The sequence below is a fragment of the Mya arenaria genome, chromosome 15 (genome assembly GCF_026914265.1).
Source record: "Mya arenaria isolate MELC-2E11 chromosome 15, ASM2691426v1".
NCBI lineage: Eukaryota > Metazoa > Mollusca > Bivalvia > Myida > Myidae > Mya > Mya arenaria.
In genome coordinates this window covers 43,671,677-43,815,855 of record NC_069136.1, presented here as the reverse complement: position 1 = coordinate 43,815,855, position 144,179 = coordinate 43,671,677, and the positions used below count along the sequence as shown (strand labels likewise).

Below are 144,179 nucleotides of genomic sequence, written 5' to 3'. Positions count from 1 at the left end.
CAAACCAAACTCAACTCTTGCATTTTACCTGTCCACATCTCAATCATTTTCCTCATAAAACAAATAAGCTTGCTTTAATAAAAAAATATAAAAAACCACGGCAACTTTAAATTGGACTGCAACTGTATGGGTGGGTGGGGGAAGGCGGGACAATTCAAGATAACTCGACCTTAACTTAAGCGAATCAAAGATAACCCGTTCTTATTTTTTTTAGAAAAGATAAAATGTTAATCTGTCGTGGATCGCGTGGAAACAGAATAAAACCTACTCTTTCGTCGCCACGGTTGTTTTAAACATCGAGGGACTAGCAGGAACTGGCCACATGGCCGGTATCATCGCACGAGACTTCAAGACTAAAGGGAAATAACTATTGTGAGTGTTTTTAAGTGCTGACGAATTAGCTGACAAAGTAGAAATAGAAGAGAGTTGCTGACCAATTGCTGACCATATAGACAGAAGGGGAAAAAAGGAAAAATAAATAATTGAAATTAAATATTTTTCAAGCCTTATTTTGTTTAATTTATTTTATATACTCCTTATAGTGTAAGTATAGACGGATGATTGTGAAGTTTTCTTGAAAATGGCATTTCATTGAAATGAATTGAGTTATATTGTTTTGCTGGTTTGATGAAAGTATGAGAAAATATCACGAATTTAATTACCTTTTTAGGTGTTTCATTTACAATTGATTTATTTTTTATTTTAGTTGTGAACGTAGCTTTAAACGTTAGCCTCACTATCTATGTAACACTATCTGCATTACATCAAAGAACGATCAAAAGAATGTTGTTTGCCAATCCCCTATTGGTCATATTCATTAAGAAATTATTAATTTATTTGTTATATTTTCGAATTTGCTTTGTGATTAACAAGGCAAACATATATATTTATTTTCTTGGTTTGTGAATATCACTTTCAAATTCGTTGCATAGTTAACGCAAAAATATTGCTATACAGTACATTCAATTCTTTAACTGCATTTCTAACTATTAATTTATGCACCATTCAATTGTAACCACCATCCCCACAGGTCCGGGGAATAGCCGGGACATTGACTTTCGGTCCAGCCAACCCCGGGTAAAATTCCCGCCCTGCGGGACGAATTGATGGTTAAACCCCGGCCAAATGCCCGCGCACCCCAGAGACGCTATATAAGGCCCAATCTCCGCTAAATTTGACGCTATGACAAAACCACCCCGGTCACCCGGCCCTGCGGGGCCACCTGGAAAGTAAAAACACGGCCCTTTTCCCCGGCTATCCCCGGTATACACCCCGGACCTGGGGGGCCGTGGTTACAATTGACTGGTGCATTATAAGGATTTTATCAAGTGAATTTGCGTGCACATATAGTTAAATATAGTGAGGTTTTTTTTAACTGGACTTGTAACTTTGTGTTTTCTAATAGTTTCATTGTGGCTTTAATTGTTGGACATTCACAGGCGAAATACTTAGGCAATTTAACCGAGTGTCCTGTATTTTCATGCTCTGGATTTAAAATAAAGCGGGTAATTTCCTTGATAAAAGTTTGGATTTTTACCAGTTGGTGCCAAAGCAGTCGGTAAGTGAAAAATATGATTATATCATCATGTAATATGTGTAATTACAAATACTTTAAACTAATTGTGACTTGTTTAAACCCCATTGTCTTTTTAACTAACTTAATTAGCCGATAGTTTTTACTAAATATTATAGAGGAGTTCTTATTTCTTAGCTGAGCAATGCTAAACGAAGGGAAACTTGATATTGAAGAATTGTTCTGTTTTTATATGGTCAGTCAACTTCACTGTTCACTGCATAGTGCTGACTTATATAACGTATAGGGAAATACGATGGTGAAAAGTTACTGAACAATTTCTTAGCTGACCAATGTAACGTATAGGGAAACTCGATATTGGAGAAGTTGTACTCAGAAAAACATATAATTTCAGTAATATTTTTTCCTTCTTTGTCTATATGGTCAGCATATCTCCTTTATTTCTATATCGTCAGCTAATTGCTCAGCACTTTAGCACGACCCTTAAAGAAAGCCAAGGTCAAAGAAGGTCAAATTATACTGACTGTTGAAACAATTATTTTGGCAGTTATATACGCAGTGACCTCCCCTATTACCTAATTGCTTCTTATATACTTTGAAGGACGTGGCCTTCACTGTCTGCCTAAAAATTGAAGAAATACAGATTTCTGACATATAAATCTAAAGCTCTAACGTGTAACAGAAAACGAAATACTTATAGATATGTTTATCCAGTATTTTAGCTGTTTTTTTCAGAGGGCATGTCCCGAACCCACATATAAATCGACATATGTATCGTTTTAAGCCAAACAACGCCCATCGTTATCGGAAGAGTATCGCTGCGAAGCTAGAAACATTGGTAGTGTCATCATTCGCGTAGCATTCCTTGCAAATCTTCTAGTTTATTTCATCTAGGCTCTTTATAACATATTCGATATTGAATTATGACATTCAAAAGAGTCTGACCCTGATTTTGATTTTTTTTTTCAAATTTTTAATCATTTAAATATGAAGTAAAAATATTACAAAGATAGTTATCATCTATATCAATTAGCATGTATATTTCAACATAACATAGTTACAGTGTACGTAAATTAAAGTTCTTGATGTTTCATAACATCATTTCACTTAAAAGTAACTGAACATTAAAAAAAATCAAAAAAAATCAAGAACATTTCTGCAAATCATTTAGTAATAAAAATAACAATTGAATAAACAAAATCCAACTAATCAAAAAAAATATGAAAACATAAATAATAAACAAAATCTCATTTTTTTTATTTTTTTATTTTGACCTTGAACTGATCTTGACCTTAGAATATAAAAAGAAATAATTATATAGAGGATATTTGTTTATTTCAGTGTAAGATTTTCTGTTTCTTTGGTGCTTATTTTCTGAGTTTTATTAGTATTTTAATTTATGTTTTAACTACTCCTTTTTTACGCCGTAACCGTGGGACGCACCTCAAGCAAATTCTATATATATATAATAGCAGATTTTCTATTTCCGGTTTGTTGAGAAAACGTTCTCTGATATTCATTTTTATAGCTAATTATTCGCTCGTTTTATAGTGCAAATATTTTATGAACAGTAATCAGTGAAGTTTCATTTGTGCATCTATGTTAAAAAAAAAATGAAAACACTTTTATTTTAAGCGGGGCATGAATACATAACCAAATTAATTCTACGCCGCCATTTATTGAATGAAAATTTGAAAGGTCGAATGTGTTAGCAAAACAATTGCGGATAATCATTGGATATTAAACATTTTCCTCAGTTTTAGAGGGTGTTTCATGATACATGTATATACAGTCATCTAACTGTCCGAGACCAGTCTGGTTTGCTTGAAGACAGGTCGATTTCCAGGAAGTTCGTATTACGTATTACAACGACAAACAGTTCAAAATACTTTTGAACGATGATATAACATTATATTTATGTTTGAACAATTGTTTCCGTTTGTAATTTGTTTGGTATGAAAGCAAATGTTAGAACATTTAGCTTCAAGATCAAGAAAACGTTTGAAAAGCGGGATAACCATTTTTCTAATAAACGGGAAGTTGTTAATTTCCAAATATATATAAATTTTATCTTATGTAACATTTCTTTCAAGTTTAAATATTTTATTTGCCAACGTATTCTGGTTCAAAGTGAAGTGTTCTGTTTTGATCAAGGGGAAGTTACTAAAATGGATTTTAAAAGTAGTTCTGAAGGTTGATATTTTCACTCCTTATTTTGCAGTGAAATTTTCACTGTTGTTATTTCACTGATAAGATAAAACACCATATTTCATCGAAAAGCATGCAAGAAGCCATATAATTTTGCTTTTAATAATGGAATATATTATTTACAATTCTGCCACCACTATTTGACACAAACTTAACTTAAATAGAATTATACTTAACAAAAAATATACGGAACATCTTTCTTATTTTGAGGGAGGGAGGGGGGGTGCGGTTTGGGGGGGGGGGTAGCTTTTATACTTACAAATCCGCCACCACTTTTTGACACAAACCAATCATAAAGGAATTATTATAAGAAGAAACGTATCCATAAAAAATGGGGATTTTTTCATACTTTGAACTTGAATGACATTGACCTTTTTAGTGCTTAATGTTACATTTCTTTTTAAAATACAATATGAAAGATGTTATATCCATGTGAATATTCACTTTTAGCTATTTAAAGAAAATACCATATTCGTAAATAGTGTTTACTGAAATGACAATTGGAGACGGCCATTAAAGGCCGCTGCAACATTTTGTCAATCTTTGAAAATGCTTTGGTTGTAGTGCCAAATATTCTGGGAAGCCTTCCAGCAATATTGCATGCCTGAGATATTGATGCCTTGTCCCCTGGGCTAAAGTAAAACCCCTGGTTTTCTGAACAAATTCGTTTTGGAGGTCTCCAGAAATATGGCATATCTGTTTGGACACATGACGAAAACAAAAGAATAAAAGTCTTGCATGAACGATCAACAGCGAAGAAAACATCGAAGCAGAAATGCTAAACCTGACTCTTATTAGTGATGGTTATATCAGAACCATAGTTGATGCTGATACTAATTATAAGACATATAACTTAATTAATATTCTAAAGAAAAATATATAATATAAGAATAAGTACTGTTTAGAAAATATTGCACAGTGCCTAAACAGATTGCATTATCATGTGATTAAGAAATATTGCACGGTTTTATTGCTTTTCCAAAGACGTAAATGATGGTTGTATATTGCATAATTTAAACGTTGGTAAAAATAGAAAATATTGCACTGTGTTTAAACATATTGCATCGTTTAATGTGATATTAGAAAATAGTTCGTTTCAAAAGAAATGAGAAAATATTGCACTGCATTGCACATTTTAAACGATTGTAGTATTAGAAAATACTGTACTGTTAGTGTTTAAACTATATTGCATTGCCATGTGTATTAGGAATTATCGTACGGCTTTTAAAATATCAACCAACATTATCATAGTGCTATTGTCCGTGAATATTACGTTCATTGTTCGCCGCGGGGACGGCTATAGTCTGTTTAAAAATAGGTTTGTCCTTTATCAGTACCGGAAAGGTAATCATGCATAACATATTTTATTTAGTACAGTGTGAAGTCTGGCTTCAATGTTTATATTAATATTATTGGTATTGTTACATTTTCTATACATAAACAACATGTACTTTTTTAATAAAAGTCTAACCGTAATTGTACTAGATATGTTCTATATGCAACGCAAAGCGCTTTTATGTACACATATATATGTCTAACGTTCTTTTCGATTTCGAGTAACCAGATTTATATACGTATTTACGTTACGAGCTTGCATTGTATATATTCTTTTTTCCCATCTGATAGGTGTTAAACGGTATCTCAAATAGGAACTACAAAAATACAATGACACAAAGTAAATTAAATATTTTACTTATTGTCTCGTTAAATGTCCAAGGACTAAGAGATAGAAATAAACGTCTTAGATTTATGCTCTGGCTCAATAATCAACGAGCCGACGTAGCATTTGTCCAAGAGACTCATTTTACTGAGAATATAATTAATTCTATTGACAACGAGTTAAGTAGTTGGAATACGTGGCAAAGCCTTGGAAATAATTTAAGCAGAGGTTGTTCAATTCTTGTCAATAAGAAACTTACACATAGTAGTATAGATCATTTTTCTGATGGGGATGGGTAATATATTCTCCTAAACATTGAAATCAACGAAAATATATACACTTTACTTAATATATATGCTCCTAACGATAAAAATACGTAACGCATTTATAATCGTATCCTAAATATAATATCCGAAAGAGGCCAAGGCATAAAATTAATTGGTGGTTACCATAACGATACTCTTAACAAAAATGATAGAAGATCAAGTTCAAACACAAATTGGAAAATAATCGCATCATATTTTCTTGATCAATTCGGACCCAATTATCTTGTCTTCAATATGAATTTAGACTCACTTAAATCCCTATCTTGACAAAACTTAAAACTCATTGTTTTCTACCGTGACTTGATCAACACATGGTTAGAATTAAAATCAATTTCAAGGTCAAACAATATCAAGAATGACTTTTATTCCATACGAACTCAAGTTTTATGGGGAAATAAATATATTAAATTCAATAATAAATGTCTACTATTCAAACACTGGATTGACTCTGGATTTATGTTTCTAAACGATATAATTTCATTATCTGGTGAGATAGACGTGAGAAGAATTGTGCAAACGTTAAAAGTGAAATGTAACTGGATTTCAGAGGTAAACACAATAATAAAAGCTATCCCAAACGACTGGAAAATTGTAATTAAATCAACTCAATCTGTAAACACAAAGGTTAAAACGTGTTTTAATCCTAAATACGGTCAAAAGCTGTTAGACGATCTCACTAATAAAGATATTTATCATATTTTTTGTAACGCTGTATTTAAAAAAAACCTTCATACATAAATACTGGCAAGAAACTTTCAACAAACCAATCAACTGGCGATCATGGTATTTTATTTTACATTGGATAGTTCCAGAAAATAAAGTTAAACAGTTCAAGTTCAAACTACAACATAACATCATGGCTACAAATCTAAACCTATTCCGCTGGAATATCTCACCAAGTCCTCTTTGTAATCACTGCAACCAAGTCGAAGACTATGACCACTTTCTTATTAATTGCTCGTATCTTTCTCATTTTTGGTCGAAGATAAATGACACCTTTAAACATTGTTATATATATAAACAGATGAAAAGCCTCGAAATACTTATAATTGGATATAAAATGAATAAAAGAATATAATACTATCAATACTATTCTATCTCAAATAGGTTACTGTATTTACAAATCGTACTTTTTATCTGAAAGAAGGCAAATATTTGTTAACTTATTTGCATTATTAAATGGCGACCTTTTGATTATTCAGACATTATATAAGAATAAAGGATTTCATTGTCCTTTTCTCAATAAGTTCATTATGAAATTTAAAAACAACTAAAGAATATTCTGTTAACAAGTTATATTTATTTAATAAAAATGCAATGTCTTAAGATAAATAGTTGTATATCATGATTTTCTTGTTCATTATTTGTCATGTTTATGATTTGTATATGTTTTTATGAACAAAAGAATCACCTCTCAGTGATTCCAATAAGAAAAAAAAAAATTAAAAAATTCAAAGGTAACAGAAAAGGCTAGAAATAAATCAAGAAAAATATCACACAGAAGCATCCAAGAATTGAAAATGAATATGTTTAAATTCAACATGTTTTATTTCTTATTATGTATTTGGTGTGTCAAAATTGTCTAGTAATGTAATATTTGAGTCATTTATTTAATTGGAATTATACGGTTACTTGGAAAAGTAACAAGCGATAGCTCATACGTCTATCTATAGGTATTATCAATGAACCATAATAATTCCACAAAATTAGTAATCATATTTCTTTAATAGATATCTGCTAAGGTAAAACAATTAAAATCACAGATAACAGTTTACATGTTGTTTTTTGTTCAAACTTATTGCATTAAAAGTCATCTTCATCCTCGGAACACTCATCTGATTTGAGCTCCTTTGAGGCGCACATGTTCTCCGCGGCCCGTTTTGATCTTCGCTTCCTGTGTGAAGACTCGGGGGAGGGTCTTGTGGAAACGCTCTCGTCTGCTTGATCATGTACTGGTACAGGAAAGATGGCTCGCTTCATCCATGATACCTGTTACCGAATTGACAAAGTAAGATTGACAAATGACATGAACTTGACTTTGGTCCGAAATACGCACCTCTTCATTCTACCAATTTACCAAAACAAATCCGAGAAGGAAGGGGATTATAATATTGTTAACATTAACGTTATGTTAAGTTTTGCCAGATACAGAACATATCTTTTTTTAATCAATTTTTATGAATTTATATCCAGCATATATCAAATGCATCCGATGTACAAATGTGACGCAAGCTGCAAAAAACCTGGAGTCATAGGCCAAAATGAGGTAAAGTGTTATATCAAGTTTTTTTAACATTTTGACTTTGAAAGCGTTACATGTTATTATTTTTATTGTCACTTTGCAAAATGAGAGTAAAAATATAACCACTGACACACTTAAAAACATTAGAGCATAACACAACCCAAAAAATTTACAAACCCGAACCGTAATTCCCACTTACAATCCTCCAATCTCTGCCAAACAGCTCGAGGAAGTTTCCGATAAACTCCTTCCACTGTTTACCCTTGCTCATACCTCTCACTAATCTGTAGCTTCTTTTCCTAGAGGAGAATAGAACACAAGAAAGATTTGATGAGCTGAACCCCTCGAGGGCGTAAAAGTGCGTACCTTTGGTGCTCGATGTAATCAATTTTGGAAATCGATTTGAATCGATTAAAAGTTCTGGCTCACTTGAGGGCCATCCACACTCAACATCAAATAAAAACGGTTATGTCGATTACAAGGGCTCTTAAGTGCGCACCAAATTTGCGCGTTTTGGCCAAGTTTGCGTTTTTTGGTGCCCCATCAAAGCGGTTTTGGAAACCGGTATGAACCGGTTTAAAAGTGTGGTTCACTCGAGAAACAAACTTGTGCGTTTTGGCCAATTTCGAGTACTTTGGTGCCCCTTCAAATTCGGTTTGGAAACCGGTTTGAACTGGTTTAAGGTGTGGTTCACTCAAAGGCCTTCTCAGAAAAGTGATCTTTAGAATATAGCTTGATTAGGATTTTTAAATGATACGTATAGGAAATACTTCATATTGATATTGTGTTTCAAGGGATGCACATCATTGAAACCCAGATAAGTCGATAATTAGTATATTTGGTGTCACAACCAAAGCAATGAAGCAACTATACACATACTTAACAATCAAATTAGAGTGCACCAACTCATTTGCTTATTCGAAACGATAAACTTAAAATCATTTTTTTAATTCTAAAATGCTTTAATCCACTGGCAAGCATATAGATGTAATAAATAACAGCATTTGATTATGTTTATACTATATATTTGATTGATAATGATTAATTAAGCTATCCTGTACACAGAAAGAATACATTTTAAATAATCTACATTTATACATGTATGTACATGGGAGTGTTGGCTTTCGGCCATTCATTCGATTGTCCTGTTTTATTTCATACAATATGACCATGAAGATAATGAACTAATATATCCGTTTGCAAAACTTGTAGACAAACCCCAATATAACCATGAAAGTAATGAAAACAGTTAGGCGTGTGCAAGAGGGATCTTATTGACAAACTTCAATATGACCATGAAGGTAATGTACTTATATAGCCGTGTGCAGAATGGATCTTATAGACAAACTCCAATATAACCATGAAGGTAATGTACTCATATGGGGAGAGTGTTTTAGAGTATAATTGTGTACCTCTTACCCAAGCAGTTATGGGTTCGATATCGGCCAGGGTAACATTCTCATGGCCTTTCAAAATGGATATCCGTACTAGTTACTGTTCAGGAAATTGGATTCAAGATGGAAGATAAGTTAGTTACTTAAGCTTTCAGGTTTCGTCACATTTTTTGCTAAAGACATCACTAAACGTTTACAGTATGCTTATCAAAAACGTACCATAAAGAAGCTGACGTTGAGTTGCTTAGCGGTGTAGCCTCGTTGCAAGTTACGCCGGATGTACACCTCATAATCCTTGAGAATCCGTGCTATAACGTCCGTTGTGGATATACCTTCAGTACGCTGAGTTGGCAGGAACCTGCAATGTTAAAATGAAATCTTCATAAAGTCAAAATTAGATTTTGTCTTCATAATTAAAGATATCATGAAACCCTCTCAAGTATAAATATAACAGGATAAGCCAATGAATATCCCAAATCCATTGCTATGTGTCATCACTCCTATGTACAAATGCATGCGTATTTTTCTACATTCTGCATGTACTCTTTCTGTGTAATGGTTAGCTAAATTATTAATTATCAATCCATAAATAAAGTCTTAACGTAAACAAATTGTGGTTTATCATAAGCCTTTCCGTGGTTTACAGCAATTTATCAGTGAAATATAACTTGATATTTTAATGTTTCCAACTGGAAAACTATCCAATAATTTACTGTTATGACATTTTAGCCCGTTCGCGATCCCAAATTAAAACATTAAAGTGCAAAAGACTTTTTCAACGACATCAGTGTGAAGATGGCGTTAATTTTTAGCTCACCCGAGCACAAAGTGCTCAAGGTGAGCTATTGTGATCGCCCTGTGTCCGTCGTCCGTCGTAGTCGTCCGTCGTCAACAATTTGACTGTTAACACTCTGGAGATCACAATTTGGGCACAATCTTATTGAAACATGGTCAGAATGTTACCTTTAATAAAATCTTGGACGAGTTCGATATTGGGTAATTTGGGGTTCAAAACTAGGTCACCAAGTCAAAATAAAGGAAAAGATTGTTAACACTATAGAGGTCACATTTATGAATGTATCTTCAGGAAACTTGGTCAGAATGTCAATAATAATAATTTCAAGGTCAAATTCGAATCTGGATCATGTGCGGTCAAAAACTAGGTCACCAAGTCAAATATAAGGAAAAAAGCTTGTTAACAATCTAGAGGTCACATTTATGAATGTTTTTACATGAAAGATGGTCAGAATGTTTATATTTATAATCTCTAAGTCAAGTTTAGATCTGGGTCATTTGCGGCCAAAATTTAGGTCATTAGGTTAAATCATAGGAAAAGCTTGTCAGCACTCTAGACGTTACATTTATGATTGTATGTTCATGAAAATTGGTCAGATTGTTTATATTAATAATCTCTAAGTCAAATTCGAATCCAGGTCATGTGTGGTCGAAAACTAGGTCATTAGGTCAAATCATAGAAAAAGCTTGTTAGCACTCTAGAGGTCACATTTATGACTGTATGTACACGAAACTTAGTCAGAGTGTTTATATTGATAGCTCTAGGCCAAGTTCGAATCTGGGTCATTTGCGGTCAAAAACTAGGTCACCAGATCAAATAATAGGTAGAGCATGTTAACACTCTAGAGGCCACATTTATGACCATATGTTCATGGTTCACTTGATCAGAATGTTATTCTTGATGCTCTTTTGGTAGAGTTTGAAACTGGGTAATCAGAGGTAAAAAACCAGACCACTAGGTCAAATCACAGAAAAACTTTGTAAACACTGTAGAGGTTACATTCTCTCTTTGATCACCATGAAAATATGTCAGAATGTTTGTGTTTATGAAGTCTATGTCAAGTTAGAAACTGGGTAACCTGAGTTCAAAAACTAAGTCACGAAGTCAAATCATAGAAAACATTGTTAAAACACTGTTGGGGCCATATTTTGGTGCATTTTCATGTAGAACAAGTGTTTTAATCACACTCGCTGCTAAAATATATTCTGAATTAAATGAAACATTTTTTTATGTTTATACTCCAACCATAACAAGAACAGAAAATAAAAATGTTCAAACAAAGACAAGTACGCATCCCTTCTAAGGTAGCAGACCACCAGACAGACATTTCAAATTCTCTAAAACTTAATACCCTCAACTATAATACATGTAGCATTGAAAACTAGTCCTAAATTTATTTTAATTAAGTCCCCTCTTGTTGCACTTTCCATCGCCCTGAAAAACACTTATTCCCCCCCTGTCACAATTGCCCTAGCCCTGAAAACACTTATTTCACACTTGAATTGGATCAGGTGAGCGATACAGGGCCGTCAGGGCCCTCTTGTTTCGTTAAAGTTCTGGTAGGCCATTCGTGAAATAATTATTCTTTTTATGCGCCCTCAGTGAAATATATTGCAATTTATACAATAGCAAACATTTATCCACTATGTTTCTATACTGCGGTCAGGGTTAGCACCATAACATATACTGTAAAAATTTGACAAAAACAACGGAAAAACCAACATTCCGCGAGCCTTAATTACGCTGTACACATCGCCCGCACTATCGGCCCCCGTAAGGTATGGAATGTCGTCGTGCGCAACAAAGTCAATCTGTAAATAAAACCAGATTTAAAGGCATTGGTTTTCAGGCGCATGTGTACTGCCTTTGGCATTATTCGTAATAAGTTATATTGCGAATATGTAGATCAATGTTTTAGTTTTATAATGGCTTAGGTTAAAGTGGTTTCCATACGACGATGACGCTGACGATGCCAACGGCACAAAGCCTAAGCTATTCCACTTGTTTTGTCTGAAGAACAGACAAGCTAAAATGTCTTCAAAAACACAATTGGAATACCTTATTAACACAGTACCAACTACATTTTGCAAGACTTCATCATGCTGGAAAAATTAATGTGTTCATCTTAATTCGGATCTCCATTTACTTCAACACAATAAAAAAGACTGAACCTCATCAAATGCATCGTTTCTTTATCCTTTTCACTTACACCATTTATAAAATTTGCCATTAAAATGCACATGAGTCAAATCTTATACAAAACTACTATCCAATTATAAAATCACCTGTTTAATTCAAAGAGCATTTTAGATAACCTTTGATTCATGCTCTTACAACCTCATACACGTTTCGCCAGTGACATAGAGCCTCATAATGCTCTGATAACCTCATCCACGTATCGCCAGTGATATAGAGCCTTATAATGCTCTTACAACCTCGTCCACGCATCGCCAGTGATATACAGCTTCATAATGTTCTTACAACCTCATACACGAAATCGCCAGTTATATATAGCCTCATAATACTCTTACAACCTCATACACGTTTCCTCAGTGACATACAGTTCATAATATTCTGACAACCTCATACACATATCGCCAGAGACAAAGAGCCTCACAATGCTCTAACAACCTCATACACATATTGTTAGTGACACAAAGCCTTATAATGCTCTGACAACCTCATACACATATCCTCAGTGACACAGTGCCTCATAATGCTCTTACAGTCTCATACACATATCCTCAGTAACACAGTGCCTTATAATGCTCTGACTACCTCATACACGTATCCTTGGTGAAATAGAGCTTCATAGTGCTCTGATATTCTTATCCCCGTTACCTTAGTGACAAAGTGCCTCATAGTGCTCTGACATTCTTATCCTCGTAACCTCAGTAACAGAGAGCCTAATAATGCTCTGACATTCTTATCCCCGTAGCCTTAGTGACAAAGAACCACATAATGCTCTGACATCCTTATCCCCGTTACCTCAGCAACAAAGAGCCACATAATGCTCTGACATCCTTATCCCCGTTACCTCAGTGACGGAGAGCCACATCATGCTTGACATCCTTATCCCCGTAACCCCAGTGACAAAGAACCACATAGTGCTATGACATCCTTATCCCCGTTACCTCAGTGACAGAGAGCCACATAGTGCTCTGACATTCTTATCCTCGTAACCTCAGTGACAGAGAGCCACATAGGGCTCTGACATTCTTATCCCCGTTACGTCAGTGACATAGAGCCACATAGTGCTCTGACATTATTATCCCCGTTTCCTCAGTGACAGAGAGCCACATAGTGCTATGACTTCCTTATCCGCGTTACCTCAGTGACAAAGAGCCACATAGAACTCTGACATTCTTATTCCCGTTACATCAGTGACAGAGAGCCACATAGTGCTCTGACATTCTTATCCCCGTTACCTCAGTGACAAAGAGCCACATAGTGCTCTGACATTCTTATCCCCGTAACCTCAGTGACAAAGTGACACATAATGCTCTGACATCCTTATCCCCGTTACCTCAGTGACAAAGAGCCATATAGTGCTCTGACATCCTTTTCCCCGTTACCTCAGTGACAGAGCCTCATAATGCTCTGACATTCTTATTCCCGTAACCTTAGTGACAGAGAGCCACATAGTGCTCTGACATTCTTATCCCCGTAACCTCAGTTTTTTCATTTTTTCATCACATAATTAAGGGGTAGCGAACTAACAAAAATAAGGAAAAAAACATCTACCTATCTACCTATCCCTCAAATGTTCGACAATTAAACTAAACCAAGTATATGTTTTAAGTGTGGCCCACTGGTACACTGATACACTAGCAAGTATGTGAATGTACCTTATGTTTTTCAAGGTATTCGTCAGTAAGTGTCCAGGGTGCATCAGTGACCACCTCGTCCACGTATCGACAGTGACGCAGAGCCTCGTACCTCTCACTCTCGTTCATCACTGTACGGCCTTTTTTCCTGTGGGTCAGCTCATCGTTGCAAACTGATGAATACATGAGAAGGAAAATAGTATTTTAAAATTTACATTTTGCAAAGAAGTTTAGAACGTTGATTCCTTGGTTAGCGACAAATATGAAAAGTTTAATAAGGTTGGTAAGAGCTCTTTATTTCAACAAATGATGAGGTTAATAAGTTGGACATGAGCTGCATACAAATGTTTTATGGAGAAAAAAATACATTTGCGAATTAGCTCTTATTCAGTTCAACACGTCAACACCTCATGATCTTTTTTCATTCTTGTTCAAATGTTGTTGTTTTTTTCTCAGCCAAATGTGTTCCTTCACAGAACTTATTCCTGCTAATAATGTCACAAACAAACAAATAAGTTTTAGTATAAGCACAGTAACAGGAACATGCATTACCGAACATATATCGGGGATGTAATTGAAAATACAAGGGCACAAATTGTGACCTACACCCCTTAACTCAGAATATAACAAATAAGCCCTGTATGTGAAACAGAGGGTAGGGCGGGGGTAGGGGGCTCCCCAAGATTTTTTTCTTAGTGTAAAATCATTCCATTGGATGAATTCTATGCATATTTCTTTTGTCATATTGACATTAAAAGTTCACCTGGACAACTCCTTTAACATATCCCTCGGGTCTGTCAGTACATTCTATTATTTTGACGCTAAGACTGCTTTAACACTGAAAGAACAACTGTACCTCCGACAATCAAGTATGTGTTCGGAAAAGCACATTTAGCCTGCTCCAGTTGCCTAGCGTGGCCCGAGTGGAACATGTCATAAATGCCATCAGCGTATACTCTTACACGCCTTGGGGCTGTAAACAAGAACAGAGAAGACATGAGCATCACTAGATACGTCATAGAGTTTAAGCTAAAGAGTTATTCATCCTGTTTCATTTTAGTGAAACATTTCGGGGGGTTTTATCTGAAAGAAAAATTCGATATTATAAAGTAACGGTTTAAAGCTAAAAACATTTATCAGCTTCTGTTTGTCTAATTTCACCTAATTGTCAGAAGTTCACCTCTGATACTAGCTATACACTATGACATGTACATCGAAGTGATGCTCGAGTCATCTTATTTGTAGCATTGATCATTTAAGGAGTGAACAGATTTTTTAAGTAGATCCCAGAACTTTATTCAACGTACTTTACTGCCGTTACTCTATTTTTAGTAATTTCCCGCACCTCATAACAGTAATAACTTGTATACATTAGACTTACAGGCACGGAGCTTGTGAACTTGGGTAGGGCTCCCAAGCTGGGGTCAGACTCGTGACCCTTCTTTTCACCACTGTGCATCTTCACTCGTTGAAAATAAACAGACAATCATATGATAATTCCGTTTTGCAACAATTTACAGAATTTGTAAGTCAGAGACCTGGACTTATGACCTGCTTTTTACAGCTGCTAATTTTTACCCGCTGAAATAGGGAGATAAACACAGTATCTCAACTTTCTGTCTTATAAAATCACAGAGGAGCAAAATGCAAACTCCATGGGCGGGGTAGATTTTTTACACAATGTCAATATTTGTACACTAGAGGACCCCTAGATATTGCCAAAGTCAAATATCTTAGCTCTGATTTCTCAACGGAAACATTTTTTTCTAACAAGTTTGAAAGAGTCCAAGGATCATTTAAGTGAAGTTAAATGAAAGGAGAATGTCCACGAAGACTTATTTTCGGACTCGCTAAGTCTCCAAAGAAACAAAAGCCATTGACACATGTTAAAGTAAAATATAAATTGATGCCAAGATGAATAATATTATGTTCGCCTACATCAAACTTGCTAACGAAAAATGATGGCATATGTGCATCCTTGAACAGTTTTGAACTTCTAACTCAGGAAAAATATCTGTTTACAAACTCCCTTCAACTCTTATTCTCACACAATCACTCTCGCTCCCTCGGTCTCCATAACCAGCATAAACTAATATCGTGTACATATTTATTAAACTTTTCGGAAAAAAATCACTTTCTTTTGACTAAAAGAAAAAACATATATAACTATGTCAACAGATATGTTTCCCAAAGGTCGATTTAATTAGAACGGATAAGAGACTGGTACTTTACTATTGTTAGCATTGTTCTTCATTTCATGTTAATTTCTTATTCTTTCGCGAATATGGCTGAATAAAGGCTTAGAGTGCACCTCCGTGTGCCTAACCTTTTGACCCTGCGGTAAATAAGGAGATATCATTTAAGGCAATTGTAGACGACGAACGGATGGACGGATGAATGACATCGCCAGACATTCCGCAATAGCTCACCGCATTTTGTTTATTTTGATATGGTTTAACATATTAACAGCTCATCGTCACATAACATGAAATACAAATACACCTACTCATTCAATAAATAATCATATAGTTACATGAAAATGCGTTGAAAAGTTTTTTTGTATATTATAAGATAATTTGAGTAACGCAATGAAAATCAAAATACAACGACAAATCATTATGGAAAAATACAATGTATAGATAAGATAAAATCAAAGTCATACATTAAGCTGATTAAATTCTTATTTCAAAAGCTTTTAAACATCTATTCGCTGATTTAAATTATTTTGATTATAAAAACCTTTCTTTATTGAACGTCTCAAATTAACCTACGTTAAATAACTTTTTTACAATACGGCCGTAATTAAAATATACCAGCAATGCAAAACACCAATAATCATGAATAAATAACAATCGCTGACCTGAATTTAACTTCTGATTACTGACAATCGCGACCCTCTACTGCCCAAAGACCGCTAGGAGTTTATACACAATCAAACAACGGTCAACATACTTTTTCCAAAAATGTTATTTCACATTTGTTCATGGAAATGGATTAAAGTACATTGACTAATTTGGAAGGTTAATTGTGCAATTTAGGTATTCCACCCTATTAAGCATTATTTGTCATAGTGCCAAAGCATACCGCACATTAGTGCCACCACATTCACGTCTTTGAATGCCGCACAATGCTTGGTGTAAAATATGCCAAAATTATTCGTCGGGTTTAAGACACAAATCTCATCTGGGTCAAGTCTAGCTTGAGATTTTGAAAATATAGACAGAAATGAACTTTAACAGCAGTACAGTCAATCTCATCACGGCACGGCCTTTTTCAAAGGATATATATAATCAAATAAATATTACGACACTTTTCTCATGATCTGTATAACGTCTCGTTCGAAGTATAAATGTGCGTCTGCTCACCCTACGCAGTTTTGGCGGATAAGCGTTTACACACAAAACTAGAAGTCTGTCTGTCTACGATTCCACTTAAACCCTCTTGCACGTGTTTTGAAACTTTGGCTTAAAATGACGCATATTAAAACAAAATTACAAAAAGATGTATTTCTTTAATTCATTCACTAAAATTGTGTTAATGAGATTCATTTAATACTGTCTTTTTCATGAGCCTTTCGGGATTGCATGTGAAAAAAACTCGGGAATAAGTATAACGCTTAACAAAAGCCTTTGTTTGGAGTCGCTCAATTTAGAGGGGGTAAAAACACAAGAGTGCCAATATTGATGACATTAAGATATGTGTATGAGGTGGAGAGAGTTATGAAAAACGCTCGATTTCTAGCAGGCTCGGGAATGTCCATCGACAAAGACTATCCAGTAGAGATAAGTCAAGCGCGTAAAACCTCTGGCCAACGTATAAAGATTATAGGGCCAAAACCCGCTCAGCCAGAACTCAACTCTGATACCCGGCGGCGATTGTTGGTAATTGGCAGACCGTGCAGGATGAATTTCCTGATTGGCACAGATTACTCAACCGACCGTTGAAACGAACACAACCTGTACCGGAAGTAGTGATATCCGACGGCGCGGTCGGAAGCACATATACACAACCACCGGTAACAACAACAGATGCTACGCAGATGCTACGACAGTCCGTTCCAAGAGTCAACGCTAATCAACCGTCTACGTTTACAGACTGGAAAAGTCCAGCTAATAGTGTTGTGAATAAGAATGCCCAACCTTTGACAATAGGCTGAATAACACCCAGACTAAATGTGTGCATGCTAATCCGTTTTCGGCACTTGAAAGTGGAAATTCGCAATCGCAATCAGCAGAACATACAGCAGAACAGTAATCCGCGTGCTATTGTTGACAAACAAACGCCACGTGGTAGACCACAATCACGTGCGAAAGCTGTAGCCAATCCAGGCAGAGCAAGGTCAGCCAGTGCACAAATACGACGAGCTACGTCATCAACCACAAGAAAAGCAACCAATGGGAAAGACAGCTCACATGGTTCTACGCAAGGTCACGCGAAATACGAAATCTACAGTTAAGTTCGCGTTGATAAATGTTCAAGGTTTAATTACCAAACGTCAAAATAAATTAAATTATCCAGAAGTAAATATCATTTTCAAAAATAATGACATTATTTGTTTTACTGAAACATGGGGATCTGAAGAATTTGATTTTGCTGTTAAAGGTTTTGATGTTTTTATTTTGAATAGAAAAGAGAAAGTAATTGGCACAACCCATAATTCTGGAGGGATAATTATTTATGTCAGAGATAAATTTGTGAGTAAAGATATGTTTATCATGGAGCATAGTGATACACGTATTTGGATTAAACTTGACGGTAGATTTTTTCAATTTCAAAAATGATTTATTTGTTTGTCTTAGTTATGTTATTCCAAGTACGTTAAGCAGGAATGCTCTTGTTGACACTAACACATACAATGTTATCATGGAAAATATAATACATATTCAGGATAAGAACGGTGAGGAAAATTGCTTATTTTTGTTACTTGGTGATCTAAACTCTAGAATAGGGCTTTTGCCAGACTTTGTTTCGGAAGATACTGAATCGTTAACTCATTTAAATATTTTACCAGACGATTATAATATTGATAATATTTTACCTAGGCTATCGTTTGATAAAGGTACTAACGCTAATGGGTCATTACTGTTGGATTTTCTAAAACAGACAGGTTTACGAGTTGCCAATTGGCGTGTATGTGGTGATAAAGGTGCATTTACATATATAGGAAGATCTGGAGCTAGTCTTGTAGATTATTGTATTGTTAGTGAGAAGTTGCTTAACCATTTTACGACATTTACCACAAATGGTCCTAATATATTATCAGATCATTGTCTTGTTGAATTTTCATTAGAAGGTAATGTTGATAAATTGAATGTAAATAGTATTACTCTAAATGGTATACATGTAACAAAAACGGTAGATGACCATTATTTCAAATAGAAGTCAGGCAATAAATATGACTTTGTTTGAAGTATATCTAGTGAGTAATTCAAGCACAGTATGTTTGAACTGAACTGTAATATTGATAGAGCGAATAGTAATGATGATATTGATCAATGTATTTATAACCTGTTATCATGTATTGAAGGTGTATGCGAGCCTATATTCAGTAAACGGATTAACAGTCAATCGCTTAATAGTGGAAATACCAATTATGTAGATAGTATCACATCAAGAATATCGAACCCGTTATTTGACCATGTTGTTCAAGATAAACGAAAGGATTTTTATTGTAAACTTAATTTATACAGTGATTTAAATAGATTAGCGATGGTACAATCAAGAAGTATTTATAAGAAAAGTGTACACCCGTTTAATTTTGTGAAGGCCAAGGATAAAACAAATGTTTTATTACAGGCACGAGTCAAAAATGCAAAGTTATAGTGGCGCTTGTCAAAAGAAACCTCTCGCGTAAAATCTCCACATAATATCTCCTTAAATACGGTCACGGAATATTTTAGAGCAATTAATAATCCTGAAGATAGATTTTTTCAAGCAGATGAAGATGTTATTCATTTCAATGAAAATATAGTTGATAACGAGATAAAGATAATGTTCAGTGAGTTAGATGCACCTTTTACTACTGTTGATATCAGTAGAAATATTAAAGAGTTAAATCTAGGTCGAAGTGCTGGGCCATATAAAGTTTTAAATGAGTTTTTATATTACGGAAATGATACATTTTCACCAGAATTATCATTGTTGTTTAATAAACTTTTAGAATTAGGTCATTTTCCGGAATTGTGGAGTGGTGGATATTTAGTGCCAATTCACAAGAAGGGCAGTCTGTCAGACGTTAAGAACTTTAAAAGTATCACATCATTGAGTGTAGGGAAATTATTTACTAGATGTATCAATGAACGTTTGGCATCATGAGCTGAAAGAAATGACATATACGTTATATCACAAGCCGGGTTTTGTTCAAAAATGGGCACTACTGACAATATTTTTGTTTTACATAGCTTGATAAATCATGTCCTTAATGCGAATGAACAATTGTATTGTTTATTTGTTGATTACTCTAAAGCATTCGATTTTCTTGTTCGACCTAATATTTGGTATAAATTATATAAGTTAGGTCTTCGAGGCAAACGTTTTAATGTTATAAAAGGTATATATAGTAGTGTCAAAACAAAAGTGAAGCTTTTTGGAGAAACTGGTGAATTGTTTGAAAGTTTTCTAGGTGTTCGTCAAGGGGAATGTTAAAGCCCGTTTATTTTTTCTATGTACCTAAATGACTTAGAAGATGAATTATTTTTGAATGGATCCAAAGGAATAGATATTGATAAAATCAAGTTATTTCTAATCCTGTATGCAGATGATATTGTAAAATTTGCCAAAACAAGTGAGGAAATGCAACGTTATTTAAACATTTTACATGACTACTGTAACAAATGGAAGCTATCTGTAAATAAGGATAAGACTAGAGTTGATGTATTTCGGCGGTAGACTACCCCAACATTTGCAATTTCATTATGGTGACTCAGAAATAGATGTTGTATCAAGATATTGTTATTTAGGTATTGTTTTCACATCTGGGGTCTCTTTTATGGAATGTTATAAAACACTATCAGGTCAGGCAAATAAGGCTATTTTTTTATTTTTTTTAAAAAGGTATCTTTAGAGTTTTGTCAACATATCAACTGAACATGTGTTAGATCTATTTGATGAATTAGTTAAGCCTATGTTATTTCATGGTGAGGTCTGGGGATTTTCCAGTGCCAACAATATAGAAAGAATTCATACAATGTTTTGTAAGAACTTATTAGGGGTTAAACTTCGACACAAAATTATTTCGTATAAGGTGAATTAGGAAGAAAAGATTCGTTTTCTATGCGCTTGACGTACATTTTAAAATACTGGTTCAAAATATTAGATTGCTGTGACAGAAAGTATTCAAAGGTTATGTAAAGAACGATGTTAAATGAAATTGAAAATAACCCAAGAAAAATTAATTGGGCAGTAAATGTTAAAAATATGTTGTGCAATAAAGGTTTCATGAAGTCTAGATTGCCCAAGGGGTGAGGAACACAAAAACATTTATCAATAATTTTCAGCGTCGAGTTAAGGATATCTTTATCCAAAATTGGTACAGCTGACTAGAATACTCAACTACAGCGTCGTTCTATAAAGTGTTTGCGAATTTTGAGTTTCAGTCATATTTGAAGAATGTAAACATAGATAAATATAAAATAGCATTAACTAAATTACGATTATCATCACACCGGCTCTCGGTTGAGACTGGAAAGTGGACAAATATTCCTGGAAATGATCGCTTATGTAGAGCATGCATTAAGTTAGAAGATGAGTACCACCTGTTATTTGAATGTCTTGTGTACAACATACGATGTAAATACATTAAGAAATATTATAGGGAGAGACCGAGTTTCTATACTTAAGTCTGAAAATGCAAACATACAAAATGTTGTTTATATATTTAATGCATTTGACATAAGGAAAACGTATGTTCACGTATAGATTTTTCTAGACCTGTTATTTGAATGTCTTGTGTACAACATACGATGTAAATACATTAAGAAATATTATAGGGAGAGACCGAGTTTCTATACTTAAGTCTAAAAATGCAAACATACAAAATGTTGTTTATATATTTAATGCATTTGGCATAAGGAAAACGTATGTTCACGTATAGATTTTTCTAGATTAGTATGCGTGCTTTCATCTGTATAACATGTTCTTTGAAATACACCATGCAATAGCTTTATCCTGTAAACCCTCCTAATATTTCGTTTTCGCCCTTTTAGTGGGGTGGGAATGTCACATATTCATCTGAGTTAGACACGTTTGTACTTCTAAGAATATAACGCATTAGTAACATTACATTTTGTAAATTAATTAAATTTCACATTTAATACATATCATATGCCTGTTGTATTCTTGTATTATAGATATTACAGTAAAGACCCAATATTTCAAATATCATAACGAAAGTACGCATTATCTGATTTATTGGCAAGAAGTTTATAGTATTAGTTCCGTTTAGTTATTCCAGTGCATGGATATAGTATAAATCAGGTGTCTTTCATAGTTAAGTTCATTTATGTATTTATGATATGTATATCAAACTCTATAGGTATAACTGCAATTTATTTGATACAATTATACTTGTTTAAAGTTTACTTGTTCGCTATTTGAATTTGTATACGTAAGCCATTGTATTCGATGAATTTGATCACGGGTCATGTTGGCCTATTTCAAATAGTGTGTGTTATATTTCCTTGAATAAACTTTCTTCTTCTATTCACGTGTATTTATCTATTTGTTCAAGCGTAACGACCCTTCTTATGATTTCATACAAAGGTTCTAGAATTTCACTTACTCGATTCAGTAAATAAATTGAATTGAAAACATACTCTATACCTATAGAGCGAATTTTGATAAAAAAAAATCTTACGAAGAAGGAGAGCCACGGCATGAATGGCCAAGTTAATTTGTCAAAATTATAAATCGTGTTGAATCAGTTTATCAAGGTCCGTTTGCGTACGATTATTCTACGACGATATAACGAACGAATACGCTCATGTGTCAAGCAGATCGAATGCCACAGATGTATAGAACGCAAAATAAACATCAGAGCAAGACAATATACTATGCGTATAACATAGATATCATTGTCGAACCTCTGATGAATGAGAATGTGACACATCCGATACGGTTCTACACGAATCGGAAAGCATAGGTAGACGACGAACGTGCGAAGTTCTTATAGATCGGGAAGCGCCACAAATGTTCAAAATGATCGTTGTGCATTCATATCTACTATTTAGTATTATTTGGTCTGGCGTGGTCTGGCATAATCGTACAACCGTATATGCATCCGCTGACTCCGGTTGCAATAGTGGCCGATTCTTTGTCACATTTCGGCCATATGAATAATTACAAATGCACAACATTTTGCTACGGACGTACCACGGTATTATACGAATTTCTACGATTTCTCTACGGCTAAATTACGACACTAGTACTTCGATCTACTTCCCCAGCTGTCTTGTATATAGTCCAGATAATGCATGAGTCCTTGACAATCGGTGACGCTTCCTGTGCTGCTTACCTCGACTATTGCACGTTAGCACTTCGTTTGTATTCTGCAATGTCCAAGGTATCGCGATGTCATATGAGTCAGGAACGTTGCTTAAGGATGGATCTTCTTTGCTGTCTTACTTAGTCGTTGGTCTGGTCGTATAATCATTGTAAACAGATAAAATCGTGATACGTTAATCGTGAAAAACTATTTATCGATCAAGCGATCCGCAATAGATCAACCTGTATCGTGGGAGGGGAAATACTTAAAATCAGGCTTTAATGTTTTACATTTAGACATTAGTTGCACACTGCTAACCTTCTGGCCCAAACGCCATCCGATGGTATATCTCCACATGAGCTTGCTACATACGAAGAATTTATTATACATAACTTATGCAATTGAGTGAAACCCGCTTTTCTATTTAAGCAACATTGTCATACTTTGACCACTCACCAAAAATGCCATTTCAATATGGATTTTCACATGAGCTTCCTTTCAAAATGACATCATTCCAAAAACCCGATTTCATTTCCTAAACTTCATTAGTATTTCGAGTCACTATGTGGTTACAGAACGTGCATAAATATTATGTAATAAATGCACAAATCTTATCAATTCAACAGTCAACATAACATGTGTCATGTACTACCACTCCTGTTATCACATATGCAGTCATTACATGTATAAGCAGTTCAAACTCCGGTAGTCAACAAAAGTGCGTAAATGGACAATTACAGGGCAATAAAACGAAGTTTCACAGGCCAAGGTCAAAGAAAACACAGTTTTAGTATTCGAATGTGTAACATCTACCGATTTAAGATATTTCATGAAAAAAATGTAGAAATAGATTGCGTTACAAGGTTGTGGCCATATATGGTCGGACAGGCAGACCGCAATATTGACACCAATAGATCATCCTTAAAAGCTCATTTTGCGTGGGGTTCAGTATTTAAACTGATCTGCAGACTGGTTTTGCAGGAAACCTGCATACAAGTATTTACAATGAGACGTTTGTGAAGGTTGGTACCTACGATACAATGAGAAGTTTGAGTAGATTTTTTCCTACGATTTAATGAGAAGTTTGAGTAGGTTTGTACCTACGATACAATGAGAATAACATTCCAGTGACCGTGACCAAGGTGCAGTCTTGGCCAACATTTGTATCAAGTAATTTTAAAATCACGGCAGATGCATCAACCACAATACACTCAAGAAAAAGATGTATTTCCACAATCTCTTATTTCTCAAAGACTAACATATATTTCCACAATCTCTAATTTCCCATAGACTAACATGTGTTTCCACAATCTCTTATTTCTCAAAGACTAACATATATTTCCACAACCTCTAATTTCCGATAGACTTACATGTGTTTCAACAATCTCTTATTTCTCATAGACTAGCTTGTGTTTCCACAATCTTTTATTTCTCATAGACTTACATGTGTTTCTACAATCTCTTATTTCTCATAGACTTGCATGTGTTTCAACAATCTCTTATTTCTCATAGACTTGCATGTGTTTCCACAATCTCTTATTTCTCATAGACTTACATGTGTTTTCACAATCTCTTATTTCTCATAGACTTACATGTGTTTCCACAATCTCTAATTTCGATCCCTTCGTTTTCCGTTAAGTCTGTGGTCTTATTTTGACTAGTCTAACTAGAATGACTATTGCTTGTCATGTTGTGAACGTTAGAAGACAAGGTATACTGTTTAACTCTATTTTTGCATTTTTGTAAAGAGACACATGCCATTAGATATAACTGTGTAGGGGTGAAAGGTGCTAAATGTAGTTGGCACTGTTCAAATTCATTTCTGCAAGAAGTAAAAGGTGCCAAGTGCAGATAGCACCTTTTACCGCTATGATATTTCATCAAATTTGAGTATTTCTAGATGCAAAAGAGGCCAAATGCAGTTAAACCCTTTAAACAATTCAGGAATTCCAGGTAAATTACTGTAATGCTCATCAAAAATATTATTATACATGTATCATTAGATAAAATAAAAACCAATATATTTATGCGGTCTCTTTATTTAGACGATTAATGCATTTTGTATTACAGTAAGAAATGAGGTATACTTTAACAGTATAGTCTTTTACATGTTTCTTTGTAGTGTCTGTAAAACTTGAAGTTCTATATTGTACGCAGATTAACTTAAATATTGAAAATTTGATGACTTATTATCAGTAAGCAAAACTGGATATGTATTGGTAATCAAAACATTACCCAAGTCTCTTATCTTTCGTTAGGCAATGAAATAGTATATATCATACAGTAATAATGATGAACACAATTAAACAGATATGCTGTTTCCCAATGAACAATTTCAATTGGATAGAATGTGCTTTTTCTCCAGCATTTCGCAATGTTAACCGTTTCATATCTACTGCTCATAATCTCTTAATATGTTTTCCGCGTCGTTTCCATCCCTTGAACCTGGTTTTCGTACTTTGATCAACAAGAAATTCTGCAGAAATATTTTATGTGGCACAAAACTCACTTACATTTGCGCACCTACATTCCATTAACCAATGTAACAGCTCACTTGTTTCAGAACTAATCTTTTCCTCAATGAAAAAACTTTTAATACATTGCCCTCACAATTTTATGAACCCATTCTACAAAAGGTTTATCAATAAGGTCATCGAAACTATGACCTGTAACCTAGTCCATATCTGTGTTAATTTGATTCTTTAAACCCCTGTCGGCGTTTTGTCTTGTACATTGATCTTGTAACACCAAATTTCAATAGATCACCTCATTATCGATCAATTTCTTAATGTTATAAAATAAAAACCACATTCAAAGGCACTATTATATTATTGGTCGGTTTTGGTACTCGTTTCAGAATTGATGGACGTTTTTCTTTCACGACCGTTCATAATACGATATGTTTATAGCATAAAACACTTTACGATTATTTCAATATGTTTATTGCATAAAACATATTGATTTAAAAAGCATTGCTGTTACGATGAGTTATGAGATACGTGTCAACTTATTCTTCAGTACTACTGACTGACCAGTCAGACCACTCGTTCCTTCCATCTACACAAGTTAAAGATATTTGATTTGTTTTGAAAGTTTAGGGACGTGCACTGTAAGAACATAGTTTTAAGACGACTCATAATCTATTATTTTGAGACCAATAAGTATATAATAAATACTCATGAAATAATGATAAAACATTTTTTATCAAAAGATCATTAAAGATCAGGAGTAAGCCAATAAACACATTTATAAGTATTGGTTTAAGCAATATTTATTTCGATATAATATTTACAATTAGTTTAGTTTAACAAATTTGAGCATAATCAACGTTAACAAAGACCAAATATGTAATGCATATAAACAACGAATATGTTAATTATGCACAAAACAAAAGTGTAAACAGAATTGAGAAGAAAGCCTTAAGGCTTATACTATGTCTCGCTTCTGTAGGTCATTTACGCTGCTTAGGCTAGTGCGCAAGTTGCGGTGACTCGAATAAATATAGTCTTATAGTCGTATTGTGTAAACTATGGTATGTAAATCAAGTTGTTTTAGTCTGAAATCATTTAGTTAGAAGGAGGAAAAGATAACGATGAATAAAAGGAAGCTGAACGAGAGAGGTGGTACAGGCACTGGTCAGATCGGGATTGGGATAAAGTTTGTTAGAATGTGTACTCAAAAACGTTTAGATTGGCGTATATAGTTATGGACGCTATCAAAGATAAGTTTGTTCGTTTGATATGAGGCTTCCTTCGATCCAAAGAGTAACAGCTGAAGAGACAATTGCCCAACGGTGGATAACTGAACAATCAGATGATTTCTTTGGACGCTATATAATTGACAGGTGAAGAAAAAGTGAAAGGTGTCCTCAATTTCACCGCATTGACAATTAGGACTGTTAACATTATTTTTTTTAGAATAGATGTTCATTAAGATTGCTACAGTGCATACGTAACCTCGCGTGATTGACACAGGATTTGCGGTCACCTTCGTAGTAGAAGTCAGGAACTTGTTTTGTGTTCCTATAAAGTTTGTATTTGAAAGAAGGTACGGATGGCGATGAACGAATTTCTTCCGGGAGTGCGTTTCATGCGGATATAGTTGATGGCAGAAATGAACTCGTCAACAACTGTGATTGGCATGAAATGTTCCGAAGGTTATCTGCATTTCGAAGGTTATACGAAGTAGTATCGCCAACTCTTGTTGGAATCAGTGAAGTTAAATATGATGGTGCAAGGGAGTGAAACACCTTGTAAAATAGGATAAGTTTATGTTTACGTCGCCTTTCTTTGAGTGGTTCGATTCCAGTTTTAACATAAAGATTGGTTAGAGATACTAGTCGAGTTGCACCCGATATAAGTATTGGTATAACTTAATATAAATATTTAGTGCCTTAGAGTAGTAGAGGAAAATGATAACAAAACAATTGAGATAATCAACGATCAATACAAGTAAAGAACAATTTAACCCTGTATTACAACTTCATTTTTTTAATGTAATTAGTAGCCTTTTTCTGCATTTGTATTATATGATAAACGATACCTTAAATCAAATAAATTTCAAATGCTACTGCGGTATTGATTAGTATGATTATAAAATATGAGCCCACTACAACATTCGTTCTAGTAATACAAATAAGTTAAATAAAATAGACGTTTGAATATTAACTTAGTTAATACCATACCACAAAAATATTTTTTTCAACTTAGTAGTCAAATCAAGCATCGCAACATTTATTAACATGAAGACAATTTAAATGATAATTATCATTCATTTTCTAGGAGTTAACCCCAGCTTGACCGGTAAGATAAACAATTAGCCTGCAAAGTTCCTGGGAAAAGGAGATAACTGATTGTAGCACCTCTGTTAAATAGAGCCTAATTTTATTGGTAAAAGGTTACAAGTAAAGTTAGCACCTTTTTCCACTGTAAATAGTTTACATTTTGTTGGGATGAATGTACCAACTGTACTTGGAAACTTTTACCTAAACAAATTATCCCTGAAAGTAGTTAGCTCAATATAATTCTATCAATTTTGCCCATTTAAGGAATGAACTTGAACTAGAAAATTTACCCACATATAAAAGGTACCTTGTTTGCTTGAAATAAACACACAAAATGTCATATTTGACCAAAACTGATGTTGGCACCTTTTACCTTTGAACCCTCGATGTGTTTCCACAATCTCTTATTGTCACTGATGTTACGGATATAAGAATGTCAGAGCACTATGTGGCTCTCTGTCACTGGGGTTACGGGGATGAGGATGTCAGAGCACTTTGTGGTTCTCTGTCACTGAGGTAACGGGGATAAGGATATCAGAGCATTATGTGGCTCTCTGTCACTAAGGTTACGGGGATAAGGATGTCAGAGCATAAATAATGTTCTTCCTAAACAGAGCACCATCGCTTCGGATTTTGAATTTCAAGTGACTCGCTCATCACCAAAAATAAGTTTTCCCTGTAATGCATATGAAAACACTTATTTTATCATTATTTCACTCTATGATATCGAAATTGCACAAAAAATATAGTTATAGCATAAATTAAGTATTTTGGTTTTAGTGGGGTTCAAACCCACGCCGGTTAAGTCAATAAAATATTAGAAAACAGCCGGCTAGTTCACACGGCCACCGGGACTTTAATAGAAGTAGGGGATATGTTGACTTGTTAAAGATACATTGACAACATCACGTGATAATGTCAATCATCACTTAACACCACAGCCGTAGTTAATTTTCAATCGCGTTATAAACGCTAATGAAAACAATTAAATTATGGTCTTCAAAAGACGATATTTGAGCAAATATCATCATTTGCTAAAGGGTTCCAGCTTTTGGTATTTTTGTTTTAACACTCCTTATGATTTGCCTATTTCGTAATTAAAAAAAGTGCATTTTACAAATCATGAGCGAGTCACTTTAAACAGCTGCGATAAATTGAATGATAGTGATTTTCAGATAATTACAGATGCACTCTTTCTCCCAAATAAGATTTACCACAGTTAATAATATTGTTTTAATATTCCAAAAAGGATGAATAAATGTCAAAAACAACGTTTTTTACGAAGGATACCGAGTCTAATTTGAAAGAAATAAGCATAAAACACGGTTTTTCTACCTTATGAGAATAAAGTAGACCACAGTAAATCCTTTAGCATTCACCAATCATTTAATGTGTTTGCGCTTTCTGCTATCAAATACACGGTTACAATCTTGTTATCAGTCATTACTATTTTCCATGAATGCATTATTTAGTAAGTAGTTTAAGGTTTATCAGTCAAAATTGATGTTTGTTATACACGTGTATGTATTGATTTTGAATATGAGTGTCACTTCAAATATTGTAAAAATATTGAACAGCTATATTTGGTTTTACAAACATTTTACCTGCCACTCTGAAACGTGTTATACCGCACAACTGAAACTCGTTACATTGGATTTTGCTGGAGTATGTCTTGACATTGAAGACTGTGAGGAAATACTTAACAAAACCTACACTAGTCTGTACTGTTTTCTTGCTCGCAAAGTGTTAATCGTATTGTATTTCGAAGAGAAATCATAGACAAGAACGGAGATTGCTCATTTCATATTTTTAAGACATGAATAGATTCAGTTTAGTAGAATCCCTTTCGCTCTTAGATGATGAATATGATATGTCAATGCAATGGGATGGACCATATAGTGAGGACCATGTATTGTATGACACCCAACTTTTTGCTGGTATTGAGCAGGCCATGAATGAAACCCTTCTCATTCAGGATGATGGAAAGACTGATCTTAATTTGTATACTATAGCTAACAAAAGCATTGACTATGCTGACGAAAATAACAATACCTTTCAGGATCTTTTAAATAATGTATTCACACAAACAGTACACACATTTCCAGAAAATGAAAAAATCTCATTCCTTCTGAATCAGTAGAACAAATAGAAAACCAGAAGCTGAACACACGAATGCCTCCAAAAATGAAGCAAAGACTGACATGAACTGACTGACACCAAGTTGATAATATAATAAGATTTGTTTAGTTCTGTGTAATGAAACAAGTCTTACTTGTTATGACTTTTTGTATCAAAGTTGTCATGTTTCATAATCAGTTGAAGTTTACTTGACAATTATTAACAGTTTTGAATTAGTGTTAAAGAAAATGAATCAAAATCGTCTTGATATACAGAAAAGCAAGAACGAGCTTTAAAAAAGATATTTAGCTCATTGAAGAAACTGAAATATGTTTACTATGTTTAAGGAGATTTGTTAATGGGTTGTAAAAAGCACTTTTTACGGATTTATTTATACAAAATAAGGAGTGGCAAATCATTAAGACTGTCAAAACTAAGATACTGACGGCTGGAACCCTTCAACAAAAATGTTGATATTTGCTCAAATATTGTCTTTAAAGTCCACTATTTAAAAATCGTTACTACTGTCATTCAACAAAAGGCTGTAGATTGATTAGAAAATTGACATTATCACGTGATGCGAGCAATGCTTTTAATATAGGTCTTAATTTCCTTCAGTAAGCGTCCCAGTGGGCGAGTGGGCATAACTGGGCACCAAAGGGCCAAGTGCTTTGGAAGTTCCATTTTCTTAAAAATATGCACAGTTTTGTATTTTCAATCAAAGAAGCCAGTTAATTGTATTTTCATGTCTTGAAATCCGTTGTACACACATTTGTTCTATTATGGCAGACCATGAATAATGGGCTATAAAAGCATCTTTTAAAACAATATGAACTACTAATTCAATAACCTTTACCACGAGCCAAAAAACTTACATTAAGTATATAGCAAATGAAATTTTAGCGAACCTGCAAAATTTCAAAAAGAGCCTGAGGCCCGTTTCTTTCAAGCAGGGCAATGTTTACCTTCATTTGCTCTTTTACGGCAGACAATAAATAATGGGCTATAAAAGGTTTATTGTCAAGAACGTTAAACATCCCAATAACGTCAAAGACAATTACATTAAACATTCAAAAACAATCCTAAAACATCGTCAAATGAGCAAGTTATATGGTTCATTATACGGTGGTTTAAAATAAACGAGTATTAAATTGCATTTCGCATCTAAAAATTATAACTATAAAGATTTTATCAAAATGTGCATTTTTAAGGTCTATTCCGCGAGCATATTTTCCTTATGGCGGAGAGCAAATATATATAAAATTCCATTCAATCAGTCAAATATTAATCAACATGTAAATACAATGTATACCTTTTCGTGATTTGCCCGAAAACATCAAAGCGAATGAAACAAAAATCATAAAACGACTCCAATGGCCGCATGCAGTAACATTTCCACCCAATTGAAAAGTGGTTTTCATTTCCATTCAATTAAGATTAGTGATAACCGAAGAATCAACACACAAATCAAACATTTGTTCGTGGTAGAATTAGTCACGTGACTTGCTAAGCTTATTTTAGCCATTTTATTTTAAATGTAGGTTTCCATGATGCCTCTCTTTAATTAGATATATATATAAAAACAATTTAAACGATTTTCCAACTAACATTAAAACGTTCGTACGTCTTCCTTGCAATAAATCAACGGTAAATGTATTTCAGTGCAAGCAGAAATATATATACATAGACTATATATAGGATCAATAACGGACATCACTGAACTTCAGGTATCATATATTAAACCCTATAATACCATAACATCGGCGTTACTGAGGCAGTAAGACAGTCACACACAGCATTTGAGTTCAAATTCAACAATAAATGTCATTCTTAGATAAGACACCAACCATGTGTAAAAGAAAGTTAAAAAGAGTTGGCGAAAAAACAATATGTAACAAACTCACTTTAAACATCTAAGCAAGTCTACTAATGCTGTATAAATCTACTTTGTTTCATCATATCCAGTTATGTTCTGTAGCTTCATTTCTTGAGAGCAATGTGCCTATGATTGCCATACGCTCAATAGTATATATGAACACACTCAGAACATCTCGGCTCGCTCTGCCATGACGTCAAACCGCGGGTGTATGTTCTCTAAATGCTGAGCACAAGGACTTGTGAGCAGCATTTTGACTGAGAATGAAAATGTGCAATATATACTTGATTTCTTCAATGTTCATTTGAAAAAAACGCACTGACACGCGTTGGAGCGTTTATATGAACGTGTACACGCGTAGGAAGTCGTCCTGACAACCCACGATTAATCTATTCGTCTCCACGTAGGAACACAGCGGTTTGTTTACGCCCTTCACAATTACGCGGCTATAGCATCCGATGTCCCGGATCAAAACCTCGTGAACGTTATTTGATTCCTCGCCACAGACGTATACGCAATTTCCTTCCGGGTCTTGGCACAATCCTCTAGGTTTCTTTAATCTTCTTTTCTTGCTTGAATTGTACACACGGGTTCTTTTTTTAAAAAGGAGCCACTTTTCAACTTCATCAACTATGTAGCAAGAAATTTTCTCATTTTCTGCCAAGATGATTAAAGACTCGTCATAACGCATGACCCACTGACCTTCTTTAACGGTGTTGAAATCTTCATCCTCAGAGTGTTCAAGTGTTGCATTTATGCGATTGCCATCTCTTACTTCTATGGCCACATCATCGGATTGTGATTCATCAGAAGTGCTTTTCGTTCTAAATAGAATAATCAGACGTTCTTCATCAAACATTGACAAACTAACAGGAGGCCTTTTAGTTGCGTAGCTTGATGGTTCTTGAATTACAGACGGGCCAACTGTGTACCTATATATCTTTTTTAATTCGGGAAAACAGAGGAATACCTCGTTTCCAAGGCAACACATATCAGATGGCACACCTGGAAGTTTAATCTCTGTGAGTGGATCTAATGCTCTTGATAGCAGCTTCAACTTTTCATTCCCTTGGTCAGCAACAACAATTTGTCCGTCTGATACAGTCTTTATAGCAACTATTGAACACGTTTTTGCATCAGTGGTGGTTTTCACTTCATACATTTTACCACTGTCAATTTTTCTCTTCATCAGTTCCCTTGGAGTTGCATTTGCTTCTTCTGACACGTTTGCCTCTGTGCCTTTAGCATTACAGATGTTTTCAGGTGATTTAACATTTGTCTCTATTGGAGCATCACCTATTTGAAGAGAAACTGAGCCAAGTGACTGGAGCACATTACATGGCTCTGTCTTGCGCAGAAGTAACTGCTTTGGAATACTGTTTTCTATGGATACTATTTTACTCTTGTACATGTTCATTTTCTCGGTAAGCGTCTTGGACACCACTGCCACCTCTTTCCTTGATCCATGTAGTGTTAACACCGATACTATATCCCAATGTTCATCAATATTTTTTTTAATATTTAAACATTGACTTAAACGCTCTTGTGATGCTTTAACTTCACGTTTGGCCCATGCCTCTGCCTCAGTTTGAAGCAAAATTCCAAGCGTTTCAATATGCTGTTTCCATTTGTCCATTAGTTCCTCACATTCTTGCTTAATTTCATATCGCTGACTTTTAACTCTGTCGGCTGTTTCCACATTTCGCTGAGTGCAGATTTTCAGCCTATCGAGGAGCTTAGTGACGAGGGAAAAATCAGCCGCCTTGGCGAGACAGTTTTTGTCGCTGGTTCCCAGATCGACTATGTCGTCGCATTTCCGATGGCTCCCTGTTAGACAAGACACACAGATCAACTGTTTGTGGTCCACACATTCGTAAGCAACCTCGTTCTCTGGGTGTGTTTTGCATTTCAACAAGTCTCGTATAGCTCTGAAGGGAGAAACATCTTTGGGCATGATGCCATCTTTAAGCATATTATGTTCTCTCGTTAGCTTATTCTTCTTGTGGTCTCTGCAGCAATTTTGACAGAGGTATTCGGTACATGTTATACAGAAACCTGAGGCAGTTTCCAGTAAGTCATCATATTTACAGGCATCACAAAACCTCTTTTTCTCTACGTTCACGGTCTCAACAGTATCTTCATCTGGAGTTTTTGCACATGCCCCAGCAACATTTATTTCAGCTTCTGTACTTGTATCATCAGCAGTATCGCCATTTCGTGTGTCACCGTCTTCATCGCCGTCAGCATCATTTTCATCATTGATCTCATTATCGTCGTCAATAGGACTATCCGAATCATCGTTTTCGTCGCCAAATTCAGTTAGATTATCCATTACTTGTAAAACATTACTGTTATCATTAGCTAGCTCGCTGCTCAAACGACTAGGTTCTTTAGAGGGCTGTATTTCTTCTTCGTCCATTACGTCTTATTGTACCTGAAATTATCAAAGTTTTATAAACGCTTTTTGTTATCATCTATGCCCGCTGTTGAAACAAGCAATTGATTGTTATCTGTTATCAAAACATGTACACAGGTTCAATATTCAACTGATAATCTTTTATATCAGACAAGTATAAAGGTAAAATAAATTAAATAAAACTGATTCATTAGAATGGTAGTATCTAATTATCTGAAACTTACTGTATTAACACACATGCATATAATAAGATTATAATATGCAACTTTTAAAGTTATATGTTTGAAAGCTGTGATTTTGTTGTTGAGAGCTATTAGTTTGGAAGTTTTGTGTTCAAAAAACTATATATTTATATATATGTGCGTGTGTGTGTGTGTGTGTGTGATTACATAACTTTGATTTACCAAAGTCATTCTAAAATTTTAAATCCAGTATTTATATAACCGTCTTTGAAACAAAATTTTCAGTGAATATTATTCACTGGCATAAGCGTCATTCTTCAATAAAATTCCATAATGTTCGAAGAAATAAAAGACAACAACAAGATATTTCTTTGAAAACGAGACCGAATATTAGACAGAAAAAATGAGAAAACGTAAAAACACGTTTCAATATATACATGTACTTTCTGACCATTTTATGTTTTTTTTAGAATGACTTATCACACAGTGTACATTGTATGTGTACTTTCTTTCCGAGTTGTATCATGATGGTATTTTGTAAGACATGAGTTGACATTTATTTGCATAATGATTACTAGAAGTCTACAATCGAATATGTCGCCGGTCGGAAGGGCCAATATTGTTTTATTAAAGGTCACTGTGACCTTAACCATTAAATCCAATCTACAGGGGTCATCTACTGACTGTGGCTTAAGTGCTTGTTTGAGGACTCAACACCAAGAAATTCAGGAGTAAATTAGTGACGGAAATTGATCGAAAACGAAATTGTGACGACGACGAACACGCCGGACAAAGTAGTCTCTATATATCTATCTGCCTTCACAGGCGATACAGAACTAGTTCAGGAAGCAAAGGTTGCTTTTTACTTCCATCATCATTATGTCTTGACTCCTGCATACACTGGCAAATAGAATGTTCTCATTCGCGAAACGTGTACGTTTTGTAACATGAAATATGATTTGGACTTTTCTTACCCATTTCTAAATTAAATATTTAAACACACGCGCAAGCACACACACGCGCAAGCACACACACGCGCACGCACACACACAGACACAGGCGCACGCCTAGATTCTGACCCTGCTCCAGAGAAGAGCGCTTGACCTCAACCTCAGTGCTGTGGCTCACGTTCGAGCCGGTACAAAGAAGTGTACATGTCAAGGTCATCATCTGAGTGCTTGTAATGAAAATGGCCGCCTTATACGAAATTTTAAAGAGGACAAGTTAATTTGAAGACTGACACGGTTGTTCCTAAAATTGTGATGGTAGTCAGTTTGTAATATTTCGGAATGGGGTTGTATTATCTGTACACAGAAGCATAAAATCACTTAAATATTCCTGCTGTAGTGCTGTTTACAGGGGAGCACATTGAAGATTGGAATTTGCTGTACAGTTTCCGACTACAGAAAAAGAAGAGAATGAGACATTGAATTATGTTTGTTTGACATATATAATTACACCAACATATCGCATACCATTTTAAAGGGAATTATCTCCTCTTTTCATGTCACCTTTTTAAAAATGGATTGTTCATATGTTGATTAAGAAATTAAAATAAAATTGGACTCTACCGTGAAATTCAGTAAGTTTGAGTTGCATACCTTGTTTCATTTTTTACATCTAAGGCACTAAATATCTTCAGATGTGTTGTTTATCATCTCATTATATGTACCCAAAATGATTTTAATCAACATTTTAGTGACAAACAATGATTCAGACGCCTGTGAAATTTTGTTTTTCATCGCGGCTTCTGACAAAAATAACTGTGTATAATTGTTATAATGTAAGGCTAATGTGATTTGAAAATCGTTACTCTAATTCTTAGGTTATAAATTAGGACTTAAGACAAAATATAGTGTAATTTCTTACGAATGAATATATCCCAAAAAAACACGGTTAAATCATAGGTAATTAGGTATGCATTTCCAACCTAAAAGACTAACACGAATTCGTTCAGATTTTGACCTCGTTTCCTCGTTTCCTCATTTCAAAAAGTCTACTTTCGGTTTGTCAAGTTAACATTACATGCCAATTTTACTATTTAATGACTAACTTGTAATATAAACATGAAGTCCAATTTTGTTAAAAGCGAAAACAGAATAAAAACCCTACCTTTGCTACCTTCGTAACATTCACCAAATCAAAACGATGAGAAGAACAAGACGTTTGTATTTCGAAAATACAAGTATTCAAGGAAGACAATCCTGCTACTGTTCCTAAATGCTAAAAGCCGTCTTATACTACCACTTTGCATTTTGCCTATTTAAACGTCTGGGGGACTACTCGATATCGTTTTACGGTATGTAATATATAGGCTAGGAATGTGTGTATATAGTATATAGGTTTGGAATAGCGTAGCTCCAATAGGCACCGTAGTCCCGGGACTTCACTTCGTTTTTAAAAATGACAACACGTCCGAATCGGTTATAAAAACTGAAAGCTAAGGGGGTGATGATAGTCATGACCAATCTGCTTACAAAGATCCACTGACCTCAAAACTAATATATTTAATCTGCTGGTCACAATCAATCATACAACCAAGTATGAGGTCCCTAAGTCAAAGCAATCCAAGGATATTGAATGTTAAGCGATTTTCAACTCAAGGTCACCAACCCCTTGACCTTTGACCCACTGACCTCAAAATTAGAACTCATGAATATGACCTACCTACATAAGTTAAAGATTACTGAGCCTGAGCGTTCTTCATATATTGATCGGAAACCGATTTTCAGCTGAAGGCAGTCTTAATGTCACCACGACACTGACCTTTGACCAACTGACGTCAAATCAAAAGGCTTTATCTGCTGGTCATGACCAACCTGCCTACAAAGTTTAAGCACCCTGGGCCTAAGCGTGATTCATATCAATAGGTAACCGTGTGAATGGACGGACGAACGGAGAGACGATCTAAATGGCATAAAAATCCAAGGTACAGTAATACTATCTCAAGGTTTAATGTTTTTAGTTATGAGTAGTCGGACACAAGCTTTGGATGAATAAGCGAAATTCTGTACTCTTCAGTTTATAAGGGGTATGATAATGACTTCCAAATGACTTCTCTTAACCTTTTTGACGTCTTTTAACCCCAAAATGCAGTTATCGCAAAAATGAACATGCCATCAAACTCAAACTATATTCTTAATTAAGCGCGAACAACGTCCGGTTTACGAATTTCATGTGACGTATTTCATGCTAAATATTCCATTTTCCTTTAATATGCTAATACATTTCATATTTCAACTAAGGAGGTATTTGTTTAATTACTTTTTAAGCTACTAATAATCATACTTACTAATAAATACACTGTTATGTTCATAAAATGCTTCAATTGAAAACTAAATTATATTAATTTGAAGAAAAGAGAGATAATAAGACAATGAAACGGCCATGCTTACTGCATAATTGGTGTACGTACAGTTCCTACATTTAATCATTCATATTGTTGTATGTAATGCATAGTCAAGTTTACCCACCAAATTTTAAATAAGCAAAACAACGACCAAAGCGGTTTTTCTAAACTTTGAAAAATCGGGTCAAATGGTTAATAAACCAAGCTTTAAAAAACTGAGGCCTACGAGTTTGGGGACGAGTTAGAGAATATCAATTAAACGTGTACAAGGGTTTACAATAATGTATAACATGTTTTTGTATCTTGATGTTTATTTATTGTTTGATCAGTTTTAATATACATTTGTGTGTTCATCAAGGTTGTTTTTTATCAAATATATTTTCTAGTATTATTTCAAAATAATATTTTTAGCTTGTCCATTTTAACACGTGGCGCTCCATGGTACAATATTAAAACCTATTCAATACTGACGGCGCGTTTCGACGCGACTTCAACAGCATTTGAGTCCCAAATTCAACAAGTGTTTTCATTTGTTATATTAGATACCCGCACTGTTTGAAAGAAAGACGAAACGTACGACTGGTGTCAACTTATTATGTACCTAACTCAATATGTTAAACACATCTATGCAAATCTTCGAAAGTTGTACATTTTAGTTGGTTTCATCAAGTCAAGTTATATTCAATATCATTATGTCCAGAGATATTTGCGCCTATGATGGCCATACGTTCAATATTACATACATAACCACAAAATATTCTTGCCAGCTGCATTTTGATTAAGTGTGTAACACGTGGAATATTCACTTGATGCCGTTAACGTTCAAAATGCGCACTTAAACGTCCATTTGTTGACGCGCTTATATGAACGTGTATACATGTAGGAATTCGTCTTGTTGACAACCAACGATCAGCCTGTCTCCTTCCACGTAGGAACACAGCGGTTGGATTATGCGCTTCATAAGTACGCGGCTATACCGGTATTCAAAATCTCGTATGAAAACCTGGTGAATGTTATTTGATTCCTCGCCACAGACGTACACGTTACTTCCTTCCGGGTCTTGACACAAGTCTCTAGGTTTCTTCAATGTCTTAGTTTTGATTGGATTGTACATCAGGGTTCTTCGTTTAAATATTAGACAGTGGTCAACTTCATCAACTATGTAGCAAGAAATCTTTTCATTATCTGCCAAGACAATTAAAGACTCGTCATAACGCATGACCCATCGACCTTCTTTAATGAGGTTGAAATCTTTATTTTCAGAAAGTTCAAGTGTTGCTTTGATGCAACTGCCATCTCTTACTTCTATGGCCATATCATCTGATTGTGATTCATTAGAAGTGCTTTTCGATCTAAATAGAATAATCAGGCGTTCTTCATCAAACATTGACAAACTAACTGGGGGTCTTATGGTTGCGTAGCTTGATGATTCTTGAATTACAGACGGGCCAACTGTGTACCTAGAAATCTTTTTCAATTCGGGAAAACAGAGGAACACCTGATTTCCACGGCAACACATGTCGGATGGAACACCTGGAAGTTTAATCTCTGTGAGTGGATCTAATGCTCTATAGATAGCAGCTTCAACTTTTCATTCCCTTGGTCAGCAACAACAATTTGTCCGTCAAATACACTCTTCATAGCAACTATTGAACAAGTTTTTGCATCAGTCGCGGTTTTCACTACATACATTTTACCACTGTCAACCTTTCTCTTTATCGTTTCATATGGAGGTACACCCGCTTCTCCTGACACGTTTGCCTCTGTGCCTTCAGCATTACAGATGTTTTCAGGGGATTTAACACGCGTCTCTATTGGAGCATCACCTATTTGAAGAGACACTGAGCCAAGTGACTGGAGCACATAAGATGGTTCTGTCATGCGCAGAAGTAACTGCTTTGGAATTCTGTTTTCTATGGATACTATTTTACTCATGTACATGTTCATTTTCTCAGTAAGCGTCTTGGATACCACTGCCACTTCTATCTTTGATCCATGAAGTGTTAACACTGATACTATGTCCAAATGTTTATCAAGATCTTTTTTAATCTTCAAACATTGACTTAAACTCTCTTGTGATGCTTTAACTTCACGTTTGGCACATGCCTCTGCCCCAGTTTGAAGCAAATTTCCAAGCGTTTCAATATGCTGTTTCCATTTGTCCATTAGTTCCTCACACTCTTGCTTAATTTCATATCGCTTACTATTAACTCTGTCGGCTGTTTCCACATTTCGCTGAGTGCAGATTTTCAGCCTATCGAGGAGCTTAGTGATGAGGGAAAAATCAGCCGCCTTGGCGAGACAGTTCTTGTCGCTGGTTCCAAGATCGACTATGTCATCGCATTTCCGATGGCTCCCTGTTAGACAAGACACACAGATCAACTGTTTGTGGTACACACATTCATAGGCAACCTCGTTCTCTGTGTGTGTATTGCATTTCAGCAAGTCTCGTATAGCTCTGAAGGGAGACACATCCTTGGGCATGTTGCCATTTTTTAGCATTTTATGTTCTCTCGTTAGCTTGTTCTTCTTGTGGTCTCTGCAACAATTTTGACAGAGATATTCGGTACATGCTATACAGAAGCCTGAGGCAGTTTCAAGTAGGTCATCATATTTACAGGCATCACAAAACCTCTGTTTCTCAACGGCCACCGTCTCCAAAGTATTCAGCGATTCGCTATTTTCTTCATCTGGGGTTTTAGCACATGCCCCAGCAACATTAAGATAGTTTTTCTCCGCTTCTGTACTTATCTCATCAGCGGTATTGCCATTCCGTTTGTCACCTTTTTCATCGCCGTCAGCATCATCCTCACCATCGACCTCATCATTGTCGTCATCATGACCATCTGAATTATCGCTTTCGTCACAACATTCACTACAAGTATCCATTACTTGAAATACATTGCTGTTTTCTTTAGCTAGCTCGCCGCTCAAACCACAACGTTCTTCTGTGGTCTGATTTTCTGCTTTGTCCATTGCTTCTCACTGTACCTGTAATTATCAGATTTTTATAAATGCTATTTGTTATCATATATGCCCGCTCTTGAAATACTCAATTGTTTGTTAAGTAGGAAAAAGTAGGAGGATTTCTGACAGAAAAGAAAGAAATAGTAGGACTATTTTTTACAAAAAAGTAGAAAAAAGGAATATTTTTGGTTAAATATGTAATTATTAATAGCTATTAACTTACCTAGAGGAGATGTTTTTAATGCAAAATCATACCTTTCTCTATGCCACAATGAATATTTTAGTGAATGATGCTTGGTCGGTTTCTGTTGCTGAACTGTGAGGTCATCATCCCTCAGCCTTTTTTTTGAAAGATGATACATATCAAAGTGGAACATGTTGCCCCACCTTTCAACAACAGAAACCAGCCAGTTTGACATCTTTTCTGCAAATAAAACTAGCACAATGATCAAACTTTAATATTTTTGCGGACTTTATTTTCAAAAAAGTAGGAATAGTAGGAGTTTTTTTAGAATAAAAGTAGGAAAAAGTAGGAAGCTGTTTAAAAAGGAGGAAAAAGTAGGAAAAGTGGGAAAAAGTAGTAACGCTGGCAGGCCTGTATAATATGTTATCAAAACATGTACATATTTGTACGTATTGCGCATCCACCGCAGAACAGTGTTTGAATCAGTTGTTTGATAAATTTCGGTTTAAAGGATTATATTAGGAATTTATGTTAATCGTTAAGCCAATAAGTTAAGCCAGCAAATTAAGCCAATAAGGTGCCAATTATGATATTGGCTTAAGCTATTGTAGACTTGTTTGAAATTAATTTTGTTATTCATCGAGGCTTCTGACGAAAATAAATGTGTTTAATTGTTATGCACCAGTCAATTGTAACCACGGCCCCCCAGGTCCGGGGAATAGCGGGGACTTTAATTTTCGGTCCAGCCAACCCCGGCTAAAATCTCCGTACTGCGGGGATGAACTGATGGTAAAATCCCCGCCAAATGCCCCCGCACCCAAGGGACTTTAGTGCACCAGTCAATTGTAACCACGCCCCACCAGGTCCGGGGAATAGCGGGGACTTTGACTTTCGGTCCAGCCAACCCCGGCTATAATCCCCGCCCTGTGGGGACGAACAGATGGTAAAATCCCCGCCAAATGCCCCCGCACCCCAGGAACCCTAGGTAAGGTCCATTCCCCGCTATATTTAAATCGAGGACAAAACCACTGCATTCACCCGGCACTGCGGGGCCATCTGAAAGGTAAAAACACGGCCCATTTCCCCGGCTATCCCCGGTATACTCCCGGACCTCGGGGACGTGGTTTCAATTGACTGGTGCATTATCATGTCAGGCTCATGCGAATAAAAAATCGTTACTCTAACTCTTAGGTTATAAATTAGGACTTAGACAAAATAAAGTGTAACTCCTTACAACTGAATATTCCACAAAAAATCTACGATAAAATTATAGGTAATTAGGTATGCATTTCTAATTGGAAAAAGACTCAACACGCTTTAAAAAAGTCGTTCAGAATTTGACCTCGTTTTCTAAAAAAGTCTACTTTCGGTTTGTTAAGTAACATTACATGCCAATTTTACTATTCAACGACAAACATATGATATAAAGATGGTGTGCAGTTAAAGCGAAAAAAAGAATAAATAACGTACCTATGATACCTTCGTAACATTCACCAATTTAAAACGATGAGAAAAACAAGACGTTTGTATTTAGAAACTGAAGTATTCAAGGAAGATAATCCTGCTTCTGTTCCTAAATGTTAAAAGCCGTCTCATTATAAAACTTTGCACGTCTGTGGGACTACCACAAATTCTTCACGGTATGAACTATATAGGTTAGACACATAAGTAAATAGTATATATAGGGTAGGAATATGTGTATACATATATTATTTCTAGGCTCGGAATATGTGTACACATATTCCAAGCATGTATACTGCATACTTTGAACGATTTCGAGTAGTCCCGCAGACGTTTAATTAGGCTAGTACTATGTGTATATAGTATATAGGCTAGGATAAGGCCAAATAAAAAATAGGTGCGTTTCAGGTAACGCTGCCAAAAAAAATAGGGTAGGTAGGTCGGAATATTTTTTTTTTATATATATATATATATTTGATATATTGATTTCGGTAACTGTTGACTCAGAAAGTAACAAAAATAAAAGTCATCAATTTTCAGGTTTATCAGTAGTTTTTAAATATGTTCCATGCTTCAAAGGAAACATTCTTTATTTGTCTGGTTAAATACTTTGACAATGATAGTTGGATTTCAACTAAGTTATGGTACACCACTCTGCTATTATTTAAGACTTTCCAGGATGGTTTTACTTTTCTTTATGCACCCTTTTGCTTTCAATAACCATATGTAGAATGCTAACCTCTCTGTAACATAATTACATGAAGAGTGGCACAGCCAATGTACCATATAAGCAATCAGCCAAGGAAACCTCAATGCTGTCAAGAGGACCTGGGGGTTTAGGTTTGAAGAACAAGTAACATGCAGGTTTTATTGCCAAAATTGCACACTTATGTATGACATATCAATCCGAAAGTCAGTATCTGACACAAGAAAATATAGTTCAAGAATTGAAATATACCTGCCACACAAGCACAAACTACCCGTAATTCATCTTAGAGTTCGGACAATCTAAAAATTCGGACATCCATTATTATTTTCAAAAATAATTTATTTTAGGTACCTAATTTTCGGACACCCAAAGGACATCGATTGTAACTTTTACAGTTACTAAGTCTCACAGACCAAAATTATTGATCTTTATCGTTACAATGCCTGGCTAGATTACCTAACCATATACATCACTGTGATAAGTTAGTTAGTTACTACCCATCCTAAACAATTTATTGCCTGTTGAAAAGGACGTGTGATATATTAAATGGAGGATTAAATAAACAACAAGGGTAATCAAGAGATTAAGAAAACACAGACATGACATGTTTGTAAAACGATCCGCCAATAAACTTTGAAACTTGTACCACACTTTTAATATAGACTTTATGAAGTAATAATCGTACAGTAATACTCATTGTGTCATCAATAGAACAATAAAAGTCAACACTTTCAATGATACAGGTAACTATTTAAAGTGATGAATTAAAGTTAGAAATATGCAATACTTAAGTTACAATCAAAAACACCACCCAGACACATTAATCCTGCATAGCAATATCCATGCTCTCCATGAGATCCTCGTGGGTATCACTGAGAGTTATGTGACGTCACACATTGTGACTGTTTGATCTGAAGCCGATAAAAGGTGTTTATTCATTTCAATGCATGTATAAAATGGTGTTGAATGGGATTTTAATTAACTTGATGAAGGAGTTACACTTATAGGCGTAATAACCATTGATAACTACGGATAAATTAATAAGTGGTAAAATGCAGACATGAAGAAAAAAGGCAGGTTTACCATACATGTAGATAAAATGTAAAAATGGTTATTTTCTATGAATTCGGAGAGCGAAAAATTAATTATTTTAAGGTGTCCGAATTCAAAGGTGAAGTACGGCAAATACATTCAAAAATCCAACTCTAATATTGTCAACTTTACGTACATACATTTCGTAACAAATGCTTTTCGTACCCAAATCACTTTTTTTTTCAGGGAAAAATAGGTTAGGGTCGGCGGGAAAAAATAGGGTCGGTCGGGTAACCTGAAACAGACCTATTTTTTTATTTGGCCTAATGTGTATATTATATATACGCTAGGAAAATGTGTATATAGTATATATATATAGGCTAGGAATGTGTATATATTATATATAGGCTAGGAATATGTGTATATAGTATATAGGCTAGAAATATGTATATATATAGTATATAGGCTAGGAATGTGTATATATTATATATATATATATATATATATATATATATATATATATATATATATATATATATATATATATATATATATATATATATATATATATATATCTATATATATATATATATATATATAAATATATATATATATATATACATAGGAAAGGAAAATGTGTATATAATATAAAGGCTAGGAAAATGTGTATATCGTATATAGGCTAGGTAATGTGTATATAGTATATAAGCTGGATCTATGTGTATATAGAATATACATATAGCTAGGCTAGAAATATGTGTATGAAGTAAAAAGGCTTGTAAAAATGTGTTAATAGTATATAGGCTAGGAAATGTGAATATAGTATATAGGGTAGGAATTAATATGTGTATATAGTATAAAGGCTAGGCAAATGTGTATAAAGTTGATAGGCTAGGAAAATGTGAATATAGTATATAGGTCAGGAAATATGCATATAGTTTATAAACTGGGAATATGCCGTATATAGAATATATAGGCTAGGAATATGTGTAAATAGAATACAGGCTTGGAAAAGTGTGTAAATAGTATCCTGGCGTGGAAAAATGTGCATATACCACATAGAATATCGGTTGAAATGTGTCTATATAGTATATAGACTAGAAATATGTGTTCATAGTATACTTGCTAGGATTATGTGTAAATAGTATATAGGCTAGAAAAGTGTGCATATAGTTTAAAGGACGCTCCCTCTATCAAATAATTTTATGTTATTATGTGGGTGCCTTTATCACATCAAATGATGACTGTAGTTTTTTTTGTTAATTCTGTTGTTGTTTTTTAAAGTCGAACATTTTCAATATTAGTTTTTTCCTGTCAAGTATGTTTTCTAACATAACAACATGTCATTTTGCTATAATGGCAGCTATATATCATGATTAAACATTGAAAACAATTAGTCAAGGGCAATATAAGTTAATTGGTTAAGAAATGCATTACCTTTATGTGTTTAAAGCAATGTAACACATGTATGGATTAATTTATCAAATACTTTATTCTCAGTTGTAATAAGATGAATTAGATAAATAAAGGCAATTTAAACAATTTTCCAACTTCGTTTTATGTATATATTACTATTATTAATACATTCCTACGTCTAATATACTACCGGTAAATGCATGTATTTCAGAACATGCTAAAGAAAACAGTAATGCAGGGAAGTTTGACCTTATATGATAAGAACATAGAGGTTAACGAGGCAGTTAGACATTCACACACAACATTTGAGTTCCAAACTCAACGGGTTTCAATTAGATAGATAAGTCCCTGTGTGGAAGAAAGCGTAGAAGTATGGCTGGCGCCAAAATATTTTGTACCACATCACTATTTCCAAAACACATCTAAGCAAGTGTACGAATGTTGTACACTTTTTACTTTGTATCATCATGTCCAGTTTTTCAAGCAATGTGCCTATGATGGCACGTTAGACCTTTCATATATGAACAATCGAAAACCTCTGTCATCTTCGCCAAATGAAGAGCCTCGGATGTATGCCGGTGCATTAGTAAAAGACGTTCGTAGAAAATTAAAATGGCGGTCACGCCTACAAAGTTTCTGTCTGTCTGTACTTTATGTTTAGTTTCAAACAGGCGACTTTTTACAATGTAAGCAACTGCGAAATTTAGCCATTTTGAAATTACTAGGCGATCTACTTGCAACAAATATTAAGAATTCTGATACTGCAAACCCTCCACAGATATATATATATTATCGATTGTTTCGAAGAAAAGTGGCCGAGCACAAACTTCTAATTAAAAGCAGCATTTTGAATATGAGTGCAAAACGTGCAATATTCGCTTGATGTTTTTCATGTCCATTTGAAAACACACTTTTATTTCCAGGTGTTTTCGCGCTTATATGAACGTGTACACGCGTAGGAAGTCGTCCTGTTGACAACCTACTATAAGCCTATTCTTGTCCACATAAGAACACAGCGGTTTGTTAACGCCCTTCACAATTACGCGGCTATACTGGTATCCGAGATCCCGGATCAAAACCTTGTGGACGTTATTTGATTCCTCGCCACAGACGTACACACAATTTTTTTCCGGGTCTTGGCACAATCCTCTAGGTTTCTTCAATCTTTTATTCTTGGTTGAAATGTACGCAAGGATTCTTTTTTTTAAACGCAGACACTGGTCAACTTCATCAACCATGTAGCAAGAAAATTTCTCATTCTCTGCCAAGATAATTAAAGACTCGTCATGACGCATGACCCATTGACCTTCTTTAATGGTGTTAAAATCTTCATTTTCAGAGTGTTCAAGTGTTGCTTTGATGCAATTGCCATCTCTTACTTCTATGGCGATATCATCGGATTGTGATTTACCCAGAGTGGCTTTCGATTTAAATAGAATCATCAGGCGTTTTTCATCAAACATTGACAAACTAACTGGAGGTCTTTTGGTTGCGTAGCTTGATGGTTCTTGAATTACAGACGGGCCAACTGTGTACCTAGAAATCTTTTTCAATTCGGGAAAACAGAGGAACACCTCGTTTCCAAGGCAACACATGTCGGATGGAACACCTGGAAGTTTAATCTCTGTGAGTGGATCTAATGCTCTAGATAACAGCTTCAACTTTTTATTCCCTTGGTCAGCAACAACAATTTGTCCGTCTGGTATGTTCTTTATAGCAACAATTGAACATGTTTTCGCATCAGTCGTGGTTTTCACTACATACATTTTACCACTGTCAACCTTTCTCTTCATCAGTTCCCATGGAGGTGCATCCGCTTCTTCTGACACGTTTGCCTCTGTGCCTTCAGCATTAACACTTGTCTCTATTGGAGCATCACCTATTTGATGAGACACTGAGCCAAGTGACTGGAGCACATTACATGGTTCTGTCTTGCGCAGAAATAACTGCTTTGGAATTCTGTTTTCTATGGATACTATTTTACTCATGTACATGTTCATTTTCTCAGTAAGCGTCTTGGATACCACTGCCACTTCTCTCTTTGATCCATGTAGTGTTAAAACTGATACTATGTCCCAATGTTCGTCAATATCTTTTTTAATCTTCAAACATTGACTTAAACTCTCTTGTGCTGCTTTAACTTCACGTTTGGCCCATGCCTCTGCCTCAGTTTGAAGCAAAATTCCAAGCGTTTCAATATGCTGTTTCCATTTGTCCATTAGTTCCTCACACTCTTGCTTAATTTCATATCGCTGACTATTAACTCTGTCGGCTGTTTCCACATTTCGCTGAGTGCAGATTTTTAGCCTATTTAGCAACTTACTAACGAGGGGTAAATCAGCCGCCTTGGCGAGACAGTTATTGTCGCTGGTTCCAAGATCGACTATGTCGTCGCATTTCCGATGGCTCCCTGTTAGACAAGACACACAGATCAACTGTTTGTGGTCCACACATTCGTAAGCAACATCGTTCTCTGGGTGTATTTTGCATTTCAACAAGTCTCGTATAGCTCTGAAAGGAGACGCATCCTTGGGCATGTTGCCATCTTTTAGCATTTTATGTTCTCTCGTTAGCTTGTTCTTCTTGTGGTCTCTGCAGCAATTCTGACAGAGATATTCGGTACATGTTATACAGAAACCTGAGGCAATTTCCAGTAGGTCATCATATTTACAGGCATCACAAAACTTCGGTTTCTCAACGGCCACAGTCTCCAAAGTATTCAGCGATTCGCTATGTTCTTCATCTGAATTTTTTGCACATTCCCCAGCAACATTTAGATAGTTTATTTCACTTTCTGTACTTGTATCATCAGCAGTATTGCCATTCCGTTTGTCACCTTCTTCATCCTCACCATCGACCTCATCATTGTCGTCATCATGACCATCCGAATTATCGATTTCGTCGCCACATGCATTCGAATTATCCAATTCTTGAAATACATTACTGTTTTCTTTAGCTAGCTCGCCGCTCAAACCTAAACGTTCTTCTGTGGTCTGTTTTTCTGCTTTGTCCATTGCTTCTCACTGTACCTGAAATTATCAAAGTTTTATAAATACTATTTGTTATCATCTATGCCCGCTAATAAAATACTCAATTGATTGTTATCTGTTATCAAAACATGTACATATGTATATATGTATTGCACATACCCTGCAGAACAGTGCTTTCAGTTGTTTGATAAATTTAGATTTAAAGCTGCACTCTCACAGATTGAATGTTTTGACAACTTTTTTTACTTTTTGTCTTGGAACGAGCCAATTTTTGCGAAATCCATGGAAACCAGTTAAATGAGAATGCTGATAAAAAATAGATTGCAGATATTGATTTTTAAGTTCAAAATTGATGTTATATGCATTTTTCTTAAACCGTTAGTAACGGTTTGAGCCGTAAAACATTAATTTTCGAACGGAAATTTGAAAATCTGCGATCCGATCTTTTGTCAGCAATCTTTAATCATTAGTTTACAGATATTTACGCAAACAAATGCTCTTTCCAAGACAAAAAATAAAAAAAAGTTGTAAAAATGGTATATCTGTGAGAGTGCAGCTTTAAAGGATTGTTTAAGAAATATTACACACCACTGATGGTCATATGACATTATAAGGAAGCCGAGGTCCATTCACTTTCGGGGGCTGACTGGCCGGTCCTAATAGTGCCATATGGCCCGAAAAGGTTTATTAATATTTCTTATATTGTACCGAACATTATATATTGCAATTCAATATTATTTCAAGAGCTTTATTTAAATGTCACGGTTTAGATGATAATGCTTACTTGCGACAACTTTTCGCCGTTGTGATAATATCAAGCCGCACTTGTTGTATGACGTCAGCGGCACATTTTACATTTTTGGCCAAAAATATATGGACCGCTGAGGTCATAAAACAGGACGTTTATCAAAATACAGTGATTACCGACCGATCGACTTTATGTACAAACAAAGAAGGGACACATTTATGTAAGGTATAATATTAGGAATTTATAATATTCGTTAAGCCAATAAGGTGCCAATTATGATGGCTTAAGCTATTGTAGACTTGTTTGAAATGAATTTTGTTATTCATCGAGGCTTCTGACGAAAATACCTGTGTTTAAATAATTGTTATCATGTCAAGCTAATGCGATTTGAAAATCGTTACTCTAATTCTTAGGTTATAAATGAGCACTTAGACAAAATAAAGTGTAACTTCTTACGACTGAATATCCCAAAAACAATCCACGGTTAAATCAAAGGTAATTAGGTATGCATTTCCAATCGGAAAAAGGCTCAACACGCTTTAAATAAGTCGTTCAGATTTTGACCTCGTTTCCTCTTTTATAAAAAGTCTACTTTCGGTTTGTTAAGTGACATAACATGCCAATTTTACTATTCAATGACTAACATATAATATATAGATGATGTGCAGTTAAAGCGAAAAAAAAATAACGTACCTATGCGACCATCGTAAACATTCACCGATGTTAAACGATGAGAAAAACAAGACGTTTGTATTTAGAAAGTATTCAAGGAAGATAATCCTGCTCCTAAATGTTAAAAGCCGTCTCATTATACCACTTTGCACGTCTACAGGACTACCACTAATTCTTCACAGTATGAACTAATAGGTTAGAAACATGAGTAAATAGTATATATACAGTAGGGTAGGAATATGTGTATACATATATTATTTCTAGGCTCGGAATATGTGTATACACATGTTCGAAGCATATATACTGTATACCTTGAACGATTTCGAGTAGTCCGGCAGACGTTTAAATAGGCAATAATGTGTATATAGTATATAGGCTAGGATAATGTGTATATAGTATATAGGCTTGGAATGTGTATATAGTATATAGGCTAGGAATATGTGTATATAGTATATAGGCTTGGAATGTGTATATAGTATAAAGGCTAGGAATGTGTATATAGTATATAGGCTAGGAATGTGTATATAGTATAAAGGCTAGGATAATGTGTATATAGTATATAGGCTAGGATAATGTGTATATAGTATATAGGCTAGGAATGTGTATATATAATATTTAGGCTAGGATAATGTGTATATAGTATATAGGCTAGGATAATTTGTATATAGTATATAGGCTAGGATAATTTGTATATAGTATATAGGCTAGGATAATTTGTATATAGTATATAGGCTAGGATAATTTGTATATAGTATATAGGCTAGGATAATTTGTATATAATATATAAGCTAGGAAAATGTGTATATAGTATATAGGCTAGGAATGTGTACATATAATATATAGGCTAGGAATGTGTATATAGTATATAGGCTTGGAATGTGTATATAGTATATAGGCTAGGAATATGTATATATAATACATAGGCTATGATAATTTGTATATAGTATATAGGCTAGGATAATTTGTATATAATATATAGGCTAGGAAAATGTGTATATATAGTATATAGGCTAGGATAATTTGAATATAATATATAGGCTAGGAAAATGTGTATATAGTATATAGGCTAGGATAATTTGAATATAATATATAGGCTAGGAAAATGTGTATATAGTATATAGGCTAGGATAATGTGTATATAATATATAGGCTAGGATAATTTGTATATAATATATAGGCTAGGATGATTTGTATATAATATATAGGCTAGGAATATGTGTATATAGTATATAGGCTTGGAATGTGTATATAGTATATAGGCTAGGAATGTGTATATATATAATATTTAGGCTAGGATAATGTTTATATAGTATATAGGCTAGGAATTTGTGTATATAGTTTATAGGCTAGGAATGTGTATATATTATATTTAGGCTAGGATAATGTGTATATAGTATATAGGCTAGGATAATGTGTATATAATATATAGGCTAGGAAAATGTGTATATAGTATATAGGCTAGGAATATGTGTATATAATATGCAAGATGTCATGTTATAATGCAAATGTTGCTGAAATAGGGAGCGTTTGTAACTGCTGGTTTTGAGCGAAATCTAATTAGTTTAAAAAAAAAACTCGCCTAAAATGTGATATTGTGTACACAAACCCCCAGTAAATTACATTTTTCTGACAGTTCAAAGGCGGTGGCTAACAATCCTTGATAAACCATGACATTGGACCAATTCACCCCAAAAGTCAATAGGGTCGCCTACTGACCATGTGAGTTCGAGGACTTCACCTTGACCTTTTTACCAATAGGGGTCATCTACTGACCATGAGAGTTTGAGGACTCTTCACCTTGACCTATTGACCTCTATACCAATAGGGGTCATCTAATGACAATGAGAGTTTGAGGACTCTTCACCTTGACCTTTTGACCCCTAAACCAAGAGGTCATCTACTGACCATGACAATTTGAGGACTCTTCACCTTGACCGTTTGACCCCTAAACCAATAGGGGTCATCTACTGGCCATGAGAATTTGAGGACTCTTCACCTTGACCTTTTGACTCCTAAACCAATATTGGTCATCTACTGACCATGAGAGTTTGAGGACTCTTCACCTTGACCTTTTGACTCCTAAACCAATAGTGGTCATCTACTGACCATGAGAGTTTAAGGACTCTTCACCTTGACCTTTTGACTCCTAAACCAAATAGTGGTCATCTATTGACCATAAGAGTTTGAGGACTCTTCACCTTGACCTTTTGACTCCTAAATCAATAGTGGTCATCTACTGACCATGAGCGTTTGAGGACTCTTCACCTTGACCTTTTGACTCCTAAACCAATAGTGGTCATCTACTGACCATGAGAGTTTGAAGACTCTTCACCTTGACCTTTTGACTCCTAAACCAATAGTGGTCATCTACTGACCATGATAGTTTGAGGACTCTTCACCTTGACCTATTGACTCCTAAACCAATAGTGGTCATCTACTGACCATGAGAGTTTGAGGACTCTTCACCTTGACCTTTTGACTCCAAAACCAATAGTGGTCATCTACTGACCATGAGAGTTTGAGGACTCTTCATCTTGACCTATTGACTCCTAAACCAATAGTGGTCATCTACTGACCATGATAGTTTGAGGACTCTTCACCTTGACCTTTTGACTCCTAAACCAATAGTGGTCATCTACTGACCATGAGAGTTTGAGGACTCTTCACCTTGACCTATTGACGCCTAAATCAATAGGGGTTATCTACTGACCGTGAGCGTTTGAGGACCTTTCACATTGACCTTTTTTCGACACAAAAAGTGAAAGGAACAATTGTTGTTTTTTTATCATATTTATTGCATATTATATTCTAGTGAATGGCAGTGAAATGCTATTGTAAATATTGTATATCATTATGAATTGTGGGAAAAATAAACAACAAAATACAAACAAAACTGTTCTTGAATATGTAGTAAAAATGTTCACTAGTTAATAAATACATAAACATACAAAAAATAATTCAATTCTATTTAAATATTATAATTTATGTTTAATCATGCCACTTCTACACACATAATGTTTGTCATTCATATTTTAATTGCTGGAGAAATACCTAGTACATTTTTCATTACAATAACACAACTTTTCTTTCCCTACAAGTCAACATACACTGCATGTTTCATATTTATATAACTTTCGGACTTCAAACATTTATATCCTTAATGAATGGGGCAAATTTTGAACAAAAGCTTATTCATAGTAAATCAGGACTTTAGAATTTATCACAAAATGCATAGATGTATTTTACTGGGTATGCTATATATAAATAAATTTATTTTGTATTGAGCTGTTCCACTAAACTATTTTTCTGAAACACTGCCAAAAATAAGCTAGCATTATTTCATTAACTTTTTTTTATTTCCGCTGTAATCCTTACAGTACTACACAGACGGGGTAGCTTAATAGCTAAATTTCATAACTTTCTATCACTTTAATAGTTTTAAACTACACTGTTACAATAAACTTCACGTGTCATCCCTTCAAGTGGAAAAGACCCTCAAAAAGTTTATCAAGGTTGACCTCGGAGTATTCGCTACGCTTGAGCCAGTTCTCAGCAATATGCCTCAGGTGAGCGTACGCTTCCCTAATCTCTGGCTCTTTGCTCACTTGGAGGACTTTCTCTGTAAAGACATTGGAAAGTAAATTAAGCTAGATTTTATGCTTGAGAGTTGAGGTCATTAAGTATATCGCAATGTATGACCAAAACCTCGGCAATATGCCTCAGCCTCATGTTGGCGAGCACCTAGATGTTGGGATAAGTCTTCTAACTAGAGGGCTTTTTGTGTAAAAAGATAGGTGGAAGTAAAACATTTTAATGTCATGCTTGATGAAGGAAGGCCTCAAGAGGATTCCAATCCCATGTTTTATGTGTGAGATTATATAACAATAAAAAACATTAAAATTAAAAATATTAGAAATTATTAATACACTGCTTGAATGCCAAAGCAGGATGAGTTTAAGATTATACTTATTGAAACAACATGCTATTGAATGGCAACAATAAGCTACATGTAATGTGTTTATACAAGGTTCAAACTGCTAACAAAAATGAAACACCAACATATGTCTGTTTTCTCCCCGTTCAAACAAGGGGTATAATTTGACAAATATTTAAGCTAGAGTAATGGGCCTTGTTGTACATATTCATATTGTCTTTAGCAACATGAGTACAAAGTTTCATGTGAATATCCGGCTAGGTTACATTTTTTGCACACTGACAACATCAAGGCTATCATGATATCCCGACTTCTTTAAAAAAAGGAACAAAGCCAATAATGTTACCTTTTTCTTTCTTGTCTGTGGTATGTGCAACAGCTCTGTCAATGTCGAACACATACTGGTAGAAACACATCTGGGTGTACAGCATACTGTCCGTGTACTGAAATGGCACAAATAGAATTATGCTATTGAATATTATAATTAAAAAATGTTGGTACCATATTTGTATTGTGCATATCTGAAAGAAGACATAGAGCACCAAATAATTTGCTACTTTCACTTTGCTTTAAAAATATTTCAAAAACAGCAGAACAGGTAAGACCACTTATCCTTGTACATAATCAAACTTTTGATCATCAGTTAAATGCATAAACAAAGATGATTTATAAAAAAATTCTAAACTATGTAGTTTTATTTCCTTCTTTCCCATCACAAAACACTCATAATGATGTAAATTTTTTGGAGGAGCAACAAAACTAATAACACAAATTAAATGTCAAGCAAATGTTAAGAAAATTGTTGATTCTGTAAAATGAACTGAGCCCGGAATTTAATTTAGTGATGAAATGATTATCAAATACAATTGACGATGACAATGTCATCTCATCGACAAGCGATAATGGTTATCCAAAATGGATATCACCAATTTTACTTCTGTTTATTAAGATGTTTTTTATTGCGGTAATTATTTTATGCTTATTTTTCTTTCCGTTAATCTACGTTGAGTTCATTTTAACAAGGAAGCGTCACTTAAAAAATGGCCTTGTGATGATTTAATTCATTGTTTATATATTTCACTACACATTTTGCAAAAATCTGCCACCATGGTGTAGTTGGAGTGGGGATCCAGACTCAATGCATTCTGTTTGTGAAAACTTTTTAAATATTGTTTTTAATAAACATTTTTGACAGGGTTATGAAATTAAGACATTTTCAATATAAGCAATTATGTTTGCATAAGATAATTCAAATTAGTTTCTTATAAATAGTTTCTAGCTACAAAACACCGTTTCTAAGGCATTCAAATACACTTGCTTGTCATCGTTATCCACGAGATTTTATTTTCGCCGGAAATGAGAGACATTTAGATCACAAGAGGAGATCTCCCGATAGTTTTTTCTCTGGCGAAACTGTAGCAGTCGCTACAATTCAAAACATTTTCCGATATCTAATAAATCATAGTATCTTAATAAGTATCTAGTGATGCCGGGACACGGAAGGAGAGCAAAAGAAGATGGGTACAGATTGACCCAGCCAGAATGACGGATGATGTGCCGGAACAGGGATACGATTAAATGTGATTTTACATAGATAAAATGCTCGGATAGTTTTCTTGATGCTGTGTGTTTTATTGGTATGTTTTTTCGCTAAATTTTTAAGACAGTCAAAATTATAGTATTTACTAAATGTTCCAAAAAGCTTGTAATAGAAATTAGTATTACATATATACTGATTCCAGGTTAAACCAATTAAATGATCATGATGATACTATGTATAAAGAATTATTGATCAATAGTATATCGAAATGATTGGTCCTTGATTATCAATAGAAAAGGAAAACCGATCTACAAACACTAACCTAAGTTACATAACACTAAATAACAGAATGAGCCATTCCGTACAAAATCAAATCAATGAGAGTTGCATCAAATGAGATGCCACTATGAACTGAAACATAGGGCAAAGATCACTATACAAAAACAAGGAAATAATAGGCTAGGAGTCAGCACAATACAATGAACATGACTGGAATGATTGCAGGGCAATTTTCAGATGATTGACACACCTGTACTTACCTCCTCTCACCACTGAGTGCAATAGTAAACAATGGAAGTATCATTATTTCTTCAACAAAGAAAAGTATTTTCTGCAAAGAATGTTAAGCAGCAATAGTATTATCCAAAATTATATTTATTTCCATGCATAATCATCTTAAGATGACAAAACCCAAAACATTCTGAAATATAACCAAGATGGCTCACTTATCAATATCTACAAAATCAAATCTCGATAATTATCTCTCTAATCTATTAGTACTGCACTATCTCAGTGAAGTCTTTTAAAACTTTTTTAATCACATGGTAAGGTTAAGGAAGCTGCATTTTATTTTCAACTATTTGAGTATCCTTGAACAATGTTCTTATTTATACTAATTGTTTGTAAGTAAGTTCATACTTCCGGATGAAGAATGCCCCTATTACATGCCGGACAAATCGGGTGGCCCCTCTGGAACACAAGGGGAAGTTTCCTCATCCGAGCGCTGCAGGCAGTGTCCTCACACTTCAACATGCCCTGAAACACACCCACACAATGTGATCATATGTCAGCTACCGATGCAGGACTTCCCCAAGTCATGACTGTAGAACATTTATGGACATTTTACCTATATTGCTAAAAATACATAATCATGTAGTGGTGATAATTAGGGCTAAAATTGATTTTTACATGCTGACTGGTCACTTTTAAAGCTGCAATCTCAGATATACCATTTTTTACAACTTTATTTTTTGTCTTGGAAAGAGCAAATTTTTGCATAAATATCTGCAAACCAATGATATACGATTGCTGACAAAAAAAACAGATTGTAGATTTTCATAATTATTCTGTCCGAAAATTAAAGTTTTTCTGGCTAAAAGCGTTAGTAACGCTTTAAGAAAAATGCATAAAACATCAATTTTTGAACTTAAATATAAAATTCTGTGAGAGTGCAGCTTTTGAAGAAAACTGACACACAAGAAGTCTACAATGGCTGCCAGATCAATTTGCAGTGTGTGAAACAGTTAAACAGGTGTTTTCATTTACAATTGGTGTTTTCCCTATTTGTCCAGTTCATATAAATCTTTCCAGTAAAGGTGAATTTGAAGACAAATAATAGTATGTGTAGACTAGCGTAACACACATGTCCAGAATTCTGAGAGAAGTGTGTTGAGTTTCCCAGAGTATCAGTCTAAGACTTGCACAGCAGTCATATATATACGCATTTTGAAAGTCTAAGAAGCATCAACTTATCTTTTTGAAAAAAGTAGTTACATTCAAGGTTTTGAAAAGCATGATATATTCTAACATTGTTCACATCGTACCTGATAGTATTTCCTGATGTGGTTCCTGATAGCTACAGTTAGCTGGTTCCCAATCACACTGTAGTTGTTGGCCACCAGTGTTGAGCACTTCTCGTTCCGGCACTTTCCCAGGGAGGCCTCAATGTACACATCCTGAGATAAGCATGAATCAAAAAGTTTGTACTATTTTCTTTTTATAGAGTTCCCAAATCTAATACAGAGACCAAAACTGATTATAAGTTTTACAAACTTATATATATACAATTTAAGCCCTAACATTTTACAACACATGAAAATGAAATCGGGAACTTTTATGTCTTAAACAATTAATCTAAACACAGTTTGAGGTACGTTTAAAAACTAGATTTTGTTTTCAACATTTAAAGACATTCAAGTTTTAAGACATGACATGTCCACCTACTACTGCCTTGAAAGGCCAATAAAATAGGGTTATTAGTACTGCGTTTTGATCTGGGAGGTTGTATTCAACTCAAGTGGATTTTTGCAGATTTTGATTTCACTTGGCTTGCGCCTCGTGATTGCGCCTCGTGAAAACCAAATGAGAGTCAAATACGACATTCCCGATCAAAACGCAGTACTAATAACCCTTTTATTATATACATTACTGGTTAGATCACTTAAAAGCCACATGTTTTCATAATAAATGTCATTTTAACAACACACTTTTTTGTTTTATTACGCCATTTTAATACCGCACACGATACTTCTTATGACGTGACGTCACAAGAGTGGAATACGGCCGTATTGCACTGGAGTGGAATATGGACTACCGTATTTTGCGGTATGTATTGGGTGTAGATTTATGATGGGTATATAATAAAGCACAATCTCTATCCGCAGGGTGAGGCAGGAGACCTTTGACCTCTCATAGCCCTTAAAGAGCTATTGCAGTGTATTTGATAAATGTATATAAAGCTCCCTTTACCGCTCCTGTGAAGGGCCCATCTAGCAAGATTTCCCTCTTGCAGTTAGGTGAGGGGCATATGACCTTTAACCTCTCACAGTCCTTGTATTTCTCCTCGTCCGTGACCTTGACCCCACCCAGAAGGTCATCATCCTCGTTCTCCTCACGTACATTAGATGCGTGCCGATAACCTGATGGGTCCAGACCTAAGAATGATAAGGATACAAATCATTCATATGATCATATATGATCAACCAGAACAATGCAAATCCACAGGTTCTAACAGCTGATAACTGTCAATCCTGAAAATACCCGGGGGCCTGTTTAAGTAAGAAGATTCATGACCCTAGTGGAGCAAAAGTCATTATCAAGGTTATTTATTTTCATTTCAAGGTACTTCCTAAGTTCCTTCTGCTTTTGACGCAAAAGCATAAGACAATTTTACAACTACAATAGTCTGTAGTTTAAAGCTTTCAATCCTGATCTTTAGAACCCCTACAATACTATAACTATCTTATCCTCAACTTTTCCTTGGCAAAAACAATAACAGAAGCTAAAATTGAGTGATAAATATATTTTTAGGCAGAGGGAGTTTATACACTTGCTAATGATAAGACTGTTGTTAAATTGTAGATCTTTGAATAAATTACACTTCAATGAAACTCTGAAACACTTTTATATCATGATTTTATATCTTTCTATGCTTGGCCATATTATTTAATGCAGGCCCCAGATAATTTACTTACACAAAAGGAGTACATACCAAGACATTCAGCAATGTGGGAAGCGTCGGTTCCCTCGATGGGGTCACACAGTCGGGACACAACGGGATGTATCTGGTGGGCGAGGTAGTACTTCACATCTGTATTATACACATAGCTGTTAACAATCAATGTTTCAAACTTCAACAACAAGCTTAAAATCTTACATTAAGTTCATCGCAATTGAAATTGTTACTAGCCTGCAATTTTTTGTTTCATTAAAAGGTCTTCTGACTTCCATAATCTTACATCTGTGCAAACGAAACAAAAGTCAAGTTCATTTCATTTATTTCCACAACTTTGTGAATATTCTTAATACTGGCAGTTTAAATCACACAAATATGTAGGAAAATAACAAACGTAATTATGACTCTAAGATAACTTAAATTCACAACCAAGACGCTTATTGAAATGGGCCCCTAGCTCAAACACATTTAACCTGTGGAAAGGTATACGGTCCAGGTTTGGGCTTGATTTGAGACCTTAAGCATACATCTTAAATCTTATATCTTGTAACTCTCTGACTGTGCCCATTTTCAAAATTAGGGCCTCAAACATATTTCCATTTTCCCATATATAAAACAAAAAACTCTCTAAAGAAACCGCCAAAATCAGTACACAATTGCAAAACAGATTAGATCTCACCTTTCTTGAGCGATTCACTTTTGGCAAGCTCATCTGGGTGGTAGGCCCTCTGGGAAGCTGGGAGGTTCGACCCATCCTGTCAGGTAAAAATACACTTGTAATATATATATATATGCTAATCCAGAAACAATTTTTTGAAGTGTGGTTTAGGTTGGACAAAACCTTAAGAATGCATTTGCAAATTGTTGATTTTTTCTTATTTAATACACCTGAGGGTGGTTAGAATAAACGTCAGAGAATTCTTGTAGGTTTGATCCAAGGAGGTCATTATGTTACTTAATGGTTTTAAATATCTATACATACAACTGTACTTGTAACAGATAAATTTTGAACTACAAAGTTACCTCAATTAACAGACAACACAATTGAAACTAAAAAAAACAACTAAATTTCACAAACAACACGAGAACATTGCAAAGAGAACGCTCTTCTTGTGTTTTTTTTTTAAATCATATAATTATATAAGGGGCATTATTTAACAATTAATTATGAAAGCCCGAGTTAAAAAGGGACTTTTTATACGTGTGCATATTGTCACTGGCAATATGTGTACCAAGTTCACCTTCCAAATTTTGATGGAGTTTCGAGTTATGACCAAGGTTGTTGTTTTTTTGTGGCTGAAGACAATGACACCAAGGGAATGATAAAACCTTTTTTCCATCGAAAACCAGGCACATGACAGTGTGTGCACCCTTCAGCCTCGCCTCCTACTCGCTGTGCTGCATCACAGCTAATGAGCGGTTAGAAAACCTTTTCTATCAAACAAATTCTTGTTTCCCGATTCCTTTATGAATGGGCTGTCAACCAAATGTTCAAACCTACAACAGAAATGCGTCCTCCCTCACCTCGCAGACGATGTAAGCCACAGTATCGCCTCCCTTGATCCTCTTCCCTCCCTTACTGTTCAGCCTCATGGCCACCTGCACGTGCGGTAGAGACTTCTTGTCCGGGTAGTCTTCTGGATTCTTGGTCAATTGCTGTAATGAAAGAGCAATTTCAGAAAAAAGTCAGTGTTTCATGCCCTGCTTTAGTTCCAATAAAAAGGGATATATTATGGGTTTTTTAATATTAAGTTTGATATTAAAGAAGGTTAAGATTATATGAGTGACGACAGTCACCAAATTTTAAAATCGGACCTTCATGCATCAACTGAACTGATGAACAAGTTTGATCAAATTGAGAAAAAATTAATGTGTTTTTGTTTAAATATTTATTTTAGTAAAAGAAATTGCTCAAAGGAAATTGGCCCTTCGACACCTCCTGGTCACATTCAGTTTTGTGTATGTAACTTTCAAGACAAAGCAGTTTTAACTTGGTGATGAGGTTAGTAATGAGGTATTGTTCCATTTGTATTCAGTCATCTTTTTACCTCCTCCACGACCTACCGGTAATTCAGTTTTAAGATTTAAAACAATTAATAATATTCTTTTAATATTCCGAAAACAACGGTTGTTATGACAGATACTGAGTTTAATTTGAAAGAAATGAGCATAAAACACAGTACTTCTACCTTATGAGACTATAGAAGACCTCAGTAAATATTTTAGCATTCGGCAATCATTTAATATTTTTGCGCTTTCTGCTATTGAATACACGGTTACAATCTTGTTATCAGTAATCAATATTTTCCATAAATGCAGTATTTAGTAAGTAGTTAAAGGTTTATCAGTCAAAATTGATGTTTGTTATACATGTGTATGTATTGATTTTAAATAAGAGTGTCATTTTAATGACAATGTAGTGTTACATCAATTGGTAATGAGGAATTATGATTTTTATATGAGGTTTTGTTACCTTTGTAATGAGGTATTGTTCCATGGGTATTCTATCTTCCTTCACCTCCTCCCCGACCTCATTCAGCCGGGCGTGGATCTTCTCTACCACAACTTCACGATTCTCACCACTCAGGATTGTTGACACCACGTAACTGGCATGTGAAATATTTTGGTGTGAATATCAGTTAAAAAAACAAAAACAGTCATTTGAAATAATCTGACAAGCCATAACACATTAATTAATCAATAAATTAATTAAAATTCATAATAATCACTATGAAATCAAAAGTAAAAAAAAATCATTTACACAATCAATTATTGAAGGTAAAAGATTTTATTTTGTTGGAACTTGATCATCCTACAGGCCCACCATCACAGTATGTTAAACCACAAGTATTTATTTACACTGTTTCAAGAATGTTCTTCGTGGTAAACTTGAACAAAAAAGCCACGTTCATTTATATCCAACCTCACCAACTTTCCACATCATTCTTCTAATGACAGTATCACCTTTATATAAAGTATGGACTTCAATTGACGCAAGAGCCCCCTTTTTTAAAAACGAAATAATTCGACACTACATCCTGTTGAACTGGCATTACAACATGACTCACTCTCCAACCTCCTTAGCGAGCCCGGACCAATCACGTCTCACGATATCCAGCCCTTTTTTCTCCTCCTGAGTCGTGTATTTCCCATCTGGCCCCTTGTGCACACTGAGGGCGGCGTATTTCTTCTTCTTCAACAGCAGCATGCTCTTGTAGATGCCATCAATGTCTATCTCCAGTAGCTTGTACAGCTTGTTTACCTCAGCCTTGATCTGTGAGTGATAACATGTAACTATAATGGGCAGTTCACAATGTTTTCCCTCCACCACTTAATATTTGTCTTCAACATGAAAATACACTTCTGTCTGATATCTGTCCAAATTTTGGCTTTAGTTATTCTACTTTTGGTTAAGTTAATACTATATATATTTTTAGCTTGATAGTGATAAAAGCTGAAGATTATAGAATCACTCTTGAGTCTGTTTTCTGGGCAGAAACAAGTACCGGTGTCCATTTTGAGAGGCCATGAGAAAATATCCCTGCTGTGGATCAAACGCACAACCTCTTACTTTTGGAAAGAAGGGTACTCTTCTTTTACCGCAAGCAAACCTATCACGATGAATATTTTAAAAGATATGAAATTTGTTTAAAATCTTCCCTACTGTTGTTGTCCACTAAGGCACAATTTTAAAGACTAATAAAACAAGGGGAGATAACTCCAGTCAGGGTCATGTGACCTGTACCAATTTCACAGAGGCGCAAGTTTACATCATGGCCATTAATTTCTGAAAGTTTGAAAAAGATTTGTTGAATAATAACAAAGATGAATCCCGGACAGGGCTTATTTTGCCTACTTTAACACATCAAGGGGAGATAACTCTGGTCAGGGTCATGTGACCCGTACCAATTTCACAGAGGCGCAAGTTTACATCATGGCCATTAATATCTGAAAGTTTGAAAAAGATTTGTTCAATAACGACAAAGATGAATCCCGGACAAAAAAAAAACGGACGGACAGACGGACGGACAACCCGATTCCAGTATACCCCCCCAAACTTTGTTTTGGGGGGTATAAAAATAATCAATAAATATAGCTGGTTTGTAACTTGGTGACCAGGTTAATGTCCGAACAATAGGCGTTTACCATAACAAGACATGATCAAGTCTATGCCCCACCCACCAATTGGCAACTTTTAAGACCGCTGTTATATCCATCCCTACCTTATTTCCGAGCTTTGTGACCTGGTCTACATCTGTACAGTTAGAGTTCACCATGATAGAGTCTGTGTCTCCGTATATCACATCCAGGTTCATCTGTAAACACAAACATGTGTTTATGAAAATATATCAAGCATTTCCCTTCAAATAAAATTTTAATACAAAATTATTTTCTTATATTTACCATATTGGTGTAATGGTCTATGAACATTTATAAAACAATCCATGAATACAATTAGAAACCTAGTTAACTTGGTAGATCTATCAGCATTTTTCATACAAAAGGCAAGTGAAGTTTAGTACTTACAGCTTGAACCAAGTCCTTAGTTTGCATCAGGATCTGAAAATGAACAAGAAATATCAATACTAGTTTGTAGATTTTATAAAGTATGCAGTGCAGTATTTAAAAATATATGTTTTTAAACAAAGATTAATTGAATGCCTTTGACGTAGAAACTTTGAGGTAAAACCTATCTATTTCCTTAGCAAATTGAAAGCTTTAGAAGTCAAATCCGTACCTCTCTTCCTTTCATGGTGATGAGAGCAGCCAGGGGTTTGGCGTAAAACCTCGAGAAGGTGAAGCCCAGGCATCCGTACATACTGTTGGCTGTAAGCTTCAGTGCCTTCTGTCGTATGTCATACTGAAATGGGGGTGTAAGAATTTTCAAAGTTTTTCTAGTACCATGTAGCTAAAATGTCATCATGTACAGAAGTATGAGAACTTACCAAGATATATGATTTATATTTCCCATTTTATCATTAGCATAGCCTGATATCCTCCATAAATCCCTACAGAACTTAAATGCTCTCAAAATGGTGCAGCAAATGTAAGTGTTCCAAAGAGGTATTTAACTCCAGCAAACTTGATCTGGGGTGGTATTCAACATCTTAAGTCATGTCCTAAGTTTAGTATCTCACTGGTCACATGATATATTCACTTAATAAATAGAGGATATTTGTTTATTTCAGTGTAAGATCGTATTTTATTTCACGAGTGTCATAGAAAAACATATTTTCACGAGTGGCGAAGCCACGAGTGAAAATGTAGTTTTTTTATGATCACGAGTGAAATTAAATACGATCTTACACTGAAATAAACAAATTTTCTGTTTCTTTTATGCTTATTTTCGGAGTTTTATTTGTTTTTTATTTAATTCTGAATTACCCCCTTTTTTGAAAAGGGTGGGCTTTACGCCGCTACCCGTGGGGCGCCCCTCATGCATAATTATAGCTGTCAACTTTTCTACTTTCGGTTTGCTGAGAAATAGTTCTCTGCTATTCATTCTTATTGCTTAATATTCGCTCGTTTTTTATTGCAAAGCTTTATGAATAGTAAACATGAAGTATTATTAGTGCACTAATGTTCCAAAAAATAATGAAAACACTTTTTATTTTAACCAAATTACTACGCCGCCATTTATAGAATGAAAATTTGGAAGGTCAAATGTGTTAGCAAAACAAATGTGGATACTCATTGGATTATAACCATTCTTCTTAATTTAAGACTAGATATACGCGTGTTTTTAAAGTAAGTTAATATTCAGTCATCTTACTGTCAGAAACCAGTCTGTTTCGCTTTAAAATGTTTGTTTTCCGGAAGAGTAAATGCCACGCTAGTTTCTTGACACATTTTGAGATGTGGGTGGGGTAAAAAATATCGGATCTATCTGTAAATTGTTGTGTGAATTCTCCAGGAAGCTCATTTTACGTACTACAACGGTTAACTGTTCAAAATACATTTGAACGATGCTATAAAATTTTATTTATGTTCGAACAGTTGTTTTTGTCTGTAATTTGTTTGGAATGAAAGCAAATGTTCGAACATTCAGCTTCAGAGATCAGTAAAATGTTTGATAAACGGGATAACCGGTAATAAACGGTAAGTTGTTAATTTCCAATTATATACTTATTTAAATTTATAAAATATTTCTTTATTTTTTTAAACATTTTTTGACATAATTTACTGAAGTCCAGTGTTCTGTTTTGACCAAGGCAAGTACATGTAACAACAAAGGATTTTAAAAGTAGTTCTGAAAATAGATATTTTCACTCCTTATTTTGCAGTTAAAATATCAAATTGATATTTTCACTGTTGTTATTTCACTGTTAAAACCCCATATTTCATCGTAAAGCATGAAAGAATATCTTAATACTTTATTTTCATTAATTTTACAAAAATGTAAAAATTGTTGTTTTAAAAACTTTTTTTCTTAATTTGACTGTAAACATTTGAAAAATTGGACTGAAATTACACAATGACTTAAGATGTATTTTACAGGCCCGGGTTCTGATGTTGGCGGTGTTTACTTAATGCCTTCTCCAAGTTGAGACCGTCACTACAACTTGCAAGCTTCCTGGTCCCAATATCACTAAAATAGTTAAATCTCAAACACAATTCCAACTCATTTTACCATAAAACATAAAAAATTATTGAAAAAATATATGTTTTTACGCATTTTTAAACCGCATTCTATCATTGAATATGTTGATTGAAACCTTTGGTCTAGATTCCAATGGAAAAATATCCTACAGTCAAAAATGTACTTGAGTACAATTCATTGCCTATTAACAATTTAATTGTAAAACACTAGCATATTTTTTGCTCTAGAATAAGTTTTCTGTGAAATATTGTCAAAATCTTTCAATAACACATTCCATGAGAAAAAATGTTTTCAACAAGTATAAAAACATGCAAGATTTTGATCAACACTATGCCTGTATGTGGTAAAATGAGTTGAGATTTAAATTGAGATTTGACTTAAGTATTTTCGTGATATTGGGGCCTGGGGCCATATTACAGAAGCATCTTAGGGTAAGATTTTACCTTTTCCTTAAATTCAACAATTTCCTTAACTGTTTAATTACACAGGTAGAAAGTGTTATGCATAGTGTCAATTCTGCAATTAAAATATGGACACTGAAGTTTTTTAAAATGAAAAATTCATTTTAAATAATCATTTTTTTTGCAGGTTTATAACATTTCCAAATATACTTATGTTAAAATATGTTAGAAATTACTGAAGAGCTTCTGTAATACGGATGCTGGTCTTTACAAGCCATTCTGCAACATGAGTATATTAGGCTTTATCAAGAATAGTTGAGCCAGTCCACCACCCCTACCTGCATCATCTGTTCTGGAGACAGGCCGTCCTGTTTCATGAGGTTCTTCACCTGTCGACGACTCTCCACAAGTTTACGAATCTCCGTCGGCAAGATCCCGGGCTTCAAGTCCGGGCTGGGCAATTCTATGTTTAACAAGTCTTCTTCACTCTGAAAGCAGGGGAGGGAGGGTATGCATGTTACTGTATGCTCAGTCTACAGTGGTTTAAACTCAGTACACAGTGTTAACTGATTACAATGAGAACATTTTTGCTGTGATGTTTTTTCCACTGAATACCAAAAAATCCTGTTACACTCTAAAATAGTTGATAGTACTACAAAGTAGCAATGATCAAATTTTAGACAACTGGAAATTACGCCTAACCCCACTCTTTTAAACATGAATTACCATTTAACGTTTAAAACTCTCTGGACAAACAAATGTATATAGATTTAATTCTAATACTTCATATGTCAAACAGACTTGTTTATAACCAAGGAATTCATACAAATCAGATTTTAGCATCATGTCAAGTCTTTAACAGTCATCAAAATTAGACTTTTGGATGAATAAGCCCAAAATTCTTATACTATTGCTTGGCATCAAATTTTTTAACAAGCCCTGCTATATAAAATTCAGAATTTGAGCAAGCCCGAATTACATTTTACCAGTGCAGGGCTTACGGGCTTGTGCTTATTTCGACCACTGCTTGAAGGGAAAATTTAGAATTTCAAGTTCCTATGAAACAGCCCATTTAAAAACATCCCCAGTATACTTATAACATCCCATGTTAATACCCTTAGTAAGTCCCTAATAACTACACCACAATATCAAGTTAACAAGCAAAACAATTAAGAATGCCCATGTTATCAAGCCAAGAAACTACGATAACCCCTTGCTATCATGCCAAAATAATCTCTGTAATACCCTAAACACTAAACCATGTTATAAAGGCAAAATAAAATATATATCAATCTAGTCATACTGCATGTTATCAAGCCAAAATACTAAGGTACAATGTACTGCCCAAGTTTTCAAGAAAAAAATACTTGGTGTCTATAATAGTCTAATGCACCAGTCAATTGTAACCACGGCCCCCCCTGGTCCGGGGAATGGCGGGGACTTTGACTTTCGGTCCAGCCAACCCCGGGTAAAATTCCCCCTGTGGGGACGAACTGATGGTAAAATCCGCACTAAGTGCCCCCGCACCCAAGGGACCTAGATAAGGCCCATTCCTCGCTATATTTTGCGCAAAGACAAAACCACCGCATTTACCCGGCACTGCGAGGCCACCTGAAAGGTAAAAACATGGCCCATTTCCCCGGGTATTCCCGGTATACCCCCGGACCTGAGGGGGCCGTGGTTACAACTGACTGGTGCATAATAAGAATACTTACATCCTTGGTTTGTGAAGGTTCGGTTCTGGCTATGGTTGTAAAGCAGATATTGTATTCCTGGATGATGGACGGATACAGGCTGTTAAAGTCCAGCAGCAGGATAAACTTGTCGTAGAAACCTGGACAAATCATACACAGGATATATACATGTACACACATATTATCATGTGATCACAGTCCAAAGGGCAAAAAACATGTTATAGTAACTCTTACCTTTTTGTTCACATATTCCTTCAAGCAAGTCAATCATATTCTTGTTTTTATTATTTAAAGTGATCCTACATCCTATGACAAAGTGACCTCAGCTAAAGATGGACCTGTTTTGTGACTGACCATCTTACCTTTTTTTGGTTCTAACACAAGACCACCGGCATATGCAGGTTTTCGTCGACCCTGGGCAGTCTTGGACTTGCTGGTGTCAACATCGTCATCATCATCAGCCTGGGAAAGGTTCATTGATTGGTAAACACAAAACTGGGATGAGTTACTTAAGCTTTTTACTATCAAGGGCTGCACAACATAGTTTATGAATTTATGAATTGGTACGTAAACATGGAGTGCAACCAATTCTATGTATCAATTGTGATTTATGTTGTTGCTTAGGTCAGGAGTGCTCTCACATAGCACTGTGTGGCAATTTCTGGCTATACAACTCAGTGTAGTAGATTTAATTGACAGATGACAATGCTGTATACACAAAGACTGCAAGTGTTGATAATTTACTATTATTGACAGATATTTAAAAACCATTGATTTTTTCCATCGGAAAACAGCTAGACCTCCACAGGGAGTGCAGAAATACATTTTTAATCAGGATGAAAATTCATATTAGAGAAGAGACAAACTAAAACCATTTAAAACCATTCATAAAACGATTATATATACTTACAACAGCTGTCACAGTATGTGACGAATGCCCCCGAATGTGACATTGACCTACGAACAAGGTCAGTACATGAAAAGTTGATCTTGCCTTTACGTGTCAAATACATATGGCAAGTTATTTTAAATTGCCTCTGAACATAAAAAAATACCACCCATACTTGACAACCTACACTGTTATGTCCTTATATTCAGAATTCCCTTGTGAATAAACACTTAGTGTATCTTTCACCTTAGAGGTAGGGACATGGGTCTTGCACATGACACGTCGTCTTCGTATGTGGAACACATGTAGCAAGTGATTTTAAAATCTGTCCATACAAGGGAAAGTAACAGCCCTGACACGACAACCTATACTCTATGTCCTTATATGCACCACTTCATTGTGAATAAACACTAAGTGTGACCTTGACCTTTGAGGTAGGGACACGGGTCTTGCACATGACACGTCGTCTTGGTATGTGGTACACATGTGGCAAGTTATTTTAAAATCTGTCCATACAAGAGAAAGTTACAGCCCTGACACGACAACCTATACTCTATGTCCTTATATGCAGCACTCCATTGTGAATAAACACTAAGTGTGACCTTGACCTTTGAGGTAGGGACACGAGTCTTGCACGCCACACGTCGTCTTGGTAAGTGGAACACATGTGGCAAGTTATTTTAAAATCTGTCCATACATGGGAAAGTTACAGAGTCGGACGGACGGACGGACGGTGCGATTTTAATATGCCCACCTTCGGGGGCATAAAAATGTACAAAATGTGAAAGATCACCATGGGAGCAGATATTTTCTTCTTGTACTCCTTGTCGGGCACAATGAAATCTTTCTCTGAGAAGGCGTGAAGCAGCAGGAACTCATTCCTCTCCGCTCTCCCTCCCATCAATGTGCGACTCTGAATAAATAAATGGAATAGTTTTATTTTCAACAGGGAAAATTTGACCGCTATGTATACTTTTTTAGGACTGCCTTAACTCTAAAATAGTTCAACTTTGCCCACATTGCTGCATGCTTGAGGGAAGAGTTATATTGCAAATGTCAAACAAAGTTGAACCTATCTACCCCACTGTTACACAACACACATCTGTTACATTTGAATATAAACACTAAATGCTATTGCACTTCTTTAAAAAAACACCTGTTCTTTCAGCTGCATTTATATTCTGATGAACACAACATATTCATAGTATCTCCAAAAGTAGAAAAAACAGCGTTTGAGATTGGTCAGATGTAATGTTGATACAAAGTGACTTCAAGGAGATTGCAGCTGCTCAAACAGCTGACTTTTATTATTGTCTTGGAAGAGTAATTTATAGCCTTGTAGTTGGAATATCACAGAGACACTTCGCAAATAATGAGTGTTAATATAAACATTGAATATTTCAGAATTGCTGTTCATCTGTGTATTTTGTATTTTTGTATCTGTAAACATTTGGTCAGTGCGTGGATAGTTGTTAAGTACTTTAGACTTAACTACCCGAGCACTGATTGATGGAAACATACATCAATGAACCACAATACTTAAATATTTAATCTTAAATGGAGTTTCAGTTTAAAGACTTTTAGCATAATCTTTTTTACATCCCAGAGGTGCTTTCCTGATTTTCCGACCATGCTGACAAAACACTTGAATGGCTTTAATGAAAATGACGCTAACTTGAAACATACCATGACATTGCCACAGATGGTTGTTATCTGAAGGGCAAGGGGGATGACATTCAGCTCATACATCATGTTGAGAATATGTGAGGAATCCATCAATGTTAGCTCTATCAGTTGCAGCAGATGCTGGGAGGAACTGCAATAGTAAAGAGGTGCACATTTAGTGGTGAAAGGATGCTATATATTTCTATTTTTATGTCTCAATTTAAATTGAATCACTTTGATTGATGTTTTTAGTTCAACCTCATATTTGAAGATTACACTGGAATTTACACATGTATAGAAATGTATAACAATTTTGGTCTATACCACAAGCCTAACGTGCGATAGAGTATCAAGTCTTTACCTGGTATGTTGAAAACTGAACTCCAACAGGATTTTTCATGCATAGCCAATTGTCTAAATTAAAACAAGTCTGCAAGTCCTGCACTGGTAAAATGTCTTCTGGGCTTGCTCTAATTCTGAATTCTATATAGCAGGGCTTATTCAAAAATTTGATGCCAAGCAATAGTATGAGAATTTGGGCTTCTTCATCCAAAAGTGTAACTTCAATGACTATTAATCGAACCAAACATGGCACTTACTTGTACATGTTCCTGATCTGGTCAAAGTCCAGCTCCACTCGTTTCTGCTTCAGTATCTGTAGGGCGAGCTCGGTGAGGTCGAAACTCTTCAGTCTCACCAACTCCTTCGCCGAGATCTTCAAGTCACACACGATACGCCCGCATGTCGCCGACTTCTCTGAGTGGGAGGCACCGCGGCCAGGGTGACTCTTGAATAATCATTTACCATTCAATAGCATGTTCTTATTTTAGGGTATTATAATGACAATGAATACAAGAATAACCTGCAATAAGACTGTGTAAGGAATAAGGCAATGACTCAAATAGTTATCTTTTTTTACCAATAACAAATTACAATAAAAAAATTCAATTCATTAAAACATATTTGACTTCGCCTCTATTTTTTCAAATAGAATATGAGCAATGCTTAGCTTAATATCATCTCAGTACTATCAACTATAACATTAATATGTAATTAAATACTTACAGCTAGTTTGGGCATGACAGTTCTCTTTAGGCGACCAATCTTGGACCAGTGAGGAATCTTGTTGGAGTTGATTCGGTGCAGCAAAATGTCAAGATCATAGCCGTAGATGTCATGGCCCTATAGGTTTAAATTAATCTTTTTAGAAAAGTTGATAATCGATCAGGCATTACAAAGGGAGGTTTTGAAACGTCTTGCATGAAAAAGTCTCAGGAATTAAAAAAAAGTCTACTTTAAATTATTAAAATCCATCAACCTGTTCAGCGATATTGTCCGGACACCATATTTATGGCAAATTTTAAAGTTGAGAAGGACAATCACTGTCAAAAATTGGAAGCAAAATCAAACTGAACCTTTATTTTTATGGTGTTTAATATGTAAACAGTTATTTAAATCTGTTGACCCTTTCACTGTTATGATTCTGACAAAAAAGCTTACTCTTATACCCTCCCAAACTTTGTTTGAGGGGGAAAAAAAGTTTCCAATTTATATCAATGATGAAGTTAAAGCAAGTGCCCTTAAAGCTAGTTCTATCTTTATTCTACAAAACAATCACTAGGCAGTAGGTTAGCCCTAAAGTACTTATTCACATAAATGTATTTAGAATTTTCCTGTAAATATATCATAATATGTATGTACAAGCACAATACTGGCTGCTTTAAGAGTAAAAAGGCTCTGATTGAACACCGAAGATATACTTGAATTGAACAATGATATATAAAAGTTTAGGCATACCACAATAATGTCCGGGTCAATCTTGTGTATCTTGGCCAGTAAGAACCCCAGCAGAGCTCGCTCCGTGGGCAAAACTTCAACCTTCATACGCTTGCTCTAAAATCAAAGGCAATAAATATGTTCTTACTGTAGCACTACCAGAGTTATTGAAATTAAACAAAGCGGGCGTGAGGGACAACTTGTTATATTCCAATCTTGAGGGCTGGCTGTATTACTGTTCTGCTCCATATTGTCCAGTTTACCATGCAATAAGCATGCGTATATTGAAATACCGTTGTATTTTATTTGCTCACTTTTTTTGCACAGACAGACGCCCACTTTGTACCATTCTGATATGAAAATGAATTCATAAACGAAAACAAAGAAAACACTCTCAGTATGGTTCAAGTTAATTTTGTATTTTCAATCTTTGGGATTGCTAAATCACAATGGTTCACAGTTTGGATTGGTAATCAATCCCAAATTCTTCACCAGTAGGTGTACATAAATATTACTGGAGTGATTTTTTTTGGTGCATTTACTGCCTTCTAAGGGCTGTTTCCCCTTGTGAAAAACTGGATTTTTCCAAATTTGATAAATGCAGATTATGTTAATGAATAAAAAAGCTATGAATTTCTTGAAATATTAATATCTTTACAAGACTTACTCTTTAATGGCATAATGTATGCATAAACAAGAGATGTTAGTGAAACATTTATGCCCCCTTGGGAGCCAAATTGTTAGTAGGATTTGGACACTTAAATAAAATATGGACAATCAGAAAACCTTTTTTCAGCTTACAGTCACACTGACCTTGACCTTTGACCCAGTGACCTCAAAATCAATAGGGTTCATCTGCTGGTCATGACCAATAAGCCTACCTAGTATGAGGTCCCTGGGTCAAAGCGTTCTCAAGTTATTGATCGGAAACCGTTTTTCATGTTAAGGTCACACTGACCTTGACCTTTGACCCACTGACCTCAAAATCAATAGGGTTCATCTGCTGGTCATGACCAATACACCTACCAAGTATGAGGTTCCTGGGTCAAAGCGTTCTCAAGTTATTGATCGGAAACCGTTTTTCATGTAAAGGTCACACTGACCTTGACCTTTGACCCACTGACCTCAAAATCAATAGGGTTCATCTGCTGGTGATGACCAATACACATACCAAGTATGAGGTCCCTCGGTCAAAGCGTTCTCAAGTTATTGATCGGAAACCGTTTTTCATGTAAAGGTCACACTGACCTTGACCTTTGACCCACTGACCTCAAAATCAATAGGGTTCATCTGCTGGTCATGACCAATACACCTACCAAGTATGAGGTTCCTGGGTCAAAGCGTTCTCAAGTTATTGATCGGAAACCGTTTTTCATGTAAAGGTCACACTGACCTTGACCTTTGACCCACTGACCTCAAAATCAATAGGGTTCATCTGCTGGTGATGACCAATACACATACCAAGTATGAGGTCCCTCGGTCAAAGCGTTCTCAAGTTATTGATCGGAAACCATTTGGTATTCCGACCGACCGACAGACAGACAGACAGACAGACCGACCGACATGTGCAAAACAATATACCCCACTTTTTTCAAAAGGGGGCATAAAAAGTTAAAACATGTATATTTTCCTTTATAGTAGCTATTTTGGCCTGATTTTGTATTTTTCCCAAAGTCGACTTTTTTCCCAAGTTGCAAGGCACAGGCGGTAAAAATTATTAAAAAAAATATCACTGACATGCACTCCAAAATGAGCTTGTGAACACACTGATTCAGGGCCTACCTCCTTCTGTACTTTATCATTGAAGTCCCAGGGAAAGATGCAATCATTCGGCTTACTGATCACTGGAAATGAAATACAGATTGGAATAAATATTTCTCAGAATATGGAATACATGTCTGACACTAGATCATTCAGATATAGACTAGTAGTGGGTCAGACTGCATACTTGGACATCGTCCGAACAAACGCCCACCCGCCCATTTGCTGAGGGTGAAACTATAATAAGTCCCATTTTTAAAAAGAGCATATAAAAGCATGAATTGTTTAAAAAGTAACATGGACATACCTCTTACATTATTTAAGTTGGAGCTTTACAACTTGTCACAAAAGAGCTCATTGTTACTGTGAAAAAGTTCATGAAGTTTGAAGTTGATATCTTCAATAATTTTAAAACAAAAATATAAAAAAAAATTTTTTTACAGGAATCACACAAGGGCTATTCTATTTAAACATATAACCACCGGTGGGAAAGGTATTTTTAAAATATACCACCACCCAACAAAAGCAAATTCTTTCAGGGTCCAGATTAGCAAAAAAAGACAACCACCCATATACCATTTAAATAATTGCCTTTCACCCCCATAGGTTATATGTTTTACTGGCATAGCTCAAAGAAATATTCCTGTGAAAATATGGTTTCTGAAGAGAAGATTTTTTGACATATAGTGGAAACTAGCCCTGGCATCCATGTTTTTTATGAATCACAATGGGTTGAAGGAATTTCATATATGGTCACCCTAGGAACGTTTCTGTGAAATTCTTTTTAAATCTGGTCAATGAGTTTACATACAGAAATAAAGTGTATTAACATGGGGTGAAGGAATTTGCCCACCTTAGAAACATTTCTGTAAAAATATTTTTACTTTGTAAATCAGCCAAGAGGATTAGGAGATGATTTTCAAAGTTCTCCATATATTCATATAGTGAAAAGTTACTTGCTCCCTTGCATTCATGTTTTCATCCGAATCACCATAGGGTGAAGGAATTTGATACAGGGTCACCTAAGAAACATTCCAAAGTTTTCTACATGGAAACACTTATATTGAAGAAATCTGGAAGAGGACCACCCAAGGAACATTCCTGTAAAGTTGGTTGAGATTGTCCCAGTCCTTTAGGAGAAGTTGTTTGAAGGAAAATGTTGACAACGAATGGACGACACAACAATCACCCTAAAAAAATAGCTAACGCTGTCAGAGCACTTTGTGCTCAGGTGAGCATAATATCATTTCAATTCAACTTTGCCTGTAGAAACTTTGTAACTGCCATATTTATGCTTGAAAAGAAACACTCTTCAAAGCGAAATAGTCGTTGGAGGAGGTATATATACACACCACAGAAATGCTGATCAAAGGTCTGTTCTGGAGTTGGTTTGTCCATATGGAAGTCAGAGTTGATCAAGCAAGCAGCTCCAATAATCTGTAAACATTTACAAAACAGTTATTCTCACAATTATGTCATGTATAATAATGAAACTGCACACACTGTTGTCCATAATTATTCTCATATTTAAGATGCTTGTTGTTGGAATAGCAGCTGAAAATCTTTAAAAAAACAGCACCATAGGCAGATGTTGACACAACTCGTCGCCCTTTCCTCAGTCCATCAAGAGATATAAACAGAAAAGTTTTAGAGCCAGAATTATGAGCCTTGCAATATACTAGTTACCTATATGTAATATATTTCAATAGTCACGTTTAAGGGTGTGTTCTTTTCGTCGTAGAAAGATTTTAAGAGTTTACAGGACAACAACTGCAAGAATATGACACTGCCTTAATGTTTTTCTCCCTCCCCCCCCTCTAATGAGTTACAAATACTGACATATGAAAACCACTTAAGATTTACATACTTTTAGGATATATTTTCATACAGACCTCATTCTGGTGTGTCTTGGAGTTTGGGAGTGTTCGAAAGTTGAGCGTCATAGCAACCAGAGGGGGTGGGGCAAGATTCTGCTCTGAACACACAGTAACACAGTCCGGCCCATTAACTGACACCTGTGAGGGAAAGGAGGGCATATTTTTAAAACGGTAATAATTAGAAAAATTCTCGGTTTGCTATTACACAGAATATTGGAGCATCTTCAGCAAATACGATACTGTTTACTTTTAGAACACAATTTCTGCAAGTTATTCTTGAATAATATGACATTATGACATCATTTATGTTTCTCTTAAATACAGTTACAAGTTTTTCAGAGTTATAAATACAAACCTCAAGTTTGCACCAGCTTATTGGAGGATTTGTTATTTCTGAAACATACAATTTTGCCAGAGTTACCGATGTACATGTCAGTGAAGCAACAAAATTAACTTACTAAATAAATGTATATGTATGTATTATTGTTTAAGTCACTTAAAGAAGAGCAGCAAATATTCATATATGTATGGCATATTTTTATAAATGATCTAGCCTATTAAGTAAGATCAGTTTTAATAAGAAGAATACATTTTAAGTACTTAAAAAGTATATTATTCATGTAATGATAAATGTAAGATTTATTCTACATTGCAATGATACATTTGAAAGCTGGTTTTTAGAAATTAACATGTGTACATTTATTAAGTCCTCTATGTAAATATGATTTACAACCATATAGTAGTAGTAGTTTTATTCGTGCATTATGTCAATAACAGTACATTTTACATCAATAAAAGATATATCACATATTGTATTTGCATGATATTTAGAGTCCTAATAAGTTATATCACAGAAAGTTTAACATGAAATACATAATATTTAAATCATTCCTTTTTTTATACCCATACTAATCATAGATGAAGCTCAGAGTAAGGGATCAAAAGCTGTACCATTTGTTTCAAAGTCTGATACTTTTAGTTTAACACAGTGTGCGAATTTACTGATTGCCTGATCGCCAATGGCGATGAAAACGGGGACCTTGCTATGAAAACATAAGATCTTATAGCCGGACTGGCTAGCGCAATATGACCTTTGTAAATATATAGACATCATTTCAATCATTTTACCGATATATTCTATGTAAGTATGCTTATTTAACCATAAGGTGCATCGATGTTTCTGATATGAAACGCATTTGGTTAAGTAAAAACGCGGTTCTGCACATATTACAGTTGGTAAAAATGCAGCTCTTCAAGGAATTGCTTTTATTTGATCATCTATAGGTGTTCATTCTTTAACGAAATATTTATTTCTTATCACTTAACACTAGTTTTCAACGATAATATTTATCCTTACTATCCTTTAAAGGGAAGTGCCTGCAACAGAGCATTTACAAGGATACCGAAGTAATCATGTTTCAAACCTGCTGGTGCACCCACTCATGACATTGACAGAACAGTGTTTTGTGTGATTACTAGTGTCACATGATAAGTGAATAGAATCTACCAGTACTTCAGGAAATAAAGTCGTTTGAAGTTGTTATCATTAGTGGTAATAAAAGTGGTCTTAAGATGTTAATTTCTGTGAATTTTCATGTTGAAATTGTTTGGCCCTCAGATTTTGACATAGGGCATTGGCTAGGATTCTGAAAATTTAAATTTGCACACTTTTAACCACTGCCATCACGACCGATATCAAATACAGGTGTATATCCTCTTTAAGTTGTATAGCTACCTGAAATGCAGGCATAATTCATTGTCAATGTTATTGTCATTATTAATGTAACTCACGAGGGCACTTGATATCTATCCAGCCTGGTCCCTTCATCCTCCTGTCTATCAACAGTCTCTCCAGGCTGAAACATGAATGACCATAAGTGATCAACATTTATCATGAGCCCAAGACCACAAGCCCAGTCTAGCAAGTCTTATTCAAAATAAAGATTTTACTGATTTGTTGCAGTTTTTTTAACATCAAACGGTTAAGTAGGGATTCATGTCATGCAGTCAAGTAGGGATTCATGTCATACAGTCCAGTAGGGATTCATGTCATACAGTCCAGTAGGCATTCATGTCATACAGTCCAGTAGGGATTCATGTCATACAGTCCAGTAGGGATTCATGTCATACAGTCCAGTAGGGATTCATGTCATACAGTCCAGTAGGCATTCATGTCATACCGTCAAGTAGGCATTCATGTCATACCGTCAAGTAGGGATTCATCTCATACACTCCAGTAGGGATTCATGTCATACCGTCAAGTAGGGATTCATGTCATACAGTCCAGTAGGGATTCATGTCATACCGTCAAGTAGGGATTCATGTCATACCGTCAAGTAGGGATTCATGTCATACAGTCCAGTAGGCATTCATGTCATACCGTCAAGTAGGGATTCATGTCATACCGTCAAGTAGGGATTCATGTCATACCGTCAAGTAGGCATTCATGTCATACAGTCCAGTAGGATTCATGTCATACAGTCCAGTAGGGATTCATGTCATACCGTCAAGTAGGGATTCATGTCATACCGTCAAGTAGGGATTCATGTCATACAGTCCAGTAGGCATTCATGTCATACCGTCAAGTAGGCATTCATGTCATACCGTCAAGTAGGGATTCATGTCATACCGTCAAGTAGGCATTCATGTCATACAGTCCAGTAGGGATTCATGTCATACAGTCCAGTAGGCATTAATATCATACCGTCAAGTAGGCATTCATGTCATACCGTCAAGTAGGGATTCATGTCATACAGTCCAGTAGGCATTCATGTCATACCGTCAAGTAGGCATTCATGTCATACCGTCAAGTAGGGATTCATGTCATACAGTCCAGTAGGGATTCATGTCATACCGTCAAGTAGGGATTCATGTCATACCGTCAAGTAGGGATTCATGTCATACAGTCCAGTAGGGATTCATGTCATACACTCCAGTAGGGATTCATGTCATACCGTCAAGTAGGGATTCATGTCATACAGTCCAGTAGGCATTCATGTCATACCGTCAAGTAGGCATTCATGTCATACCGTCAAGTAGGGATTCATGTCATACAGTCAAGTAGGGATTCATGTCATACAGTCCAGTAGGCATTCATGTCATACCGTCAAGTAGGCATTAATGTCATACCGTCAAGTAGGGATTCATGTCATACCGTCAAGTAGGGATTCATGTCATACCGTCAAGTAGGGATTCATGTCATAGAGTCAAGAAGGGATTCATGTCATACAGTCCAGTAGGCATTCATGTCATACTGTCAAGTAGGCATTCATGTCATACAGTCCAGTAGGCATTCATGTCATACCGTCAAGTAGGCATTCATGTCATACTGTCAAGTAGGCATTCATGTCATACAGTCCAGTAGGCATTCATGTCATACTGTCAAGTAGGCATTCATGTCATACAGTCCAGTAGGCATTCATGTCATACCGTCAAGTAGGCATTCATGTCATACTGTCAAGTAGGCATTCATGTCATACAGTCCAGTAGGCATTCATGTCATGCAGTCAAGTAGGCATTCATGTCATACCGTCAAGTAGGGATTCATGTCATACAGTCAAGTAGGGATTCATGTCATACTGTCAAGTAGGCATTCATGTCATACAGTCCAGTAGGCATTCATCTCATACAGTCCAGTAGGCATTCATGTCATACCATCAAGTAGGCATTCATGTCATACCGTCAAGTAGGGATTCATCTCATACAGTCCAGTAGGCATTCATGTCATACCGTCAAGTAGGGATTCATGTCATACCGTCAAGTAGGGATTCATGTCATACAGTCAAGTAGGGATTCATGTCATACTGTCAAGTAGGCATTCATGTCATACAGTCCAGTAGGCATTCATCTCATACAGTCCAGTAGGCATTCATGTCATACAGTCCAGTAGGCATTCATGTCATACCGTCAAGTAGGGATTCATGTCATACAGTCAAGTAGGGATTCATGTCATACCGTCAAGTAGGGATTCATGTCATACAGTCCAGTAGGCATTCATGTCATGCAGTCCAGTAGGGATTCATGTCATACAGTCAAGTAGGCATTAATGTCATATACTCCAGTAGGGATTCATGTCATACAGTCCAGTAGGGATTCATGTCATACAGTCCAGTAGGCATTAATGTCATACAGTCCAGTAGGGATTCATGTCATATACTCCAGTAGGGATTCATGTCATACAGTCAAGTAGGGATTCATGTCATACCGTCAAGTAGGGATTCATGTCATACAGTCCAGTAGGCATTTATGTCATGCAGTCCAGTAGGGATTCATGTCATACAGTCAAGTAGGGATTCATGTCATACAGTCAAGTAGGGATTCATGTCATACAGTCCAGTAGGCATTCATGTCATACCGTCAAGTAGGGATTCATGCCATAGAGTCAAGAAGGGATTCATGTCATACAGTCAAGTAGGCATTCATGTCAGTGGAAAGTTTTCGAAAAGGGGGCACGTAAAAGGAACTTATATAGACACTGACATTTATAAACATGTTCATGAAAATACATAAACAGATTATCTTAAAACAAATTTCGATGTAAATCCAAGCCCTCACCTTGAAGTGTTTGTTCCAAACACACGACTGAATGTTTCTCCCTTCAAATCAGAGGGCAGCGTGGGTCCATCAGCCTACAATGTGTTCTATTATTTAAGACTTCCAATCCTTACAGTCTTCAGCACTGATCAACAACAAAGATTACATGATTGTTAACTAAGTATCAGATGTAAGGACATCAGGAATCTCATTGCAGTTGTTTTTTCCACAGTAAATATTTCTTTTCCTTTATGTAAGATATCTGACCTGCAAAAGTTCTGATACCCCAATTAACCACTTTGTTTAATTTTGATGTCTGGAGTACGACCGAAGCTAATTTTGGCATCATTTTAAAGAGTATTCAGCTTCTTGTTTTCTGGTCAATTTGGGGATGAATAATACCCCATTCCCAAGCATATACTTTTCCCCAAAGAAAGAAAATAAAACTCCCAATTTCCCAGATTTTTCATTTTGACAATGGCGTTTTTGTTTGGTTAGAGAGAAATAATAAGTGCTTTAGAAAGAAAATGAATGAAACTGTGCATTAAAACTTGTATTTGAACTAGTGACCAGCGTTGACCAATAATCATAAATTTTCATAATATTTCAAGACAACATACAAACAAGTATTCTGACCAAGTTTCATGACAATTGGATAAAAACTATTGAATTGTTGAACTGGAATAAAAACTTTTACACAAAATAATACGACCTATTCTGCATTTTTATGCTTAAAAAATCTGGTTTGATATCCTAATGTTTACATCTTCCTTTTTGCACATTAAAAGCTTTCAAACAATATAATATGTGGTCACAAGCCAGCCACAATTCACATATTTTTGTAATGGACACCTAAGGCATTAAAACAGACACAGCATTACATTTACCTGCCTAATCTTTAAGGGGGGGGGGGGGTAACACATAGATTATTCCACTTACATCATATCGTATTTCAAGGTAATCGCTCTCAGCAGGTACATCAACAATCTCAAATGCATAGTTCTTGCTGATTTTCTGAAATACACATCATCATCATTGGTCAACTAACATTATTTAACCAAAGCAATTAGTACCAAACAAAAAACAAATGTATTATTCATACAATAAGAATCAGCTGCTGGCAAAAATAAGTGAATTTAAAATAATAGCTGGTCAGCAACTTTACAATTCAAGACAGTCCAATTGAAAAATATTGAGAACCCTGTAATTTTACATTTACATTCTATTTAAGTTCCAAAATTTGACCCAGACCATTTTATACAACTTAATATTTTTTGGTTTATTCGAAGTATAATTACTTATCCAATAATGACTTTCAACCAATCAAATCATTCATAAATGCAAACTAGCCTAAAAATAACCTTGACAACAAACAAGTACATTTTTCTTCTAAGGCCTAAAAAAAAAAATTGGGGTTACATCCTTAAAAAAAATAGGTAGGGTAGGTAGGCTTTTTATTTTTTTTTATTTATTTTTTTTATTAGGTTTTATATAAGAATATAATTTTCATCATTGGAGAATGGTGTTAAAGCTATTTTCTGTACAAGCATTTAAGGTTTAAACTTAATATTAAAAAGCAATTAGAAAAAAAAAGAAATATTTTTTTTTTTTTTTTTAGTTTTTCATTTTTTTTTCAAACTGACTATAAAAACGGTAGGGTCGGCGGCGCCTATTCCGTAGGTAGGGTCGGGTAACCCGAACCAAATGTATTTTTTTTTTAGGCCTAAGCATAAACCATTATATACATTCAGAAGCTATCCAGACTAGAAACTTACCCTTGTTTTGAACTTGCCTATCTTGTATTTCTCAACAACCTTCTCACTGAACTCCGAATACACCTCCATTAAAGTAACCTCAAATCCAGTGTCTGTGTTTGTCTTCAGGCACATTTTCTGGGAAAGAAAATAAGAATTAATTTAGTTCAAAGCATGGAAATACTGGCATTTTGGCAGAATTTATTATCACTTAAAAGGTACTCATTTATGTTTTTTGACCAACAAATTAGTTTTACAGGTAATGCATCTGAAAACACTAATTTTATCATTATTTTAGTCTAAAAATTTATATCCAAATGGTAGAAAAAATACAAATATAGTATAAAAAAGTAGTTTGACTTAAGTGGGGTGCAAACCCACGCCGGTAAAGTCAAGGAAAAATAACAAACCAAGGCCGTCACCACTTGACTACCAGGACCCATACAATCGTGATGGATACTTTGACCTTTGAACAATACATTGATAACATCATGTGATAATGTCAATCAACCAATCAGGCAACAACAAAGCAGTTATTAATTCACCATTAGCATTATTAACGCTATTATATAAATGAATATCATGGTCTTCAAAGAAGATATTAATATTTGATCAAATACCAACATTTGCTGAAATGTTCCATCTTTTGGTATCTTAGTTTTAGCACTCATATTGATTTGCCACACATTACTACGTCATACACAAAAAGGTACATTTTACAAAAACATGAGCCAGACAAAATATATACATACAATCTACAAATTGACATCTACAATATTGAAGACACACTAACAAGGTGAAGACTTCATAAGTTCATAGAAACAATATTCATTTCGTTTTGTCCGGTTAGCGCAGTGGTAAGCGCCCTCGCTTCTTCAATTTCCGGCCTGGGCGCATGTGAGTTTGGTTAGTGGTCACCAAGCCGGACAAGTGGGTTTTCTCTGGGTACTCAGGTTTCCCCCACAACATTAGACCACACACTCGCGCAACATCGTGCCAACGAGTGACTTAGTATAAGCTGTAGTAGCTTCCTTCACAATCGTTGTCAAATATATAATGGTTAACTAAAAGCTAACAAAAAAATATTGATCAGATGAAACAATGAATAATTTTGTATTCAAATCTAAATAAAACAAAATCTGACCATGAATATTGATGATATTGACTGTACAAAAACGGGAGGGACCGGCGGACATGATGACTGAGTGATTCTAATATATAGCCCTACCATTACTATTTGAAAAGGAGGGGAATAATCATTCTTTAATAACAGGTTTAAACATAACATGTTTACAGTAACATGCATAGGTAACTTACTGTTGGCCTTGGAAGCATAAAGAGTTGCCTCTCGATATTACGGACAGTCACACAACAGCTTACGTGGACTTGGGCGGTCTCAACCCACACTTTACCAAACAGGTACACTACACCTGTGAAAACATGAAGATTGGATATACATGTCCATACATGGTACAATATGCCTCCGAAAAAACACTCCCGGGAAATAAAATAAATTTAAAACTTTAACAAACATATTTTTTCCAAACTGTTAAAATGAAAATGTTATCTGGTTTAACAAGTATTAATTTCAGATAATTAGACATAAATCATGAGCACTGAAATTGATCAATAATGGAAATAATAATATATAGTGGGTCTAAATATGATGAGCAATGCAAACAATAATATAAATTCTACAGAAATGAGAAATTGCACCAAAAGGTTTCTCGGGATCTCTCTTCTGTGTTATTTAAGACTGTCAAAGAGACATTCTTTATTTTTGCCCCCTGCACATGTAAACATTTGTATTACAAACTGTACTTAAAAGAATGAATTTTTGTGTGTAATTTTACTCGCACTACTAGGGCAGGGCCATTCGGCATTATGTTATGGAGCATAGTGCACGGACAGTGTAACCCTGGTAAGAGCTACCCTGGTTCTGTACACGATTAGTATTAAGTTCAGTGGTGCGGCTGGGGAATCAAACCTGCCACCCCTGAACTAACAGTCAAGTGTGTTAGCACTAGACCAAGGATCCGCAATGTATAAAGAAGTAAAATACCTACCTGGATGTTTGTATTGGTCTTCAAATGCATCCAACCAATAGAATCTAAGCACCTGGTCACCTGACTCGTTGGTGACCAATGGGATTTGAGATGTGTCAACCTGCACATCTATTGAAGGTTCTGATTGGCCGCCCGAACTCGCCCATCCAGTGCTGATTGTTTCAAAGTTCCTATGAATGTAAAATTTATACAAATATTCTATAAACTCAGATCAGCAGATTTGGTATACAGCAGAAAAAAACAATGCCTAATCCTCTTGCCTTTTACAGGCTTTCCAGAAATCAGATATTTTCACCCATTCCAAAAGTGACCACAATTTATTTCAACAATGTCTCAAACAGGAGCTAAAATTTACACATGTCACATTCAATGTTCAGTAAATCATCTCTTCATTCAACAATAGCTTTATGATATCTTATTAACACTGACACAATGGTCATAACAAAAAAGCACCTCACAGAGACTTCTTGCAGGCCTTTTTCTTGGTAGTTTGGGAAAATCTCTGAACCTATCCTTTAGGAAAATGTTTCGATAAAAACTAAGACTTGGGAATGGCAATTACAGGGGTAAAGGGTCAGAGTTGGGAATCTGGCATGATTTTTCAAGATATCATCATTGAGAATGTGTCAGAATATATATATGCCCAATGGGATGGTTGCCTAGAAAAGGGTTTGACTTGTCCTTGAGGGCCATATACAGGGATGCCATCACAAATATGTAAAAAAAAGTGGAAACAAGTACTTAATAGTAGTATCCCAATCACACTTTATACAAAAAGTATATATTTGTATAGATCAGACAAAATGCAACAATTTTAATTTTTAAGTTGTGTGACCAAAAAAGAGGAAAATTGGCATCCCTGCATATAGGATTGGAGTTAAAAATGTATGGCTCAATTTGAATTTTTAAATGCTTCAGCAGAGGTATCCCGAGAATATCTGTTTGATATTATGCAAGTTAACAATTCATACATACCTTTTCTCATATTTTTTATTGTGTACATGATTTCAAAATGATTGCCCCAACAGAAGACTGCGCCCCTTTTCTCATAGACCAACAACACCCTATACTCACATTGCTTTCTCGTTCTTGACCTTGATGGCGGTAAGGGGTTCAACCTTGACCTCTTTTTTTATCTCTTGCCTCTCTGCCTTCACGACAGGCTTCACATCCTCCACCTCGTCATCAAAGTCAATGTCACCAAGCTCCATGTCTGTCTCCTCTGAAATAAAATTGAACTATGACAAGATTTTAATATGGATTACAATGTTATAGCAATCTGGAATTCAGTCGTAACAAGTTTTTTCTATGAAGTTGAACATGCATGCTAAATTCAAATCAAATTTTCTACAAAAAACAAATTCCTCAGTATTGTTGTGGGCTTGATTTGGCCCTAAGTATTTAACAGTACCGGGAGAGACTATAGGCTGACAACAATGATTCATATGTGACAAACGATTTTAACTGTTACAATATTTATTCACTGGAATAGTATTTACACCGACATGAAAATAAATGATGATCAAATCGTTGTATGTGAAATATTAAAATTGTTCAAATTGTTTACGACTTGGGCAGATAGATTTCGCTTGTTAATAAAATACTAAAACAGTCAGACATCAACCACCTTAAATTTATAAAACTTCAGCAAAATCTTGCAAATTAAAAAATGCTGTAAAACAGAGTTTTCTCTTTAATATTTAATGAATGATCGTCAATAATTATTTACTTTTTATATTATCACTACTTTGAAAAATGCCAATATGTGATACGCAGGCTTCCATTACAAAAGAAAACTTGGATCTCCTGAGCAAAAATCTACACTTGTTAAATATGCCTGCTGCTGACTATCCCATCGACTTGCGATCCACTCATGGATCGACACCAAAAAAGTGCATTGACTATATAGCTGATTGATCTAAAACGAGAACCACTGAAAATATGATGATCAGAATAGATATGCTGGAGTTTTCAGGGCTTAAGCAAAACAATATCTTAATGCAAGGTAAAACATAAAAACCTCTGGAGTTTAAACTTTATTGCAACCTTGGTCAAAAGGATGTTTCATAAAAAACAATGAAGGACTGAAACGATGTAAATTCTATGAAACAGATAACATTACAAGAAATTCTTCATGTTTAAAGGTCAGGACCTGATAAAAGTAATATCAGTTTGTTATGCTATATCGTTAAGTAGCTTGCAAGTTGTAAATAGGAATATACGTTGAATTAGGGGAAAACAGTAAATGAAATTCCGAGTGGGGTAATTCAACATAGTAAACTTGTGCCTATAAAATATGAGATTAAATTTAGTTTCCCCATCGCAGACAACATCAGGAGTAACGTAACGACCAGGAGTATAACTTCTTAAAACACAATCAACTATTACAGTCACTTTATAGTCAAAACACCAGGGCACATAACTTACCAACATCTGCAACAGAACTTCTACATTAAAATGATATTTGAAAGTTACGTTTTCACTTTTAAAGAAACTACCCACGTTTCACATTTGCCAGCATGTTTTCCTTTTCATCTTGACTGTCAAACTCCTCAATCATTGGGCTGCATTCCTCCTCGATAGGCTCAGTTTTGATCACAGGCTTCGGTAAACCCTGAGGGGAAGAACAGCAGCAATGGGAGAAATATTGGTACTCTGGCAGTGATCAAAATAAGCACAAGTCTTAAAGCCCATATCAAATTTGTTCATATCATCATGCTCGTTGTCTCATGATAATATGATCAGATAGCATTTAGGATTGTTAAGAAGTCTTAATTTGGATGACTGATCTGATAGCAAACATTTAGCTTCCTTCAACCACTGCCATCAGCTCAGTCTATAGCACTGTGCCTTGGAAAGTGGTTGAAAATATTATTATTAATATTAATATGTTTTAGGAGTAACATAACTCTACTATGACTGCCTAATAAATAGCTGTAAACATAGTCATCATGTTTACAAGAGATTGTGAAGCTGACCACTTACCTTTGTGGGTGCAGTCCTCATGGTTGGAGGCAGGGAGGGCCTGCCAGTGCTAAATGGCATGTGGGGGGCCCTGAATGCAATAACAACAATGAAATACATAGGTGAACAATGAGTGTTGATTGAAATGAAACAAATGTTGCAATCTTAGTTTGATGATAAAAACTACAAAAGTATTTTTGTTCTCTTTTTTTTTTCATCTTTGTGGCGATATCACCCAGTAACAGACTGAGACAATGCTACACCGTTAAACCAGGGGCTGGGAACATGGTAACCATGGGTGGGTCTGCATTGTCGCTCACTTATCCACTTAACGACTTAAGCTAAATACACAGACTTCTGACATAATTTCTACTCACCTTGCTGGGGCCGGGGTGGGGCGTTTCTTAGTAAGTTTCACTGGGGGTGGAGGAGCAAGATCCCCCTGGGAGGGGCCACTGTGTAGCTCACTCATGATGTCACCTAGTAGCTCATCTCCCCTCACACTAGCGTCTCTCTGTTAAACATAGAAGGACGATAACAGATAATGATTTAATAAAACAACACATTTGCTACAGATAATTCCATTTAACCAAACAAACCGCCTCAGGAAGGCACTTAAAAATTGGACAATCCCCTGTTTAAGATTAAAAGATTAAAAAACTTACAGGAATCTCCAACTATAGAATTTATTCATTTTGCCTTGTTCTGGTTCTAGCTAGCTTCCAGCAACTAATATCTCAACAAATTTTATTCACGACATGAATTTATAAGGTTTTTCAGGGAAACGGTTAATCACTTCTCACCATGGCATCTTGGGTTTGGTTCCCAGTTTGCAGGAGAGAGTGATGCCTTTAATTTTTCAAAGACTTGTTTCATAATTGATGAAACATAATTTAAACAGAATTATAAAACCTATCTACCTCCGGTTTCCGCTTCCCCGTAGCAGCCTGTGCTGCAAACATGGACTTGATATTGGCTTTCGGCTTTGTCCCAGGTCGCACAATGTTTGGATTCCTTTTCTTCTTATCATCTTTCTTTTCTAAAATATCGAAAATATATAATGCAAACTGAATTTTGTAAATCAAAATTGAAGAATCCAGTGCTTATTAGGGATTGAAAATTGAACTAAACAACAATCAATGATCACAAATAATCAAGTGGTTATTTCGATCAATCATTGACTTAATAAGAAATTGAAGATATGCACTAATAAATAGATTCCTCGATTTTGATTTACAAAATTCAGTTTGCTTATAATATATTTTTCCTTACTAATATTCATGAATAGCAGAAAATGACTGTGTCAATGAGAAAGATCACCTTGGCTACAAATCTATCGAGAGAGCAATAATGGGTTAATACTTCACTTTGGCAATAAAACATCATGTACATTAAAGCTGCACTCCCACAGATTGAACGTTTTGACATCTTTCTATTTTTTGTCATGGAATGAACTGATTTTTGCGAAAATGCATGGAAACCAGTTATATAAGACTGCTGACAAATAATTAGATAACTAAAAAAGTTGTACAAACAGTAAATATATATATCTGTGAGAGTGCAGATTTAAAGTAAAATCTATCATACGACATGACTGAAGCCATAGTCATTTTTTGTCGTTGCTTTATCACTTACTGTCGGGCTTGGCAAACTGGTCATCATCTAGATCCTCATCAAAAATCTCTCGCCCATCTTCAACGTATCCACTACCATCTGAAGTGCAAACCAGGGCATGAATGGAATCTCGTAAGCAATAATTTACAGCATTTCCTGATTGCACAAAATTATTCAGCTAAGAACAACAGTGTTAACTACTACCGGGCTTGGCTCATTGCGTTGCATGCCATCCAATGGACCGTTAAGGATTTCCTAAAACATTGAATAAAGCAACTGTAACAGTATTTCATTTTTTGAAAGCAATATTAACAAGAGCCGTCAAAAACATGTGACATATTTTCCCAAAAACTGAAATTCCAAATTTTGACAAATTGAAAACATTTTTCCCAATCACAAAAGCCCTGACCTGTTCCCATAGTGGTGGGAAAAAAACAACATCAATGACTTACAACTTCATTGCTCTTTTATTGGTCGTCTGAGAAATCACCTCTCTATCTGCATCACAAGATATGTCATCCATATTCCTGATGTACCTTCCAGAACTCATTCATAACATTATAAGGTACCACTACCTTGCCAAACTGGAGAGGAAAAAGGTGTGCCTACCATCATCGACAATCCAGTCCTCTTCCTGGCGTTTTCTGACAATATCCGAGTACTCGTCCTCATCCACCTCCTCGTAAATGCCTGCTTCTTCCTCTTTCTGTTACAATAAGATATGTCCAATTACATGTAAATCAAATTCTAAGAGGAACAGTTCCAACTTTTTTTGCAGGTTAAGATTTATAAGAATTTTTTTTTCAATGAATATTTAGTCAATTTTTCATCATTCAAGTCAGTGACATCCCTTTTCCAAAATTACCACCAATACTGTGTATATATTATGCATGAATATATCATAACAAATCTAACAAGGAACAGTTAAATGAAAATATACTCATTAAAATTAACATGAAATGAGACAAAATCTTTAATGATGGTAACTCACTTCATATTTGTTCTTGCCTCCTTTCTGCTTCACCTCACGCAGTCGTGCCAGGGCGGCTAGCTTGCCTCCCTTGTCTTTCTTCTCGCGCCGCGATCGGCCAGCCGCCAGTGACACTACAAATGAATGGAAAGATGGTTTAGAAGGTGCTAATTGGGTTATGAAAACATGTTACAGATAGCGAGTTTTTTTTAAATTCCACATTATATTTAATTCCTATCTACTCCATTATTGTTTAAGCATCATTTAATTTTTCGTCGGTTCTGTTTCCGATGATTGGAGAAAGACTGCTAATTAGTGTTGGGAATTGGTTCAATCGATAATCGGTCTCAACTCAAGTAACATTTTGACATTACCTAAATAGAAGTTTTATTCTTCTACATTAACTCATAATCCTTAACTATGTGTATACATGTTATGTGTATAATGTTTGAAGTTATATAGTGTTGGTGTTGCTTTCGGCCATACATGTATATATTGCTAACGATAACAACTGAACACTTCCGAACTCAAAGGAGAAACTTGTTGGTTATTAACTGAACGCAAATAATGAGAAGAAGACTCACCGGTTGAAACAATGATCGATTATGACCAATAACAATCGATAATCACCTTAAAATATGAACTCCGATGAATCAATTCTCAATTATAATTGATCATCGGAACTGCTAATGTTACTGATTGGACATGACCAATTTTATGTAATTTCTATAATTATAGGGCAATTACTCTTGAGTGACTCAAGAGTTATCAAACTTGTCGAAGATATGATGCTCATACACATTAGAGTAATCCTGGGAATGAAGTGTGTGGGGCTTGAACCAATGACCGCCAGAACACTAGTATGATCTCTAACCAACTGAGTTAACCAGGTGGGTGACTCTTGCCCACATACACAACTCTCATCCTCCCATTAACCTTTTAAGGCCAATACAGGCACTCTTTCCTTTCACTTCTGACACCAATCGAGCAAAAGGACGCCTGGTGTGGTTATCAAACCCATGAACACTAGCATGGCACTCTAATCAACTGAGCTATATGGACCGCTGTACCCACACACTACAACATTCTGTTCAAATTCTGTGATGAATGAACAAAGCCAAAGGTTTTTTAAATATTAAACATACAGGACCGATTTTAAATATATTATATAATTAAAGGGCGATAACTCTCGAGTAACTCGAACAATATGGTTGGTTATCGAACTTGTGTCATACACATTATGATGATTGGGCAAATGCTTCTAAAGTATAATTGATCGGAAAACATACTGGTCGCCGCTCGCCGCCGCCCATAGAACGTGACGTATTAGTTTTACCTGCGCCGCATGGGCATATAAAAATTTAAACAATTAACGACACTAAAAAAATTAACAATAACGAGAAAAAAACGCAATCGACATTACCAAAGGTGTCTGATGTTGAATTGTCATCGCTATCGTTAGCCGGATCGTTTATCGGCGCCATATTTCTCAAATTTAGCGGGAAAAACAAGGGAGGCTACTCTTAGAATTCAGAAGGGTCTATTATTTCGAAGGTTGGGTTTATTAGACAAAGATAAGGGTAAACAGCTTTTGAATTATGCTTGTGGAAATCTATGTCATAAAGAATTCTAAATTGCGATTTAGTCCACAAAGAAATGATATTGCAAAATATTAACTTCTAAAATATAAATATGTCTTTTGCTCTTATTTGTCAAAAGGAATCACTTAACCCCTTTTACGGCTTAGTCCACTATTTATCAACAATAACAAAAACCGGAAGTAAACTTTGACAGCTGACAGATGATAAACAAAGATCACAATATAAAGTTTAAAGGTGAATTGTTCATTGCCACGTGTTATTTGATGTATATTGCGGATTGTTTAGGAAAAGAAAGCAGAAAAAGGTAAAGATCAAATGAAAAATTCAATGGAACAAATGAATAGCGTTATCTTGCCTTATCTGTTTATCTCATGATCTTCATCGATCTGTATGTTGATATTTTGAAGAATACTGTACACAGGGGGCAGAAACAAATAATTTTTTTATTTTACTCTCTATATATACATACAACAAAATAGTGTGTCTCTGCCCCCTGTGATTGGGATAGTAAAAACGAATTAAGCAAACATAAAGTGAGTCAGACCTAATATGAAAATAACATGAATAAAGTTACAGGGCTAAGCATCTCAATTTTACAGTTTTGAAGATATGGTCTGAGTAACTGTTAAAAAAATACCACTCCACTATTATGACATACCATTACATCAGTCTTGGTGAGTATGATTACAAGAGTAGTCGCACCAACACAAACTCGCACTACTAAGTTGCTCCATATATGGAGAAGTCATGCCGCATATGGATCATATAGTACATGTTATTTCTGTCAAACTTGTATGTATGTATTGCACCAGTCATTTGTACCTAATGTCCCCCCAGGTCCAGGGTTATACCAGCAAAAGCCGGGAAAATGGGCCATGTTGTTACCTTCCAGATCTCCCCGCAGTGCCAGGTGAATGTGTTGGTTTTGTCTTCACGCCAAAAATAGCGGGGAATGGGCGTTACTTAAAGTCCCTGGGGTATGGGTGCATTTGGCAGGGATTTAAGCAACAGTTCCTTCCCGCAGGGCAGGGATTTTACCGGGGCTTGACGGGACTGAAAGTCAAAGTCCCCGCTATTCCCCAGACCGGGGGAGCCATGGTTGCAATTGACTGGTGCATATATTGGGTATCTTTTTTAAAAGTATTTTAGTGATTTAGAATTAATGATGGTAAATAAATATATGGTCTTTATGACAAGCTTCTTTTACATGTATGAATTTACCCAAACTGCCTATATAATACATGGGGCGACTTCTCCTGTTACTGTGAGTATAGGTGTCAGACAGTCAGATTTTTGCCGAAGCTGCATTTTTTTCTGTTTCGGAATTTTTACATCACTAAAATCATAAAGGCAAGCTGCATCTAACTGCAAAATGCCGAGTAAATTATTATAAGTCCAATTGATGAGAAAATGGACTGGTGTTGTATCATGTGATCAAAATGATGAGCAATGATTAGACATCTCACAGAGAAGCAAAAATGCCAAACCTTCAGAAATTGTAACTACAAAAATTGCAACTTCGGCATTTTGTAAAAAAAAATGTGTGATCAAATTACCAAGAATAAAACGTTACTACTGAAGAAATGTTATTTTGTAGCTTCGACATTTGGAAGTGAGGCCATCAATATGTTACTTCATTTCTGATAACTTTTTACATATATCTAACTAACACAGAGCTAAAGTTTTCTGATACGAAAAAAAGTAGTGTAGGGGAACAGTACCCAGATCAACAGATCTGGAAGGTAACATAAAGAAAGTGTCTGAAGATCAACTCTCTGCTTTTAAAGACTGTTAAAACTTAAGTTTGATCCAATGAAATTGAGCTAAACGCTCAGAAAACAACTTGCACTTTTGTACACATTTTCCCTCATTGGGTTTACTTTTAGCCAAATTCTTTCAGACGATGAACTGAAAAATGCATCACTGCATTCCTGCTCCTTATTTACTCCTGGATATTTTTTTCATCTTTGGGGAATGCATGCATGATAGAATAAGATTTTTATTGTTCAAATCTTATCCTCGTACTGTCCATAGCAAGGAGGATTGTCAAAATCCAATGATGTTAAAGGTGTTTCAGGACTGGTAAGTATTGATTATCTTAAGAAAAAACTACATATAAGCAACAACCACAGCGTTTTAAATATTATAATCTTCGATTGATCAATATGATAATTGTCATCTTAATTAAATTGTTCTCTTGATGGTTCTAAATGATTGAAGAGATCAGCATTATTTGACTATATCAACATGGTAGATCACCGTATTCTGGATATAGTAGACCTAGCAAAATGAAAACAATATGAAATGGCCATTATAATTCATGCATACAACAGGTTAGATAAGATTTTACATGATATTCCTGCTTATAAATTGTATACTTTAGATGATAATAAATATTGATACCTGTAATAATCGTCAGATGTTTCATCTAAACAGTTAATATAAGATATAGCTCCGCCTCCCATATTTGTTTGGAAGCAGTAATATTCGTTTTTAAATCGTAACAGCTTGCTCACAATTTACACACATATTTAATATATAACTGAATTTTTATGAATTTCTGAACGGAACAAATTATTCATTTTTCAAAAGATAGCTATATTCCAAATTTTGTCTGTGGTAATTTAATTGCTCATTACTAAGATACAGCCTTGATATGTTCACATTTTATGGACTGGGTATAGTATTTTTGTGTACAGAGTATGGCCGTATTCTAGAAAATAGTGTACTGTGGATAGTAGTATACTGATTGTGTCATAGTAGTAGTAATTAGTGTATGTTAGAAGCATTTAAATGTGAAAACTGATCTAAAATGAGGAACAAGAGGTCTTGAGAAAATAAACTTCATTAAACAATTGTGTAATCTATGATTTGTTTTGATACCATGTATTTTAAGTGGAGATTTAATAAAAAAAAAAATGGTTTTGATGGGATTTTGATAACGCCGTATCAACAGCTTTCCCCCTCCATTGTCCACTCTTTCGTTTATTGCATGTTACTGTATAACAATAATTGCTTGTTCTAGGATGTTAATTAAGATACACTAGGGTGTTTAGCATAAATTATCGGGTAATCCGATTAAAGGCCAAAACCCACTTTGGGAGTATAATTATGTCACTTATCCACTTATGGTTTACTTTGAAATATGTGACAAATGATTGTTTTAGGAAATGTAAAGTTCAACACGCTTTTGCTTTCATATTAAAGAGTACCGGTGTACTAGTACTGTGCCTAGGCAACAGACGACTTTAATGTCAGTTGTCACCATTTACCATGTGATCTTTACATATCTAACAGATTTATATGCAAAGGACACTTCGTAAATAGAATATTTTGTTAACGTTATATTAATTAAATAAACCAGCTGTGCCAAAAGTTTGTTTTTTATTAATGTATTTCATTGAAAATTATTGATTGTTGTTTCTTACAAAATCCAGCATAATCCAGAATACACACTCTTGTTAACCATGTGAATACTCCATACATGATCTGCGTTAAAATGTCTATACTGATAGTACATTACCATTGTGAGTTTAAATGAGAAATGCTCAAATGTTACTAAGTAGTTCTTAAAATGCATTGAAACAGAGAAATTTATTTCTGATGATATATGGGACCATGCACCCCAGTTAAGTCATGCAGCATCGATGAACGGGCCGGTATATACACTCTGGTATAGTAGGGGTGGTCACCGAGCCCGAGCCACACTGTCTAAGGAGCACGTGCAGTTGGCTATTAATTTGGGGAATTAGCTAGCACAACTGCGATTCGCCGTTTTATTTCAGATCACGTTTAAACTTTGAATTTCATTAACAATTAACTCAAGTCCATTTAAGATGTTTAAAAGTTGGTTCTTTATTAATTCCACATTTAAGTTGAATAGTAAATAAAGATAAATCCAAAGACTTATTCAACAAGGAACATTCAATGGTCCATGTGAAATATCAAGTTATGAAAGTAAGCGGATTAATTATATAATCACAATAAAAGTAGTTCAATGATATTTCCTTAGTAAAAGAAGAAGTACAAAGTTCCTCGTTAATTTTCTCTCTATATCTATCTGTCTGTATTGAAATGAAAATATGCAGACTAAGATAATGAAGATTTCAGAAAGTGTCACTCAAAAATAACTATAATTGTTAAAAAGTAAAATTTACAATAGATTAAGTTGGAGATATTTGAAAAGTGTCAAAGTCTCAAAGAGTAAGGTTTAAACTTGTTGATTATGATCTAAGATAATTAACTGATAATAATTAAGAAGAGGAAGCAGTAAAATCTGATCAGAAATGTCAAAATTCTCTTTGTAGGAAATTATTAAAGTGAATATTATAGAAAAATAAGATGTTACCAAAAAAAGAATTAGATAAAGTCACATGGTGACATATACTTGATATACTGATATTTTATTGTGTCAAACTTAGGTTCAATAATTTACAAGGAAAACAGGTAAGACCCTTACTGTTCTGTGACAATGGCATTGTTTACGTCTCATTTGGGCTACTATATCCGGTGTACGGTGATCTACCGTGATCACTAGCACTCAAAGACATTTAGTTTCATATGATTGTATTCATAAGTTATAGGCAGTAAAAGTTTGAAGTCTTATTTTGTTTTGAAAATCTTGAGTGCCTTTGAATGTGTTTATTTTTTAATGTTTGTTGTTGTTTACATTTTGGCGTTGTTGACATTCATATTGTGTGCATAGAACAACAGCTGTTTATCATTGATAATTATGTTGATATATTTTTCTCAAATGTTAAAGGTACATGCCTAAAAGGGCTTTTTTGAAGTTGACTTCAGTTATTTGTTCTGTCTCTGGTGTTAGTAAGAAATGGATTGATTATCTTCTAAGAAACGAAATAATGATAAAAAAAAAAAAAATATGATGTTAAATTTATTTTTGAATTTTTTATTTGGTACCTTGTTTGGAGGATCGGAGACTCTGTCTAAATTCAAACATACAAAAGTAAGTCTTCTTTTTTAGCATTAATCTAAAATTGACTTAAATTATCCAAAAAGAAATAATCCAATTGGTTTCTAATGTAACGTGCGACGATAAACAAACACCAACAGATCCCTTCAGAGAAAAGCATGCTCCAACCCTGAAAGGGTCCGCTGATCTTTATATACAGTAAATTCTCAATCCACACGGAGCCCACGCTTAGCTTATTTGCATATTACCACCCAAGTAAATATACATTGTACGTACTATTCATTTCACGCGTTTCGTTAGTATAGCGTGAAATATTTTGTCTTGGCGAAATGATAGTATCTTAATACAGTAGTGGTCAGTCTTGCACGAGGATTTCATGCTATATTGGTATATTAGCGTGTAGAGTCATTCTACCAGTCGACTTCACTCAGTACACTACGTAACCCTAATTTTCACTTCAATATTTTTAGTGATTTTGTTTCACTGTTTTATATCCATATTTGATACCAGACAAATGAATGAGGTTCGACATTCATCTTTTGTGGATCGACACTTGGCAAACAAACACATGTTTCCAGGGTTAACCGTCTCTGGTTTTGCCTGGCCGGTCGGTTGCACTGCATAGGACTTAATTAGCCAGTGAATTTCATTGTGTTGTGCTCTACATAATTACATGTACTTGTTTTATACTTATTTAACCTGGCTGCACGTCATCATCTAATAAACAACTCATCTGATATTGCACATTTGTGTTGTTTTTATGGTAAAAACGAAGTATAGCAAAGACTATGAACATACTTCCCTCTATCATGGAATGTTATACTATGAACGCACATCCGCCTACAGTGGACTGTTACACTAATTTACATGTTTAACCAAATAATAAACATGTACTTCAATTGAACTTTGATATATAAATATAGGATTAGAAGTATTGTTAAATAGGAATTAACATGACACTGGTCATCATACAACCATTGAATTGTAATAAAATAAATCACTTGTTTGTGAAAGATTTAATAAATTAAGATATTCTAATGAAATGTTTAATATAACAGGTTATTGAATGTTAAGCTGGTTCACAAATATTTAATATGTTTTACAAGTAGAAAATGCTAAGGTACCTTTGTTAAGTTATTTAGGACAGAAAAAGGTAATTGGAAGTGTAGTTTCTGTTGCAAAAAGCATGACTATAGCATCACACATACTCATTCCAGGTTTTACCATTTAAATGATCATGAATACACTTTGTATAAAGAATGTATTCCTTACTAATATTATGAACTATCGATTATTGTCCGATAGTAAATCGAAATGCTTGGTCCGATTCGATTCGATTATCAATAGCAAATGAAGTCCGATTTTCAAACACTATAATTTGGTTCTCAGTATTCTTAAGTTGTTGTGTTAATTTCAGAAGACAATGGAAGGTGAGCAGGGTTTATAAGTGGGTCATAAGCAAAACCCTGGCTTCCAGCCAAGGTTTACAAATTTCGTTAAACTTACATCTTAAACAGAATTATCAAATTAATTACTCTTTGTTTCAGCCGGTGAAGATGAGCAGTAGTAAAAAGAGGGGTCTCGATTCAGACCCAAGCTTGGGGGCCATGCCCAAGTTCACAAGCTCTGTACCTGTAAGTCTAATGCATTCTTGTTATAACTGTTATGAGGTGGGGGAAATTACAGAAATTAGCATTACTACTGTAATAGTAAACACTGTTTTGTGTCTACTCAAAATAATCAGTTAACTTTTAAAATCCTTTATTTAAGCCCTTACAGTTATTATTGTCCAAGTGTTTTGGATGAACAAGCCAGAAATCTTACACTCTTGGCTTTAAAGAATATAGTGATCACTTTTGTATAAAATCACAAATGATAGCAAACCTGAGAAGCATTTTATCAGGTTAGGGCTGCATGTGACTTTAATGCACTCATTTTCACCACATTATTGTAATGCTTTATTGTAATACTTTTATTCCTCAGATACCTAATGGCACAGGTTCCAGCTATGGCCCCGCCCCTCTCTCCCATGAGCAGGCTGCACATTATGAACGGGAGTCATGTGACTACAATATCCGTATCTCATTGGCTGATGCAGTGGCTGGAAGAGGTTGGAGACAAAACATTTTCTACTTTAAAACAAATATTTGCAGAACTTTAATGAAAACTTTTGAGTGGTTGATGAAAACTTTTGAGTGGTTGGAATTTAACACGAATTTTTTTGTGAATGTATGAAAAGCTAGGAAGGACTGTAATGCCTCTCTGATACAGCAACTTAAGGTCTGCATGGACGTTCTTTCACCTTCCATACACAACACATCACACACCATGGAAAATGATTTTATAGAAAGAAAGAACTGAAAATTAGTACTGTAATAAGGTGGTGCTAAAACTTATCAAGGGTGCCCAAAGCAAATGCTCACTCACATGATAAAGTCAGATCCATCATGCTCAACTTTCCAAGTACTTACAACACTGTATTTTCTGCATATAGTACAGAAGCATGTCTGATGACTTAACTCAAGGGTGGGGTATATAGTGATGCTCATGTCTTCTCTTTCTTGTTTACAGCCCCAAGGCGTGTGAGGGTGTACGCTGATGGCATATATGACATGTTCCACTCTGGCCACGCTAGGCAACTGGAGCAGGCTAAATGTGCTTGCCCAAACACATACCTGATTGTCGGAGGTACTGTTGATCTTTCGGTGTTTATTTTTTATTGCATACATTCAAGAGTGTTCACTGACACAGGGTTCTCAATAAGTTTTGGTTGAACCGTCTCAAATAGTAAAGTAACCGACCAGCTTCTACTTATTCTACTGAAAATTCATTTAGTTGTCCAAATTTGAACCGGCCCTATTGCCATTTGAAATGTCCATTTTGGCTGTCAGCCGGTTCTTATTGAGAACACTGCTGACAGATCCAGAGTTTTGTGGGGTAAATTGTCCTGGTGAATTTGTAATGTCAATATGGTAGAAAAAAATATACTTGTAATACACTGAAATTAACTTAAAAACAAGATTTAGCCAACATTTTCCTAGGCATACCCCCCCCCCCTTCTTATATAGAACCTGTTTTTGTCTATTCTGAAGGAAGGGGTGCAGGTCCCAAGTTGACCCTCCTCTGACATCAAATCTAGGATCCACCCCTGGTGCTTGTTCATCATTGCATGTTCGTACAACTGTGATTATAATCAATTTCCATTTATGACAAAACCAGCAAGAGTTTATTCTGTGTAGAAAGACACTTAATGGAGAAAAATGACTCATGTCCATGTGACAAGATTGAACAGTTGATTATGAAGTGTATAAGTGTTATATTACATTAGGGATCATTTTCAAATGCTGCTATACTCCATAGGACTTATTGATTGAGCTCAAGTCCATCTGATTCACCTTTCATCATTAATCTTAATTCTTTGCAAATGTAAACTCAGCTTTTCATTCTCATTCATCCTTCAGTCTGCAATGATGAGCTGACCCACAGGAAGAAAGGCCGTACAGTGATGAACGAGAGTGAGAGGTACGAGGCTCTGCGTCACTGTCGATACGTTGATGAGGTGGTCACTGATGCACCCTGGACACTTACTGACAAATTCCTTGAAAAACATAAGGTACATTCACATAGTTGCTTGTGTATCAGTGTACCAGTAGGCTTTAAAGCTGCACTCTCACAGATTGAAGTTGTTTTTTTTCGACAACTTTTTTATCTTTTGTCTTGGAACGAGCCATTTTTCCGTAAATTCATGGCAACAAGTTATACAAGACTGCTGACAAAAAATTAGATCGCAGATTTTAATATTTAAGTTCAAAAATTGATATTTTATGCATTTTTCTTAAACCGTTTAGTAACGGCTTAAGCCATAAAACATTATTTTGGTACGGAAATATGAAAATCTGTGATCTGATTTTTTGTCAGCAATCTTTTATCATTGGTTTGCAGATAATTACGCAAAAATTTGCTCTTTCCAAGACAAAAAAAAAGTTGTAAAAATGGTATCTGCGAGAGTGCAGCTTTGAAAAAAAACAAAAAATCTTTCACCTACCCATATTTTAAGGCGTGGGTACCAAGGTTTTTTTTTATTTCCTTACCCCTTTAAGTTCTGTAATGAAGAAAATAATTTTACCACCTGAGAGGCTAAAATACGGTAACTTTACAATGGCATATATTTTTATGAGTTGGTTACAAAAAACTGTTTATCAAAAGGGCCTTATTTATCAAATTGATAAGAGCATTATGAGGCTTTACATGACTATCACTTAGCATATGTGGATGATGTTGTCTTTCCAGAGACACACACAAGTTCCTCACTAACAGGGCTTTCATTAAGATTTTGAAACTGGAAGTATGAACTTCCTGTCAGTCAAATTAAGTTTTACGCTAAAATGTGGAAGTTTAAGTCTCCCGCATACAAAATATTTTTTAACTATTTATCAACAAGTACCGGTAATCAAATAATTTGCAACTTTAACTTATATTATGACAATTCATTTTACTTAAAAAGTTAAAATGATTGAAATTGTGACTATAAAAGTAATATTGACAAAAGGTTTTGATATCTTGAACTTCAAGCTTTCAACTTTGGAAGTTTTCTTCAAAATTATGGAAGTTTTTGTACTTCCAAGGAATCAATTTTGGAAGTTTAAACCCATTTCTTGGGAGTAATATTAGTCCGGGTTCCAAGTTCTCATTTTTGAGAAAAAAGTGTCCGGCATGTTATACAAATTATTTTTATATGTTTTGTTAGGAGAAAGTCTATTGTTTATGAAAAGTGCCTTTGGCCACATGGCGGCTCTTCGGAATTTGCTAAATTCAAGATGGCTTCAAAATGGCCGCCAAAATTTGTAATATGAGAAATAATCAAATAATAGGTTGTAAAGATATTTTGAACGTAAATATTAAATCCAAATTACTTTTAAATATATACATTAGGTAACACTCACTACTGTTCAGTTTCAAGTTTATTTACATTTCATATTTTCAAGGTCAAGGTCATTTTAAAGGTCAAAATGCTAATTTTGAGAAAAATACACTATCAGACTGGCTTCTTTCTTTTATTTTTAAAAAATGATAATGAGTATCAAGCTTTTATATGTATCAAAATAAACTGCTATGTATCTTCTTGTTATATTTTATTTTGAATGCACCCTATATGCTGTTACCACGGAGATACTCAAAATGGCGTACAAACAGTCAATATTCAGAATAAGCTAAAAATGATAAAAAACAGATGGCTGTTATAAATTGCCAATTCAGTAGATATGTAATGTTTAAATATAAAGAGGAACATTCTCGTGGATAATTTCTCTCATAATGTTCTTAAAATTGACATACAACCTTAACCACTTCAAGGCCAATGTCATTTTTTTTCAAGGTCAAATAATAAAATGTATCCGAAAAATTAATTTTTCCTGTAATATTGTGTTTTTTTTTTAACAATTATGTGTAGTTCGTGTCAAAAAGTGGCGGCAGAATTGCAAATTGTATGGTCCTTCATTTTAAACAATATTAATAACGTAAAGGTTTTAGATTTTGTTGAATATGTGCAGATTTTTATACTATTACAGAGTGCCAAAGGTGTTGATATTGCTGTAAGAGCCTTAATAATAAGGCAAATTGTGCAAGTTTTACACTCTAGGTCTTAGTCAATAGTATATCTAAATGCACGGCATGCATCTATTTCATAATGTGTTTCATGTTACCATGCATGAATGATCTCTTCAATGTCAAGGTCAAGTTCATTTCAAGGTCAAAATACAAATACGCAAAATTCATGTATCTTTAAGATATCATGTCTATTGTTTATTTTATTTTATTTTTAAAGTTTACTATTGCATGTTCATTTACAACGTGTGATTGCAGAACTTGTTATCATGAATATATAAATATTTCAATATTAGGTCAGTTTTCAGAAAACAGTTTCAGAGTTTCTAAAAACATTTTGGTGCCATACCAGTACACGTTGCATAATATAAATGCAGAAATTGGCGTTAACATTATGTTCTCCAGTTCATTTTTTTTAAATTTATAATGATCTATGTCTAAAATCTAAATACAAACGGTGTTTCTATTTTATAATATGCTTAAAATTATGAATTAACTCACAGAACAGACCACATAATGGTTATTACAAGGTCATGACGCTAAATTGTACCTTGTTGGAGTGTTTTCCTTTGTTTTCGTTTATAAAATAACTCCTAAATCTGAACGGTAACCAGTAGGCAGATCCTAATTATACAGTAACTAGATTCAAGTAATTAAAAAAAACAATTTACTTATATACATAATAGTTATTGAACGATTTTATTTAAGATATACTAATGTGTAAAGAGAAAGCAGTTTGAAATTGAAAAGTAGTCGAATGTTTTGAATAAAAATGTGGAATGAAGGGAAACTTGTCAAATATGAAAAAACTTTATATCAAGTAAATTTAAAACGAAGAACAATCTTCATTGGCCAAATATATCATAACATATAAATATGAACTACCCGTTATGTGTCTTGCTTGAGTTTGTTTTGCTATCAATATACTATATCACGCCTCCAACATAAATGACGCAACGTCATTGGTCCAGGACTGGTCACGCGGTGACCCCATATTTTTCCATATTGGGTCACCAAATTTATATTGTACCAAAATGGCGTCTTTTTTTTCCGATTCCGATGAATAAATGAATCATTTAAACATGTAAACAGGTTGTCGACGTTAAGTTACGGGGTTATTAGGTCGCAGGAAACCATATTCCTGGGCTTCGCTCTCACCCGATATGGTTTCCTTTGCCCCGTATATCCTATATCGGGTCACCTACTAACTTATAATATCGTTCCCAAAATGTGGTCTCAAAGGCATTGTGTATGATTACTTAGAGCTGGACATGGGTTTGTTTTGGTCTGAATGGGCTTTATGGTTTCCAAAATGTAGTCTAAAGGGCACTGTGTATGCTTACTTAGAGCTTCACATGGGTTTGTTTGGATCTAAATGGGCTCTATGGCTTCCAAAATGTGGTCTATTTCACACTGAGTAGGCTTACTTAGTGCTGCACATTGGTTTGTTTGGCTCTAAACAGGCTTTATATTTTCCAAAATGTGGTCTAATGGGCACTGTATATGCTATTTTACAGTTGCACATGGGTTTGTTTTGATCTAAACAGGCTTAATATTTTCCAAAATGTGGTCTAATGGGCACTGTATATGCTAATTTACAGCTGCACATGGGTTTGTTTTGATCTAAACGGGCTTAATATTTTTCAAAATGTGGTCTAATGGGCACTGTATATGCTAATTTACAGCTGCACATGGGTTTGTTTTGTTCTAAACGGGCTTAATATTTTCCAAAATGTGGTCTAATGGGCACTGTATATGCTAATTTACAGCTGCACATGGGTTTGTTTTGTTCTAAACGGGCTTAATATTTTTCAAAATGTGGTCTAATGGGCACTGTATATGCTAATTTACAGCTGCACTGGGTTTGTTTTGTTCTAAACGGGCTTAATATTTTTCAAAATGTGGTCTCATGGGCACTGTATATGCTAATTTACAGCTGCACATGGGTTTGTTTTGTTCTAAACGGGCTTAATATTTTCCAAAATGTGGTCTAATGGGCACTGTGTATGCTGACTAAGAGATGCACATGGGTTTGTTTGGATTTAAATGGGCTTTATGGTTTCTAAAAGGTGGTCTATTTGACACTGAATAAGCTTACTTACAGCTGATAAATAGGTTCGTTTGGATCTAAATGGGCTTTATAGTTTCCAAAATGTTGTCTAGTTGAAACTGAATAGGCTTATGAAGAGCTGCACATTGGTTTGTTTTGAAATAAATGGGCTATATGGTTTCCAAACTGTGGTCTATTTGACACTGAGTAGGCTTACATAGAGCTGCACATGGGTTTGTTTGGATCTTAATGGGTTTAATGGTTTCAAATTTGTGGTCCGATGGACACTCTGCATGCTTACTTAAGAGCTTCAAATGGATTAGTTTATATCTAAATAGGCTTCATGGTTTCACAAATGGGGTCTATTTGACTCTGAGACTGCTTACTCAGTGCTGCACATGGGGTGTGTTTTGATCTTAATTGGCTTCATACATACCAAATTGTGGTCTTATGGGTACTGTGTAAGCTTATTTAGAGCTGCACATGGGTTTGTTTGGCTCTAAATAGGCTTAATGGTTGCCAAATGTGTATTTTTATGACACTGAGTAGGTTGAATGAAAGCTGCACATGGGTTTGATTGGTTCTAAATGGGCTTTATGGTTTCTAAATGTGGTCTATTTGACACTGAGTAGGCTTACTTAGAGCTGCACATAGGTTTGTTTGGATCTAAACTGGCTTATTGATTGCCAAATGTGGTCTATTTGACACTTAGTAGGCTTAATTAGAGCCACACTTGGTTATGTTTGGCTCTAAATAAGCATTATTGTAGTCACAATTGACTTGATAGAGAATTGAACCGACTTAATTATCGACCTATGGAGTTTTTACATATTGATATGCTTGACTGTACACTGGCATTGGTACTGTTTTGGCTCGTATAGAACCTACTTTGTCCTGAATATGGCAACTTTATGGATCACGTGGCACTCGATTGGCTTTATACGGTCTTTATTTGGCAGATATCTGAATGAAAAAAGTTTTTTTGGACACAAAGTGAACTTGAGAAGAGCCAGAGTGTGATGATGGTCTGCAAGATTGGGTTTGGTTACAGCCTATTTAAAGCTGTTGAATGGAAGGCCACAAAATGAGCCATAACGAGGTTTCGGGCATTCGGTAGGCTTATATATAAACACTATGGCTTGTTTAGGAGGTATTATATCTGGACGAACTGATTTTGGGTTGCTTGGAACTAGAATATCAATACATAAGGTTGGTAAAACACCGGATGGACTTGAAAAGCGATACTTATGGCTGGATGTGCTTACATGAGACTCACAAAAATATATGTCATGTAGCATGTTTAAATTGGCTCTGAAGAAGGGACATTTTGTGGATGACTTGACTTTTAATATGGGAAATAAATTAACTATGGTTAAAACTGCTTGGTGATGTTGGTAATGTATAGAGATTTTTAGATAAAATTTAACCAAAACATAAATAAATGAAATAATAACAACGTCGATATTGAACAGATTTGCATTTAGACATTCAAATGAGTTTGACTTTGATTTTGAAAAGCTTCATTTTGTATTTCAATATGAACTAAGTTATAAAATAGTTATCATCAATTCATATACATATATATGTTTAAAAATGAAACAGTTACAATGTACTAATAATGAAATCTCTAGGAATCAACAAATTGTTGTAACTGCCTTGGGTAACATGTACTAGGACGACACCTAGTTGTCTCCATATCATTTCACTTATCAGTAACTGAACAGAGATCAAAACAGAGGAAATTATCAATTACTTTTCTGCAAACACAATTTAATTAACAAAATTTAAGAAATAGAAATAGTGAAAATAAATAACATTCTCAACTGTTTGTGTTTCATATGTTTTTGACCTTGAACTGACCTTGACCATGAAGCAATCAGATAAGTATATCAACATGAAGCAAAGTATGAAATTGATACATGCCATGAATTAAGATATACAAATTATTTGACTGTAATTCTAGCAGAACTTGCCATAAGACTCGTTCAGCAATAGCAATCTTGCGCGCACCTTTAGTTGGCACACTGTAACGGTATGATCCTTGGCGGTGGCGGTTTCAAAAAATATAAAAGCTATACCCAAACAATTGTTTTAAATAAGGGAACATAGAATTTACAATTCTGTAGACACATACTAAACGGAAATTAAAATAAAAATGGAAAAAAGTATATAGGAAAAAAAATTAGTTTGAGTTATTTTTCATATCTTGACCTTGAAATGGCCATGACCTTGAAATGACTGAAATAAGCTTGAACTTGACATGGGAGAGGTCAGATAGATATGTCAACATAAAGCATACTATGAAATAGATACATGCCATGCATTAAGATAGACTTTCATAGTAACACTAGCACAGTCTGCTTTAAGACTTTTACAGCAATAGCAATCTTGCATCCACCTTTGGCATGCCATTATAGTATGAAACCTTGGTGTTTTCAAAAAATATAAAAGCTATATCCTAAAATATTATTTTAAATGAAGGAACATACAATTTACAATTTTGCCACCACTTTTTGACACACACTAAACATAAATTAATTAAAAGGGAAGAAAAATAAACAGGAAAAATAGAATTTTAGGGTATTTTTTATACTTTGACCTTGAAATGACCTTGACAATGACCTTGAAGTAGTTAAGGTTATATGTCAATTTTAAGTACATAATGAGAAAAGTAATATCCATATATATATTCATTCTTATTTATTTAATGAAAATAGCTATATTCAAACATAATATTTTTACTGAAATGGCAATTAATGGCGGCCATCTTGGACGCCATCTTGGATATTTCCTTTTCGCAAGAGCCGCCAAGTGGCCAAACGCACCTTTCATAATCTACAGACTTTAACCTACAATTTGATACCAAAATGTTTTGTATAGCAGAGGGGTGCAGTAAATTTCCTTATTTTTCACATTTTACTGCCTTGGAACTCAGACTATATACTTCCAAACTTCCTTTAATGGAAGCGTTGCACGTAATAAAATATATTTTTATGTATATATTGGTGAGTAACTACCGTTTATCTGAATCAAATATGGGCCTGAGGATACAAAAAAAACATGTGTCACTACTTATACAGTACATTGAAAAGTGATTACCAATGCACCCATGCACCTTGGACACTTTCAGATAGATATGTCGAATTTGGATGCCTGGCCAACATCAGGTATTAAAGTCCACATGTTTGTAGGTTAAGTGTGTGTTACTATCATATCTGTGATAAAAAGGTAAAAGGTGACATCATGTACTGTATCTAAGGTTATCAAAGAGGCTTGTGGATGTTTGCAGGTGATTGGGTTTGTGTGCAATATCACTTATGATAATTTTTTGTTCCAGATATCATAAATGGTGTGAAGAGATAAAGCAATGATACATTTGATAATGTGTAACCATTAAGTATTTTGGTAAAGTATTCAGAGATCCCAAAATAAATAAACACATTACTTTATGCAGCATGATGAAGGCTTGCAAAAATTAACTGGTCAACTGGTCAATCAGTGTCAAAACTAAGTCAAAAAGCATCAGTGTTTACAATGTCTTTCCAATACATAATTCTTCGTACTTTTAGCTTTGTCTGTTTTTCAGACAAAAAGGTTGAGGTTTTAATAGCCTTTTCAGCGCAGTGCAATTTTTTACCTTTATCAATTATTAAACTAATTTTTTTTTCGATATATTCACAATATATCTTGTTAAAAATAATGCCTGTTCTATATATTCACACTATATCTTATTAAGAATATTGCCTGTTCTATTAATTTAAAATATATCTTAATATTAAGAATATTGCCTGTTCTATATACTCACAATATATCTTATAAAGAATGATAAAAGAGACAATACTAACCGTAACTGTTTTTTTTACAGATAGACTTTGTTGCTCATGACGACATTCCATACTCTACGGGGGCCGGCAGTGCCGGCGATGTGTACAGCGTAATTAAGGCTCGCGGAATGTAGGTTTTACCCTTGTTTTTTTACTTATAACAGTATTTTTGAAGGTGATAAAATTGACCACAGTAAAGAACCAAAGAGGATTATTGATTGTTTTGGTGTGAAATTGCAATATATTTCTCTGAGTGAGCACCAAAAGTATCGCTGCATCGCGTGATGTTTTGCTTATGACACGTGAAGTTGTTACAAAAGTACATTTATTGAAATGTCATACATCATTTATGTATGATCTAGCTCATCAAAATTATTGTTATCCTAACATGGCATCCTAAATGAACGTAAATAAAGGTTTGATGATTCATATATATATTTCTAAACAATTAAGCCATTATAAACCCACTATGGATCTAGTCAAACAAGTTGGGATGCAATCCGTTGTTGCTATGGAAACATGAGTGAAAGTTTTGTCATTAAAAGTGAAGAAAAGCATTTGCAAATGACAATCATTTAAAAAAAAAAGGGAAAAAAATAATTATTTTTGGTATTTTATATAAATGTGTATTTCATTTCTTTTATCAAAAATAATAACATTTGTTGCTCACTTGGTGAAAAGACTAAGATGTTACACTGAAGCAAACTCTTATCCTCAACATATATTTCACTTCTAAATCGGTATAATCCACAGGGAAGCATAAAATAAACAACAACATTTGTTTAGTTTTAGACTTTTTTTTTGATTGATAATTATTGATTTAGTTAACTCTTACACAGAAAGAGTACATGCAGAAGAATCTACATTTACATAGAAGTAGTGACATAAAACAAAGGGCTTTGGGACATTTATTGGCTTGTCCTGTTTTATTCCATATTTCAAAGATCTGACGTTCCATTAAGCAATGTTGAAAAAATCATGATAATATCATTCAAATAAGAAGACTAGGTCCAATTTCTGCTACGTATTTTGACCTTCTGAAGTCTTCACCAGGTTCTTGACCACCCAGCGCACTGAAGGTATATCCACGACAGATGTAATAGCCCGTATCATCAAGGATTATGACATGTATGTCCGCCGTAACTTACAACGAGGCTACACCGCCAAGGAACTCAACGTCAGCTTCATGAAGGTACCTTTCAGATAAAAATACTGTATCATAGTTTAGTTTATAGTTTATACTTATTTCTTTAAGCCCTAATGTGATGAAAGCTGCTGAAAGAATCACCTTTTACTGAGCAAAAACCAGTTGTCCATTTTGAGAGGTCATGAAAATTGACCCCTGTTGGGGTTTAAACCCACAATCGCTTGGGTAAGAATACCACTAGACTGCTCTTACTCTAAGTTTAATAGTTCAAGCATACTGAAATAGTTTAAACAGATTATAATGTTTTATGACAAATGTATTGGCTTTATGCACAGCTTAGTATCAACTGATCTAGGCTCGATGAACAAATGATGCCAGATGGTAAAAGTTCAATATTTACATCTCAACTTCCATTCCTTAAATGAACTGCCTTTCAGCAATTGTGGTTATCATCCGATGAACGCAACATCTTCAATATGCAAATTGTTGATCTTGTTATTGTTCGTATTGTGTCAGCAGGTCCCGGTAAACTTAAATCAACATTTTAGAAAGTGTTAATTTATGATATGTTAAATGTATTATTGCCATAAGTGTTTCAATTTTACATTTTAAAGTGATTTCAAGTGGTTGATCTTTTCCCACGTTATTGTGATGTCATTTGATAAATGTTTCAAGTTACAGTCGGGTCATTCTATTTACAGAATGGGTAAGAAAGGATACTGAAAGGTTTTCTTAAATGAAATTATCTATTTTTTTTAACAATACTTGAATGAAATAATGGACCATTGGTGAATATATAAGTAATGAATTGCGGGATTGATGTCATTATCGGGGATATGAACACAACTGGGTTGGTCATAGTATGCGTGGAGTACTTCATACCCCGATAATGACATCAGTCCTGCAATTCATTCCTTAAATATTAGCATCAATACCTTAAGTGTCAGCCCGGTATAAGATCAGTTCCGCACACTGCTATAAGAGTTCATTACCTCTATTTTTATATTAGAGTTTGTCGTTTTTTGAATAATAAAGATATCATCATAAAATTTATAATATAAAATAGCACGGACACACCAAAGAATGTCCTAAAGCCCATTGCTTTATGTCAGATTCTTCTGCATGTACTTTCTGGGTAAAAGTTAGCCTAATTAATAATTATGAAACAATAAGTATAGATTTTGTCTAAACATAAAAATATTATGTTGTTAATATATGATTTCCTGTGGTTTATAGCATTTAAGCAATGGAATATGTATTGCAAATTTAGAGTTCATGGCTTCTAATAAGCCAATCAGAGTCATGGATTTTGTTTACGCTATTTCAACTATTGATGTACCTGACAAAGTTGTTTCTTTTTTTTGAGCTATGACATCAAACTTAATAATCTACTTATCTGAGTTTCAATGATAAACGACAAGCCAATGTTATTTACGGTATTACTAAATGAACAAATATTTCCAGCGGTTGCTCTGCCTCCCTTGAAAAAAACTTTGAACAAGAAATATTACTAATATACCAAACATTCAATTATAATTGAACCAGCTTTAAGCTAAGAATCACTTATCTGAGTTGACCAAACTTAATAATAAGAAGTTAACTCAGCATTTTTATAAGATATACATACAAATTTCTTTAATGATACAAAAGTTTCAACTGAACTTGACTTATTCCGACCATTATTCATTTTGTGTCAATTTCTGTACCAGGAGAAGAAGCTGCAGTTTAGTGAAAGGTATGACAAGATCGTGGACAAGGGCAAACAGTGGAAGGACAAGGGCAAGGAGTGGATAGATAACTGGCAGGAGAGGTCTAACGAGTTCATCGGGAACTTTCTCGAGCTGTTTGGCAGGGATGGCAGGCTTGTAAGTAGGAATTACGGTTGTTAGCCAGCATTCTTAAGTCATTTCTTAAAGTGTCACTCTTTATCAAAATCAATACATACACATGTATAACAAACATCAATTTTGAGTGATAAACCTTTAACTTCTCATTAAATAATGCATTTATGGAAAATACTAATTACTGATAACAAGATTGTAACCGTGTATTTAATAGCAGAAAGCGCAAAAATATTAAATGATTGGTGAATGCTAGTCTCATAAGGTAGAAATACCGTGTTTTATGCTCATTTCTTTCAAATTAAACTTGGTATCCTTCATAAGAACCATTGTTTTCAACAATTATTCATCCGTTTTGGAATATTAAAACAATATTATTAATTGTGGTAAATCTTATCTGGGAGTAAGAGTGCATCTTTAACGAAAGTTGATTTCTTAAACTTTTCATAGCCACATTAAAAGAAAAGTAAAAGTGTTTTTAAAAATATAAGTATGTAAAATCATTTAAATCAATGTCGATTCAGTATTTCAGATACCTGAATTTTAAAATTATTAATTTATATGATCAGTGACATATTTGACTTAGGTAAATGACTTAAGGTAGATAATGCCTTAATATTTTTTATGAATACTGGCCCGAGTTTGTAGATTTATTTGGGCTATGTTATGCTCTGTGTAAGCTATATGCTGTACAATATTTAGAAATAGATTTGTAACATATAAACCAATAACAACAAAAATATTACCTACATGATAATAGGATTCATTGTTTGGATAAAAAAAAATCGGCTGTGAGATACTGTAGGTTAAGGTTATAATCTTATACATGTTTTCTCATGTTACGTCATTTTGGGCTGTTTCCCCATTTGTGTTTTTTCACACATTGCGTCACATTTGTATATCTGGTGCCTTTAATAAATACTGGATGTCTTCCGAAAGAAATTCATAAGAGATTCTGAACAATACTAACTTTATAGAGATTGATCAATGATAGACTTGACTGTATCTGGCAAAATCTGATATAACATAGCTATAAACGTAAACAATATAAAAATATTCTGCCTTTCTAGTAATTTAAAACAACAACATGAATTTGTTCCATCAACCTTCAGGGGTCAAGGTCAAGGTTAATGATTTTTATCATGTTTCTTTACTTTTACTTTTTAAATCCACCAGACAACCTGGATGAAGCGAGCCATCTCCCCGGTTACAGTGCAGGATCACTCTGACGACAACGTTTCCACGAGCCCCTCCCCTGAGTCCTCACCCAGGGAGCCAAGATCAAAACGAGCGCGACCTTCAAGCCCGGATAATATGTGCGCCTCAAAGAAGCTCAGTTTTGATGAGTGTTCTGATGATGAAGATGACTTTTAGTTTTAGTGCAATAGGATAAATCTGAACAAAATATACAACATGTGAACTGTTCTCTGTGATTTTAATTGTTTTATATTTAGAGGTATTCTTCTAAAAAATATGATTATTAGTTTTGAGGAATGATTACAGATGTTTTATAAAAAAAATTAGATGCCAGTATGGACTTGTACTCTTACACTTTAATTATGATCAAAACTACTGGTATGTAAAAACAATGTGTATTATAATTGAATTATTAACTCAATTATTATAATAAGTTTATTTATATGTTGTAGAAAAGTTTGATGCAACAATTGCATAATAAGAAACAAGACTTGACAAGATGTTGACAAGAGTTTTTATTTATGTTCAGTGAAATATGAACATCAATATTTTATTGGATTTTTTATTTTAAGATGCATCTATGTGATATATATTTTTTCTTGATTTTTCTAGCTATTTCTTTTCATTATTGCTTACAAGTATTTAACTTATTCATTTTGTTGTTTCTCATGTGTCTATAAGATATTTATCCCCTCTCAATAACACATCAATTTTTCATGCAATATTTTTGGAATGCTTCCCAGGAGATTTTGCTTTGAAATCAAATGTACATTTCCCTGAAGTAGCTATGGCCTGTAGTTATTTTTGCATGGTCTACTTTCAAAATTATTTTATTTAAACTAGCATATCTTTTCAACTGAAAAGCACTGTATTGTGTACATACCTTGTAAGAAAATGTATTTTTTTAAATCTTTGGGATATTCATCACCTGCCTGGAGAAATGGGATAAATTAAAAGTATGGGGCAATTTTTCCTACCGCTGACAGATATGGCAGGTATGGTCATCATTAAAATATAGATAATCACGTAGAGAAAGAGATTCTTTATTTCCTCCAATTTGAAGATACATGTCAAATTATAATCAGAACATGAAAGAAACATATAGAACAAAACTTAACATGAAATTTATACAACAAACAATTACATCAGGTAAGAATAATAATAATAAATAATACAATGAATAAAACAGTATGATAACTATGCGTCTATACATGTATTCAAACAGCGTGAATATAACATAGTTTTATAGTCTTATTTACCTTTCTTCATTCTATGACTTATTACATTTTATTGTTATTTATTTTTTATACACATAAGCATTTCTTGTTCATACTTTGAATTTACACCATGCGTAAAAGAAAAACACTATTAAAACGATGAAAAATGAAAGTCTAGGTCTTATTCAAGGGAGTTAGAGAGCTATAGTACATGTGCATAAATGCAAGCATTTATTTTGATACTGTTTAACTTAGAAGTATTTTCCTAAATGGGATACATTCTTATGTCTAGTAAGTCTTCGCATGTTAAGAGGTGTTAAAGTTCATTCCTGTGTTCATATACATGTAGATTCTGCTATATTTAGTTATAATTTTTTGTATGACATATTCCTGTTATTTATCTGTTTGGTTCTGTATTTTGATCATGATATATCATCTGTGTTAGATAACTGATCTCCATTCATTCATGTCTGTTATGAAACTGTTTGTGTTTTAATTATCAAGGTTATTCCCTGTCTGTTGGGGGTCATTCACATTTGATTTTATCAGTCAAGCGAAAACTAGGTTATTGCTGTTGTGATAGGATTCCTTTAATTAAATGTACAAGTTATTATGATCAATTCTAATTGTATTATTTCATGAATTATTGTATATTTATTTTTCATTCTTACATGTATAATAATATAATTAGGTCAAGAAAGGTAGATTTGGTGTCCAAAGAAGTAGATTTAGGATCCGGTGAGGAAGATTTGGGATTCAGAGAGAACCCAAAGAGGTAGATTTGAGGTCCAGAGAGGTAGATTTGGGGTCCAGAGAGGTAGATTTGAGGTCCAGAGAGGTAGATTTGGGGTCCGGAGAGAGGTAGCTTTGAGGTCCAGAGAGGTAGCTTTGGGGTCCAGAGAGGTAGATTTGAGGCCCAGAGAGGTAGATTTGGGGTCCAGAGAGGTAGATTTGAGGTCAAAAGAGGTAGATTTGAGGTCCAGAGAGGTAGATTTGAAGTCCAGAGAGGTGGTTTTGGGGTCCAGAGAGGTAGATTTAAGGTCCAGAGAGGTATATTTGAGGTCCAGAGAGGTAGATTTGGGGTCCAGAGAGATAGATTTGAGGTCCAGAGTGGTAGATTTGAGGTCCAGAGAGGTAGATAAGGGTCCAGAGAGGTAGATTTGAGGTCCAGAGAGGTAGATTTGGGGTCCAGAGAGATAGATTTGAGGTCCAGATAGATAGATTTGAGGTCCAGAGAGGTAGCTTTGGGATCCAGAGAGGTAGATTTGGGGTCCAGAGAGGTAGATTTGAGGTCAAGATTGGTAGATTTGGAGTCCAGAAAGGTAGCTTTGGGGTCCAGAGAGATATATTTTTTGGGGTGCACAGACTCCTCAATGTCTTTGCTATTTATATCCTTTCGTATGTATTATGTACACATTTAGTAATAAGAACCACATAAATTATAATGTTGCGTATGTAAAGATTGTACCTTTTACCAGCAAGACATCCTGCATTTTCAGAGGTACATTAGGAAAAGATGCAGCTTAAATGCAATACATATTCAGTAGGATGCGTAGAAAAATAAAGATTAGGTATAAGTCATATCTTATCATTTGCCAAATCTACATTAGATTTACGGTATTTACCATAGTGCACATAGGCAACATTCAAGTAATAATCCATCGGTTTACAAACAGTATATTCAGAAAATGTATTAAGGTAAATATTCACATTGATTCATTTTTTTAATATTTGACAACCAGGCCAGGGAGTTGTTCACGGACTGCAGCTGATGATTTTACAGATTTTTATCAATTTGATGATTATGATAAAACTCAAACAAAATAAGGTGCATTAGAAACTTGTAAATGAGGGTGCTTTTTTCAATTATAATTCATCGCTATTCAATATTGTGAATTATGGTATGCATTAAATTTTTCCTAGTCTTTATGCAGGCTTTGTGATGGATCTATTTCATTTATTTCCCAATGTCAATTAATTATCCATTCATGGAACTGATTTTGCAATGTTTGTATTAATTTGATTAAAATTTACTGTACTAAGCATTCCCTGTAATCAGTATTCTTGAGTTTTAAATGCTATGTTTTCATCTTTGAATAACATTTCTCCAGAGTGTTTTAAAAAAAAATCAGAGATAATATTTTAGAGCTCAAAACATAATTTAGATTATTTCGGGATAATTATTTTTATATATATGGAATATATTAAGCAGTGCCATACATAAACATAATTATAGTGTCTTTTACCTGTATTTTTTTTATTTTTTTATTGCATATTCTAGAGTGTTTATTATTTTCTGTCTAGTCAATAGACCTATGCTGCTTGCGTTACTATTAGTTAGCCTATTGTATTCTCTGGAGACGGGTCGTTGATATGTGAACATAGTAATACCTTTGTTATATCTGTTCAGTGTTCACCATTGTTCCATTGCTAACAACAGTATTTTCAAAGACTTATTTCCATTTTTAAGTTGTCTCAGATGGATTTTTTATGATTTGTATAGGAGTTTATGGAACAAAGATGTTACTGTTTCATTACATTGTTATATCACTGCCTCCTGTGGTAAAATACACATTGAACAATCTGTATTATACAGAAGCTAAAACCTGTCAAAAGGTATTATTCTAAAATGTCTAAGTCACTCGTTTACACCACTCAGCATGTCTTTAAACTTACTTAGTATCTCATTTAAATGACTTAAGTAGCATCTCATTATATAAACTTAGTATCTCGTTAATTTAAGCTCTGCTTTTGTTTTAATCTGTTTCAATATATACTACGAAAACATCTAAATTGCAATCGATTGTTTGGTATATGTTTATATGTTACTAAATTTGTTGAAACTTGTTTAAAGCACTTCTTATCTTCAACGGGATATTATTTAGCTATAAGAAGATAATAAGTCTTTTTAATTATGTGGCAGTAAGATGTTATAAGGGGTTACTAATGATTTATAGAATGATACTGCTTGACACTAGTCTATAGGCTTCTATTGTCTAAAGTGCATGATAGCATTTATTCATAAATGAAGTTATAATTTATTCCAGATTGCACTCTTAAGTTCAGTAAAATAATCCTTTTAGTTACTAGTAAATAAGATACCATCACCTGATTTCTTGTATTAGTTTTTGCAGCCTTGCATATTGACGAAATATTTGATTATGTTTGTTTTTATTAAATCATTGCTCATTCCAATTGCTGAATAAAGTATGTACAATATCAGATGTTTTGGTTGTATTTGCCATGTGCTAGTATATGGAAACGAATACTGCATGTACTTGCAGCGAGTCCCCATATATAGAAACAAATACTGCATGTACTTGCAGCGGGTCCCCATATATAGAAACAAATACTGCATGTACTTGCAGCGGGTCCCCATATATAGAAACAAATACAGCATGTACTTGCAGCGAGTCCTCAAATATAGAAACAAATACTGCATGTACTTGCAGCGGCTCCCCATATATAGAAACAAATACTGCATGTACTTGCAGCGAGTCCCCATATATAGAAACGAATACTGCATGTACTTGCAGCGGGTCCCCAAATATAGAAACGAACACTGCATGTACTTACAGCGGGTCCTCAAATATAGAAACGAACACTGCATGTACTTGCAGCGGGTCCCCAAATATAGAAACGAACACTGCATGTACTTACAGCGGGTCCTCAAATATAGAAACGAACACTGCATGTACTTGCAGCGGGTCCCCATATATAGAAATTAATACTGCATGTACTTGCAGCGGGTCCCCATATATAGAAATTAATACTGCATGTACTTGCAGCGGGTCCCCATATATAGAAATTAATACTGCATGTACTTGCAGCGGGTCCTCAAATATAGAAACGAATACTGCATGTACTTACAGCGGGTTTTCAAATATAGAAACGAATACTGCATGTTCTTACAGCGGGTCCCAAATATAGAAACGAATACTGCATGTTCTTGCATCGGGTTCCCATACATACAAACGAATACTGCATGTAATTGCGGCGGGTCCTCATACATACAAACGAATACTGCATGTTATTGCGGCGGGTCCCCATACATACAAACGAATACTGCATGTAATTGCGGCAGGTCCCCATACATACAAACGAATACTGCATGTAATTGCGGCAGGTCCCCATACACACATACGAATACTGCATGTAATTGCGGCAGGTCCCCATACATACAAACATTGTGTCAATAACACTGCTGAATATCCTGGAAACAGATGACTGAGAAATGCCAAACTCATATGATAAAAATAACACTGACAAATTAAGTCTTAGTCTCATTAGTGTTAAAATCATCATTCTAAACTGGTCAAGCACACCTGAAGGCTGTAAATGTGGTTCTAGGTAACTAAACAGTGTCATCAGTAAGGCAAATGTGGATAGTCCTGTAAGATGCTTTACTTTCTCGCAATTGCCTTCAAAGTCTTCCTTTGACAAACGAACAACATTGTCCTTTTTCAACTTTAAGTTCTCTTCGCGCAATCTTCGAATTTCACTGTCCATTGAATTAATGAAGATACCATCCATGTCTGTTTGAGAAGCAACACCTTCACATCCTGAATCACTTGATTCAAACGTGCTTTCTTCATCGTTCTGTATTAGCTCAAGGCGTTTACGCTTAGACCTCTCCTGGACTCGCTTATACCTATCTACATGTGGTGTGGCACTGTGCAGTGGTGTTGAGACAACTGGTTCAGGGTTGGATCCTCCAAGCCACAGAGTGGGACACCAGTCTGGGTTGGTTCTGTCATACAGATCTGCCTTCTTTCCTTCAATTAGAAAAAATAAATAACATAAATAGAATTTCTTTCGGATAAATCTAATGGATTTCTGGTATGCTTCTGTGTAAAACAATAATTTTGGTTGGCTAGTGAAGCTTCATTTTAGTTTGAAAACAATCTAGTAATACAGTCATTAAAAACGTTTATCTGATAAGATTCTTACAATAATTATTTTCTGTACATACCACTGACAAAATGCTCTGAACAAATCCTCACGTTATCCAAGTTTTTGTTTTTAAAACACTGGTTCATGTTAGCCAACCATTCACGTCTCCGCTCGCTAGACAGTTTCTCACACTCTTCACCCTGATTGCTGACAATTGCAGGCAATCTATAGTATTGAAAGTCCTTTTCACGATCTTTCCTATTTGAACAGCCCAAAACAGCACATTTAATCACCATTTTGCCGTAGGATGTTTACCAATTGACAGCTGTGGTATTGTATTTGTGCACTGTACTGTATCTATGTGGAAGCGTTATTGCGCAAGTGCCTCCAAGATGGCCGACTTCCGATTATTGCGTAATCGGAAATTCCTCTATACTGCATGTAATTGCGGCAGGTCCCCATACACACATACGAATACTACATGTACTTGCAGCGGGTCTAATAATATTTAGAATCAAATACTGCGTGTACTTGCGGAGGGTCTCCATATATAGAAAAGAATACTACATGTACTTGCGGTGGGTCCCCATACATACAAACGAATACTGCATGTAATTGCGGCAGGTCCCCATACATACAAACGAATACTACATGTACTTGCAGCGGGTCTAATAATATATAGAATCAAATACTGCGTGTACTTGCGGAGGGTCTCCATATATAGAAAAGAATACTACATGTACTTGCGGTGGGTCCCCATACATACAAACGAATACTGCATGTAATTGCGGCAGGTCCCCATACATACAAACGAATACTACATGTACTTGCAGCGGGTCTAATAATATATAGAATCAAATACTGCGTGTACTTGCGGAGGGTCTCCATATATAGAAAAGAATACTACATGTACTTGCGGTGGGTCCCCATACATACAAACGAATACTACATGTACTTGCAGCGGGTCTCATAATATATAGAATTTAATACTGCATGTACTTGCGGCTGGTCCTCATATATAGAAACAAATACTGCGTGTACTTGCGGCGGGTTCCCGTATATAGAAACAAATTCTGCGTGTACTTGCGGAGGGCCCCAATATATAGAAACGAATACTTTACAGCGGATCCCTATATATAGAAACAAATACTGCATGTACTTGCAGATGACCCTCACATATGTGATATGAATGTTGTACACATATTGTAAAAACGTTGGATATAAATGCTGTATACTCCAATAGCGTTGGATATGAATGCTGTACACTCCGATAGCGTTGGATATGAATGCTGTACACTCCGATAGCGTTGGTCAAGGATATGAATGTTGTACATGCGAAAAGAGTTGGATATGAATGCTGTACACTCCGATAGCGTTGGATATGAATGCTGTACACTCCGATAGCGTTGGTCAAGGATATGAATGTTGTACATGCGAAAAGGGTTGGATATGAATGTTGTACACTCCAATAGCGTCGGATATAAATGCTGTACACTCCGATAGCGTTCGACATGTATTCACCCAAAGCGTTGGATATGAATGCTGTACACTCCAATAGCGTTGGTCCAGGATATGAATGTTGTACATGCGAAAAGGGTTGGATATAGATGCTGTACATTCCTATAGCGTAGAAAATGAATGCTGTACACTCCGATAGCGTAGACTATGAATGTTGTACACTCCTATAACGTAGAATTTGAATGCTGTACACCCCGATAGCGTTCGACATGTACTCTACCAAAGCGTTGTATATGCATGCTGTACACTCCAATAGCGTTGGATATTTAAATGTTGTACACTTAAAGAGCGTTGGATGGGAATGCTGAACACACCAATATTGTTCGATATAAATGCTGTTTACTCCATTATCGTTGGATATGAGTGTTGTATACTCCAATAGCGTTGGATATGAGTGCTGTATACTCCAATAGCGTTGGACATGAGTGGTGTACACTTTAAAAGCGTTGTATATGAGTGTTGTATACTCCAATAGCGTTGGACATGAGTGGTGTACACTTTAAAAGCGTTTGATATGAGTGCTGTATACTCCAATAGCGTTGGACATGAATGGTGTACACTTAAAAAGCGTTGGATATGAGTGCTGTATACTCCAATAGCGTTGGACATGAATGGTGTACACTTAAAAAGCGTTGGATATGAGTGTTTTATACTCCAATAGCGTTGGACATGAGTGGTGTACACTTTAAAAGCGTTGGATATGAGTGCTGTATACTCCAATAGCGTTGGACATGAGTGGTGTACACTTTAAAAGCGTTGTATATGAGTGTTGAATACTCCAATAGCGTTGGATATGAATGGTGGATACTCCACAAGCGTTTGATATGAATGGTTTAAACTTTAATAGCTTTGGATATGAATGGTGTACACTTAAATAACGTTGGATATAAATGTTGTATTTTCCTAAAGCGTAAAGATATGAACGGTTTACAATTTAAAGGCGTTTGATGTAAATGCTGTACACTTCAATAGCGTTGGACATAAATGCTGTACACTCCAATATCTTTGGAAATGAATGGTGTACATGCAAATATCGTTGGAAATGAATGTTGTATATTCTAAAATTGTTCGGTATGAATTTTGTACACGCGAATAGAGTTGGAAATCCATATTTCTTTGGAAGATTTCCAGTGATGTGTCTTAGAGATGGAAACTGTGCCTAAAAATGTATTTAATGCATAACCAGAGGACAAACATAAATGCACTAATGATTTTAACACATCAACATGAAATGCTACAAAACTTTAATTAATTTTTAACAATGAAATAAATATACATTTCCTACATTTTTAGTTTTAGTTCCATCTTTTAAGCCATAAATCGATTCTTTGATAAAGTGTTTTTAATTGATACAAATGATAAATATGGATATCAGACATCAACAGTTCATATAGTCATTCGGAACTCCTCGGCCATTTTTTCAAAAACAACCTTGGATGTATTTGGACGGTTTACATACTAAAAAAGTGGTACGTTTAAGTCCGCTGCAAGTAGATCGCGTAGTAATTTTATTTAGCAGTTAAACTTTGTGACTTAACTCTTGGGATATTTAATTATGTTTGCAATAATACAATTCAATGGCAATCAATTTAAACTTAGATCAATAAATACAACTCTAACACACTACATTTAATTAATGATATAATTCAAAATTTTACGAACTACTTCAACTGATATACCTGCATACATCCGAGGTTGTTTTTAAAAAAAAAATGGCCGAGGAGTTCCGAATGTTCATATAGTGTGTCCATTCCTTATGTTTTAAGACTTAAACAATCACAATCGTTATTTAAGAACGTTGGTAACTATTTTAAGGATAGAAACATTTTAAGCTCTACTTCCGTTTGAATCCGTTTTCAATATTATTATGTTTATAATAGGATGACATACAAGATTGCAATGTTTGATGTATAGTATAAATGAAATATTTTTAAACTAAGGTGTTTTACTCCTAAATATGGTGTTTCACATGCTCAATTAAGTTAAAGTTTCTAGCATCATGTACAAGTTTTAAAGTTATTATTGCATTTATTTTATCCGCACGTGAAGCATCAATTGAACAGTATGCGTATCATAATAAAATAAATCTACAATTTAAAACACTAATACATATGGTTAAAAAACAGCCTGACTTCATTTTCAATGGTGCTCAAAACAGCACGACCTAAAATTTACACAATCCATAACTTGTCAGCCGACGTTGACAACCGACATCTACACGGAAGTAAGATGGTGGACGCTGTTATGTGATTCTCGGGTATATAAACCGTACCTCGCTATTTTCAAACCACAACCAACATTTCTACAGTTGTCATCACTCCACCTCAAATCAAGGTACGAACATTTACTTTATTAATTTTCAAATTTCTATTTTTTTCTTTATTTCTCAAATATCGATTGTAAAGTGAGTGGTTGGGTGTTGTTGTTTTTTAAATTACTATATACTAAATACAAATATAGGTTGCTGCAAGAAAGGATATCTATAAAGTTTTGAAAAACAACAACAAAAAGGTATATTAAACTATATTTAAATTAGACAATAAGACAGTGGCAGTTCAACAAAAACAATCACAATCAATTAAAAAGAAAAAAAATATTCAACGTAAGTTGATTATGAAACTTTCGCAAATACGACTAAAGCATGTAAACCGTTTGTGTATTTTTTGTTGTTTTATAACAAACCGTGTAGTATATCATAACGTCTGCCACGGTCTAGACGAAATTAACTTAACTTAAACAAACTATGACTAAAGTTTACTTAAATTAAATTCTTGGATATTGAATGTTAGGCTAACGTGCACTTTTGTTGAAATAACTCTATTACCACGGCACCCCTTGTAGATTATTTTTGTTATATTATCCCCCTGCTTTTTCCAGATGCAATCTTTCACCCTCGCCGCCCTTGCCCTGATCGCCTGCGTCGGAATGACCATGGCCTATGGATACGGCTACGCCCCCATCCCCGTCCAAGGTGGCGGCGGCGGCATTGGTGGAGATGGTGGTCTCCGTAAGTACCAATAAAATATATTTCAACGAAATCTTATAATAACGATTATGGCGATTTGATGTCGGTGTATCCAACATTACGAAGGGTTCATATATGACTTATGATTCAGTGAAATCTTACAACAGTTCTCAATATGGTGATGTGTGATATGTGTCGTTGAAACCAAACTAATTACGTAAGAAATCATTCCAAACTCCATTTCAATATTTCAAGCAGAATATAATTTTAACCCCTTGGGTATAAAATGTGTCAGATTTACAGTCCCGTGTGTATGTTGTCACTCCCTATACGTTAGTATACTATCTATAGCTAAATATAGCATGTATAATGAGGAACAGCCGCAAACCGTTACAATATTACAATAGAAACTACAAAAACAAGCCCAGCATTAAAGGCCAAAACAGATAAACAACAACGAGATACGCAACTGAACTTTAAAGTAAAATACAGACTGACGGTTAATAACGTATAAGCACGTTACTACTTGCTCACTCCTAGATACTTTTTGCATCCTTAGGCGCGTTTAATATCGTAGCCAATGGCAAGACAAAACAAGAGGCATACCTTGTACGCGCATTAATTTAATGGTATCCATTAAAGATGCATATATGTGTTTTCAGTGATGCTGATCGGGCTCCTGTTTGTCCTGATGCTGCTGTTCTCCAACAACTCCTTCTTCAACAGTACCTCCACCGTCACCCCCGTCACCATTGTCCAGGGTTAAACTGACCGCTCTACAACACCATGGTGAGTTAATCACACTTTAAAAATCTCACTTTTTCTACTGTAAATATCAGCTCGAACTCGTATAAATAATAAATGTTCTTTTTTTCACAAATATATACGTAGTGTAGTGCTGCAGCGCTCTAAAAGCTGCACTCTCACAGATTGAAAGTTTTGACAACTTTTTGATTTATTGTCTTGGAACGACTCAATTTTTGCAAAAATCCATGGAAACCAGTTATATTAGTTTGCTGACAAAAATTAGATTTTTATATTTAAGTTCAAAAAATGATGTTTTATGCAATTTTCTTAAACCGTCAGTATACCGTTAGTAACGGCTTAAGCCATAAAACATTAATTTCCGAACGGAAATATGAAAATCTGCGATTTGATTTCTTTGTCAGCTATCTTATATCATTGGTTCGCAGATATTTATGCAAAAACTTGCTCTTTCCGAAGAACGCGCCATAATGCTGTACAATGAAACTCTTTTGTTAAGTGAAATTCTCCTCATTATTAACCCAATAAAACAACAAACTTTCAAAGAATACATTTTAGATATAATTACATATTATCTTGTGTTATATTCTTAAAGACTATTAACATGTTTAGAATCGTATTAATCTATAAAACAACGTTTCTCATACACGGTTCTATAAATTTCAGAACTGTTGACACATGCCGACAACATCCGGCTGGGTAGACCACGTGACAAGTCATCTGGAAAACCACGTGATACCCACTATTTATTGTTAAGTTTATTGTTGAATAAAAGCGTTGACAGTGAAGTTTTTGTAGTTGTTTTTTAACATTTTATTGTCGAGACCTAATGACGTTGTTAACGGAATCGTTTTTTACTTTTAAAAATGAAATATGTTATGATGTGCAAATAAAGATATATTTAAGTATGGCCAAACCAATTCGTTTCAATGTGTAGCGTCCGCGGACGGATATATTTTTATCTTCCCGATCGAAATAAACAACGCATTGGCCAATGAAACGCATTGGCCAATGATCTCATCGAATAGTTTAATGTCCTTTTACTTTAATTCAGACTACAACACACAAGTGTAAATAACATGCTTCATACTTTGTATTAGACAGTACTTAGTCTTTACATTTTATATCAAAAATATGATTTCTATGTGATTCCGATTACCAACACACTGAAATACAAGTTTTATTATTTTTAAGTCATTTTGTAGTGAAAATCTAGCTAACACTTGAAAATGGTACAGAATGGACACAGGAGGCTCAAGTATATATACCACTCATTAAGTATTCGTTTTTTCTCGGGGGCTCGTTTTTTTCAGGATAGCTAGATAGGTTTTCGTACTTTAGATTGAAGCTATACATAACAGCTATTTGGTATTGCTTAAAACATGCCTAGCTGAATCAGTTGTCGGACGTTCATATTTTCCAATCATTATCACATGTATCAAGAGCATAACTTTTAATGTTACTTACACGTACCTGTCATACACCATTCGGAGCTCCTCGGCCATTTTATCGAAAACAACCTCGGATGTATTTGGACGGTTTACATACTCAAAAAGTGGTACGTTTAAGTCCGCTGCAAGTAGATCGCGTAGTAATTTTATTTAGCAGTTAAACTTTGTGACTTAACTCTTGGGATTCTTTATTATGTTTGCAATAATACAATTCAATGGCAATCAATTTAAACTTAGATCAATATATACAACTCTAAAACACTACATTTAATTAATGATATAATTCAAAATTTACGAACTACTTCAACGGATGTACCTGCATACATCCGAGGTTGTTTTTGAAAAAAATGGCCAAGGAGTTCCGAATGGTCATACACTGTATGTAAATAAAACTATCGAATCGTTCTTTGAAATCATTCTCAGATTGTATTATTTAAGGGTTAAAGGTTGTTAGTATGTACTTACACGAAAAATGGTTTGATGCGATAATATATTTATCTATATAAGTAAATACTAACAACATTTGTCTTTCTACTGGTCCACATGTTCTTGTGAGAACTACCTAGTAAATGGGCCAGCCCAGGGGCGGATCCAGGAATCAACGTTAGAAGGGGCGTAGCTTAGGGGCGCAACCTTTTGACATGCACCCCTCCCTCTGAACCGAAAGTGTATGGCATAAACTGTTTGTATATGGATTGGGGGTTAAGAAATCAAGAAAAATTAACAATTTGTAGTTGGAAATGGTGCATTATGGGCGTATTTTATTATTTTTTATCTCCTAAATTGACATAAAAAGTAAACTTTGACGATTTTAGAGGGGGCGCGCGCCGGATGCGCCCCCCTCTAAATCCGCTAGTGCAGCCCCTGTTTATATCTATCGCTTTACCTGATTAAAATCAGTAACGGCTCTCTGCTGATTTGCTGAAATAAATGTATTGGAAAAACTTTAGAAATACTGCCTTCTCATAATGTCGAAAGAATGTTTGTATTATCATCGCAAAGTGATTCTATCAAACTAACGGATACGTTCAACTGTAACTGTGCTTATTATTGTTTAAGCCATAACACATTAATTTTCGAACGGATGTATGAAAATCTACGATCTGATTTTTTGTCATTAATCTTATATCATTGGTTTGCAGATATTAGCTCTTTCAAAGACAAAAAAAGTAAAAACGGTATATCTGTGAGAGTGCAGCTTTAAATACTCTTTTAATTAAAGTAGTAGTAGACTTAGTGTACTTTGGTATCATTTTGCTGTGGCTAGCGACGGGGTATGTGCTCTCAGGGGTATGTGCTCTCAGACCAAACCGTTGGCATTACTAGTTGAAGCGATATGTCAAGCCTACTCAACTAGTTGCTTACCTAGACTGGCCTCAATTTAACCGAGACTGGCCCCTCTCGTGTACTTGTTTGATGTATTCATTTCTCAGGGAGATGTAACCTTGTTTTCTCGCATCGATGAATGACATCTAAAACATAACACAACCTAATAGATGTTACAAAAGGGGGCCGTCTCTGTCAATGGAGGCCGGCTATTTTATGTGTGCAGAGACTCGGTTATGCTTGTATCGTTACAACACGCCTTCCTCCAAGGGTGGTTTAGAGCCCTATTGTTGATATCATTACCAACGAGACAGACACTCGCATCAGTTATATATCAACTGGTAAGACGAGGTCAAATCGAGACCAACTTAGCAAAAAACTGCATAAAATGGTAGAAAGCATAGACATGAACAGACTAACTTTTAATTGTATATTAATTTTAATAATGTGTTTAATTATTGTTTAGTATATTATATGTGTGTAAACAACATACATTTCAGCAGTTTCTCTCACATCATTTTACGTTTTTCAAAGTCACGAGCCCCAGCACCAACCCATACCAATTCAATGTTTACCGCTTTTTAATTCTCTTTGCCAAATTGTGCACACGCGTCGACTATACTTTCTCATAACGCTGCAATGGCTAAAACAGCACGAACCTCAGTATTTTATGGCTTACCAACACTGATTACATTTCACAAGCTAAAATAAAACATAAACACGAGCGAAAGACGCTTTAAAGGGGCAGTTTAACTTTATCTCGGTAAATCCTTATAATTCTGACTGAACGGCGGAAACGCACTTGTAACAACTAATTCGTTATCAAAAAAGAATATAACAGGATGTTGTTTAAAGTTGTTTGAAAATATGGCAGATCATGCTTTAGTTCCAGTAAGTTAGTTGAATTATTGTTTTTATATAATTGCAATCTTGAATCACGAAAGTATATTCAAATAAATACCTCATTTGGCGGGGATTCTACCAGCAGTTTGTGCCCGCAGGGCGGGGATTTTACTTGGGATTGGCTGGACCGAAAGTCAATGTCCCTGCTATTGCCCAGACCTAGGGAGCCTGGTTACAATTGACTGGTGCATTAGTGTTTCGGTTCCTTACATCACAAGCCACACTATTGTAGTTGACAGTGCAGGTCCAGACCGAGGCATTAGCCGAGGTCCATTCACGTTCAGGGGCTGACTGACCGGTCCTTATAATGCCATATGGCCCGAAGTGGTATCTTATATTTCTTATAATTTACCGAACACTCTTTCACCATTTAATAATTTTTAAAGCTCCTTTGATGTGTTTTATTGAACAAATCTTATAAAGTTAAATTGGGAAAAAATGTCGTGTAAATTGCAAGCAGCACTCACCAATTTTATGACGTCAGCTTTTTGGTGGTTATTATAGCACACAATAAATACAATACCTCAATATTAGCAAATTTCAGCCAAAACAATAACGTCCCTTTAACCATGAGCAATAGGTTTTATGACATTGACAAACTGTTGATGACAAGTAGAAAACAACATAGTAAACGTACACACCCATACGTTCAGCACGCTGTAACTGCGCACTATTCTTATTCAATCTACAAAATCAGTTGGATATACACATTCATTTAAGAATACATAAAAGGTAAGTAAAACAATCTATTTTGTTTTACCATGTTGACAGTGTTTTCTTTGTTTTCGTCTCACATTAGCTCACATAGTTGAATAGTGTCAAGTACAATGGGCGTGACCGTTCCATAACTAACGTGCAAATAAATTACACCGCTATCCATTTTAAAGTGACACTCTTATTCAAAATCAATGCATACACATGTATAACAAACATAAATTTTGAGTGATAAACCTTTAACTACTTACTAAATAATGCATTTCTGGAAAATATTAATTTCTGATAACAAGATTATAACCGTGTATTTAATAGCAGAGATCGCAAAAAATGATACTAAATGATTGGTGAATGCTAAAATATTACTATCGTCTCATAAGGTAGAAATACCTAGTTTTCTGCACCTTTCTTTCGAATTAAACTCGATATCCTTCATAAGAACCATTGTTTTTGGCATGTATTCATCCTTTTTGGTATGTTTTAAAAAATGTATTTATTGTGGTAAATCTTGTTTTGGAGTAAGAGTGCATCTTTAATTGATTTATACCATACGCTATTTATTGAACGTTGCACTTGAACATGGTAACGGCGCAATAGTCAGTAGCAGGTAATACTAACTGAGTATTAAAGGTATACATATATACATAAAACAGCATTTAGATTAACCCGTACTGGGGCCATGATTACGAACAGTCTCAAGTCCAAGTCTAGACTCAGACTCAGAAATTCACTTTTATTGAATTACAAAGTATCATATTTATTCCATATCTTTTACAAAAATATATATGAATAATTGTAAAAAACTCAAATAGTAATATATTTCAGCAAATTTCACCATCAATGCTTTGATAGAAGGAAAATTACAATGAAATGAAGTTTTGCCATATTGAGTCTTGAGTCGGAACTCAGACTTGAGACTGTTCGTAATCACTGCCCCAGGTGTCTTCTGTGAGGGGTCATGAGAAAGTACTGCTGATGGGGATCGAAACCACACAGTATTGGGTGAAAGACGGACAATTATACCATCAGACAACTATCACTCTCTTTTTGATATTGTGTTGTGGCACATTGGAAGCTGAATAACAAACGAACAAACAAGACACATAATAAACATTCAGTCACGGTCTGCACATATATTTACAAACAGATTTTCAATCAAACATAATAAGGGGGTACCAGCAAAACGACAGAAGGGTTCACCTGAAGGTTATGACTGTTTTCGAGTACTTTACCTCATGCGTAGCCAAACATTAATTATATAAGCAATTGGACTTGATTAAAGATGCACTCTCACAGATTAAACGTTTTGACATTTTTTTTTTATTTTTTGTCTTGGAAAAACCATGGCAACTAGTTATATAAGTCTGCTGACAAAAATTAAGATCGCAGATTTATATATATTTAAGTTCAAAAATTGATGTTTTATGCATTTTTCTTAAACCGTTTAAGCCATAAAACATTAATTTTCGAACGGAAATATGAAAATCTACGATCTGATTTTTTGTCAGCAACCTTACATCATTGGTTTACAGATATCTACGCAAAGATTTGCTATTTCCAAGACAAAAAATAAAAAAGTTGTAAAAACGGTAAATCTATGAGAGTGCAGCTTTAACGTAAAGACAAAGCATCACAAGCATTTAAGTCTTTGACTGAATATGCAGTGTAACCACACGATAAAGTACTAGTACAGCAAACTGCTGTTGATGTTACAGAAAGAATGTTGTTAACGACGTTTGTATCCAGTGTTTGGTTGTTTAGTCTTATGTAGAGATGTGAAATAAGGGTATTTTGGAAATGGGCCATAACTCTGTCAAAAAGTGTTTAAGTTTGTATTGACATAACCTTAGCAATAACAGAATAATAATTCACATGACCATATCACTAGAATAGTTTACGTTTTTACGTTGTTGTTTCTACTTCTGAAGATTTATTTGGGCATCGTCTTTGAAGTTTCAGGAAACAATGGTCGACCAGCGAATGTCAATCTTGCTGTTGGTTTGTGGGTTTGCGGTGCATACAACATTGGCGCAATGTTAGTAATATTGTCTTATTATAATTATCGGCTATATAAAAATCTTACAATTTCTGTTTCACAAAAAAGAGCTTTATCCAACAAACATGAAATATTCTATAAACAAATTTGAAACCGTTCATGATTTTTATATTAAACAAGAAACATGAATCATGGTGGCTTGGCTGTGTGGCATGTTGTAAACTCCAACTCAAACGTAATGACCGAAGATAATCAAGATATGTTTGTCGAGATGACATTAAGAAAACAACTATCGGAGAGTACCATTTTACCATACACCATGCGGAACTCCCAGTAAAGTGTTATAACCATGCTAATATCTTTTCGTATAGGGCCACTTGGTCCTGACTTCTTCAACAACATGAACGCTATGGTGACCAACATGAATACCATGGGATCCAACCTACAGGTATGAGATGCCATCAGTTCATTAACCATTTTTGACGTTGCTGTTTTTGCAACGATAGTCAACCTTCTGTCCTATGGCCGTATCCTCTTTCTGTTTAAAATGTTGCAACTGTCTATTCATCGAGGATTGGCTTAAAGGGAGCGATTTTACAATTGGTTTTACAATTGGTCTGCACCTATAATCATTACCATTACCGAAACCCTTTCCCTTCAATTCAATTCGCTAAAGACGTAGAGGAATATGAGAGGTTTAAATACTAGTAATTGAGATGAGTAAACTCTATCTAGCTTAGAATTACACGGCAATGCAATCCTTGGTAATGTCTCAGTCACATTTGCTCGAGAGGTAATTGCGGCGGCCACATAGGATTTGCGGTGGCCTCAGGGTTACCCTAGGGCGTATTCCTATCTTTTACAGGCCGTAGGGGTCGCCGTAGTGCTTTGTTCTAGTTTCAGTTCTAGGTTCACCGTATAGTGCTTCAACACGATCATCAACGGATGCACGGTGGCCTTGCTTTTGCCGTGCGGCTATCATAGAGTATTATGAATAGCGGCCTTACGGAATCCGTACTGTGACCTTGCGGTATGTGACCCACCCTGCGGGCAACGCAATGCCCAAGAACGGCCCCGTCTGCTTGCACGCCACGGCCCCTGTGGCAGTCTGCGCTGTGCGTGGAGCAGGCATACTTGTGGCTACTATGTGTCTGCCTTGGTATTTGTAAAACACCTAAGGCCGCCACAGGGACGCCCTAGTATGTGGCCATGGGAATGCTTCAGCGGCCATTTTATTGATACTGGCCGCATATATTTTAGACCACGCAGCCGCCGCGGGAAATGTGACTGATGCATAAGGATCCTTTTAGGGCTCTCAGAAAAAAAAACGACGAAAAGTGAAATGTTGGTTCCATTTGCCATTACCCCAGTGTCATTTGTACAATGTTCGCTTTCAAGTGAAATCATAAATCCGCTTTAGGTTATGGGTGACTCAATCCGGATCAACGGACAGGCGATGGTAGAGGACGACAAGGTTAGGGCGGCAGAGGGCGTGGCGTTCGCGGGTGGTCGAGTCTTCTACTCAGCAAATGGCGGGCTTGGATACGCGTATAAGTATGTAATCTGCTCCTATATTTTCATTTAGTTTCGCTTGTTACATCTAAATACAACATAATTACATGTTTATTTAATGTGTTAGTTTTGCTTGAAGTATACAAACCCGCAATAAGTCCATGAGTCCCTGACTGCTCTCACCTTTGTCAAATTCTCATAAGAGATAAACTATGTTAGAACTTTTGGGACACTTGCCCATCGTTGAATAATAACAGACTGACCATTTCATACTGTTCATCGTATCAATTTCAACACATTGCATACGATGGACGGAAACCTTTCGTTCGCGGATACCCGTGCCACACCGGTAATACGGTAGTGTACCCTCATCTTTCCGATCGCTATTTTACCACATATATACTGTTTCAGTTCGTCTGATGGTGCTTACACTCAGTACTCAATGGACGGCGGAAGTCCACCCCACGGCTATATGTACCACACAGGGCCGTCCGGAACGTCCATCCGTACTTGGTGAGGCGGACGCTCAACAGAAGCCTACCCAATCGTTAAACGAGACTGGACTCCTTATTTTTCTTGTCATATTATGATGTTGGTTCTGATGTGAATTCTAACAGTAGCTTAATAAACTAATATATACATTGGCCTATTTCGACGCAAATAAGAAACTACAGAAGTATGTGGAATATTTGTAGGCATTTTATACGGTTTTCCTCGCTTTCTGTATTTAAAGCATTGAACCAGATTTAAGTCATGTTTATTTTCGTTTCTTTGGTGTGTTTGTTCCTAAACTATCGTTGTAATTTAAAAAAGAATTGGATATGCAGCCGTGCAAAAATCTTCACCATTCTGTTATTTATGTGTTTTTAATGCATCTGGATTCATCAACACCGTCTTACATTAAGGTATTATTGAATTGTATCCAAATGCTTTATTATGTACTAACAAATGGACATGTACGCATAAATTATATAAAGCTTGTCAACATCGTATTATGACTTCGATCTTTGTGAACCGCTGTTCTACGTTGAACCCTTTTAGTGATTAGAATATCAGGGGGGTCCAACGTAATTTGTTTTGCCGAACTTTAAGTGAGGGAAATGTTAGATGTGGAACAAAATGGCTGGTTGTGAAAGTATTTTGGCGTTTTGGGAGGATGTTTCGACCTGGTATGTACGATTTTAACCTATGTTTCTAGAGACCTTAATAACAAATGTATACAGTTGTTTGTTTGATGCAGAATCAGAATAAGCAAACGTTAATATAAGAGCAATTAAGACACGACCTGCACGACATGTGTATAATTATAACAAATGAGTTACCCAATAAGAACGATCCGCTTATTTGTTTTTCAAACTTACCTACCAGATACACTTGTATACTATTCTAGCAATTCATTCATGTGCTCATTGAATTAATAACTGTTTATACCAATGTAAGAACTCTTGATGTAACACGAACGTCTCGCAATACGGCAACTAAAATGCAAACATTATCAGTCTGATACTATTTTACCACGAAAATCATGAACATACGTTTAAAAACATTGAAAGTCTACCCCCCTGGTAGTTGTCTGGCAATGGATCTTTAGGCAAAATATCAGATGACATTTAGTAGTTACGCGCTTGAAACTTAGCGTTATTTATTGGAATCTTAAATTAAAATTCTATTTATTTCAAGTGAGTACCTGTTGTTTTGTGGTTAGATTTAATTCAATTTGTAAATCTTCGAGAACAAATATAAAAGAGCAAAACTGTAAGAGTGTCCCTTTAAACATAAACTTTATTTTTTATGACATTGACATTCAGTTATAATAAGTAGAAAACAACAATGTAAATGCACAACTCGGTACGTTGTGCACGCTTCAACTGCACAACATTCATCACCAAGTAAACATAAGTTGGATATACACATTTATCTAGGAATTCATTATTAAAGGTAAGTAAAAATCTACGGGTTTTTTTTGTACCCTAACCATAACTCTAACCCTTGAACAATAACTAACACTATCTTGTAATTCAGAAACATTGTAACTACGTGTCAAACTTTTTATGATGGATTAAGACTAAGTGGTTATTTGAATTTTTCTATCATCACTTTTAATCCTTATAACAAGTAAAAGTTGCTAATGACGATGCTAGGAAATGACGAATTGAACTATTTAATTTGTATTGATAAACTTATATGATGATGAAACAAGTGCAGATGTAATTTACTAACAATACTATAGTTTAGACATGTATGAACGTGCAAGCAAGAAGCTTTGTTTTCAAGCATTCGGAACTCCTCGGCCATTTTTCATCGAAAACAACCTCGGATGTATATGGGCAGTTTACAATGTCAGAAATCTGTACAGTTAAACTACGCTGCAAGTAGATCGCGTTGTAATTTGAATTTAGCAGTTAAACATTAAATTTTTACTCTGGGATTCTTGATTTTTATGTTTTAAAGTATACACCTTACTAGCAATCAACATAAACTTAGTAATACAAAAACACGTTAAAACACTCCTATTAATTAATATTTTTATTTAACATTTTACAAACTACTTCTACTGATGAACCGGCAGTCATCCGAGGTTGTTTTTGATGAAAAATGGCCGAGGAGTTCCGAATGGTTTTAAAGATTAAAATGCTTGGATTGCTTTCCCGAGCGCCTGTTGTATATATCTCAAAGAAGTAGAAACTGTTCTAGTTTTTATTTTGAAGTTAGAACCGAAGCTAAACTAAGAATCAATGTCTACGTTTGTGTCCCTCGGTCAGTTTACTTTGGCCCCATATCTTGTGCCTGTTAACAGGGCCTATATTTGAATGTTTGACAACTGGGCTAGTCCCTATAGTTCTTAGTGTTTTATTGATATGGTCTTATTGCTGCTACATGCGACATTTCCAGGAAACCATGGTGATCGAGCAACTGTCGGTCTTGCTGTTGGTGTGTGGGTTTGCCGTTCATACAGCATGGGCTCAATGTTAGTATTACAAATACTATATTTCCAATGTAACTTCTTTACATTATTTTGTTTATTATGGTTTTACTAGACACTTTTGAACGGTTTCATTTCATGACAGAGACGTAGTGAATTCCAAACTAGCCGTGTTGTGTGTTCGACACACACGTTAATGTACCAGGAAGATGATTAGTAAGCCTGATTTACGCCAAACAATCAAACTGACGTTGAGAAATTGTGATGAAAAACATATTTTATTGAAATATCACCTTACGGTTTTATTTGCAGACCATTTTACTGCTTTTACGGGGCCTCTTGGTCCAGACTTCCACAACGACATGGATGCATTGAGGACAAACCTGAACACCATGAAGACCAACCTCAAATCCAACCTTAACTTGATGGAAAGCAACCACAAGACCAACATGAACACGATGAAGTCCAACCTCAAAGCCGACCTGAACACGATGAAGGCCAACCTCAAAGCCAACCGCAACACGATGAAGGCCAACCTCAAATCCAACCGCAACAAGATGAAGGCCAACCTCAAAGCCAACCGCAACAAGATGAAGGCCAACCGAAACAAGATGAGGAGCAACCTTAAAGCCAACCGCAACAAGATGAAGGCCAACCGCAAAGCCAACCGCAACAAGATGAAGGCCAACCGCAAAGCCAACCGCAACAAGATGAGATCACGCCTGCAGGTAGGCGTCGAATTCAGTGTATCAACTATCTTTGCATATGGTGTACTTAAAATGATTCACTTTAATACTTTGTCTGTTTAAAAACCGTTAAATTACCACACGCTAATGTTATGTTCATCGACGGTATGCTTAAATGGAGCGAGTTTACAATAGATCAACTATACCACCTAATTCTTCCTTACCCTAACGGAACACCTATCCATTAGACAAGATCAATTATAAACTCTAGTTAGCCTACAGTTTAACACAAACACCATTCGTAGAAGGTGTCGTTCAGGGCTGTCTGCAATGGAGGGGTGACAGCGAAGTATTGGTTCAGTTTGCTTCTACTTCAGTGGACCTAATTCGCCTTTAATCTTCGAAATGTATACTATTGAACCCTTAATCAATTATAACGGCAATACCATTTAGGTGATTGGTAATATCATCCGGATCAACGGACAGGCAATGGTAGATAACGACAAGGCTAGGGCCGCAGAGGGGGTGGCGTTTGCGGGTGGTCGTGTCTTCAACTCTACCAATGGCGGATTTGGATACGCATATAAGTATGTAATCTGCTCCTATATTCTCATGTAGTTTTATTTCTTACTATTGATTACAACATATGTACCTGTTCGCTTCTTGTGTGTGTTTTGCTGTTGTTTTGTTTATTACTGCGACAGCTCTCGTAGCTGTCGATACATTGATAAACACCGTAATAAGTCAGTGTTTCTCATTAGATTTGTTAATTTATAGGCATAATATATGCTTATTATATTGGAAACGTATTTGTCGTTAAATAATATGCTGTTTGAACACTCTAAACGCTGAGGATGGAGAAAGCCCGCTCGTGGACCATTCGGTTTGGTGGTAGTATGCAGATCTTTCTTCTACGACTTAAATCGTTTCAGTTCGTCGGATGGTTCCTACACCCAGTACGCAATGGACGGCGGAAGTCCACCCCATGGTTACATGTACCACACAGGGCCGTTCGGAACGTCCATCAGCACTTGGTGAGGCGGACGTGCAACAAAAGCCTACTCAATCTAGATTTATTGGACCTTTTTGGATATTTTGGCATATCATCATGGTGTTTATGATATGGACGCTTACAATATCTTTGTAAACTTGTATATGTTGGCCAATTTGAAGCAAATTAAAATCTACAGGTCTACAAAAAATACAGATTTGTGCAACATGTGTAGGCATTTTATACAGTTTTCCTTCCTTTTTGTATTTATGGCATAGAGCAATATTTTATTCATATTTATTTTCATTTCGTGTTTGATCTTATTTACGATGGATAAAATTTAAAAAAAAATGAGATGTGCATTCATTTTGTATTCACCTATGGACATTTCGTAAATAAAACTTGTCAACATGGATCTTTGTGATTTTCTGCGTTATGCTGAAGCTTGTTTTGCATGTTCTTTAGTGATCAGAACATGATCGGGTCAGTGCAGAATGAAAACGTCTGCAAAAAAGAAATCATTTTACGAAGGATATATGTAAAGAGGCGTAAATATTATTGTTATTGGAAATAACCTAGACAATCTCAACCTCTTCCCATGTTTCTTTGCCAAATTGTGCACATGTGTCGACTAAAATAATTATTTCCTTGTATCGGTTCAATGGCAATCACAACAAGAACACAAGTCAGTTTTTATGCTTTACGAACCTTTATTACATTTAACAAGCCGAAGCAAAACATTTATATTAGCCATCAAACCACATCCTAGACTCACGTGAGGTTGATACGTGTTTACAATAATGATAATATTTTTTAATAAGCTGTTCGAGACCGATACTTTAAAGTGACAGTTTAAACCATCGTATTTGTAGTCGGATATTTTGATTTGATTGAAATGTGACAAAACACTTTTACACTCTAAAGAAGTTTTTAAAACAGGTATTTTGTTTATGATATTTGGAAAAAGTTGCACAGAATACGTTTCGTTTTTTTCGAAAAGCATTGGTTGATAGCTAGTCGTTATGTCGTTGTATGTGTCTAAGTTTATTTACACTCGCACTCGGGCCTTGCCCTTTCGGCGGGTTATCCGTTAAGAGTGTTAGTCAGTTAAGGTTTTTGGAGCATAGTGCACAGACAGAATGTAACCCTGGTTAGAGCTACCCTGGTTCTTTAACGTGCTCCAGTATATAGCACGTCCCTCCCGGAAGACGATTAGTATTTTTAGAGATGCGACGGGGAATCGAACCTGCGACCCCTGAATTGATAGTCAAGTGTGTGAGCACTAGACCACGGATCCGCCATCGTTATGTCGTTAAATAAGTTTTGTTCTTATACAAGTCACGGATAAGTCACGGTCTATAGGTACATATGTTTACAATGTTCAATGGACAATGGTCTATGGATGTGACTTTAGATTGTTAGAAATGTGAATACTTATCAATAACACATTTCTTTTCAGTTTTCTTAGTCTTTGTTGTAAAGGGACCGTTTTGATTATTTGAATAGTGAAACATTCGACATGTTGTATGTTGTTTTAAAGAAATGTTAGCCAGACGGCTATAACAATGATCTACACACCTATTCGCTGCCTTTTTAGATGGACTGGTCGCTGGTCAGAAATCGCTATATATTCACGCGCACACTTGTCGTAAATGTTAACGATAAGAAAAACAGGGTACAAGTCTGGTTTACCGCAATGATTGGATTACTGAAAAAGCCGATTAATTTCAGGCGATTACGCATATCAAGCCATAATGCCGACCTGAATAAAGTAAAAGAAGGCGATTACGCACCTAGATATCAATCTTAAGCGTAAAGGATTTTTCACATATGTCCTAAAATTGTTCCACAGACATTTACTACGAAATGACTCATTGGCTGCGATTCGAGTGGTGCGGGAATACATGCTTTATTTCATCTTTAACATGTTTCTGACAACATGGCGCTCTCTTGATTTAATATGTTATATATCAATTCATGTCATCGCTGCTTATATAAATCACTTATAAGAATGTTTAAGCTCATGTTTACCCTCAATCGAATACTGGTAGAAAAATATATTCACATTTAAACCTATTCGGACGCGTCTTTGATATATTGCATAAAAAAGTGTCTAGTTGTTATCTTGAATTTACAAAACAAAAACTATATGAATCATACGTTTTTGTTTGTTTGTTAGATATAATTGAATATGAACAAACTTAAATAACAAATACGAGTGTGTCCCTTTAAACATAAACTTTATGTTTTGTCACCTTGACATGCCGTTTGTGGCAAGTAGAAAACAACAATTTATATGCACAACCCGTACGTTTTGCATGCTGTAACTGCGTAAAAACCATCAGCTGTTAACAATTCAGTTGGATATACACATTATTTCAGAAATCATTAAATGTAAGTAAACTTTTTTTCTTGTGCCATGTTTGAAAGTGTTTTATTTCGCCTACCATATCAGAACAGTAAGAAGTAGAATGGTCGGAACAGTTCTATAACTACCGTGCGGATAAATCACAACGTTATACGCTACGTATTGAACGCTTTCTTTTAAATGGTACAATACTCTTGAGTCACCAGCAGCCGTCGTGATTAAAATTATGGATTCGCTCTAACAATAACTAGTATTGTCTTGTAATACATTGAAATACAAAGCGTAGTTATTGCATGACAAATGATTAAAATAAATCAAAACGATGTGGTTATTGGACATTTATAATAATATAATGACAATTCTTAGGTTTGGCCAAATAGGGTCTATGTTTACCGTCATCTGGCTGGTAATGTTTCCCGCTACGAACCAAAAACAACACTAGTTTTCAGTTAAGTAATCTGCATTTATAAACTAATGTATTTACTAACAATACAACTATATGCTTTAAAAATACTTACCTGCAAGTATGAAACTTTCTTGTAATGTTTTACATGACCGGATTGCTTTCCAGGGCGCCGTCTATATAAACACTCGATGATGTAGCATACTGTGCTACCGTCTCCGCGGCCTAGTAGTTAAGGCATCAGCCTACGGAGTGGGATGTCGTGGGTTCGATCCCGAGCCGCGTCATACCAAAAGACGTTAAAAGTTGGTACAAGTGCCTGGCGCTCGGCATTTAAAGGGTTGTGCTTGGAAAAGTGATGTACTCAGTACTGGTTCAACCCTGGAAAGTTGTATCCTGTGTATCGGTGCTTAACACCGAGCACGTTAAAGAACCAAGAGGTCTCTTCGCAAAGAGCAAGGGTATCGGACCCGGATCTCTTGATCTCTGTTTCACCAATGTCTGGATTTGATAGCGAATTGCTGTCACTTCTATCTCATGTCACTTATGGCATTTAAACATAATTTATGTCGTGATGGCGTCACGGCGGGGTCAAGCCATAATGCAGCCAATGGGCGCGGGCAGACCTTGATAAACAAACAAACAGGATACTGTGCTAATTTTTATATTGACGTTTGCCTGGTAAGTAGGTTTATAAAACCGGAATCCGACGCTGAACATTAACCAATTTGATATGAATATATTCTCCGTATTTTCAGGAAATCATGGAGGACCAGAAACTGTCTGTCTTGCTGCTGGTTTGTGTGTCTGCAGTGCATACATCATTGGCTCAATGTAAGTATAACAAATACTTGGCACTTTTATCTAAAGTTCGTACCATGACTTTATTAGATATATATATATACATTCTATTCGTTTTACAAGTAAACTTTTTTTACATGAAATACGATATTTAATACCTATTAAATTTGTAAATATTATAAAATATTACGTGTTTCGTTTCTCCAAACTGTTTCAAATGGTTTAATTTCATGCTTGGGACATAATACATTCGATATGTGCTCGACACAGAATTTACAACTGATAAGTTAAGAAAGCCTGATTTAATGAAGAACATACAAGCGGAAGAAAGGTATTACTGCCAATAAGTTGATTGAACTAAAAGAACACGTTAATGTATATATTATTTTAATTCTGTTGCAGGGCCCCTTGGTCCTGACTTCTACAACAGCATGGATGCATTGAGGACAAACTTGAACACCATGAACACTAACATGGAAACTAACATGAACACAATGAATACTAACCTGGAAAATAACTTGAACACGATGAACACTAACCTGGAAAATAACTTGAACACGATGAACACTAACCTGGAAATGAACCTAAACAACATGGCATCACGACTGCAGGTAGATGTTGAATTCGGTGTGCCAACCATGTTTGCCTGGTGTTCTTTAAATGATTGCCTTTAACACTCGGCATTTTGTCTGTTTAAAACCATTATAGAATAACCACATCAAAATGTTGTCTAATTCATGAACGGTAGCTTGAGTAGAGTGATTTTGCAACGGATACTTAAATACTTATATATGTTAACCCCTAACCCTTCCACCTAACTAATAACACAAGACTATCGTTCGGCTACAAATTTAAGGAAATGTTAAGGGTAATTAGTAGTGTTTGAAAATCGGACTCCATTTGCTATCGATAATCGAATCGAATCGGCCAAGCATTTCGATTTACTATCGGACAATAATCATAAGTTCATAATATAAGTAAGGAATACAATCTTTATACATAGTATCATTATGATTATTTAAATGGTTAAACCTGGAATCAGTACGTCTGATGCCATAGTCATGCTTTTTGCAACAGTAAGTAAGTTTCCAAAATAACCTTTTTCTGTCTTTAATAACTTAACGAAAAACCACATACTTAATAATATCAAATCAATTGCAAAATGATGCATACAGCATCAAGCAAGTCTCAGCATTTTATCAATGTAAAAGGATATTTATATTTGTGAACCAGCTAAACATTCAATAACGTGTTTTATTGAACATTTCATTAAAATATCTTAATTTCATAAAACTTTCACAAAAGAGTAAATTAGTTAATAACAAACAATAACAAAAAAGGTTTAAAAACCAGTATGCATCGAGCCGGTATCCCCGGTATTTGTAGGAAAGACTGGACCCACTACACAATAAAGACTAGTAATTAGTGGTTTAAATGCGGAATCACTTCGAGGGGTGAAAACGAAAAGGTTCTATCTGCTTCTTTATTTTATGTCACTTAGAAACTTTTCGCGTTCAACCGTCGAATTGTAAACTCTAGCTTGCTAGCTCTAGTTATACGCAAACACTATCCGTAGCAGGGGCCGTTCAGGGCTAACGGAAATTGAAGGGTGAAGTATTTGTTCAATTCGCTTCTACAATTCGTATTTGCCTTTAATCCCCGAAAAAGTTAATTCTCGAACTCTTCTTCAATCATAACGACAATACCCTTTAGATAATTGGTAATACAATACGGATTAATGGACAGGCAATGGTAGAGGACGACAAGGCTAGGGCCGCAAATGGCGTGGCGTTCGCAGGTGGTCTGGTCTTCAACTCTGGCAACGGCGGGCTTGGATACGCATATAAGTATGTAATCTGCTACTATATTCTCATTTTGTTTCGATTTTTACTACTGACTACAAAACATTCACCAGTTTGTTATGTTTGTTTTCCTGTTGTTGTTTTTTCTTTTCTTTCTTTTTCTTTGACTACGACAATCTTGTAGTTTCAAATGAAATATACAATCCCCGTAAAAAGTGGCTGAGTTTATCATCGTTTCTAGTGTTATTTTTAAATTGCTAAACATTTCCACAAACATGCTTATAATACTCGGAAACTTACCAATCGTTAAATAGTAACAGGCTGACTACTACAGCTGACCACTTCATACTGTTCATCGTATTCATTTGAACATGTAGTAAGCGACAGATAGAGAACATCCGCTCGTGTGCCACACTGGACCATCCGGTAACGCGGTAGTCTACCGTCATCTCCTATCTACCCGATCGTTATTCTACCACATAATTATACGTTTCAGTTCGTCGGATGGCTCCTACACTCAGTACGCAATGGACGGCGGAAGTCCACCACATGGCTACATGTACCACACTTGGCAGTTTGGAACTTCCATCCGCACTTGGTGAGGCGGAAGTGCAAAAGAAGCCTACTTATTCGAGACTAGACTTCTACATATGTTTCTTGTTATGTCATAAAGTTATTTCGGATGTGAATGGTAACAGTAGCTTAGTAAACTAATATATTTTGGCACAATGGAAACAACAGATCTACGAAAAGTTTGTATTTTCAAACATTTTAATTGAATTTTGTATTTAATGCCAAAATTTATTACATGTTAATTTTCGTTTCTAAGATGTTTCTATTTCTATAGTACTGTTGTGATTTTAAATAAAAATGCAATATTCGTAAGTGTGAAAATATTTACCATTTTTGTAAAAATTGCTAATGATGCATTGGAATTCATTGACACTGTCCAGCATTAAGGTTTCCTTAAAGTATAGTTAGCAAAGTAGTTTTAAGGGAATGAACACGTTTTCTTCCTTTAGTGACATGTGACCTACAAGTCTTCAATTTCATCTTCAGATCTACGTTATATGTCACTCCAAACAACAATCTACCATGAAATGATTATAAATGTTAACATTTAAAGAACATCTGAAAATCGAATAAGACCTGCACATATCAAAGAGGGAAAATATACCATTTCCATGTCCACCAAGTACGTAAACAATTAATAAATGAAAATGCAATAAAATTTCTTCCTACATACAGATTACTTTCATATCGATCTATACACTCCAATCCTTAAACAATGGTGTGTCTACTTAGAGAAATCTGCAAGAGTTTGCAATGATGTCTGATGTCTAATTTCGGATGTCAACACCATTAAGAAATTATCAATAGCAAATGGACTGTTCAAAAGTTATTTTTTAAATTAGCTTCAATATCAAAGTTATCTTTATTAAATGCTATTTCCCTCAAAAAATATATACGCTACGTATTGAACGCTGTTCTTCAATCCTTTTAAATACTGTTTTCATTACTAAAAAAACCCACCTGATTTCAGTTACATTGCTTTTTCCAAATTAAGGCGTTCCACAAATTTGGAAACGATAACGTATTGTTGTAACCGCCTAAAGAGATATATTTTTCATTAATATACAAAGTATTTCCAAAATAAATACATATTTGTTGTGAACTAATAAATGGTATTGCATGAACAAAGACCATACCAAATTGTTTTATGTTTAGCGTCAACCTTTAGTACGAAAACCTATCTAGCTATCCTGAAAAAAACCGAACACCCGAAAAAACAACGAATACAAAATAAGGAACATCCTATGTAGAAGATAGACACTAGAGCCTCCTTGGTCTATTCTGGATCATTTTCAATTGTTTTATAGATTTTAACCTCAAAATATTACTTGTATTTAAGCGTGTTAATCATGCATCATTTACTGATATCAAATGCCAAGAATACGAGTACAATGCACGGCGCATGTTATCATTTAAGTCATGGCAAAGCAAGGTTTCAAGAAAAGAGAAACAATATCATCGTTCACTATACATTTACGAGTATATCATGCATTCGCTCAAAATATATCGCTTGTCAACATCAGAAAAACAGCATGGCGGATGGTTCGGATCCGTTCGTATTTTATCATGTCTATGCTTGAACGCCGCTTATTTTTTAATGTTTTTGCTGTTTTGTTTTTGTTCCCTGACACGTGATTTTCAGAAGCTTTCTTTAATTACCCAATACTTAAACATGTTTAACAAAATGTGGCTTTGTTCTCTTATTTTATTCAACAATAACAATAACAATAAATATGTTGCATCAGGTAACTGCTGGTTCTCTGAATCAAATGATTGGTTCCCATTACACGTGGAGCTGTCTTGGAATATACTTGCAGAAAACGCGCGCAGGTCTGAAAGAAAAAGAAACAGATATATATTTGTATACAAATTTGTCAAGATTAAAAAGTGAACATAGTTTAACTGTTCGCTTTTAATTTGAAGTAATCTGTATTGTCATTGCAGTTAGTAGTAGAGAGTAGTTACTTTACTGCACATGTTCTTGTTCGCTAAGATCATGAACCCTATGCAGAACCACGTGATATGGATATTTTTTTAGTACAAGCAAAAAAAAACATTCATGGTTTATTCCATGTTCAAAAAATACCTCGTTCTAACCCTTCCCCAATTAGGCCATTGTTGTTACTTTGCATACGTTCTTGAACACAATGCAGAGCCAAGGAATTTGGACACGTTATTGATAAGAGTACATGCTAACACACAAATCATGTGTTTGCCATCCTTTATAAAAACCTTCTTATGCCCCCGTAAGGTTGCCTAAGGTAAGAAATATACAACTGAAATAAGACGTTCAAAAATGGTCGGAACCAAT

The 144,179-nt window shown here is 35.1% G+C and overlaps 9 protein-coding genes across 15 annotated transcripts; 3 read left to right on the top strand and 6 right to left on the bottom strand.

Annotated features, from left to right (window-relative positions):
• Nucleotides 1–7,607: 7,607 nt before the first annotated feature.
• On the bottom strand, nt 7,608–15,446 carry LOC128219406 (choline-phosphate cytidylyltransferase B-like). The gene is made up of 7 exons (XM_052927217.1): nt 15,350–15,446; nt 14,844–14,960; nt 14,009–14,160; nt 11,883–11,971; nt 9,584–9,722; nt 8,170–8,269; nt 7,608–7,717 (listed from the first exon to the last, which is right to left on the bottom strand). The coding sequence occupies exons 1-6, from the start codon at nt 15,444–15,446 to the stop codon at nt 8,228–8,230; spliced, it is 636 nt and encodes a 211-aa protein (XP_052783177.1). The 3' UTR covers nt 7,608–7,717; nt 8,170–8,227.
• A 16,435-nt stretch (nt 15,447–31,881) lies between these two features.
• Nucleotides 31,882–37,050, bottom strand: LOC128218870 (uncharacterized). Of its 2 annotated transcripts, none has more exons than XM_052926611.1 (2): nt 36,956–37,050; nt 31,882–34,679 (listed from the first exon to the last, which is right to left on the bottom strand). In XM_052926611.1, exon 2 carries the CDS (start codon nt 34,662–34,664, stop codon nt 32,583–32,585), a length of 2,082 nt encoding a protein of 693 aa, XP_052782571.1. In that variant the 5' UTR covers nt 34,665–34,679; nt 36,956–37,050; the 3' UTR covers nt 31,882–32,582. The 2 variants fall into 2 exon arrangements, with proteins under 2 accessions (XP_052782571.1, XP_052782573.1); XM_052926613.1 differs by lacking the exon at nt 36,956–37,050 and adding an exon at nt 36,713–36,819.
• A 1,467-nt stretch (nt 37,051–38,517) lies between these two features.
• On the bottom strand, nt 38,518–43,122 carry LOC128220388 (transcription intermediary factor 1-alpha-like). The gene is made up of 3 exons (XM_052928758.1): nt 43,108–43,122; nt 42,814–42,990; nt 38,518–41,183 (listed from the first exon to the last, which is right to left on the bottom strand). Exon 3 carries the CDS (start codon nt 41,166–41,168, stop codon nt 39,753–39,755), a length of 1,416 nt encoding a protein of 471 aa, XP_052784718.1. The 5' UTR covers nt 41,169–41,183; nt 42,814–42,990; nt 43,108–43,122; the 3' UTR covers nt 38,518–39,752.
• A 2,075-nt stretch (nt 43,123–45,197) lies between these two features.
• LOC128218901 (uncharacterized) lies at nt 45,198–50,523 on the bottom strand. 2 transcript variants are annotated; one of them, XM_052926667.1, is made up of 2 exons: nt 50,393–50,523; nt 45,198–48,990 (listed from the first exon to the last, which is right to left on the bottom strand). In XM_052926667.1, exon 2 carries the CDS (start codon nt 48,973–48,975, stop codon nt 46,897–46,899), a length of 2,079 nt encoding a protein of 692 aa, XP_052782627.1. In that variant the 5' UTR covers nt 48,976–48,990; nt 50,393–50,523; the 3' UTR covers nt 45,198–46,896. The 2 variants fall into 2 exon arrangements, with proteins under 2 accessions (XP_052782627.1, XP_052782625.1); XM_052926665.1 differs by lacking the exon at nt 50,393–50,523 and adding an exon at nt 50,156–50,278.
• A 2,650-nt stretch (nt 50,524–53,173) lies between these two features.
• On the bottom strand, nt 53,174–91,357 carry LOC128220473 (DNA polymerase alpha catalytic subunit-like). The gene is made up of 40 exons (XM_052928879.1): nt 91,288–91,357; nt 89,886–89,998; nt 89,504–89,600; nt 88,916–88,993; nt 88,201–88,319; nt 87,658–87,794; nt 87,302–87,371; nt 86,819–86,930; nt 85,391–85,538; nt 84,317–84,486; nt 83,568–83,680; nt 82,272–82,388; nt 81,436–81,510; nt 80,518–80,591; nt 77,755–77,819; nt 76,319–76,356; nt 75,979–76,101; nt 75,439–75,523; nt 74,108–74,169; nt 72,347–72,442; nt 71,615–71,731; nt 71,149–71,336; nt 70,571–70,700; nt 69,678–69,797; nt 68,358–68,457; nt 68,017–68,135; nt 66,640–66,789; nt 64,038–64,160; nt 63,827–63,859; nt 63,523–63,615; nt 62,368–62,573; nt 61,773–61,905; nt 60,824–60,955; nt 59,979–60,054; nt 59,336–59,434; nt 58,594–58,778; nt 57,669–57,800; nt 56,764–56,880; nt 54,652–54,748; nt 53,174–53,990 (listed from the first exon to the last, which is right to left on the bottom strand). The coding sequence occupies exons 1-40, from the start codon at nt 91,346–91,348 to the stop codon at nt 53,842–53,844; spliced, it is 4,452 nt and encodes a 1,483-aa protein (XP_052784839.1). The 5' UTR covers nt 91,349–91,357; the 3' UTR covers nt 53,174–53,841.
• Nucleotides 91,358–91,632: 275 nt separating this feature from the next.
• LOC128219955 (choline-phosphate cytidylyltransferase A-like) lies at nt 91,633–116,500 on the top strand. 4 transcript variants are annotated; one of them, XR_008258690.1, is made up of 10 exons: nt 91,633–91,769; nt 97,946–98,032; nt 98,382–98,508; nt 98,970–99,086; nt 99,860–100,011; nt 107,918–108,006; nt 108,930–109,068; nt 110,733–110,888; nt 112,041–114,095; nt 114,203–116,500. XR_008258690.1 is itself a non-coding variant. In XM_052928160.1 (9 exons), exons 2-9 carry the CDS (start codon nt 97,955–97,957, stop codon nt 112,236–112,238), a joined length of 1,056 nt encoding a protein of 351 aa, XP_052784120.1. In that variant the 5' UTR covers nt 91,633–91,769; nt 97,946–97,954; the 3' UTR covers nt 112,239–116,500. The 4 variants fall into 4 exon arrangements, 1 of the variants encoding a protein (XP_052784120.1); XR_008258689.1 differs by having other exon boundaries at nt 112,041–114,116; nt 114,161–116,500; XR_008258688.1 differs by having other exon boundaries at nt 112,041–114,412; nt 114,454–116,500.
• LOC128219405 (uncharacterized) lies at nt 115,821–118,488 on the bottom strand. Its single transcript, XM_052927216.1, has 3 exons — nt 118,251–118,488; nt 117,461–118,053; nt 115,821–115,835 (listed from the first exon to the last, which is right to left on the bottom strand). The coding sequence occupies exons 1-3, from the start codon at nt 118,465–118,467 to the stop codon at nt 115,821–115,823; spliced, it is 825 nt and encodes a 274-aa protein (XP_052783176.1). The 5' UTR covers nt 118,468–118,488.
• Nucleotides 118,489–127,692: 9,204 nt separating this feature from the next.
• Nucleotides 127,693–136,334, top strand: LOC128219404 (uncharacterized). Its single transcript, XM_052927215.1, has 9 exons — nt 127,693–127,831; nt 129,767–129,848; nt 130,181–130,257; nt 131,230–131,363; nt 131,733–131,835; nt 134,214–134,289; nt 134,557–134,972; nt 135,384–135,517; nt 135,863–136,334. Exons 2-9 carry the CDS (start codon nt 129,779–129,781, stop codon nt 135,966–135,968), a joined length of 1,116 nt encoding a protein of 371 aa, XP_052783175.1. The 5' UTR covers nt 127,693–127,831; nt 129,767–129,778; the 3' UTR covers nt 135,969–136,334.
• Nucleotides 136,335–138,184: 1,850 nt separating this feature from the next.
• Nucleotides 138,185–142,175, top strand: LOC128219918 (uncharacterized protein MAL13P1.336-like). Of its 2 annotated transcripts, none has more exons than XM_052928091.1 (5): nt 138,185–138,315; nt 139,451–139,526; nt 139,896–140,104; nt 141,240–141,340; nt 141,792–142,175. In XM_052928091.1, the coding sequence occupies exons 2-5, from the start codon at nt 139,457–139,459 to the stop codon at nt 141,895–141,897; spliced, it is 486 nt and encodes a 161-aa protein (XP_052784051.1). In that variant the 5' UTR covers nt 138,185–138,315; nt 139,451–139,456; the 3' UTR covers nt 141,898–142,175. The 2 variants fall into 2 exon arrangements, with proteins under 2 accessions (XP_052784051.1, XP_052784052.1); XM_052928092.1 differs by lacking the exon at nt 138,185–138,315 and adding an exon at nt 138,667–138,737.
• The last annotated feature ends 2,004 nt before the right edge of the window (nt 142,176–144,179 follow it).

Excerpts from the sequence above, each read along its gene's own strand:
- LOC128220388 (XM_052928758.1), bottom strand. The coding sequence starts at position 41,168 with ATGGACAAAGCAGAAAATCAGACCACAGAAGAACGTTGTGGTTTGAGC.
- LOC128219406 (XM_052927217.1), bottom strand. The coding sequence starts at position 15,446 with ATGCACAGTGGTGAAAAGAAGGGTCACGAGTCTGACCCCAGCTTGGGA. Across the intron at positions 11,972-14,008 it reads AATACCTTGAAAAACATAAG|ATTGACTTTGTTGCGCACGA; the intron begins GTACATTCACAT and ends TTTTATTTACAG. Across the intron at positions 8,270-9,583 it reads TCAACGTCAGCTTCTTTATG|GAAAAGAAGCTACAGATTAG; the intron begins GTACGTTTTTGA and ends ATTCTCCTCTAG.
- LOC128219918 (XM_052928091.1), top strand. The coding sequence starts at position 139,457 with ATGGAGGACCAGAAACTGTCTGTCTTGCTGCTGGTTTGTGTGTCTGCA. Across the intron at positions 139,527-139,895 it reads GCATACATCATTGGCTCAAT|GGCCCCTTGGTCCTGACTTC; the intron begins GTAAGTATAACA and ends ATTCTGTTGCAG. Across the intron at positions 141,341-141,791 it reads GGGCTTGGATACGCATATAA|TTCGTCGGATGGCTCCTACA; the intron begins GTATGTAATCTG and ends TATACGTTTCAG.
- LOC128219955 (XM_052928160.1), top strand. The coding sequence starts at position 97,955 with ATGAGCAGTAGTAAAAAGAGGGGTCTCGATTCAGACCCAAGCTTGGGG. Across the intron at positions 108,007-108,929 it reads GTAATTAAGGCTCGCGGAAT|GTTCTTGACCACCCAGCGCA; the intron begins GTAGGTTTTACC and ends AGTCTTCACCAG. Across the intron at positions 110,889-112,040 it reads TTGGCAGGGATGGCAGGCTT|ACAACCTGGATGAAGCGAGC; the intron begins GTAAGTAGGAAT and ends TAAATCCACCAG.
- LOC128218901 (XM_052926667.1), bottom strand. The coding sequence starts at position 48,975 with ATGGACAAAGCAGAAAAACAGACCACAGAAGAACGTTTAGGTTTGAGC.
- LOC128220473 (XM_052928879.1), bottom strand. The coding sequence starts at position 91,348 with ATGGCGCCGATAAACGATCCGGCTAACGATAGCGATGACAATTCAACA. Across the intron at positions 84,487-85,390 it reads GTCAAGAACGAGAAAGCAAT|GAACTTTGAAACAATCAGCA; the intron begins GTGAGTATAGGG and ends TTACATTCATAG. Across the intron at positions 69,798-70,570 it reads CCATCTGTGGCAATGTCATG|AGTCGCACATTGATGGGAGG; the intron begins GTATGTTTCAAG and ends TTATTTATTCAG.
- LOC128218870 (XM_052926611.1), bottom strand. The coding sequence starts at position 34,664 with ATGGACGAAGAAGAAATACAGCCCTCTAAAGAACCTAGTCGTTTGAGC.
- LOC128219405 (XM_052927216.1), bottom strand. The coding sequence starts at position 118,467 with ATGGTGATTAAATGTGCTGTTTTGGGCTGTTCAAATAGGAAAGATCGT. Across the intron at positions 118,054-118,250 it reads TTCAGAGCATTTTGTCAGTG|GAAAGAAGGCAGATCTGTAT; the intron begins GTATGTACAGAA and ends TTCTAATTGAAG.
- LOC128219404 (XM_052927215.1), top strand. The coding sequence starts at position 129,779 with ATGGTCGACCAGCGAATGTCAATCTTGCTGTTGGTTTGTGGGTTTGCG. Across the intron at positions 131,364-131,732 it reads GGGCTTGGATACGCGTATAA|TTCGTCTGATGGTGCTTACA; the intron begins GTATGTAATCTG and ends ATACTGTTTCAG. Across the intron at positions 134,973-135,383 it reads AGATGAGATCACGCCTGCAG|GTGATTGGTAATATCATCCG; the intron begins GTAGGCGTCGAA and ends AATACCATTTAG.